At 38.6% G+C, this 144,179-nt stretch overlaps 3 protein-coding genes and 1 pseudogene across 3 annotated transcripts; all 4 read right to left on the reverse strand.

Moving 5' to 3' along the window:
• Positions 1-5,554: 5,554 nt before the first annotated feature.
• LOC133062603 (hepatitis A virus cellular receptor 1-like) lies at positions 5,555-44,226 on the reverse strand. The gene is made up of 14 exons (XM_061151823.1): positions 41,483-44,226; positions 39,873-40,101; positions 36,199-36,262; positions 26,408-26,525; positions 25,680-25,814; positions 24,596-24,736; positions 23,620-23,674; positions 21,198-21,530; positions 18,277-18,723; positions 17,136-17,231; positions 13,978-14,033; positions 9,413-9,527; positions 8,492-8,528; positions 5,555-5,908 (listed from the first exon to the last, which is right to left on the reverse strand). The coding sequence occupies exons 7-14, from the start codon at positions 23,660-23,662 to the stop codon at positions 5,806-5,808; spliced, it is 1,230 nt and encodes a 409-aa protein (XP_061007806.1). The 5' UTR covers positions 23,663-23,674; positions 24,596-24,736; positions 25,680-25,814; positions 26,408-26,525; positions 36,199-36,262; positions 39,873-40,101; positions 41,483-44,226; the 3' UTR covers positions 5,555-5,805.
• A 6,842-nt stretch (positions 44,227-51,068) lies between these two features.
• On the reverse strand, positions 51,069-84,825 carry LOC133061463 (hepatitis A virus cellular receptor 1-like). Its single transcript, XM_061149472.1, has 12 exons — positions 84,654-84,825; positions 71,921-72,038; positions 71,193-71,327; positions 70,109-70,249; positions 69,133-69,187; positions 66,712-67,044; positions 63,792-64,238; positions 62,649-62,744; positions 59,492-59,547; positions 54,927-55,041; positions 54,006-54,042; positions 51,069-51,422 (listed from the first exon to the last, which is right to left on the reverse strand). The coding sequence occupies exons 5-12, from the start codon at positions 69,173-69,175 to the stop codon at positions 51,320-51,322; spliced, it is 1,230 nt and encodes a 409-aa protein (XP_061005455.1). The 5' UTR covers positions 69,176-69,187; positions 70,109-70,249; positions 71,193-71,327; positions 71,921-72,038; positions 84,654-84,825; the 3' UTR covers positions 51,069-51,319.
• Positions 84,826-103,488: 18,663 nt separating this feature from the next.
• LOC133062605 (hepatitis A virus cellular receptor 1-like) lies at positions 103,489-121,280 on the reverse strand. The gene is made up of 9 exons (XM_061151826.1): positions 121,179-121,280; positions 120,884-120,938; positions 118,488-118,820; positions 115,464-115,988; positions 114,330-114,425; positions 111,156-111,211; positions 108,026-108,140; positions 107,113-107,149; positions 103,489-104,536 (listed from the first exon to the last, which is right to left on the reverse strand). Exons 2-9 carry the CDS (start codon positions 120,924-120,926, stop codon positions 104,434-104,436), a joined length of 1,308 nt encoding a protein of 435 aa, XP_061007809.1. The 5' UTR covers positions 120,927-120,938; positions 121,179-121,280; the 3' UTR covers positions 103,489-104,433.
• Positions 121,281-131,536: 10,256 nt separating this feature from the next.
• Positions 131,537-132,271, reverse strand: LOC133061464 (plexin-A1-like; annotated as a pseudogene).
• Positions 132,272-144,179: the final 11,908 nt, after the last annotated feature.

The raw sequence follows: 144,179 nt of genomic DNA on the forward strand, positions 1-144,179 counted from the left end.
CACACCTATGGATAGATCAACTAAACAGAAAATTAACAAGGAAACACAAACTTTAAATGATACAATAGACCAGTTAGACCTAACTGATATCTATAGAACATTTCACCCCAAAATAGTGAATTTCACCTTTTTCTCAAGTGCACATGGAACCTTCTCCAGGATAGATCAAATCCTGGGCCATAAATATAGCCTTGGTAAATTTAAAAAAACTGAAATCATTCCAAGCATCTTTTCTGACCACAATGCAGTAAGATTAGATACCAGTTAAAGAGAAAACCTATTAAAAATTCCAACACATGGAGGCTGAACAACATGCTGCTGAATAACCAACAAATCACAGAAGAAGTAAAAAAATAAATGCACAGAAATGAATGAAAATGAAAACACAGCAACCCAAAACCTATGGGACACTGTGAAAGCAGGGCTAAGGGGAAGGTTCATACAATACAGGCTTACTTCAAGAAACAAGAGAAAAGTCAAATAAATAATCTAACTCTACACCTAACGCAACTAGAAAAGGAAGAAATGAAGAACCCCAGGTTTAGTAGAAGGAAAGAAATCTTAAAAATTAGGGCAGAAATAAATGCAAAAGAAACAGAAGAGACCATAGCAAAAATCAACAAAGCTAAAAGTTGGTTCTTTGAGAAGATAAATAAAATTGACAAACCATTAGCCAGACTCATCAAGAAACAAAGGGAAAAGAATCAAATCAACAAAATTAGAAATGAAAATGGAGAGATCCCAACAGACAACACAGAAATACAAAGGATCATAAAAGACTACTATTAGCAACTATATGCCAATAAAATGGACAACTTGGAAGAAATGGACAAATTCCTAGAAAAGTACAACCTTCCAAAACTGAACCAGAAAGAAATAGAAAATCTTAAAGACCCATAATAAGCCCAGAAATTGAAACTATAATCAGAAATCTTCCAGCAAACAAAAGCCCAGGACCAGATGGCTTCACAGCTGAATTCTACCAAAAATCTTGAGAAGAGCTAACACCCATCCTGCTCAAATTCTTCCAGAAAATTGCAGAGGAAGGTAAACTTCCAAACTCATTCTATGAGGCCACCATCACTCTAATACCAAAACCAAAGATGCCACAAAAAAAAAGAAAATGAAAAGAGAACCCTTTTACACTGTTGGTGGGAATGCAAACTAGTACAGCCACTATGGGCAACAGTGTGGAGATTCCTTAAAAAACTGGGAAAAAAAAAAAAAAAACTGGAAATAGAACTGCCACACGACCCAGAAATCCCATTGCTGCATATACACACCAAGGAAACCAGAACTGAAAGAGACACGTGTACCCCAATGTTCATCACAACACTGTTTATAATAGCTAGGACATGGAAGCAACCTAGATGTCCATCGGCAGACGAATGGCAAGAAAGCTGTGGTACATATACACAATGGGATATTACTCAGCCATTAAAAAGAATGTATTTGAATCAGTTCTAATGAGGTGGATGAAACTGGAGCCTGCTATACAGAGTGAAGTCAGTCAGAAAGAAAAACACCAATACAGTATATTAACACATATATATGGAATTTAGAAAGATGGTAATGATGACCCTATACATGAGACAGCAAAAGAGACACAGATGTAAAGAATAGACTTTTGGACTCTGTGGGAGAAGGCGAGGGTGGGATGATTTGAGAGAATAGCATCGAAACATGTATATTACCATATGTGAAACAGATCGCCAGTCCAAGCTCGATGCATGAGACAGGGTACTCAGGGATGGAGCACTGGGATGACCCTGAGGGATAGGATGGGGAGGGAGGTGGGAGGGGGGTTCAGGATGGGGGACACATGTACACCCATGGCTGATTCATGTGAATGTATGGCAAAAACCACTACAATATTGTAAAGTAATTAGCCTCCAATTAAACTTAATTAATTTAAAGAAAATAAATAAATAGACACAAATATTAATGATTAAAAAAAAAAAGAAAATGACAGACAAATATAACTGATGAACATAGATGCAAAAATCCTTAACAAAATTCTAGCAAACAGAACCCAACAACATATTAAAAAGATCATACATTGTGACCAAGTGGGCTTTATCCCAAGGATGCAAGGATTCTTCAATATCTACAAATCAATCAATGTAATACACAACATTAACAAATTGAAAGATAAAAACCATATTATTATCTCAATAGATAAAGAGAAACCATTTGACAAAATTCAACATCCATTTATGATAAAAACCCCTCCAGAAAGCAGGAATAGAAGGAACATACCTCAACATAATAAAAGCTATATATGACAAACCCACAGCAAACAGTATCCTCAATGGTGAAAAATTGAAAGCATTTCCCCTTAAGTCAGGAACAAGACAAGGGTGCCTACTCTCACCACTACTATTCAACATAGTTTTTGAAGTTTTGGCCAAAGCAATCAGAGCAGAATCAGAAATAAAAGGAATCCAGGCTGGAAAAGAAGAAGTAAAACTCTCACTGTTTGCAGATGACATGATCCTCTACATAGAAAACCCTAAAGATTCCACCAAAAATTACTAGGCCTAATTAATGAATATAGTAAAGTTGCAGGATATAAAATCAATACACAGAAATCCCTTGCATTCCTATACACTAACAATGAGAAAACAGAAAGAGAAATTAAGGAAACAATTCCATTTACCATTGCAACGAAAAGAATAAAATACTTAGGACTATATCTACCTAAAGAAACAAAAGACCTATATATAGAAAACTATAAATGCTGGTTAAATAAATCAAAGAGGACACAAATAGATGGAGAAATATACCGTGTTCATGGATCAGAAGAATCAATATGGTGAAAATAAGTATAGTACCCAAAGCAATCTATAGATTCAAGGCAATCCCTAACAAGCTACCAGTGGTACTTTTCATTGAACTAGAACAAATAATTTCACAGTTTGTATGGAAATACAAAAAAACCTCGAATAGCCAATGCAATCTTGAGAAAGAAGAATGGAACTGGACGAATCAGTCTGCCTGACTTCAGGCTCTACTACAAAGCTACAGTCATCAAGACAGTATTGTACTGGCACAAAGACAGAAATATGGATCAATGGAACAAAATAGAAAGCCCAGAGATAAACCCATGCACGAATGGACACCTTATATTCGACAAAGGGGGCAAGAATACAATGGAGAAAAGACAATCTCTTTAACGAGTGGTGCTGGGGAAACTGGTGAACCACTTGTAAGAGAATGAAATTAGAACACTTTCTAACATCATACACAAAAATAAACTCAAAATGGATTAAAGATCTAAATGTAAGACCAGAAACTATAAAACTCTTAGAGGAGAACATAGGAAAAACACTCTCCAACATAAATCACAGCAGGATCCTCTATGACTCACCTCCCAGAGTACTAGAATAAAGACAAAAATAAACAAATGGGACCTAATTAAACTTAAAAGCTTTTGCACAACAAAGGAAACTATAAGCAAGGTAAAAAGACAGTCTTCAGAATGGGAGAAATAATAGCAAATTAAGCAACTGACAAAGAATTAATTTCAAATATACACAAGCAACTCCTGCAGCTCAATTCCAAAAAAATAAATGACCCAATCAAAAAATGGGCCAAAGACCTAAACAGATATTTCTCTAAAAAAGACATACAGATAGCTAACAAACACATGAAAAGATGCTCAACATCACTAATTATCAGAGAGATGCAAATCAAAACCACACTGAGGTACCATCTCAAGCCAATCAGAATGGCTGCTATCCAAAAGTCTACAAGCAATAAATGCTGGAGAGGGTGTGCAGAAAAGGGAACCCTCTTACGCTGTTGGTGGGAATGCAAACTAGTACAGTCACTATGGAGAACAGTGTGGAAATTCCTTTAAAAATTGGAACTAGAATTACCATATGACCAGCAATCCCACTGCTGGGCATACACACCGAAGAAACCAGAATGAAAGAGACACGTGTACCACAATGTTCATTGCAGCACTGTTTATAATAGCCAGGACATGGAAGCAACCTAGATATCCTAAATCAGCAGACAAATGGATAAGAAAGCTGTGGTACATATACACAATGGAATATTTCTTAGCCACTAAAAAGAATACATTTGAATAAGTTCTAATGAGGTGGCTGAAACTGGAGCCCATTATACAGAGTGAAGTAAGCCAGAAAGAAAAACACCAGTACAGTATACTAACGCATATATATGGAATTTAGAAAGATGGTAACAAAAACCCTATATGCGAGACAGCAAAAGAGACACAGATGTATAGAACAGTCTTTTGGACTCTGTGGGAGAGGGCGAGGGTGGGATGATTTGGGAGAATGGCATTGAAACATGTATATTATCATATGTGAAACGAATTGCCAGTCCAGGTTTGATGCATGAGACAGGGTGCTTGGGGCTGGTGCACTGGGATGACCCAGAGGGATGGGATGGGGAGGAAGGTGGGAGGGGGGTTCAGGATGGGGAACACATGTACACCCATGGCAGATTCATGTCAATATATGGCAAAACTACTAAATTATTGTAAAGTAATTAGCCTCCAATTAAAATAAATAAATTTATATTAAAAAAAAAAAACAAAAAAAACAAGCATCCAGCCCTCATGGACTACTTTGGTGTGAGTAGCTCTGAATGTCCCCCAAACTACTCAAGCATGAGTTATTTCAGGGTTTACTAAAAGTGAAATTAATCTCCAGTCTTTTAACTGCTCATGTAGAAATGCTTCTAAATGATTAAAATTATCTTTACATTTAGCCTTTGTCTAATACTTCTGGGAAAACCAAAATTTAATTGAGTTGTGAGAAAGAAATATAACACAGGTATTGATTCAATATGAAAAAGACCTTTTATCATTCCAAAACAATTTTAAAAATCAAAGTGGTTTGAGGACAGTTTAGCATTTTGTAGAAACTGGTAACACTCTCAAACAATACTATTATATTTGCAAACTCTATTTTCTAAAACAGAAAGCTTGTTTTGCTACTGCTTCCCTCTCTTTTTTCCTTGCATTTATTTCTGCCCTGCCTCATTCTAAAAACCAGAGCCTGCCAGTTGTCAACATAAGCACCTAGAAATGTGGCACTGATTTAGCAAAATATCATAAATTATATGGTTATTGATTTTTTTCTCCTGGTGTATTCATGGTCTACTCAATACCATTGCTTCTTCAAACTGCTCAAATACCATCCTCCTCCCAAAGAAAGCAAAATGCCTTGTATTTCAGAACCCTGAGAAACCAAATTTGTCTATAATGGCAAAATCACACTCACCTCCATTTTCTATTGGGGAAATAAAAATCTGTACACAATATGAATTGAAACCTTTGGGACCCTGAGCACTATCACATTTGGATTTTAAAGAAAGAAAAATGGACAATCATGAAATGCTTGCACGTTACATTCTATAAGTCCCAGACTACATGTCCTGATTCTAAGTTGAATTCAGATATTCTTGACAGCCTTGGTAACTGAGGTAGAAGTTTTTTTGTTTTTCTATCTTCCCAATCAGAATTCATGATGGAAAGATTCATGAGATCTAAACAGAACGTAGAATTCTAAGAAGCATGTTTAATCTTTTGAAGGCCTCTGCAATGATCAGAAAGTTGGAGCCAATTTAGTATAAAAAATTAGAACTCTGTGACAGAGGTTGACTTTACACAGTTGAGCTAGCAACACTCTACCCAGTGTCCCTGACTCATAGCAATGCCATGGGAAACTGACTGGAAAATTGTGCAGCTGATTGAACGGACTCTGACACGGTATCTGGTCACTGTCTTCTACAGTCAAGGGATAACACCTTAGAATCTGGATCCAGGACTTAGTGATAGTCATCAATAATGTAGACATTGTCTTCTGCTTGGATAGGCTTCAGAGCTGCATTTTTCAAAGCTCCAATGTGAGAATCTTTCAATGGAATCACGCTGTAAAAGAATAACATGAGTAAGAGAAAAGAAGATCACTTCTTAAGTATGAGCAGCATATTTGTTTATGTTCATTCAAGCCTGGGTATGTGCATTTCTCAGAGCCCCATTCAAACATCCTATGAAATGAATAGAAGTTCCAGAATTGTGAATATGAAGTTACAGGAAATTATTTTTTCTAAGGAGATAGAAAGTCACACCTTTTGGTTTCAAAAAACTCACACTGGTCTCTTCCAAGACACTCGTGCAAAAGAACAGAAAAATTTATAATCCAAGAAGACAAATACCACACATCAAATTGAAGTACTAAACCAGGATGCACAGTCTCAAAGATAGGCAGGAAATGGTTTGGCTGATGTTTTTCTAGCTGAGGACTGTGACCCTGTAGCAAATATTATTTAGTACTATGTATCCTGTATTTAAGATAAATACATATAAGTATACAAAATATCAGAGCATATCAGATGTAGTAAAATAGTATTGCTTCACCTAAGTGTGTTCTAGATCAGAATCAAAACTCACAGCCTGCCTTAACAGTCAAAATTAGAAAGCCCTGGGTTAGGTGAGTTTTATAACATGAAGACTCACACATCAAGTGTACACAAAGGTCATTTGTGGAGTTTTGATATCAATGCTTTTATAGAAGTTGTCTGTAGTCACTATTTTTTTACCTAAGCCTGTCCAGAAATGATATGAAATGCACTGAATCTTCACTCAGCTCTGATCTTTAAACAGATGAGTCATACATGTGTGGAAACAGCTTAGGTATCAGCAGCTCAAAATGAGTCAACCTGATATAGCTGCCCGAAAAATAACATCATGAAGAAATATATCTTTTTGCTTCAGTTTTGTTTGCTTTTCTATATTATACAGCATCTTCTACAATAAATATTTTCTTTTCTGATTAGATGATTAAAAACTGAAACTTTAAAGAAGTAAACATTGAAAGAACAAAAATCAACTAAAAGTATGTTATCATTCATGCTTTTCTGTTTGTAGGGTGTACTTATGTTTTTTCCATTCTTGGAAGCTGACAGTCAAAAACTCCTAAAAGTCTGGTTTTGGACTCTAAGAGACCTGCTGTGTGATGTGACCTTGGATGCCACTAAACATCTGTAAAACTGTTTTTTAATTTGTAAACTGAGAATAATACTACTGCCTGTGCCACAGGTTTATTACTGTGAAGGGCATGTCTGCAGTAATAAAATCCAGCGTCTATGGAACACTTGCTATTGCTGGAGATTATTCAGGGCGTATTTTGTATACTGCCTAATGTGATTAGGGCCTCCCTGATGGCTCAGACGGTAAAGCGTCTGTCTGCAATGCTGGAGACCTGGGTTCGATCCGTGGGTCAGGAAGATCCCCTGAAGAAGGAAATGGCAACCCACTCCAGTACTCTTGCCTGGAAAATTCCATGAACAGAGGAGCCTGGTAGGATACAATTCATGGGGTCGCAAAGAGTTGGACACGACTGAGCGATTTTACTTACTTACTTGCTTCATGTGATTAACTCAGATGTAGGAAAGATTGGGTACAAACATTCAATGAAAGAGAACTAAGAATAATGGATGGCAGTTAAAGAGGGACGAATTCAGAATCAAAGAAAGACTTAGTTTAAGGCCCAAGATGGACCAGATGAAGCAGTTTATATGGTTGGAAGTAGGTAGTGGTTTCCTATCTTTACAGATGTTTGGGAAAATGACTCCAGGGATGGTTACAAAGAAGATTTAATTTTTTATTGGGTGAAGCGGTAAATTTGCAAAAACTGTAAATTGAAATGCCTGTGAGGCCAGACAGCTAACGTAAATGAACAGAGCAGGCTGGTTACGGAACAATAGGGGAGGTGGGAACCGTGGGGAGCTGGAGGGATGTCCCTACCTCCTGCCTTCGCAGGTCTTCAGCCTGGAGGTGTCTTCCTCCAGATTTTTGCAGAGCTGCCTTCTGCTTCTTTGGAGCTCACTCACATAGCCTACTGCCCTGCTCCAGTATTCCCCATGGTATTTCTCTGGAAGTTCTATAAGGCCCTGCTTATTCATTTATATGTTTCCTGTCTGTTCTGCTCATCTTTTCTGAATATAATAGATTCAATAGACATGCAATAAACGAAGCACTGAACTAAACAACCCATTCAAATGATCCCTGAAACAATACCTGCAATTTAGTTCACGTGCTCTAAGAGATAAGGTTTGAGGTGTTATTTCTGTAGTAGTTATGACACAATTCCAGGGAAATATAGAGATGCTTGGAGAAGGAAATGGCAACCCTGGAACCCTGTCTCCTTGCCTGGAGGATCCCAGGGACAGAGGAGCCTGGTGGGCTGCCATCTATGGGGTCGCACAGAGTCAGACACAACTGAAGCGACTTAGCAGCAGCAGCAGCAGCAGCAGCACCATAGAGATGCTAAAATCATCACTGGAAGGTTGAACAGCAATGGAGGTGTTCTATATACTAGATTTTTCAGGATCCAGAGTATAAAATGGAGAACTCGGAAGGAAAAGAGGAGAGGGACAGAGAAATTTTCCATATGTTTACTAGAGTAAGAACATCAAAAGGCATTACTAACACAAACCATTTCAAACTTACCGTAGTAGCTCCACTTTGCTACCCAGGCAAAAATATCCTAAATTGAAGGGGAAATGAAGAGAAAATTAAACATGCAAGCCAAAGAGTTCATGAATTTTTTTTCAAACCAATATATTATTACGATTATTACTTTAATATGAGCAAGATCAGTGCGGCTCTCAGAGTCTAAAAAAAAATGGCATTTACAAGAAAGAAAATTTTTAAAAAGAAAGAGAAAAAAATCAATCTGGACCCTAACCTGATAATTCCAGGTAACTTCTCTTGAATCTCCAGGAGCCAAGTAAGTCCCTTGGTATAAAGTATCTTGTGACTCGTAGGTTTAGTGTATTGACCTACATGCCCTAGCTTACATTAATGCCATTATATTTCACTGAAAAAAACCCTGAATATTGCACTTCTCTCATAGATGGCAGGTTTTACACACACATACACACACAACTAGTGAAAGGAGACCAGGAGGTGTTGGATGACTGTCATCTGAAACCCTTTGTTCTTCTCCTAGCACTGAAATCATGTACCCTCCTAAATGTCTCTTGTGCTTCTTCTATTAAATGGGTGTTATAAAACCATCAACAGTTTTAACCCATAGGGTTAAAAATTTGTTATTGATGGAATTGGAAAAGAACAAAACGGGACGGAACAAATTTTGTATTATTACAGTGGTTTTTGACTTCCAAAATCAGCTTTACACAACCAGTGCTTATTTCTCCATATTTAATTTCTCCTATGAATAATTTAAATATCATGTTTATGGAACAGTAAATTTCAGATAAATGAAAAATAAGGAAAGAACAAGGTAAGAACCAAGCAAGTTACATGAAACTGATATCACATGGAATGTACAGCTACATGCATTTGGCTCAAGAATACTCCTGTGGGCTCAAGAATATTCCTCAATATTTCAGTCCTGAGGTGACTTACTTCTCCTAATCCAGAAAACCACAAACATGAGCAACAATGCCAAAACAGTAACAGAGATTCCAATGTAGACTCCCTTGTTGGTGCTCATCCATGTTTCTTGTGCCAGCGCCGCAGGCTACAGAAACATCAGCAGATCAAACACAAAACAGAAAAATTAAACAATCTTGTTAGAGTTATAGGCAGAAAACATTTCAGAAAATAATATACCAAACACATTATTGTTTATTGGCCCCTGGCTAGTTCTGGATCATGAGGGGTAAAGGTATAAATGATGTGAAGTTGTAGCCTTAGGATGAAATTCTAAGACAACACAAAATTCAAACTGTATTTGGGGGTGGTGGAAATGTTTACATCTTACTTGCGGTGGTATTTAGAGAAGGGTACAGATTTGTTAAACTCAAACTGTATTCTTCAAATGAGTATGCTTTATTATTATAATTTATATATATTGTAAAAATAATAAGCTCCTTTCATAAATAATCCTCTTATGATGCTAATAAAAAACAATTTTGGTCCCTATATAAGTTGCCATGGTGGTGCTATTTGTTCAGTTCCTGAAACTGGCCATTAATTAAAACACTTCTTTGAACTAGAATTCAAGATTCTATGTCTTTGTAAATGGGCATGAAAGGCTGCTCAGATTCATGGCTCTGCTTAACAATTAAAATGCTGTGCAACTGGGAAAAAAATTCCTAGTGTGAGGGATCATCACGTCCTAGAGTAAACACAAAACTTACCAGGCCATCATGCTTGCCTCCTTTACATAGCTTAATTCTAATTCTAAAGATGTCCCACCAGGTAGGTATTTTAACAGAAAGGAAGTGGAAAATCAGAGAAAAAGATTAAGTCTCAAGTCTCCTCCTGCATAAGAGTTTAATCTCTGGAGTCAGAATCCCAGATTAACTTTTATTTAGTTGCTCTGTGACCCTAGCAAGTTATTTAGCCTCTCCAAACCTCTTTTTCTGTCAAATGCAGATTAAATAGGGTTTTGGGAAACGTACTTCAGGTACCTCCTGATAAACACTATGAGGAATACAGAGGAGGGTGACCTAGCCTCTGAGCTGTCCTTGCCTAAACAGAAAACAGTCAGTGCCTTGGGAGGGAAAAGCTGTGTTATCACCTTACTTGTGGCAGGTAAAGCAGTTAGAAAGAACACAGGGTTACAGGAAGCAGTCTTTGCTTGCTTTCTAAAAAATATTATGTTGCATAAAAACTGGAAATTATTTTAGAGTATGTAGCTCAGGATAAAGAAAGAAAAACAAAAATCAACCATAATTTCAACATCCAGAAATAGTTACTATTACCATTTTTCATTACATACACTTCTAGAATTTTATCTTTCTAGTACTTTTCTTAACAGACACAGTTACCGTATTCAATGTATACTACAGTGTATACATCATTTATTTTGTATCTGTAACCTATATATACTAAATATATATATATATATTTTTTTCACTTTTGGCAATGCTACATAGCTTGTGGGAATCTTAGTTCCCTGATCAGCTATCGAACCTGTACTTACTTCATTGGAGGCATGGACTCTTAATCACTGGACTGTCAGGGAAGTCCCAATCCTATTTGAAAACTTAGTTTTTTCATTTAACAATTGACACTGTCTTCTCATGGCAGTAAGTACACTGCAGTGACAACATTGTTAATGGCAATAAATGGGCATGCTTAATTGATAAGTAATTAATCTCCTATTATGGAATGTTTAGGTTGTTTGTCACATTTTCATGATAATAAACAGCAGCAATGTATATCTTATTTTATACATCTTTATGTATATGTTCATTCTCTCCTTACGATGCAGCTCAAGAAGTTGACCTACTGGGTGGAAATATATGCTGCTTGGTTTCAAGATACCTGGGAGACACCTTGATATCTTCACGGTCAAGACACAAAACGCCCCGATTGGGCTACCACCTATTGTGAACTTGCTTCTATACTGCTTATATTATATAGAAGAGATTAATTGCTACTAAATATACCTGTCCTGCAGATAACTGAGGTCAAAAACAATCTTATCATTCAGAGTGTTTGTTTCTTTTTTTTAAACTAGCATAAGTCTGACTGACAGGACATTTACATGGTGGCAGTTCTGCTATTTAACAAGCACAAACAAATTCAGCCCATATCCATCAGATTCATCAGTACGCATCTCATCAGAGTGATTAATCTTTCATATCATTCTTATGTGGTAGTGTTCTCTTTGTCACTAAGTTATGCAATATAAGGCCATTTGATGTCACATTAACCCCACTTTGCTTGACCTTGAATTTCTCTTATTTCTCACCACTTGCAATCAAGATTACTCTCATACCTGAATCTGTTCAAGTTTTTTGCTTCTAAGAGTTATTTGCACATAGTGAAAGGAAAGTTGTTTCACCCAAGGGAGCCAAAAGTAAAACTCTCATTAATAAATTCTTCTAACTTACACACAAAGATGAGGCTTTGATGAACATCATGAGACTATAGTCCCTTGGATTTTTCCCAAGCTAATTGCGGGAAAAGTGTGAGAACAAATTATAGAATCACAAAGTTGTTGAAGACCTGAGGACCTTAATATGTCATCATATGGGTAGGATTATATATAGAAAGACTCAGCAGTGGCCTCAAAATTTCTCTATAGGAGGAAAAATGGGTTGGAAAAAGATATTAGGAGGCCTATATTTAAGGAATCACACTTTCATTGACATATTTTTGGTGGGGATGGCCCCAATGCCACTACATCAATTCAAGGCATATTATTTCTCTAACAATGATCTAAGTCTTTCCTGGTGTGTAATGTTAATTCAGTCTTGTGGACACTCCTGAGTTTTCCAAATATTCTGTCATATTGAGTGTGGCACTTTCACAGCATCTTCTTTCAGGATTTGAAATAGCTGACTGGAAAAGGTCAGTTTTCATTCCAATCCCTAATAAAGGCAATGCCAAAAAATGTTCAAACTACCGTATATTGCACTCATCTCACACACTAGTAAAGTAATACTCAAAATTCTCCAAGCCAGGCTTCAGCAAATACGTAAACCATGAATTTCCAGATGTTCAAGCTGGTTTTAGAAAAGGCAGAGGAACCAGAGATCAAATTGCCAACATCCGCTGGATCATCAAAAAAGCAAGAGAGTTCCAGAAAAACATCTATTTCTGCTTTATTGACTATGCGAAAGCCTTTGAATGTGTAGATCACAATAAACTGTGGAAAATTCTTTAAGAGATGGGAATACCAGACCACCTGACCTGCCTCTTGAGAAACCTATATGCAGGTCAGGAAGCAACAGTTAGAGCTGGACACGGAACAACAGACTGGTTCCAAATAGGAAAAGGAGTATGTCAAGGCTGTTTATTGTCACCCTGCTATTTAACTTATATGCAGAGTACATCATGAGAAACACTGGGCTGGAATAAGCACAAGCTGGAATCAAGATTGCTGGGAGAGATATCAATAACCTCAGATATGCACATGACACCACCCTTATGGCAGGAAGTGAGGAGGAACTAAAAAGCGTCTTAATGAAAGTGAAAGAGGAGAGTGAAAAAGTTGGTTTAAAGCTCAACATTCAGAAAACTAAGATCATGGCATCTGGCCCCATCACTTCATGGGAAATAGATGGGGAAACAGTGGGAACAGTATCAGACTTTATTTGGGGGGGGCTCCAAAATCACTGTAGATGGTGATTGCAGCCATGAAATTAAAAGACGCTTACTCCTTGGAAGGAAAGTTATGACCAAGCTAGATAGCATATTAAAAAGCAGAGACATTACATTTCCAACAAAGGTCCATCTAGTCAAGGCTATGGTTTTTCCAGTGGTCAGGTATGGATGTGAGAGTTGGACTGTGAAGAAAGCTGAGCGCCAAAAAATTGATGATTTTGAACTGTGGTGTTGGAGAAGACTCTTGAGAGTCCCTTGGACTGCAAGGAGATCCAACCAGTCCATCCTAAAGAGATCAGTCTTGGGTTTTCATTGGAAGGATGATGTTGAAGCTGAAACTCCAGTACTTTGGCCACCTCATGTGAAGAGTTGACTCATTCAAAAAGACCCTGATGCTGAGAGGAATTGGGGGCAGGAGGAGAAGGGGCCGACAGAAGATGAGATGGCTGGATGGCATCACCGACTCGATGGACATGAGTTTGAGTAAACTCTGGGAGTTGGTGATGGACAGGGAAGCCTGGCGTGCTGCGATTCATGGGGTCGAAAAGAGTCGGACAACTGAGTGACTGAACTGAACTGAACTGAATGTTGATACACTATGCCTGAAATAATTCACTCCTTTTTTCTTATTTTCTTGTCAGGAGAAACTCTGTCATGGGTGTATATGTGTGTGTAGAGTAAAATATCACTTTTCAGGTATTTCTAACAAACTAGTGCATCTATATAGAGTTTTAAAATTAATTAAAGTATCCCTATTGAAGAGTCAAATTATTTTCTTCCTTTATTTTTTAAATTAGAAAAAATCAATCTGTGGACTAATCTGACAATAATAATCTCTAAATGTAACTTTATTCCAGAAGAGACATATAAGTGAATCAGGCTAATAAAATAGGAAGGAATATACTTACAGGTTGATTGTTATGCCAATGGGGATCTGGAGACTGTGTTACAGTGCCATTTCCATCTGCTCAACATGAAAGAAAATTAAAAGGAATTACAAAAAGATATTGAACTTCCCTGCAAGTACCAAATATTTTCACACTGCCTTCTGGTAATGAAGGGGAAGTTGAATAATCATATGGCCTAATGCTGTAGGCATCCCAAGACTAAAACCAAGTTAGTAACATCTATTAATTTAAGTAGTAAGGATGTGCTTCTTAACCATTTTGTCATGGACACTTTGAAAATGAACCCTTTTTTTTCTCCCTATGGGAAAAAAAATGCATGCTCACAGAAAGTTTACTGAAATTTTAGACAAGTCAGAGTAACCCATTCTCAGAACTAGGTTAAAAATTACCAATTACAGATAAATAATCAAAATATTCATGGCAGCTCAGAAACTTCCAGTGAGTGCTCAGAAGTCATTACACATCCAAAGAGCAGAACCACTCTGTTCAGAATGAACATTACATTGGTTTTACACTCAAAATGTGAGTGAAATGCACTAAGATACCTCAAACAGGTGGCATCCAACTCCTACATTATATGCCTGTGTGCCCAGACACTGATCCAAATCTGCTTTAGAAAATATGTTACATCACTCCCAACACCAGTATACCTAAAATCCCAATATAAAAGGATATTATTTCTTCAAGTTTTGAATGTCCAAATTTTAATAGTGTTTTGAAATATCTCTTTTGTCACACAGAACATATACTGTTGGCCCTTCTAAGCAACTATAGGTCTAATACAGAATTCTCTCTTTACTGAGTATCTATTATATACAAGCACTTTACATCCCTATACCAATTTTCTTAATCCAAAATTTTAGATGAGGTGCTGAAATGGTTGAAGTTTCCAACTCGACTAAAAGACAAGAGCCTCAGCTCATAACCACCGCACTCATTATATTCCCATTCAATGAAAATACTGCAGGTCTCAGAGATTCCCATACTACTGACAGAGTTATAATACCATCATTTTCTAATGGTAGTGAAAATGAACTAACTACATCCCCCTAAGTTCTCAAACTTTACATTACTGTATCTACAATTGAAACATTCCAACACTACTTCTTCAAGAGATAAAGACAGTACCTACAGTCTAGTCTGTGGGTATGATTTATGTTATAACCTTAAATCCTTAAGCTATAGAATGAGTGATGTTGTAAAAAAAAAAATAGCAAGGACTTGAGTCAGATAAAACTTGACTTCAGTACTGACATGTCGCTTACCAATGTGACCTTGATCAATATCCTTTACATACACATTATATACATATGCATGTAAATGTATGTATTTATATTTTGAGCTGGGGTAACCTTGAACTACAAGCTGTTGATAGCACCTGTCTCATAAAGTTGTCATATTAGATGATGCATGTAAGGTGCTTAACACATGTTAAACAAATATCAGGTATCACAATTACGTTGCTATATAACAATAGGAGCAATGGGGAAGGGACACCATGCAATGGATTTTCCAAATATCATGTCCTTCATTCCTTACAAACATGTAGTGAGGAATGAAACAACTTGTCCATGGGCATGCAGCTTGAAACTGCCCATGGGCGGATAGTTGAATTGGAAGCTGTTTGTCTCCAAAGTAGAACTAAATGTCCTCGTCAGTCTAACAATAGCAAGAAATAAACCTGCCTGAGATAATTAAATAAGATACTATACAACAGTTTGCTGGCACATGCATCTGAAAAGGTAGCTGCAGGCCATATGAAACCAAAACTCCTTCTGGACTAACATTCTTTGCTTTGTGAGGCTTTAACCCACTGAACTACCACTTGGACACTGTGAGGATTTGGCTGAAGGGCCTCAGTGATGCTTCCAGGACAGCAGCAGTCACAGAAGTTGTGGGGACACAGCTGCTCCAATGCCTGTTTCATGCTGGCAAGTCTACCTTGACCAGATTTTAGTGACATATTTTAGAGAACAATTTCCCATTTCCTACTTTGTTCTTCCTCTTAGCATAAAAGAGTGGGGTACGGTTGCTCCACCTGCTCTAACATGTATTTTTATCTGCTTTCTCTTTGTTTTTGTGCCCAGAAACAGTTCACACCAAGGATTCCACTTTCAAAATCAAATGTCACTATTAGCTAATCCCAATTAAATCGGTCCCTCTCTGAGTCCTGCTGCATGTCCATTTTCAATTAAGAGCTTCCTTGACTGATTTGCAAAGATGGCCACCCTGGGTGTTTGCTACAGATTAGCAACTCCTGAGCATAATGAGTCATACCCACAGGTCTCACAAAGTCTGACTTTGTTTGGATGTTTCACAGGCACATGGACAAATAAGCCACTTCTGCATTACAAAGGGGTCACATGTGGCACTCTCTAAATATGCCACCATGGGTAACAGAGTTAGCTGGAAAAGATGACAATTCAATATCATCTTTCTCCATTATAGGAAAAACAGACTAATCTTACATTTCAAAAGAATATGGACTTTCCAAAACAAGGGAGAACTGGGAGACTTTTGGAGTGGAATAGCACAATCCTAGTGGGACCTGCCTCTTTGGTTCTGGTGTCCATGTCTTCAACCCAACGCAAAGTGTCCATGTGAAATGAAAGCTCAACAAGGCAGCGGGGGAGACTCCTGGCTCTGTGTAGTTTCTGGGGCTTAGAGGAAACATAAACACATGACCAGTTTGGTCTGGACTAGTTAGGATTTAATTGTTTTAAGGCTCTGTCCAGGGAAGTATGCCTAGAAATAAGTTTAAAGGCAAGGCTGATTCATTTTAATTAGAAAAATGTGGATATGTATGTAGATGGTCCCAAATCATACAAGCTGCCTATGTCACTCAAATGTACATATTTCCAGACATTCTAAGTAACAGTCATAATGGCCACTCTATCACTTACCCTGTAACTGTGTCCCAAGATCTTTATCTCAAATAATGCTTGTAAGAATAAGTGATATTCCATCCATTTTCCAAAGGATAAAACCAGATTCAAAGAGGGTAATAAGATATTTGTTTAAGTTGCATAGCTGAGTGGAATAGTCATATGGCATTGACGTCACGCTTCTCTTATTTCAGAATATGTGCTCTTAACAATGTGCTAATACTTATCAAAATTTGAAAGCTCCCAGGTGTTCAGGAAAGAAACTGAAGTTACCTGTTGAACAAGAGTGCCATGGTGAGCTGGTTATGTTTGTTTCATACACGGTAGTAGGCTGGGTTTCTGCTGTCTGAGTTGGAGAAGATAAAGAAGCTATAGGAATGACAAGAACGGAAAAATAGTGTTCAACTGGTGGAGGAAAATTTACACCCCCAGCAGAAATAACAAACAGAACTAAATCAGAAATTACCCTTTGACTCTTTCTTAGAAATATATTAATAGATGCCCTTGACGTATGACCCTGCTATGTAGGCATTTCATTATCGTGAATAAATCTGATCTAGATAATGATCTGAGAGCTTAACAACAGAATTAATTATTTCACTTTTTACACATCTTTTGTTGTTCAGTTGTTAAGTCATGTCCGACTCTTTGCAACCACATGACTGTAGCATGCCATGCTTCCCTGTCCTTCTCTGTCTCCTGGAGTTTGCTCAAACTCATGTCCATTGAGCAGCAATACTGTCTAACCATCTCATTCTCTGCCACCCTCTTCTCCTTTTGCCTTCAAACTTTCCCAGCATCGGGGTCTTTTCCAATGAGTCAGCTGTTCGCATAAGGTGGCCAAATTATTGGAGCTTCAGCTTTAGCATCAGTCCTGGGGTTGTCATAAGAATTAAGGAGCTTAATACTTATAAAGCAGTTAGCATGTTTCCTGACACAGGAAACAGAGTAAGCATTAACTTCACTGAAATCTTATCCTCAAGTGTTGGGTTAGGCTTCAAAATGGATTAACTGTTTTCTATTCAGAGCTCCTTGTAAGACAGAATCTGATTCACTTGGCCCTGCTCTGGCACCCTTATTTTTTCCTCATAATTCTATGTTAAACTGGGCTGGATGCACCATCCTTTGTAGATGTCCATGACCAGTGGTCTGGCTTTTTTTTTTTTTTTTTTTGCTATTAATGATTCCTTTGAGAATCTAATAAAACCCACAGATCCCTCTCACTCTGAAGATGCTTAAAGATACAAAAGATGAATATAAGAGGGTACAAGTGGTTCACAGATTCTGTGAAGCCAGGTTTGGAAACCTGTTAAGAATCCTTACCCTAGATTGTACATCTGCCTTAACATAGTGCCCTGGATGTAGTATATCCTCTCCTTTAAAAACTCTTGCACTTAGAAGTACTTTTGCTTACCTGGCTGGAGGTCCCTTGTGGGTGCTGGCACTGGAAGAGAAGTAGAGGACCTCGCTGTCACTGGAGCAGTGGTGACCGTCAGGTTTGGAGTGGTGGTGTTGATTGTTGACGGCATAGCAATGGTGGTGGTTGTTGGAGCAGTGGTGACCACTGTGGTTGGAGTAGTGGTGGTGCTGGTTGTTGAAGTTGTGGTGGTTGTTGTTTGGGGGGTAGTAGTGGTGGTTGTTGGAATAGTGGTAGTCGTTCTTGGAGTAGTAGTGATGGTTGTCTTTCTTGTAGTGGTGGTTGTTCTTGGAGTAGTGGTGGTGGTTGTGGTGGTTCTTGGAGTAGTGGTGGTGGTTGTGGTTGTTCTTGGAGTAGTGGTGGTGGTTGTGGTGGTTCTTGGAGTCGTAGTGGTGGTGGTTGTTGTAGTAGTAGTAGTGGTGGTGGTGGTTGTTGTAGGTGGAGCTAGAAATCAACATGAAAGCATGGATTCATCAAGCAGCATGAAACAAGAGACTCGTGCTGGGCCTGTGCACCAACACAACCAAGGAGACTGTCCCCAGGTAGAACTCAGCACTTATCTCCCATGAACTCCAAGTTCTAGTCATTGGTCAACTAGAACCTGTGACTGAGGAGGGGGTGAAGATGTAGTCACAGCAAGGCAACAGCTGCATTTAAAGGATGATATTGTGGGAGGTGTTGATATTAAAAAATGACACATGGGATTTGTGTTGAAGCACTTTGTAAAGACTAGTCATACATATCAGATTTACATATCTTCATAAACATCTGTAAGGGAGAGAAAAAGTGTCTAGAGCATGAAGCTATCTTTGTCCACTCAGCAGTACATGACTAGAACCCAATAGTAGTTCTCAAGGACCAGAATATTGACCAAGTAAATAGTATTTGCTTCTGTCAGTTCTAAGGGTACCCTCCCAAAATATCTGCATCCTAAATGTGGATTAATCCACATCATTAACATATGCTGGATAACACAGATGCCATTTGCCACCTGGGAAGCCCTGAAAACAGTCATAGATCGTATATACATGAATGGATGGGGCTGTGTTCTCATAAAACTTTATTTATTTAAAAAAAAATGTTGGTGAGCTTATTTTATAATCTGATCTGGTCCTATGACTACTGTTTGCTGACCTGGGTCTAATAGTGTAGTTAAAGATTTTGAAGAACAGTGCAGTCTCCATCCTCTCCCTTCAGTTTGAAATGAAAGCAAAAAAAAAAAAAAAAAAAAAGAAGCAAGAAAAAAACCTGATCAAAGGAGTATAACAAGGAGGAAATTTAATCAGTTTGTTTCACTAACGTGTCTTGCTCAGGAGTAAATATTTCCTAAGCAAGAAGGTAGGAAACTAAGGCTAGGAAAAGCTGCTGAGGAAGAGGCCTAGGAGAGGTTGAAAGTAAGCGCACTCTGTGAAAAGTGCAAGAAAACTTAAGTAAAGTATTGGATTGGAGGCAGAGAGTCATTTTGGCTCAGTTATGAAATCGTTTCGACTGGACACAGCAGTAAATTTGCAAATATTCATCTATTAAAGAATTTATAAGCACTATAAATGTCCCCTATTAATTTCTTTCTTCCGCCAGACCATTCATATAATTTCACAACTCCAAAAATAATCTCTTCTCCATACACAGCTTTCTGCCACATGTGTATAGCCCCAGATTCTTTTGGCTGTCTGAAATTGACTCCAAGATGTTTCCCCAGAGTCAGCTATTTTCTGCATCAGAATTGACCTTCTTTTACTTGCCTTCATCAAATAACCTAAGTGTCCTTGATGAAGTTAGGAAAAATTATGAAGTTGAAATATCAATTTCATTTAAATTAAAAAAGAGAACTAGCTTATAAAGGCTCTGAGTATTGAGTTCTATTTTCATTAGAAACTTTAGTGGGAGAATGCTTACTATAAAAGAGCACCAGAAACCAGGAAATCCTTTGAACCTGCTCTATTCACCAAGTGGTAAAAAATTAAAATGTCTACATCAACATAGAAAAACATAAATTTCCCAGATTTTGCATTTCACAAAATTCTTAAAAGCCAAAAGTGAACAGCTCGTGAGATGAAAATATTCTCATATGGCAATAGGGCGATTTTAATTTTTAAACAAGCCATTTAGTGATATGATGTGAGTGAAAGTGAGTCACACAGTTGGGTGCAACTCTTTGTGACTCCATGGACTATACAGTTCATGGGATTCTCCAGGCCATAATGCTGCAGTGGGTAGCCACTCCCTTCTCTAGGAGATCTCTCCAACTCAGGGATCGAACCCAGGTCTCCCGCTTTGCAGGCTGATTCTTACCAGCTTAGTCATGATATGGTGTGATTTCTGCTTCAGAAAATCCAAGGGCAGAGGAAGGGGATGAAACTATACAGGCTCTTTCAATGTATATGCCACAAAATCACATTGACAATTGTCAAAACCAAATGATACATCTATTTGACAGGACCTTATATTACCTGTTTTGTATGTGTGAAACTCTCTCTGAGTCTTAAACTCTTAACAAAGAACATTTGAAAATTCTCTGAAGAAATGACCTCAGAGAAAAGGTCAGATTTTCAAGAAGAAGAAATTCAGCTCCATAAAAATACTCACTATATCTCAGTGCGGAACAGTGAATGCTTTTTCATGAACCAACTACTATTCCTGAAGCACTGCTTCAAGAACAGTTAGCTGACTGGGAAGATCCTCTAGCCATTGGTCTTGAATCAAGGTTACTCAACACTTCACTCTATACAAATACAAGATAGTCTTAACACTTCACTCTACACAAATACAGGATATTCAGTTGAAGAGTTATTAGAAAACAACATCATAGGCAACTTTTCTTTCCCTACTAAAGGGAAAGAAAGTTAATATCAGACAGAAAAGCTCTTATCTCTGGAAACCCACAGGAAGTGATCAAAGAAGTAGGAAGATAAGCTCACCTGGATTTACCCTCAACTCCAGGGTGGTTTTTATGTCATTGAACCACCCTCTCACCTCAATTCGGCAACAATACAAGCCACTGTCAGACAGGGCAGCATTGTTTATGGTCAAAGACACATCTCTTCCACCAATATGTCCATTTAGCTGGTAACGTCCATCCCTCCGATAGGTGACTCTGTAGCCATCAGTCCAGATGATGTTAGTTCCGCAATTAAGCCAAGGACATGCCCCTCGGCCCCAGCACATGCTTGTGACTTCACCATTATAGTAGCAGGGTAGAGTGACAGACTGACCCGCCACTCCAGTCACTCGGTGGTAAGAGGTTACACCATCTGTAAATAAAGAGACACCAGAGCATGCGGTCTTAAAATTTTAACTTTAATTTTACTTTCATTTTGTTCTTTATATAGCTTATGTGGTTTGAAATTATCTAACCATATTTTGAGTTTTTGAATTTAATATATGCATTTTTCTTGTAAACATATTCTTTAGCAGTATTATTATTAACCAGATATATTTGAGGATGAAATGTCATGTAAATATTTTTCTGTACTCAGGATTACTTCCTAATAGGACAGATTTATGAGAGAAAGTATCAGGATAAAGGGCAGAAATATGTTCAGTCTTTTGGTGAATATGATTGCAATTCCTCTCCAAAAGGTGTGAAACAAACAACACTCCGGTAATGCATCGGTGTGTATGCATTTCATCCTGTGTTTGATAGGTATCTGCTTAGTAAATGTTAATACATACAAGTGGCTTTTCCTCTCCCCTAGATTCAATCACAGTCTCAGTTGAAATCTGATTTAAAAACTGTGTAGCTTTTAAAATTTTGATTTTCAATTTCATTGCAATTTTTTAAATGGCTATGCAAAAAACTTCACCTCACAAATCTTCTCTAAGTTAAAGAAAAAACAGCGAATATTCTACTTACAGCATCATTGGCTAGAAGGCAGAAGCCGAGTAAATTCTTTAGAAATCAGTTTTTAGAGAAAAAGGGTTTATAATACTCTCAGAAGGAATGGAGGCTTATAATGGGCTTTTTTTTTTGGCTTTGTTTAGCTGCTAATTTGTATTGGACTCTTTGCAACCCCATGGGCTGTAGCCCGCCAGCCTGCTCTGTTCATGGAATTTCCCAGGCAAGAATACTGGAGTGGGTTGCCATTTCCTTCTCCAGGGGATCTTCCTGACTCTGGGATCAAGCCCATGTCTCCTGCATTGGTAGGTGGATTCTTTACCACTGAGCCACCTGGGAAGCCCAGCATGGGATTTAGGATGATTAAAAAACATTCAGGCTGGGATCCCTTCTTGTGAGTTGATGACTGTCCTGCAATGGAGCACTGTCCAGTTAGCCAGGGGAAATCAAACAATTGGACAATATTCATTCAAACAGTAAACTTTACCTCTTAAACACAAACAGGCAGGAAAACTCTCTCCTGCAGTAGAGGTTTAAAAAACCGTATTGCCAAATGAAGTCTGAGTGGTCCTTAAAAGAAATCTGAGATTCAACAACCAGTCATAGTTAGAACTGGATTGCAAGTCTGGAAAATGTTCTGGGAATAAAACATTCATTGTTATATAAAATAAGTCTAGTTTTCATTACCGTAATTCTGATTATATTTAATTTTGCTTAATATCATTTTTGAATTGTAAAGGTAATTTATGCTGATTATAGAAATTTGTTGCAGAATATAATTTTAAAATGTACTTTTCCTCATATTCCTACCTCTAGAGATTTTTTTTAATGATTATGTTTATTCCTAAAAATTTCCCCTATCTCACAATATGTTAAGATATGAGATAAATAATTGTTTTTATTAAAAATTAAATTTTTTTTTTATTCATTAAAAAAAATTTTTTGGCCACACGGCACTGCATGGGGGATCTTAGTTCCCCCACCAGGGATAGAACTCGTGCTTCCTGCATTGGAAACACAAAGTTTTAACCACTGGAAATCCAGGGAAGTTAAAATATCATTTTTTTTTTAAAAGAAACAGTTACACATGGTTAAAAAAATCAAAAAGTACAAAAGGTACAATAAAGGACTCGTCTTCTTCCCACCCATCCCCATTTCATCTTCCTACCCTCGTCCAGAGTTACACTTTCTTAAATATACTTGAGTAGTTCGTGCATACACAACCATCTACCTACGCTTTTTTTTAATTTAAACACAAATGGCAACATAAGCTGTACTGTACTGCAGCATGCCTTATTCACCTACCCATAGATTTTTAAATTCTTAGCATTAAGCAATTTCTTTGGCTTAAGTTTTCAGCTTGGTTCTTTGCTCACTAGTGGATCCCATTACCTTTGACAAAGCCCTAGGTGTTAACATCTACCTTCCTCCACCACACCCACACACCCCCTACACCACCCCCTACATCCTTGGGGTTCCAGAGCACAATCCACTTACTCACTTACCTGGCAGGAGTAGGAGGCCCAGGATGGCTACCCAAGGATGCATGATGCTATTGGCCTGAAGGAAAGAGAAAGCAGACTGCTTGGTGTGGCCCTCAATCAGATGGGATCAGAACAAGTCTTAATTCTCAGATGGCAGCTTCTCCTTTCACCCTTACAGGGTGAATCCCATAAGCCTGCCTGCTGAAAGCAAGACCACACTTGCAAATGCTTCCGCTCTCTGTCTGCTCCAGGTGACTGAGAGCTCTGCCCCTTCCAACAGACAGGCAAGAGACAAGGGAGAGGAGACAAGGGAGCAAACACAAAGGAAAGGAGAGGAAGGCTCAGCAGGGACACCAGAGCAAAGCCCAGATTTCCCATGGCAAAGCTAAACTTATCCTTAGCCTTGAAGATGAGTCACCTGGCTTTCTGGCGAGAGGAGGATACTTCTTCCCTTGTGGTCACAATGGCTAGTCCCCAGCCTTAGTCAAATGATCAAATGTCCACTGAGCCAAGAACTCAGAGTTGTGAGTTTCACTTATGGCTCAGGAGACTGCCTCTCAGATAGCTCTGAGGAACCACGCCCAAGAGGGGTGGAGAGATAAGCTTATAAGTGATTTTGGAGAACAATCAAACATCTCAGTAGAAGGTTGCCATTAGGTACAAGAAACAAATACCTCAATTAATGCCTTTAGCATTTTTCTAAGTACAGGAAGATGAAACTTGGATTCATAAAAATTTTCTCCTGCAAACATCTAACTATCTGAAGGCTTGTTTTACCAGTTTTCCCAGAGCACAGAGGACTTCTTTTTGGATCACTGCACTGAATTCCTTTCAGGATATATGGAGTATCAGTGACTACAGGGGCTAGTGACTTAATTCTTACAGAACCAGATGGCTAGAGACACTCCTTAGCTGCCAGTGCCCCCTCATGGTCATAAATTCAACCATGATTTAGGAAGCAGTTCATGGCCACTCTATCCCATAGTGCAGAGAATACCTTTTCTCAGTCAGGCCAGTATTCTGATGATCTTCAGTGTGGTATTACTGGACTAGGCACTGCTAAGAGTAGACAAAAGTCTTCGGACCACATGTCTTTCAAATCTGTTTCGGTCCAAGCAGAATCCCGTGTTGCTTCTTCCTGTATGTAGAGCTACACTATAACAATCTTGAGTTCATAAATAAATGTTCACATGTGTAGCTCTTAAATAAATATATATATCCAAGCTGCCTAGTCATCATTTTTATCAGAGACTTAGTCACACATTTAGTAATGCAAGAAATCACAATCTTGTAAAATAGGCCAAATGCAAGTAACATAGCTAGTAGCAGCACTAGGATCATAAGTAAATATTCAGGCCAAGAGTTTCAATTAGGTGTGATCCAGTATATTACCAGCTCATCTGACTCAATCTGTCCTGTACAAATCACTGTCTTAAAGGTAATGAAATACTTGTATTGTTCACAAGGCATCCAGCCTAACCCCCTAGTGTTATTAGGTTGATTATCCTTAGTTTAACTGTTCCCAATGTAAGGGAGCTTTTAAGCTTAAATGATTTAAATAATCTGGTGGGAGTCATATAAATCCACCCTGTAACTGAAGGAGGGTCCCTCCTAATAATAAGGAAGTTATATTTGCTGACTGAAATTTAGTTTGTTATTATTCAGCTTGAGTAACTTTAAAAGAAAATTCTTATTATAGCCATGGTCAGAGAAAGCACCACTGATTGGCCAAGTGAGGGAGTCCTATCTAGTAATATCAATAGTTGCTCAAACAGAACTATAGCTTTCTTCTGGAATCAATTTCCTAAGCGTCATCCAATTAGACCTGTGGAGAGGAGAAATCCACCAAGGTAACCCAGAAGTACTAGATTAGGTAACTGATCATAAGCCTAATAATTGGATTAATTTTTAAACTCTGTATAAGACTTATACCATGATAAAAAAAAAAACATGCATTTATGAAAAGGTACAAGTAATTATCAAAAATAATTATATAATCATATCCATATTTCTATAATTATATAATATGACATTATTATCTAATGTAACTATTATGCTGAAAACACTATAACTAATCATACAGGTCAGATCGGGACTCTAGGGATAGCTGTCCACTTCTGATGTTGCCTTCTCTTTGTCTTGGTGTGAGTGTAGTTTCTCCTCTGTTTGAACTTTGCTTTAAGGTGAGTCTAAGGACTCCAGTGCAAGAAATCATCCTAAGTGGAAAATACAAATCCAAAAGTCAATTTCTTTCATTTGTTCTGTTCATGAGCTAATCAAGAGTATCTAATAAGTGTCCTTTGATCGAGGTTGGAGACAGTCCTTTAAATGATGCCTTTCCAAAATGCATAATTTTCTGGTTATAGCTCAAGCGGCATCTGATATTCATTCATAGACAAATTACAGTGATAAGATTCAAAAACAAACCTAGAGTATCCTTTTAATAATTCAATCAAACTTTACAATAATGTAAACTAACAACAGGGGTCTATCTCCAAAGTGAGTCTTGGGCAGTAAATACAGACCAAAATTAACAATACTAGAATTTAATATCCATATATGTAATTTTTCTGTCTAAAATTATGCTAACATCTATCAAATATAGTGAAATTAAGAGTAATTTTTTTGCAAAAATAAGTCTGCTTTCAGTAAACTTGGCCTGATTACTTATATAAGTGTAATTGATCATACAATCCTTTTAATAATTGGTTTAAGTTGAACATTAATAAAGAATCTCAGACTGAATTTTTAAAAGGCTTCTTTCTTAAGGTGAGAAAAGTCATCCCAAGGGCATGCCATCAGATCCTACCTGTGATACCTATAGATCTGGATTAATTTCTCTCTTCTCAGTGTTCCAGAGTGTCTTCAGATTCCTACAACTGTCAGGAGGTGGACTTTCTTATATACTTGATAAGTCTGCTAGCAACCTAAGGGTTTACAATTTTGGAGGGATCAGGTAGAAATAAAAGATAAATGTTTCAATTTTGCTTACAAAGGTATCATTAACCAAATTGCTGTAAGTCATAATTAGTTTAAGGGGAAAGGTTTCCTTACATCTGGAAAACAAATTAACAAGCAGTAATATCTCAGACCAGAAAAACCATAAAATCTGTAACAAAGTTCATCAGTTAACTCAGTCCTACGTAACTAATTCTTTATCTTTTGTTAGCAGTTTAAAATCTTTTTAAAGCCTGCACTTGTCAAAAATCCTTTCTGTGAATATTCTTGAAAATGAAGCATTTTTGCAAAGGTATCAGGATCAAACAATAACTGTGAACAACAAAGATTTTTAAAGACATTGTTAAGATCCAATTGTAATGCAATTGGCAAATTTTTTACTCCTGTGACAGAACGCTTTAAGATAACAATCAGAATTAAGACTGATAACATTTTACTAAGATACCAGATTCCTAGGAATTCCAATAATTTCTAGAGTATCTAAAACATTTTCCTGTCCAATATAGCCTAAAGATGACGTTTATCACCATCCCTTTGACATGCTTCCCATGCAATCTAACATACTCTATAGGCCTAGTTAGTTTAATATTTTTATCTTTGATAAAGAGAGAAAACAATTCCCTTAGGTGTTTCAGGACCTTCTGGAAAATCTCAAAGTTAGCTAAAGGTCAAATGAACTTCAAGTAGAATTTGATCTCTCACAAGTTTGCCAAAAATATCGAAAGACTTTAAAAAAACACTTGGTCAGGTGGCATCAGAGATCACTGTGAAACAATACTTATTCACTTAACCAAGAAACAATAAAATATTTCAAAGGCAAATACAGAAAGTTATAAAAAATTACTTAAAATACAAAGAAAGTTAACAATCTGTTACAAAAAGCAGATCAATATTCTTAAGAAAACTCTTCCCTCTTAATAGAGAGAAACCAAATTCAGGTTTTGTGCCATTTTACCTTTAATACTGAAATTCATTTGCCCAATTAAATTAATTCTAACCTTAGTTCTGCCCAAACATAAAATCCTTTCTAAAGTTTCTTTTTTCCTGTCAAACCTACACATTTCTATACTTATAATAATCTGTGTCTTCTTTCTTATTTAGAAATAACTAGCATTAGAACCAAATTATTTTCTTTTTCCTTAATAAAATGCATTTTTATTTCATATATCTTCTGCTTATTTGCATACAAAGCTGCTTTCCATATTAACTTTATGGTCTAATACTTAGAATTATCAAAATTTTAAAAATACTTATTTATTTGACTGCATTGGGTTTTCATTGGGGCATGCAGAATCTTTAGTTGCAGCATGCAAACTCTTAGTTGGGGCATATGGGGTCTAGTTCCCCGAGGGATCAAACCCAGGCCCCTGCATTGAAAGCACAGAATCTTAATCACTGAACCACCAGAGAAGTCCTGAATTTATCCACTTTCAAAAACGTTAATTTCCAGTGAAAACTGAGAGGCAAGCAATTACATACTGTCTTTTACTTTAGCATCCCATAGACTGGCAAACTTGAAATACTATTTATAAAAACTCAACATGAAAAGACTAAGATCGTTCAAAATTGGGAAAGGAGTACATCAAGGCTATATATTGTCACCCTGCTTATTTAACTTACATGCAGAGTACATCATGTGAAATGCTGGGCTGGATGAAGCGCAAGCTGGAATCAAGATTGCCAGGAGAAATATCAATAACCTCAGATATGCAGATGACACCACCCTCATGGCAGAAAGCAAAGAGAAACTAAAGAGCCTCTTGATGAAAGTGAAAAAGGAGAGTGAAAAAGCTGGCTTAAAACTAAATGTTCGAACAGTGAAGATCATGGCATCTGGTTGAATCACTTCATGGCAAATAGTTGGGGAAACAGTGGAAATAGTGACAGATTTTATTCTCTTAGGCTCCAAAATCACTGCAGATGGTGACTGCAGCCATGAAATTATAAGACACTTGTTCCTTGGAAGAAAAGCTATAACCAACCTAGACAGCATATTCAAAAACAGAGACATTACTTTGCCAGCAAAGGTATATCTAGTCAAAACTATGGTTTTTCCAGCGGTCATGTATGGATGTGAGAGTTGGACCATTAAGAAAGTTGAGTGCCGAGGAATTGATGCTTTTGAACTGTAGTGTTGGAGAAGTCACTTGAGAGTCCCTTGAACTTCAAGGAGATCCAACCAGTCAATCCTAAAGGAAATCAGTCCTGAATATTCAATCAAAGGACTCATGCTGAAGCTGAAGCTCCAATACTTTGGCCACCTGATGTGAAAAACTGACTCATTAGAAACGGCACTGATGCTGGGCAAGATTGAGGACTGGCGAAGAAGGGGACAACAGAGGATGAGATGGTTGTGTGGCATCACAGATCGACGAACACACGTTGGAGCAAGCTCTGGGAGTTGGCGATGGACAGGGAAGCCTGGTGTGCTGCAGTCCATGGGGTTGCAGAGTCAGACACAACTGAGAGACTGAACTGAATATTGTGGCATCCAGGCCTATCACTTTATGGGAAACAGAAAGGGGCAAAGGTAAGCAGTGATAGATTTTCGTTCTCAAGTACCAAAATCATTGTGCATGGTGACTGCAGCCATGAAATTAAAAGACACTTGTTCTTTGGAAGAAAAGCTATGACCAACTTAGTGTATTAAAAAGCAGAGACATCCCTTTGAAGCCAAAGGTCCATACAGTCAAAGCTGTGGTTTACCCAGCAGTCATGTGAGAATAGGACCATAAAGAAGGCTGAACACTGAAGAACTGATGCTTTCACATGGTGGTGCTGGAAAAGACTGGAGAGTCCCCTGGACTGCAGGAAGATCAAACCAGTCAAACCTAAAGGAAATCAACCCTGAATATTCATTGAAGGACTGATGATGAAGCTGAATCTCCAATACTTTGGCCACCTGATGCGAAGAGCTGACTCATTGGAAAGGTCCTGATGCTGGGAAAGATTGAAGACAAAAGGAGAAGAAGGTAGCAGAGGACGAGATGGTTAGATAGCATCACCAACTCAATGGACATGAATTTTAGCAAACTCCGGGAGATAGTGAAGAACAGGGAAGCATGGTGTCCTGAAGTCATGGGGTCACAAAGAGTTGGACTAGACTTAGTTACTAAAGAACATAATTTCTAAAATACATGTGCTTTCTTAGAGAAATGTCTCAATGTGGCACCAAATGCATTTTTTAATAGTCTTGAATCTTTAGTTTCTCTGCAAAATGATGTCTACATTCAGTAATTAATGTTTCAGCTATCTTGTTTAATTTGGAAGGGGACTTGATATTTAATAAACTTCCTACATTCAATTTAATGTAGGAAAATGCTAAAGTTTCAAGTTGCCAAATTTTAGAGAGACTAGTTATAAGCAGACATTGCTAAAACATGATTATATCTGAAGAATTTACCTAAAACTTCTTATTTCATTTACAGTTAACAGACTTATATTTTATAAAAAAATTTCATCATACCAAGTTATTTTTCTTGCTGACAAGAAGATCTTATTATAGTAAATCTAGGTGTAATAAAAGTATTACATTTAATGTTGATGGCTCTAAAAACATGTCTATATTAATTAAACTGACACATTTTTACTTTTACTTCAAATATTAAATACTGAGTATTTCTTAGTTCACATGAGCCTAAAATTCATTCAGGTTAATTTCTTTTATATTTCTGAGAATCTGTGTAAGTATTTAACTTTCTTTAAGTCAGGTGAATAGAGTTCATTTACAAGTTAAATTTGGTAATGCTCTCCAGAGGTAGACACATCATATCAATAAGGCTCACACAGACATACAGACAGATACAACTGGAGATTTCATAGCTTCATTTTTAAAACTTAGTCATGAGTCAGGTATTACAATAACTAACAGTTGGAATAAGTTGTTTACTTGCCCAGATTTTAAAAAGGTTTCTCCCTTTTTTTCTTAGTCTCAGAAATTAGAGATGGCCTAGATACTAGTTCCTGAGGGCCCTGGTAAAGTCTTTACATCTCAAGGCACCAGGAGAGAAATGCAAACTTCTCCTAGGAGGAACAAGTCCAACTTCCCTCCTAATCAGCCAATCCAGATTTTTCCAGTCTCTTTCAACCAAACTCCCAGTGTCTTCCAACTTTGGGGAGGTGGGGGAGAGGGGAGCAGCTATCAATTATACACTGCCAAATAAAACTCAGGATCATCAGTCAATAAGCAGGAGACATGAGAACCAAGAAAGGTCTACTCAAATTCATCTGGACTCATCGAGGATGAAGACAGACACAAGAGACCCTGCTGGTCTTGGAAGTACCAAGGGCTCTTGATCCTCATAAAGCTGAAGCAAAGGAAAGTCTGGTCTGTGTCTCTTCATGGCCCCCAAAACGGACAACTGAAATAATAATGCACACTGTACCTGTGAGTTTCTGTTTTATTTGGAGACTTACTGAGTACAAGGAGATGGCCTCTCAGAGAGCTCTGAAGAACTGCTCTAAAGAGGTGGGGTGGAGGGAGGGGATGTCGGCAAGTCTGTGATATTGAAGCTGTGCCATCAAGGAATCACAGTAGAAGGTTGCTAGTCACAGGGAACACACATCTCAGTTAACTGGTTTTAGTGCTTTTCTAAGGATGGAAAGATGAAAGAAATTTGGATTCATAAAATTTTCTCTCAAAAATATCATCTGAAGGCCTGTTCTGCCAGTTTTCCCAGAGCACAGAATGCCTCATTCCTGATCTCTGCCCTGAACTCCTTTCAGGGTGTGTTGAAAGTCAGCTATTGTGGTGGCTACAGATTCAATCCTGGTAGAGCCAAGTGGGGAGCAACATTCTTTAGAAGCCACAAGAATTAAGCAAAAATGCAAATAATTATGCCTACCCATTCATTCTACAGGATGTCTCAGGCCACATCTTACTGAGTGGTATCAGGAGAATGTTTCAGGAAGCAGAGTCGGGACTAGACAGGTTCCGATCACAGCCCTGTCACTAGATTTCCTCATTTGGAGAGTAGCACTGAAAATACTTGCTCTACCTCTATTTTAGAAAAGTTCATAAGAGTTTTTATTATGAGAAACAAGGCTGTGGGCGCCCTGGCTGGGGGTGCTTCAGTCTGAAGAAGGCCTTGGTTGGAGGAGGTCCACGTCTTCAAGCTTCCTCGCCCTACTTGAGCACAAGCTCCCTCCTGTTGCTGAGCCTTCACATGCTGTGCCCTGAACTACTTGCTAAAAGCCAACTCTCCCATAAAACCAAGAGGTGTGATTATATGTCTATCATAGTCCTCCGCGGGGTCGCAAAAAGTTGGACACAGCCGAGCAACTAAGCACAGCGCAGCGTTCCGGGCTACGCACGGGAATTCAAGGAGGCGGCGAGCGGCGTTCTGCCAAGGAGTAGCGTATTTCTGGATACACGCTTTCCTCTTTTTCAGTGCCTCTATACTCTTGGAGGGGACACTGTTGACCCCACTTCCATCAGCACCAAAGGCTAGGGGGGAAAATCTGAAAGGCCTCATGCAAAAGTAGGCCATGCCTTATTTATCTGGGAGACATGGCCAAAGCCCAGTATGTCAGTGATAAAAATGTTCTAATTTAATTCAGTTCTAACACTCTTATTAATAATATATTGACAGTAACACGGCATGATTCATTGCCTCAAGGAAGAAAAATATCCAGAATTGTGCAATCAGGCAGAGACAGGGATAAGGAAGCAACTAATAAAATTGGGCAGAATGATAAAAATGATAAACTTATAATTGGACTACATCACTACCTGACTTACAACCCTCCTATGGTTCTTTCAGGGAAAAAAAAAAAAAATCTAACTCCTTACTCAGATTTATAAAGCCCTAGCCCCCGCCAATCTCTCAGATTTCTTTTACCATTCTCTCCTTGCCCACAGGACTCCAACAACTAGAGTTCCTTCAAGTGTTTCCCTACTTTAGGACCTTTTCCCGACTGGTGCTTCTCCCTAGATTCCAATTCTTTCACCCCATCATTTTCAAATTGCTTCTATTCATTAGGATCCCTGCTTAAATCTCACCTTCTCAGACAGTCCCTTGGCCCTTCTATCTAAAGTAGCCAACCAGTCAATGCCTTTTATTCAGTTCTCTGCATTTATTTACCTTGTTTCCTATGATGTATTTGTGTGTGTGAGAGAGAGAGACAGAGAGAAAGAGAGAAATCGATCTCTCCTCCCTCTTCTACAGTAATATCCAATAGAACTTTCTATGATGCTGAAGCTCTATGGGTGTTGTGCAAGCACTTGTACTGTGGCCACTACAATCAAAGAGTTAATTATTTTTTCCATTTAATGTGATTTATATTTAAGTTTAAATAGACAAAAATGGCTGCTATGTTGGATGGCACTCGACATAGACTATAAATAAACCCCTTCAATGTAGGCCTCCCCCTTTCATTCTCTATCCCTGAAAACTTGTTAGGGATTTGACAGGTATTGACTGAATAAAGTATGAAAGTACAATGGCACAGAGAGAGACTGTTCATTGGCAGGGGCTGGGGTTTTGGATGGGGGGAAGTCTCTTCAAAATGTGCCATAAGAGCTTCACAACTGGAGAATGGGAAATAGGCAAAGGGTGTTTTAAGTGGAAGAAATGATGAGTAAGAGCCAAGACAGGGACATAGAACCAAGGCTCTGTGATGTGCAGTAAGTGTACAATTCCATAGGCCAGAGTTTTCTGACAAGCTCTCTCCCCTGGGAGCACCCACTATGTCCTCAAGGCTCCCAAACAGCACAATGGATTTTTTTCAATTTGAACTATTCAACAGTTGCTACTCTAGAATCAACTTTGTGACCCCTTGAAGATACATCCCAGTTGAGGGATAAGGCTCAGGCAGCAAACATGAATTTCTAGCTGCTTACTCCATAGGCAATGAAGCCCCAGTGCAGGCACAGAGAATGAGAGGATCAGATTCACCTTTGAGAAGGAATGCAGGGGCCACTATGGTGAGAAGCATGAGGACCTGTCTGGAAGCTACTGCAATATTTCTGTCTGGGGGTGCTTCAGTCAGAAGGAAGCCTTGGTTGGAGGAGGCCCATGTCTTATAGCTTCCTCGACCTACTTGAACACAAGCTCCCTCCTGTTGATGAGCCTTCACACATGCTGTGCCCTGAACTACTTGCTAAAAATCAACCCTTCCATAAAACCAAGAGGTATGATTATATGTTTTAAATATTTATTTATTGTATTTATTCATTTGGCTGTTCCCGGCCTTAGCTGCAGCATGTGGGATCAAGTTCCCTGACCAGCGATTGAACCCTGGCCCCCTGCATTGGGAGCACAGAGTCTCAGCCACTAGACCACCAGGGAAGTCCCTGATTATATGTTTTTAACAGAAGAGAGGAGGGAGAGCAGCTCAAGCCCTGGTTGTTTCAACACAGGACCAGCAGGACTTCCTGTAGAGTGTGGAGTAACAGCTGAAAGATTACTTCAAGCGATGTGGTCTGAAAGTGAAGTCGCTTAGTCACTTCCAATTCTTTGTGACCCTATGGACTGCAGCCTCCCAGGCACCTCTGTCCATGAGATTTTTCCAGGCAAGAATACTGAGTGGGTTGCCATTTCCTTCACCAGGAGATCTTCCCAACTCAGGGATTGAACCTGGGTTTCCCACATTGCAAGCGGACGCTTCACCCTCTAAGCCACTAGGGAAGCCCTGGAAAGACTGGAGGTACCACCAAATGAGATCGGGGTAGCTGTGTGTAACAGTTTGGGAGGAAATAATGTGGACTTCAGACACGCTGAGTTTGAGATTTCTCAGACACCCAAGTGAAAACTGTTCAGGAGAGACTATCTGGGCTGAAAATATTTATTTGAGAGGCATCAGCTTAGATATGGGATTTTAAAGCCATGAACCAGAGTTGATGCTCAGGGAATGTCCTTGGGTTAGGGACAAGGGCCTGGGGCCTTGTGCAAAAGGTGGAGTTGGAAGAGGCACCACCACACACATAGAAACAAGCCAATGAAGCAGGAGGAAATGTAAAAAGTAAATGGGATCCTACTGCAGCCAAGTGAAACAAATGCATTAAGAAAAAGGCAATGATCATGAATCAAATGCCGCAAAGATAAGGAATGAGATTTGTGTATAGGACAGAGCAAGCTGGAGATCATTAATGACCTTCATAAAAGCAGTTTCAGTAAAGAATAGTTGCATGACTGTTCACTTTCACAATCTATGGTACATCTCAGAAAAAGCACTTACAAGGAAAGGGAAAATCAAAAGAGAACTAAAAATTGAAGCCAGGGAACTCTTTCAAGGAAATTTGTGACAAAAAATAAAAGGAAGGGGAAGTTTGGAGTAGGGTTAAGAGAAAGATGATAAAAATAACAGCATGTTTGTATGATCTGGAGATGACTGTGTGGAAGAATTGATTTGGGCAAGGAAAAAATGCATGGAGCAATAGAGGGACAGAATTCACTGTCCAATTAGGGGATTCTACTTAGAGATGACTGGGGATAGCGCATCTTCAAGAGCAAATGGACGAGGGACTCAAACATGACCATTTGGAAGTGCTGAGGTGCATCTGGAAAGCAAGGGATCATGAAAGCAAGACCAGCCCAGGAGGCCAATGCTCTCCAGCTATCTGCAATTGCCCACCATGAGGAAGAACCCACATCAGGGGATAGCTATTTTTTAAATCTTCTCCAGTATTTAAATAATCCCATCATTTATCTTCCCCATCTTAAAGCATTCAGGCGTTTCCTAAGACCAAAGCTGAAACTGTAAAAGCTGCCTAAAAAAGACTTCCCTAGCTAGCCACACCCTTCCTTCTATCCCAAGCCTAACAAAACTCCAAGGCAAACTTGTACTTGCTAATCTTTGCAAGATCAAGTTCCTAACACATACAAGAATACTATCAAACCTGCAAAAGTCAGAAGCAAATATCAGTCTTCTCCTTTACATTTTAGAAATATTTTAACTTTACAAACCACAGATTGATGAACAAAATTGTTCACAGAGATACACATACTCCTTCTCATTTCCTTTATACTATATAACACCCACCTAACAGATAAGGAGAGACTCAGCAATGGGATGTATTGACTCTAACTCACACAGCTTTTGTTTATTTGTTTGTTCCCCTTGCCTGCCTCCTGGGATTTAAGTTTCCCAATCACAGAGCCAATCCACACCCCCTGCAGTGGAAGCTCTGAGTCCTACCACTAAACCCTCATGGAATTTCCCACACAGCTTTCAAGTGAGCCTCAATGAGTATTCCTTCCTCCAAAGGTACCACACATTTCTGCTCAGGTTTCTTTTCCTCTCTCTTTCCCTCACTGATGTTGCCCAGGAAAAGCTTGAAAAATTCCAATGTGTAAGTCCATGATTCTATTTAAATGAGGATTCCTCTCTCAAGAGATACAAATCCATTTTATATGAACTACCCAATTTCTATTGGTTCATTCATCATTGTATTAAGATTCCATATTTTACTGAGAAAGTTCAAGCTCAAAGTTCCAGTTTTCTCTTCAGCGTAAGACAGGATTGTACTTACAGGTGGATGTAAGTACATCCATCGATGAACTTGGATTCGATCTGTGATTGGGAAATCCCACAAGCCATGCAGAGGGACCAAAAAAACAAACAAAAGCTGTGTGACTCAGTCAATACACCCCTTTGCTGAGCTGAAGAGAAGTACAGTACTTTCCAGAGGATTGTACTTACAGGTGAGTTAGGAGGTAGCTTTCCAGCTTCTCTGGTGGTCTGTCATGGATTCTGTCTCTTTTCTCTTTATGGATAAAGATGAAATTCTAGTTAGCCCTTATCTCTTTACCACACGTTTCCAGAGAATGTTGGGAAGTATCTTTAGAAGTTAAACTTCTCTACTCTGCCAGTCTTTTTGCTAGATTTGATCCAGGCACTAAGTAGATTACTGGGAGATTTTAGTGAACTGGTATAGAATTTACTCTCTGCTAGGCTGCTTTTATTTTTTAATTGAAGTAGAGTGGATGTACAATATTGTATAAGTTAGAGGTGTATAACGTAGTGGTTCACAATTTTTAAAGGTTATGCTCCATTTACAGCTATTACAAAGTATTGGCTGTTGTACAATATGTGTTGTACAATATATCCTTGTAGCTTATTTTATACCTAGTGGTTAATACCTTTTAACCCTCTACTGTGGTTTCCTCTCCCCCATTCCCTCTCCCACTGGTAATCACTAGTTTGTTCTCTATACTTGTGAGTCTGTTTCCTCTTCAATTATATTGACTAGTCTGTTTTGTCTTTTAGATTTCACATATAAGTGATTTCAGTAATAGAGTATTTGTCTTTCTCTGACTTATTTTGCTAAGCATAATACCCTCCAAATGCACCCAAGCTGTTGTTTCAAATGGGTAGTATGTTGTTGCAAATGTTGTTGCCTTGGGTAGTATGAACATTTTAATGATATTAATTCATCCAATCCAAGAACATGATATAACTTTCCATCTGTATTATCTTCAGTTGTTTTCCAAGTACAGGTTCTTCACCTCCTTAGGCAGTTTTATTCTAGGATTTTATTCTTTTTTAGGTAGGTTGTTTTAAAAAGATTCAGTCCAGGTCTTGATTTAGGGTCAGAATTTAGGCCTGAAAAGTCATATGAATTTTGTGACTGTTTAAACAAGAAGGGACTTTAACTACGTGGGGCCAAACCTCTTGATTTGTATGTGAATAAACTGAGGACCAGAGAGAAATAGAGGAGAGGAACCACAGAAGTCACTCGGGACCAATGCAGAAGTGAAAGCCAGGTTCACCTACCCCTACTCTACTGTTCCTCTTCCTCAACAAACATTATTTCACCAGTGTTTTTTGTTGTTGTTGTTTGCACCACTCAGCTTGTGGGATCTTAATTCCCCAATCAGGGATATAAAGCCACAGCCTCTGCAATCAAAGTTAAGAGTCTTAACCAGTGAACTGCCAGGGAATTTCCATTTATTTCACCAAATATTCATCAAGCATCCCATACTAACCAATGGAACATTTTAAGTAGACAAAGCAAACCCACACCCACAGTCTCCACCCTTGAGAGTTTAGGAAAACAAACCCCTACTTTCAGTATGAATGAGGTCATCATAGGAAACAAGTTTATGGTTACCAAAGGGCAAGGTGGAGTTACAGTAGGAATATACAGTTAACAGATACACACTACTATACATGAAATAAACAAACAACAAAGTTTTACTGTATAGCATAGGACACTGGTGAGTCAGATGGTAAAGAATTGCTTGCCTGCAAGCAAGAGAGCCAGGTTAGATCCCTGGGTTGGGAAGATTCCCTGGAGAAGGGAATGGCTACCCACTCCCAGTATTCTTCCCATGGACAGAAGAGCCTGGCAAGCCACAGTCCATGGAGCTGCAAAGAGTCAGACACGACTGAGTGACTTACATTTCACACTATAGGGAAATATATTCATTGTCTTGCAATAAACTATAATGGAAAAGAATCTGAAATACATCCACACAGACACATGTGAATCACTTTGCTATAAACCTGATACTAACATAATACTGTAAATCAACTGTACTTCAATTTAAAATAAAGGAATTGAGTTACACTGTGCCCCAATACAATTTATATACCTCTCTCACATATTAATACCATGTCCATTGACGTTCCAGGTTTTGAAGTTGTGAGTGAGAGGATGTCAGAAAATGGAATGTGAGCTAAGTGAGCTCCTGCTCACACAGCTAGAGGGCACTGCCTAGTGTAAAACAGAACATCTCCCCAAATTATGAGATGATGGGTCCTTTTTCTTCCTCCCCAAAACCCAAGCAATCTTTTCTACTTAAAAACACTGACATCAGAGATTTGTTTGGGGATGAAAACTTTCACTTTTAGCTATGTGCCTTGCAGCATTATCACATGATTGTAAGTCATTTCTTCTGCATCCATTGTAGGGAAGATGGGTGGGTCAAAAAAAAAAAAAAAAAAAAAAAAAACATGATAGCACTGGGCTTTCATCAGATAAGGTTAAGGGAATTTTCTGCAGGACTCAGTACTCTTCCAAACCAAGCCCACTGCAAGACTTGCACACCAGTTGAACTCCTGTGCTAGTAGAAGTTATTCAAAATGTATGCTGAGCTTTGTCAAAAGTTTTGTCAAGGCACTGCATTTGTAGTGAACATTGGGACTTACCACACTGACAACAGAACCCTCTGTTTGTTAACTAGCTATGTTGCTAAAGAATGTCACCATTTTAAAATTTCAAAACCTCAAATGTCAAAAATAGGCAATGAATTATTTCAAGTGAAAGGAACACTATTGAAATAAATTGCTTTCAAAAATGACTGCCCTCAGAAAAAACATACATTTAGTCATATACTGAATGGTATATTTCTTTAAAAATATACTATTGTTCTATTGTCATGATACTTCAAATACAATCACATCCTTCGACACAACAATTCCATGTCCAGAATCATAAATATTGGAAGTATACAAATGCACATAGGTTTTTGTATATTTGAAATGGGGGGGTGGGGGGGAACTAAACATCTATGTGTGGGGAAGTGATTTAATAGATTCAGCACCTTTGTCCTACTTAATACCACATAGCTGTCTAAGTAAAGGCTGTTGTCCCATTCTCACAGGGAATGATGAGCTTCTGTAAGTAGTGGGGAAAATTAGGTTACCGTGTGTGTGTATGAATGAAAGAGAGAGAGAGAAAATAAGAGAATAGCCCAGAACTTTCCAAAATCTAGTGCCACTAGCCACATGTACCTATTGAGCACTTAAAAAGTGACTAGTCAGAATGGAGATGTCCTCTAAGTGGAAAATACTCACTGAACTGTGAAGACTTAAAATGAAGAAAAAAAACAAAAATAAGAAAGAAAACAAAAACACTGCATTTCTACTGGACAGTGCTGACCTAGGACTGTTCCTGGGGAGTGGGACTGGAGAAATACTTTGATGGCGAGGACAGGAAATAGGGATTTCCACCTTTAATTATTTTTCAGAAAGCACTTAATTTAAAATTTTAAAAATCAGAGTAGGAATCCAAGCAAAATTTATTCTTTAGTTAATATTATGTGTCAGTCTTAATTTCTTAGTTTTGACAAATGGTACCATGGTGATTTAAGCTATTAACAACAACCTAAAAAAATCTGCTGAATACAGGAACTCTGTACTATCATTGCAATTTTTTTCCAAATCACGATTTATTTCAAAATAAAATCTAAAAAAAACAATAATGAGGGAAACAAGCACTCTGACAAGATGTATCTTCTGCTTAGAGATTCTTACTTGGAGTCTCAAAGTACTTACTATAAAGTAACTTGCCTACCCACATTTCCTTGTAAACACATTTGCTTCAAACAAGGCAGCTAGGATTACAAGATATCATATTACTCAGCTCCCACCTGAAATTCCATCAATTCAGAAAACTCCTTTCTTCCTTGGTGATTAGAAGCTGTCTGGCTGCTGCTTAGGTACCAGGAATTGTTGCTGGAGTAGGAGGCTTGCTCAGGAACGGTGCCCGCTCTCCAAGGACTTCACTGAGGCCTGGGCAGCTAGAAGTTTGCATAGCTCCTTCACTTTCTCCTTGCTGCTTCATTGGCTCCTTGCTTCAGCCCTCGGACTAGAGCTACACTAAGGTCAAGACATTTTTGCTAAGATGTCATCATGAACTTTGAGATTAAAAAAATGAATCAAAAATCCATATTAATAGTATAATAACCTTCACTTATATTTATACAGGTGCTACTTTTTACTTAAAGGTTTCCAGAACAAGAACTAAACTCACCATGCAAATGAGTAGGAATGGCAGGTAAAACTGGATAACAAAATTTAAAACAGATTTGATATAGATATATAGATATATGGTTATTTCAGAACTAGCCAAATGAACATAAATTTAAACACTGCATTGGAGTGTAAAATATTTTTATTTTACATGAAGTAGGTTTAAAAGGCATGAAATGTAGAAATTACAAAGATCAACATGTCAGATTGTCATGAGGCATGTGGTTAAGTATAGACTATAAAGCTCTAACAAAATATTTTCCAAAGGTGACCCACCCAAAAAACAATTATATTAAAAATAATGTGGGTACTTAAACAGACATTCTACCACCACAACCACACCAGCATGGCTTAAATAATTTTTTTAAACATCACTACTTTCTCTGGAAAAAGATTCACACCATAAGCAGAAGGAGCTTGACTAAGAATTTACAAAAGAAAACTGCTACTAGGTATAAGGTCTTGGCCTCTGCCCCAAAGAGAAGAGAATATATCACAATTATTAAACTACATGAGTCTTTCGAAGTGATGGAAGTGTTTGGTCACTGATTGTGGTGATGGTTTCCTGAGTGAAATCATCTACAAAAATTCATTAAGTTGGACACATTTTAAATATACAGTTTAATGCATATAAATTATACTTATTTTTTAAAAATAAACATAAGTAACTTAGAAGTAAAACGTTTGCTGAGTGCCACAATGGAGGAAAATAACAAATGCTGCAAACTTGACCATGACCCAGTGTTAAAGGAACCTGCTACCCCTCTTTAAAGAACCACACTTAAGAAATAAATAAGATAGAAAATGCATAGAAGGAAGTGATTGTTGATTCATGAATTTAAAAGATTTATGTTCTTTACAAAATAAGAAAACAGGTACTAGAATCAACCTGCCTGAATCTGAATTTCAGCTTTGCCACTTACTGATTCTGAAACCTTGAGAAAACCTTGAAAGTTTACCGTCTCTAAGTGTTACTCTCCTCTGCTGTAAAAAATGGGGATAACAGTACTACCTACCTTATAAGATGGTGAGGATGATAAATAAAAACATGCTTGTGACATGGTAAGCACTGATTAAAAACGGGCTATTATTAATCCTGTGGTTTGAAAGGACTAAAGAGTATTCATTCTAATCGATACAATCTAATAATTATAGATCTAGTTTTGGGTTGGTTCCTATATTAAGAGTTCCTTATCACAGGGAGAGAGACGCACCATCAAATACTTACATTTGAGAATGAAGCCACCAGAGATAAGAATCAGAGCCAGGAAAAAACATTTTGGGGACGGTCCTAAGATGGCAGAGGAATAGGACGGGAGACCACTTTCTCCCCCATAAATTCATCAAAAGAACATCTGAAGACTGAGCAAATTCCACAGAACTTCTGAATGCTGGCAGAGGACATCAGGCACCCAGAAAGGCAGCCCATTTTCTTCTAAAGGAGATTACATGCCTAACGGCAACTCCCAGAAGAGAAGCAGCCCAGATGCTCGCATAGGCCACTAGCAAGCAGGGGCTGGAGAAAGAGGCCCAGGCTGCATTGCTTAGGGTAAGGACCAGGCCTACACGCCCCGAGGGCAATCTGACTGAACTAACTTGAGATAGCTTCCCAGACTGTGGGATAGCTATCCCGAGAAAAGCCCTAACCAAAGACATTGCCAGGCCCACTCACAGAACAAAGGACTGAGCAGTTAGCCAGCTGTGGACCAGCCCGCCCCCCGCCAGAAACAGGCAGGTGAGGGCAGCCAGAGCCAGAAGGGGGCAATCGCGACCCCAGAGAGGCATCCTCTACTAAACTGCAATCAGCCTTCCTTGCTAACCAAGACTTCTTGGGATTCTGGATGGTCGACATCCACTGGGAGGGTCACAACCAGAGATCAGCTCCCCAGAAGAGACACACAGCACACCTGAGAAGGTGCGCCCGTTGTACACCCAGAAAACAGAGGGTCTGGGACGGGGGAGGTGTTAAAACGCAGCCTCAAACAGGGGGGGCAACTGTGCTCGCCAAACACCTGGTCACCTGAGCTGCTCCAAGCTGGGAAGGACAGAAAACGCAGGCCCAACCAAGTCTGCACCATTGTGGAGTATCCAAGAACCTGAACCTGAGCGGCTTAGACCTGGGAAGTGCATGCAACCCAGGGCCCACCACAGACAGTTCCCGGCAGAGCAACCTAGAGCCTGAGCAGTGTAGACTGGGAAAGCACACACACCATGAGCAGGGGCAAACTCAGTGTGGCGGGACACTGAGAGCACTCCCCACACAGGCCAGCGATACTTGTTTGCAGTTTTCCTCCCTCGCCATAGCACGAATGAACAAGTGAGCCTAAAAATGTGACCACCACCACCGCCTTGTGTCAGGGCAGAAATTAGACATTGAAGAGACCAGCAAACAGAAGAAGCTAAAATAAACAGAGGGAACCGCTTTGGAAGTGACAGGTGCAATAGATGAAAACCCTGTAGTTAGCATCGACTGCATAGGAAGGGGCCTACAGATCTTCAGAAGTATAAGCCAGATCAAGGAACCATGTGAAAATGAACTGACCCCACACTGTCCACAACAGCTCCAGAGAAAGTCCTAGATACATTTTTTTACTATTATCATTTTTTAAATTTTCCTAAATTTTTTTAATTTTTAAGTCCTCTATTACTCCTATAATTTTCATTTTTATAACCTACTATTACCTATTAAAAAAAGACCCTATTTTTAAATCAAGCATATATATATATATTTTATAATTTGTGTGACTTTTTTTTGTTTTCCTAATATTGTATTTTTGAGAATCTAACCTTTAGATTTTTCATCTTTGCTTTTAGGTATTTGTTATCAATTTTGTACCTTTAAGAACCCAATCTTCAGTACCCATATTTACTTGGGAGCAAGATTACTGGCCTGATTGCTGTCTCCCCTTTTTGACTCTCCTTTTTCTCCACTAGATTGCCTCTATCTCCTCCCTCCCCCTTCTCTTCTCTACCCAGCTGTGTGTTCTCAGCTGTGGAGAACACTTAGGGAACAGATTACTGGCTGGATCTGTCTCTTTCCTTTTGATTCCCCATTTTATCTTCCTGGCCACCTCTGTCTCCTTCCTCTCTTTTCTCTTCTCTGTGTGACTCCATGAACATCTCTGAGGGATCCAGACTGCGGAGATCACATAGGGAGGTGATTACAGGCTAGATTGCGCTCTCCCTTATGATTCCCCCTCTTCTCCTCCTGGTCACCTCTATCTCCCTCCTCCCTCTTCTCTTCTCCATGTAACTCTGTGTACCTCTCCGGGTGTCGCGCACTGTGGAGAAACTATTCATCATTAACCTAGATGTTTTATCATTGGTGCTGTATAGATGGAGAAGTCTGGAGGCTACTGTAAGAATAAGACTGAAAACCAGAGGCAATAGACTTAAGTCTAAATCCTGAGAACACCAGAGAACTCCTGACTCCAGGGAATATTAATCAATAAGAGCTCATCAAAAACCTCCATACCTACATTGAAACCAAGCACCACCCAAGGGCCAACAAGTTCCAGAACAAGACATACCACACAAATCCTCAAGCAATACAGGAACATAGCCCTGAGCTTCAATACACAGGCTGCCCAAAGTCACACCAAACCAACTGACATCTCAAAACTCACTCCTGGCACTTCATTGCACTCCAGAGAGAAGAAATACAGCTCCACCCACCAGAACACTGACAAAAGCTTCCGTAACCAAGAAACCTTGACAAGCAACCCATCCAACCCCACCCACAGAGAGGAACTTCTAAATAAAGAGGAACCACAAACTGCCAGAATACAGAAAGGCCACTCCAAACACAGCAATATAAACAAGATGGAAAGGCAGAGAAATATCCAGCAGGTAAAGGAACAGGATAAATGCCCACCAAACCAAACTAGAGAGGAAAAGATAGGGAATCTACCTGATAAAGAATTCAGAATAATGATAGTGAAAATGATCCAAAATATTGAAAACAAAATGGAGTTTCAGATAAATAGCCTGGAGACAAGGATTGAGAAGATGCAAGAAATGTTTAACAAGGACCTGGAAGAAATAAAAAAAAAAAAAAGAGTCAATATATAATGAATAATGCAATAAATGAGACCAGAAAAGCTTTGGAGGGAACCAACAGTAGAATAAGGGAGGCAGAAGGTAGGATTAGTGAGGTAGAAAATAGAATGTTAGAAATAAATGAAACAGAGAGGAAAAAAGAAAAAAGAATTAAAAGACATGAGGACAACCTCAGAGACCTCTGGGACAATGATAAATGCTCCAACATATGAATCATAGAAGTCCCAGAAAAAGAAGAAAAACAGAAAGACCATGAGAAAATACTTGAGGAGAGAATAGTTGAACATTTCCCTAAAATGGGGAAGGAAATAGTCACCCAAGTCCAAGAAACCCAGAGAGTCCCAAACAGGATAAACCCAAGGCAAAACACCCCAAGACACATATTAATCAAATTAACAAGGATCAAACACAAAGAACAAATATTAAAAGCAGGAAGGGAAAAACAACAAATAACACACAAGGCGATTCCCATAAGGATAACAGCTGATCTTTCAATAGAAATTCTCCAGACCAGGAGGGAATGGCAGGACATACTTAAAGTGAGGGAAGAAAATAACCTACAGCCCAGATTACTGCACCCAGCAAGGATCTCATTCAGATATGAAGGAGAATTCAAAAGCTTTACAGACAAGCAAAAACTGAGAGAATTCAGCACCACCAAACCAGCTCTTCAACAAATGCTAAAGGATTTTCTCTAGACACGAAACACAGAAAGGGTCTATAAACTCAAACCCAAAACAACAAATTAAACGGCAATGGGATCATACTTATGAATAATTGCCTTAAATGGAAATGGGTTGAAAGCCCCAACAACAACAACAACAAAAAAGACTGGCTGAATGGATACAAAAACAAGACCCTATATATGTTGTCTACAAAGAGACCCACCTCGAACCAAGGGAAACATACAGACTGAAAGTGAAGGGCTGGAAAAAGATACTCCATGCAAATAGAGACCAAAAGAAAGCAGGAGTAGCAATACTCATATCAGATAAAATAGACTTTAAACAAAGGCTGTGAAAAGAGACAAAGAAGGACACTACATAATGATCAGAGGATCAATCCAAGAAGAAGATGTAACAATTATAAATGCATATGCACCCAACATAGGAGCACCACAATATGTAAGACAAATGCTAACAAGTATGAAAGGGGAAATTAACAGTAACACAATAATAGTGGGAGACTTTAATACCCCACTCACACCTATGGATAGATCAACTAAACAGAAAATTAACAAGGAAACACAAACTTTAAATGATACAATAGACCAGTTAGACCTAACTGATATCTATAGAACATTTCACCCCAAAATAGTGAATTTCACCTTTTTCTCAAGTGCACATGGAACCTTCTCCAGGATAGATCAAATCCTGGGCCATAAATATAGCCTTGGTAAATTTAAAAAAACTGAAATCATTCCAAGCATCTTTTCTGACCACAATGCAGTAAGATTAGATACCAGTTAAAGAGAAAACCTATTAAAAATTCCAACACATGGAGGCTGAACAACATGCTGCTGAATAACCAACAAATCACAGAAGAAATAAAAAAATAAATGCACAGAAATGAATGAAAATGAAAACACAGCAACCCAAAACCTATGGGACACTGTGAAAGCAGGGCTAAGGGGAAGGTTCATACAATACAGGCTTACTTCAAGAAACAAGAGAAAAGTCAAATAAATAATCTAACTCTACACCTAACGCAACTAGAAAAGGAAGAAATGAAGAACCCCAGGTTTAGTAGAAGGAAAGAAATCTTAAAAATTAGGGCAGAAATAAATGCAAAAGAAACAGAAGAGACCATAGCAAAAATCAACAAAGCTAAAAGTTGGTTCTTTGAGAAGATAAATAAAATTGACAAACCATTAGCCAGACTCATCAAGAAACAAAGGGAAAAGAATCAAATCAACAAAATTAGAAATGAAAATGGAGAGATCCCAACAGACAACACAGAAATACAAAGGATCATAAAAGACTACTATTAGCAACTATATGCCAATAAAATGGACAACTTGGAAGAAATGGACAAATTCCTAGAAAAGTACAACCTTCCAAAACTGAACCAGAAAGAAATAGAAAATCTTAAAGACCCATAATAAGCCCAGAAATTGAAACTATAATCAGAAATCTTCCAGCAAACAAAAGCCCAGGACCAGATGGCTTCACAGCTGAATTCTACCAAAAATCTTGAGAAGAGCTAACACCCATCCTGCTCAAATTCTTCCAGAAAATTGCAGAGGAAGGTAAACTTCCAAACTCATTCTATGAGGCCACCATCACTCTAATACCAAAACCAAAGATGCCACAAAAAAAAAGAAAATGAAAAGAGAACCCTTTTACACTGTTGGTGGGAATGCAAACTAGTACAGCCACTATGGGCAACAGTGTGGAGATTCCTTAAAAAACTGGGAAAAAAAAAAAAAAAACTGGAAATAGAACTGCCACACGATCCAGAAATCCCATTGCTGCATATACACACCAAGGAAACCAGAACTGAAAGAGACACGTGTACCCCAATGTTCATCACAACACTGTTTATAATAGCTAGGACATGGAAGCAACCTAGATGTCCATCGGCAGACGAATGGCAAGAAAGCTGTGGTACATATACACAATGGGATATTACTCAGCCATTAAAAAGAATGTATTTGAATCAGTTCTAATGAGGTGGATGAAACTGGAGCCTGCTATACAGAGTGAAGTCAGTCAGAAAGAAAAACACCAATACAGTATATTAACACATATATATGGAATTTAGAAAGATGGTAATGATGACCCTATACATGAGACAGCAAAAGAGACACAGATGTAAAGAATAGACTTTTGGACTCTGTGGGAGAAGGCGAGGGTGGGATGATTTGAGAGAATAGCATCGAAACATGTATATTACCATATGTGAAACAGATCGCCAGTCCAAGCTCGATGCATGAGACAGGGTACTCAGGGATGGAGCACTGGGATGACCCTGAGGGATAGGATGGGGAGGGAGGTGGGAGGGGGGTTCAGGATGGGGGACACATGTACACCCATGGCTGATTCATGTGAATGTATGGCAAAAACCACTACAATATTGTAAAGTAATTAGCCTCCAATTAAACTTAATTAATTTAAAGAAAATAAATAAATAGACACAAATATTAATGATTAAAAAAAAAAAGAAAATGACAGACAAATATAACTGATGAACATAGATGCAAAAATCCTTAACAAAATTCTAGCAAACAGAACCCAACAACATATTAAAAAGATCATACATTGTGACCAAGTGGGCTTTATCCCAAGGATGCAAGGATTCTTCAATATCTACAAATCAATCAATGTAATACACAACATTAACAAATTGAAAGATAAAAACCATATTATTATCTCAATAGATAAAGAGAAACCATTTGACAAAATTCAACATCCATTTATGATAAAAACCCCTCCAGAAAGCAGGAATAGAAGGAACATACCTCAACATAATAAAAGCTATATATGACAAACCCACAGCAAACAGTATCCTCAATGGTGAAAAATTGAAAGCATTTCCCCTTAAGTCAGGAACAAGACAAGGGTGCCTACTCTCACCACTACTATTCAACATAGTTTTTGAAGTTTTGGCCAAAGCAATCAGAGCAGAATCAGAAATAAAAGGAATCCAGGCTGGAAAAGAAGAAGTAAAACTCTCACTGTTTGCAGATGACATGATCCTCTACATAGAAAACCCTAAAGATTCCACCAAAAATTACTAGGCCTAATTAATGAATATAGTAAAGTTGCAGGATATAAAATCAATACACAGAAATCCCTTGCATTCCTATACACTAACAATGAGAAAACAGAAAGAGAAATTAAGGAAACAATTCCATTTACCATTGCAACGAAAAGAATAAAATACTTAGGACTATATCTACCTAAAGAAACAAAAGACCTATATATAGAAAACTATAAATGCTGGTTAAATAAATCAAAGAGGACACAAATAGATGGAGAAATATACCGTGTTCATGGATCAGAAGAATCAATATGGTGAAAATAAGTATAGTACCCAAAGCAATCTATAGATTCAAGGCAATCCCTAACAAGCTACCAGTGGTACTTTTCATTGAACTAGAACAAATAATTTCACAGTTTGTATGGAAATACAAAAAAACCTCGAATAGCCAATGCAATCTTGAGAAAGAAGAATGGAACTGGACGAATCAGTCTGCCTGACTTCAGGCTCTACTACAAAGCTACAGTCATCAAGACAGTATTGTACTGGCACAAAGACAGAAATATGGATCAATGGAACAAAATAGAAAGCCCAGAGATAAACCCATGCACGAATGGACACCTTATATTCGACAAAGGGGGCAAGAATACAATGGAGAAAAGACAATCTCTTTAACGAGTGGTGCTGGGGAAACTGGTGAACCACTTGTAAGAGAATGAAATTAGAACACTTTCTAACATCATACACAAAAATAAACTCAAAATGGATTAAAGATCTAAATGTAAGACCAGAAACTATAAAACTCTTAGAGGAGAACATAGGAAAAACACTCTCCAACATAAATCACAGCAGGATCCTCTATGACTCACCTCCCAGAGTACTAGAATAAAGACAAAAATAAACAAATGGGACCTAATTAAACTTAAAAGCTTTTGCACAACAAAGGAAACTATAAGCAAGGTAAAAAGACAGTCTTCAGAATGGGAGAAATAATAGCAAATTAAGCAACTGACAAAGAATTAATTTCAAATATACACAAGCAACTCCTGCAGCTCAATTCCAAAAAAATAAATGACCCAATCAAAAAATGGGCCAAAGACCTAAACAGATATTTCTCTAAAAAAGACATACAGATAGCTAACAAACACATGAAAAGATGCTCAACATCACTAATTATCAGAGAGATGCAAATCAAAACCACACTGAGGTACCATCTCAAGCCAATCAGAATGGCTGCTATCCAAAAGTCTACAAGCAATAAATGCTGGAGAGGGTGTGCAGAAAAGGGAACCCTCTTACGCTGTTGGTGGGAATGCAAACTAGTACAGTCACTATGGAGAACAGTGTGGAAATTCCTTTAAAAATTGGAACTAGAATTACCATATGACCAGCAATCCCACTGCTGGGCATACACACCGAAGAAACCAGAATGAAAGAGACACGTGTACCACAATGTTCATTGCAGCACTGTTTATAATAGCCAGGACATGGAAGCAACCTAGATATCCTAAATCAGCAGACAAATGGATAAGAAAGCTGTGGTACATATACACAATGGAATATTTCTTAGCCACTAAAAAGAATACATTTGAATAAGTTCTAATGAGGTGGCTGAAACTGGAGCCCATTATACAGAGTGAAGTAAGCCAGAAAGAAAAACACCAGTACAGTATACTAACGCATATATATGGAATTTAGAAAGATGGTAACAAAAACCCTATATGCGAGACAGCAAAAGAGACACAGATGTATAGAACAGTCTTTTGGACTCTGTGGGAGAGGGCGAGGGTGGGATGATTTGGGAGAATGGCATTGAAACATGTATATTATCATATGTGAAACGAATTGCCAGTCCAGGTTTGATGCATGAGACAGGGTGCTTGGGGCTGGTGCACTGGGATGACCCAGAGGGATGGGATGGGGAGGAAGGTGGGAGGGGGGTTCAGGATGGGGAACACATGTACACCCATGGCAGATTCATGTCAATATATGGCAAAACTACTAAAATATTGTAAAGTAATTAGCCTCCAATTAAAATAAATAAATTTATATTAAAAAAAAAAAACAAAAAAAACAAGCATCCAGCCCTCATGGACTACTTTGGTGTGAGTAGCTCTGAATGTCCCCCAAACTACTCAAGCATGAGTTATTTCAGGGTTTACTAAAAGTGAAATTAATCTCCAGTCTTTTAACTGCTCATGTAGAAATGCTTCTAAATGATTAAAATTATCTTTACATTTAGCCTTTGTCTAATACTTCTGGGAAAACCAAAATTTAATTGAGTTGTGAGAAAGAAATATAACACAGGTATTGATTCAATATGAAAAAGACCTTTTATCATTCCAAAACAATTTTAAAAATCAAAGTGGTTTGAGGACAGTTTAGCATTTTGTAGAAACTGGTAACACTCTCAAACAATACTATTATATTTGCAAACTCTATTTTCTAAAACAGAAAGCTTGTTTTGCTACTGCTTCCCTCTCTTTTTTCCTTGCATTTATTTCTGCCCTGCCTCATTCTAAAAACCAGAGCCTGCCAGTTGTCAACATAAGCACCTAGAAATGTGGCACTGATATAGCAAAATATCATAAATTATATGGTTATTGATTTTTTTCTCCTGGTGTATTCATGGTCTACTCAATACCATTGCTTCTTCAAACTGCTCAAATACCATCCTCCTCCCAAAGAAAGCAAAATGCCTTGTATTTCAGAACCCTGAGAAACCAAATTTGTCTATAATGGCAAAATCACACTCACCTCCATTTTCTATTGGGGAAATAAAAATCTGTACACAATATGAATTGAAACCTTTGGGACCCTGAGCACTATCACATTTGGATTTTAAAGAAAGAAAAATGGACAATCATGAAATGCTTGCACGTTACATTCTATAAGTCCCAGACTACATGTCCTGATTCTAAGTTGAATTCAGATATTCTTGACAGCCTTGGTAACTGAGGTAGAAGTTTTTTTGTTTTTCTATCTTCCCAATCAGAATTCATGATGGAAAGATTCATGAGATCTAAACAGAACGTACAATTCTAAGAAGCATGTTTAATCTTTTGAAGGCCTCTGCAATGATCAGAAAGTTGGAGCCAATTTAGTATAAAAAATTAGAACTCTGTGACAGAGGTTGACTTTACACAGTTGAGCTAGCAACACTCTACCCAGTGTCCCTGACTCATAGCAATGCCATGGGAAACTGACTGGAAAATTGTGCAGCTGATTGAACGGACTCTGACACGGTATCTGGTCACTGTCTTCTACAGTCAAGGGATAACACCTTAGAATCTGGATCCAGGACTTAGTGATAGTCATCAATAATGTAGACATTGTCTTCTGCTTGGATAGGCTTCAGAGCTGCATTTTTCAAAGCTCCAATGTGAGAATCTTTCAATGGAATCACGCTGTAAAAGAATAACATGAGTAAGAGAAAAGAAGATCACTTCTTAAGTATGAGCAGCATATTTGTTTATGTTCATTCAAGCCTGGGTATGTGCATTTCTCAGAGCCCCATTCAAACATCCTATGAAATGAATAGAAGTTCCAGAATTGTGAATATGAAGTTACAGGAAATTATTTTTTCTAAGGAGATAGAAAGTCACACCTTTCAGTTTCAAAAAACTCACACTGGTCTCTTCCAAGACACTCGTGCAAAAGAACAGAAAAATTTATAATCCAAGAAGACAAATACCACACATCAAATTGAAGTACTAAACCAGGATGCACAGTCTCAAAGATAGGCAGGAAATGGTTTGGCTGATGTTTTTCTAGCTGAGGACTGTGACCCTGTAGCAAATATTATTTAGTACTATGTATCCTGTATTTAAGATAAATACATATAAGTATACAAAATATCAGAGCATATCAGATGTAGTAAAATAGTATTGCTTCACCTAAGTGTGTTCTAGATCAGAATCAAAACTCACAGCCTGCCTTAACAGTCAAAATTAGAAAGCCCTGGGTTAGGTGAGTTTTATAACATGAAGACTCACACATCAAGTGTACACAAAGGTCATTTGTGGAGTTTTGATATCAATGCTTTTATAGAAGTTGTCTGTAGTCACTATTTTTTTACCTAAGCCTGTCCAGAAATGATATGAAATGCACTGAATCTTCACTCAGCTCTGATCTTTAAACAGATGAGTCATACATGTGTGGAAACAGCTTAGGTATCAGCAGCTCAAAATGAGTCAACCTGATATAGCTGCCCGAAAAATAACATCATGAAGAAATATATCTTTTTGCTTCAGTTTTGTTTGCTTTTCTATATTATACAGCATCTTCTACAATAAATATTTTCTTTTCTGATTAGATGATTAAAAACTGAAACTTTAAAGAAGTAAACATTGAAAGAACAAAAATCAACTAAAAGTATGTTATCATTCATGCTTTTCTGTTTGTAGGGTGTACTTATGTTTTTTCCATTCTTGGAAGCTGACAGTCAAAAACTCCTAAAAGTCTGGTTTTGGACTCTAAGAGACCTGCTGTGTGATGTGACCTTGGATGCCACTAAACATCTGTAAAACTGTTTTTTAATTTGTAAACTGAGAATAATACTACTGCCTGTGCCACAGGTTTATTACTGTGAAGGGCATGTCTGCAGTAATAAAATCCAGCGTCTATGGAACACTTGCTATTGCTGGAGATTATTCAGGGCGTATTTTGTATACTGCCTAATGTGATTAGGGCCTCCCTGATGGCTCAGACGGTAAAGCGTCTGTCTGCAATGCTGGAGACCTGGGTTCGATCCGTGGGTCAGGAAGATCCCCTGAAGAAGGAAATGGCAACCCACTCCAGTACTCTTGCCTGGAAAATTCCATGAACAGAGGAGCCTGGTAGGATACAATTCATGGGGTCGCAAAGAGTTGGACACGACTGAGCGATTTTACTTACTTACTTGCTTCATGTGATTAACTCAGATGTAGGAAAGATTGGGTACAAACATTCAATGAAAGAGAACTAAGAATAATGGATGGCAGTTAAAGAGGGACGAATTCAGAATCAAAGAAAGACTTAGTTTAAGGCCCAAGATGGACCAGATGAAGCAGTTTATATGGTTGGAAGTAGGTAGTGGTTTCCTATCTTTACAGATGTTTGGGAAAATGACTCCAGGGATGGTTACAAAGAAGATTTAATTTTTTATTGGGTGAAGCGGTAAATTTGCAAAAACTGTAAATTGAAATGCCTGTGAGGCCAGACAGCTAACGTAAATGAACAGAGCAGGCTGGTTACGGAACAATAGGGGAGGTGGGAACCGTGGGGAGCTGGAGGGATGTCCCTACCTCCTGCCTTCGCAGGTCTTCAGCCTGGAGGTGTCTTCCTCCAGATTTTTGCAGAGCTGCCTTCTGCTTCTTTGGAGCTCACTCACATAGCCTACTGCCCTGCTCCAGTATTCCCCATGGTATTTCTCTGGAAGTTCTATAAGGCCCTGCTTATTCATTTATATGTTTCCTGTCTGTTCTGCTCATCTTTTCTGAATATAATAGATTCAATAGACATGCAATAAACGAAGCACTGAACTAAACAACCCATTCAAATGATCCCTGAAACAATACCTGCAATTTAGTTCACGTGCTCTAAGAGATAAGGTTTGAGGTGTTATTTCTGTAGTAGTTATGACACAATTCCAGGGAAATATAGAGATGCTTGGAGAAGGAAATGGCAACCCTGGAACCCTGTCTCCTTGCCTGGAGGATCCCAGGGACAGAGGAGCCTGGTGGGCTGCCATCTATGGGGTCGCACAGAGTCAGACACAACTGAAGCGACTTAGCAGCAGCAGCAGCAGCAGCAGCACCATAGAGATGCTAAAATCATCACTGGAAGGTTGAACAGCAATGGAGGTGTTCTATATACTAGATTTTTCAGGATCCAGAGTATAAAATGGAGAACTCGGAAGGAAAAGAGGAGAGGGACAGAGAAATTTTCCATATGTTTACTAGAGTAAGAACATCAAAAGGCATTACTAACACAAACCATTTCAAACTTACCGTAGTAGCTCCACTTTGCTACCCAGGCAAAAATATCCTAAATTGAAGGGGAAATGAAGAGAAAATTAAACATGCAAGCCAAAGAGTTCATGAATTTTTTTTCAAACCAATATATTATTACGATTATTACTTTAATATGAGCAAGATCAGTGCGGCTCTCAGAGTCTAAAAAAAAATGGCATTTACAAGAAAGAAAATTTTTAAAAAGAAAGAGAAAAAAATCAATCTGGACCCTAACCTGATAATTCCAGGTAACTTCTCTTGAATCTCCAGGAGCCAAGTAAGTCCCTTGGTATAAAGTATCTTGTGACTCGTAGGTTTAGTGTATTGACCTACATGCCCTAGCTTACATTAATGCCATTATATTTCACTGAAAAAAACCCTGAATATTGCACTTCTCTCATAGATGGCAGGTTTTACACACACATACACACACAACTAGTGAAAGGAGACCAGGAGGTGTTGGATGACTGTCATCTGAAACCCTTTGTTCTTCTCCTAGCACTGAAATCATGTACCCTCCTAAATGTCTCTTGTGCTTCTTCTATTAAATGGGTGTTATAAAACCATCAACAGTTTTAACCCATAGGGTTAAAAATTTGTTATTGATGGAATTGGAAAAGAACAAAACGGGACGGAACAAATTTTGTATTATTACAGTGGTTTTTGACTTCCAAAATCAGCTTTACACAACCAGTGCTTATTTCTCCATATTTAATTTCTCCTATGAATAATTTAAATATCATGTTTATGGAACAGTAAATTTCAGATAAATGAAAAATAAGGAAAGAACAAGGTAAGAACCAAGCAAGTTACATGAAACTGATATCACATGGAATGTACAGCTACATGCATTTGGCTCAAGAATACTCCTGTGGGCTCAAGAATATTCCTCAATATTTCAGTCCTGAGGTGACTTACTTCTCCTAATCCAGAAAACCACAAACATGAGCAACAATGCCAAAACAGTAACAGAGATTCCAATGTAGACTCCCTTGTTGGTGCTCATCCATGTTTCTTGTGCCAGCGCCGCAGGCTACAGAAACATCAGCAGATCAAACACAAAACAGAAAAATTAAACAATCTTGTTAGAGTTATAGGCAGAAAACATTTCAGAAAATAATATACCAAACACATTATTGTTTATTGGCCCCTGGCTAGTTCTGGATCATGAGGGGTAAAGGTATAAATGATGTGAAGTTGTAGCCTTAGGATGAAATTCTAAGACAACACAAAATTCAAACTGTATTTGGGGGTGGTGGAAATGTTTACATCTTACTTGCGGTGGTATTTAGAGAAGGGTACAGATTTGTTAAACTCAAACTGTATTCTTCAAATGAGTATGCTTTATTATTATAATTTATATATATTGTAAAAATAATAAGCTCCTTTCATAAATAATCCTCTTATGATGCTAATAAAAAACAATTTTGGTCCCTATATAAGTTGCCATGGTGGTGCTATTTGTTCAGTTCCTGAAACTGGCCATTAATTAAAACACTTCTTTGAACTAGAATTCAAGATTCTATGTCTTTGTAAATGGGCATGAAAGGCTGCTCAGATTCATGGCTCTGCTTAACAATTAAAATGCTGTGCAACTGGGAAAAAAATTCCTAGTGTGAGGGATCATCACGTCCTAGAGTAAACACAAAACTTACCAGGCCATCATGCCTACCTCCTTTACATAGCTTAATTCTAATTCTAAAGATGTCCCACCAGGTAGGTATTTTAACAGAAAGGAAGTGGAAAATCAGAGAAAAAGATTAAGTCTCAAGTCTCCTCCTGCATAAGAGTTTAATCTCTGGAGTCAGAATCCCAGATTAACTTTTATTTAGTTGCTCTGTGACCCTAGCAAGTTATTTAGCCTCTCCAAACCTCTTTTTCTGTCAAATGCAGATTAAATAGGGTTTTGGGAAACGTACTTCAGGTACCTCCTGATAAACACTATGAGGAATACAGAGGAGGGTGACCTAGCCTCTGAGCTGTCCTTGCCTAAACAGAAAACAGTCAGTGCCTTGGGAGGGAAAAGCTGTGTTATCACCTTACTTGTGGCAGGTAAAGCAGTTAGAAAGAACACAGGGTTACAGGAAGCAGTCTTTGCTTGCTTTCTAAAAAATATTATGTTGCATAAAAACTGGAAATTATTTTAGAGTATGTAGCTCAGGATAAAGAAAGAAAAACAAAAATCAACCATAATTTCAACATCCAGAAATAGTTACTATTACCATTTTTCATTACATACACTTCTAGAATTTTATCTTTCTAGTACTTTTCTTAACAGACACAGTTACCGTATTCAATGTATACTACAGTGTATACATCATTTATTTTGTATCTGTAACCTATATATACTAAATATATATATATATATTTTTTTCACTTTTGGCAATGCTACATAGCTTGTGGGAATCTTAGTTCCCTGATCAGCTATCGAACCTGTACTTACTTCATTGGCGGCATGGACTCTTAATCACTGGACTGTCAGGGAAGTCCCAATCCTATTTGAAAACTTAGTTTTTTCATTTAACAATTGACACTGTCTTCTCATGGCAGTAAGTACACTGCAGTGACAACATTGTTAATGGCAATAAATGGGCATGCTTAATTGATAAGTAATTAATCTCCTATTATGGAATGTTTAGGTTGTTTGTCACATTTTCATGATAATAAACAGCAGCAATGTATATCTTATTTTATACATCTTTATGTATATGTTCATTCTCTCCTTACGATGCAGCTCAAGAAGTTGACCTACTGGGTGGAAATATATGCTGCTTGGTTTCAAGATACCTGGGAGACACCTTGATATCTTCACGGTCAAGACACAAAACGCCCCGATTGGGCTACCACCTATTGTGAACTTGCTTCTATACTGCTTATATTATATAGAAGAGATTAATTGCTACTAAATATACCTGTCCTGCAGATAACTGAGGTCAAAAACAATCTTATCATTCAGAGTGTTTGTTTCTTTTTTTTAAACTAGCATAAGTCTGACTGACAGGACATTTACATGGTGGCAGTTCTGCTATTTAACAAGCACAAACAAATTCAGCCCATATCCATCAGATTCATCAGTACGCATCTCATCAGAGTGATTAATCTTTCATATCATTCTTATGTGGTAGTGTTCTCTTTGTCACTAAGTTATGCAATATAAGGCCATTTGATGTCACATTAACCCCACTTTGCTTGACCTTGAATTTCTCTTATTTCTCACCACTTGCAATCAAGATTACTCTCATACCTGAATCTGTTCAAGTTTTTTGCTTCTAAGAGTTATTTGCACATAGTGAAAGGAAAGTTGTTTCACCCAAGGGAGCCAAAAGTAAAACTCTCATTAATAAATTCTTCTAACTTACACACAAAGATGAGGCTTTGATGAACATCATGAGACTATAGTCCCTTGGATTTTTCCCAAGCTAATTGCGGGAAAAGTGTGAGAACAAATTATAGAATCACAAAGTTGTTGAAGACCTGAGGACCTTAATATGTCATCATATGGGTAGGATTATATATAGAAAGACTCAGCAGTGGCCTCAAAATTTCTCTATAGGAGGAAAAATGGGTTGGAAAAAGATATTAGGAGGCCTATATTTAAGGAATCACACTTTCATTGACATATTTTTGGTGGGGATGGCCCCAATGCCACTACATCAATTCAAGGCATATTATTTCTCTAACAATGATCTAAGTCTTTCCTGGTGTGTAATGTTAATTCAGTCTTGTGGACACTCCTGAGTTTTCCAAATATTCTGTCATATTGAGTGTGGCACTTTCACAGCATCTTCTTTCAGGATTTGAAATAGCTGACTGGAAAAGGTCAGTTTTCATTCCAATCCCTAATAAAGGCAATGCCAAAAAATGTTCAAACTACCGTATATTGCACTCATCTCACACACTAGTAAAGTAATACTCAAAATTCTCCAAGCCAGGCTTCAGCAAATACGTAAACCATGAATTTCCAGATGTTCAAGCTGGTTTTAGAAAAGGCAGAGGAACCAGAGATCAAATTGCCAACATCCGCTGGATCATCAAAAAAGCAAGAGAGTTCCAGAAAAACATCTATTTCTGCTTTATTGACTATGCGAAAGCCTTTGAATGTGTAGATCACAATAAACTGTGGAAAATTCTTTAAGAGATGGGAATACCAGACCACCTGACCTGCCTCTTGAGAAACCTATATGCAGGTCAGGAAGCAACAGTTAGAGCTGGACACGGAACAACAGACTGGTTCCAAATAGGAAAAGGAGTATGTCAAGGCTGTTTATTGTCACCCTGCTATTTAACTTATATGCAGAGTACATCATGAGAAACACTGGGCTGGAATAAGCACAAGCTGGAATCAAGATTGCTGGGAGAGATATCAATAACCTCAGATATGCACATGACACCACCCTTATGGCAGGAAGTGAGGAGGAACTAAAAAGCGTCTTAATGAAAGTGAAAGAGGAGAGTGAAAAAGTTGGTTTAAAGCTCAACATTCAGAAAACTAAGATCATGGCATCTGGCCCCATCACTTCATGGGAAATAGATGGGGAAACAGTGGGAACAGTATCAGACTTTATTTGGGGGGGGCTCCAAAATCACTGTAGATGGTGATTGCAGCCATGAAATTAAAAGACGCTTACTCCTTGGAAGGAAAGTTATGACCAAGCTAGATAGCATATTAAAAAGCAGAGACATTACATTTCCAACAAAGGTCCATCTAGTCAAGGCTATGGTTTTTCCAGTGGTCAGGTATGGATGTGAGAGTTGGACTGTGAAGAAAGCTGAGCGCCAAAAAATTGATGATTTTGAACTGTGGTGTTGGAGAAGACTCTTGAGAGTCCCTTGGACTGCAAGGAGATCCAACCAGTCCATCCTAAAGAGATCAGTCTTGGGTTTTCATTGGAAGGATGATGTTGAAGCTGAAACTCCAGTACTTTGGCCACCTCATGTGAAGAGTTGACTCATTCAAAAAGACCCTGATGCTGAGAGGAATTGGGGGCAGGAGGAGAAGGGGCCGACAGAAGATGAGATGGCTGGATGGCATCACCGACTCGATGGACATGAGTTTGAGTAAACTCTGGGAGTTGGTGATGGACAGGGAAGCCTGGCGTGCTGCGATTCATGGGGTCGAAAAGAGTCGGACAACTGAGTGACTGAACTGAACTGAACTGAATGTTGATACACTATGCCTGAAATAATTCACTCCTTTTTTCTTATTTTCTTGTCAGGAGAAACTCTGTCATGGGTGTATATGTGTGTGTAGAGTAAAATATCACTTTTCAGGTATTTCTAACAAACTAGTGCATCTATATAGAGTTTTAAAATTAATTAAAGTATCCCTATTGAAGAGTCAAATTATTTTCTTCCTTTATTTTTTAAATTAGAAAAAATCAATCTGTGGACTAATCTGACAATAATAATCTCTAAATGTAACTTTATTCCAGAAGAGACATATAAGTGAATCAGGCTAATAAAATAGGAAGGAATATACTTACAGGTTGATTGTTATGCCAATGGGGATCTGGAGACTGTGTTACAGTGCCATTTCCATCTGCTCAACATGAAAGAAAATTAAAAGGAATTACAAAAAGATATTGAACTTCCCTGCAAGTACCAAATATTTTCACACTGCCTTCTGGTAATGAAGGGGAAGTTGAATAATCATATGGCCTAATGCTGTAGGCATCCCAAGACTAAAACCAAGTTAGTAACATCTATTAATTTAAGTAGTAAGGATGTGCTTCTTAACCATTTTGTCATGGACACTTTGAAAATGAACCCTTTTTTTTCTCCCTATGGGAAAAAAAATGCATGCTCACAGAAAGTTTACTGAAATTTTAGACAAGTCAGAGTAACCCATTCTCAGAACTAGGTTAAAAATTACCAATTACAGATAAATAATCAAAATATTCATGGCAGCTCAGAAACTTCCAGTGAGTGCTCAGAAGTCATTACACATCCAAAGAGCAGAACCACTCTGTTCAGAATGAACATTACATTGGTTTTACACTCAAAATGTGAGTGAAATGCACTAAGATACCTCAAACAGGTGGCATCCAACTCCTACATTATATGCCTGTGTGCCCAGACACTGATCCAAATCTGCTTTAGAAAATATGTTACATCACTCCCAACACCAGTATACCTAAAATCCCAATATAAAAGGATATTATTTCTTCAAGTTTTGAATGTCCAAATTTTAATAGTGTTTTGAAATATCTCTTTTGTCACACAGAACATATACTGTTGGCCCTTCTAAGCAACTATAGGTCTAATACAGAATTCTCTCTTTACTGAGTATCTATTATATACAAGCACTTTACATCCCTATACCAATTTTCTTAATCCAAAATTTTAGATGAGGTGCTGAAATGGTTGAAGTTTCCAACTCGACTAAAAGACAAGAGCCTCAGCTCATAACCACCGCACTCATTATATTCCCATTCAATGAAAATACTGCAGGTCTCAGAGATTCCCATACTACTGACAGAGTTATAATACCATCATTTTCTAATGGTAGTGAAAATGAACTAACTACATCCCCCTAAGTTCTCAAACTTTACATTACTGTATCTACAATTGAAACATTCCAACACTACTTCTTCAAGAGATAAAGACAGTACCTACAGTCTAGTCTGTGGGTATGATTTATGTTATAACCTTAAATCCTTAAGCTATAGAATGAGTGATGTTGTAAAAAAAAAATAGCAAGGACTTGAGTCAGATAAAACTTGACTTCAGTACTGACATGTCGCTTACCAATGTGACCTTGATCAATATCCTTTACATACACATTATATACATATGCATGTAAATGTATGTATTTATATTTTGAGCTGGGGTAACCTTGAACTACAAGCTGTTGATAGCACCTGTCTCATAAAGTTGTCATATTAGATGATGCATGTAAGGTGCTTAACACATGTTAAACAAATATCAGGTATCACAATTACGTTGCTATATAACAATAGGAGCAATGGGGAAGGGACACCATGCAATGGATTTTCCAAATATCATGTCCTTCATTCCTTACAAACATGTAGTGAGGAATGAAACAACTTGTCCATGGGCATGCAGCTTGAAACTGCCCATGGGCGGATAGTTGAATTGGAAGCTGTTTGTCTCCAAAGTAGAACTAAATGTCCTCGTCAGTCTAACAATAGCAAGAAATAAACCTGCCTGAGATAATTAAATAAGATACTATACAACAGTTTGCTGGCACATGCATCTGAAAAGGTAGCTGCAGGCCATATGAAACCAAAACTCCTTCTGGACTAACATTCTTTGCTTTGTGAGGCTTTAACCCACTGAACTACCACTTGGACACTGTGAGGATTTGGCTGAAGGGCCTCAGTGATGCTTCCAGGACAGCAGCAGTCACAGAAGTTGTGGGGACACAGCTGCTCCAATGCCTGTTTCATGCTGGCAAGTCTACCTTGACCAGATTTTAGTGACATATTTTAGAGAACAATTTCCCATTTCCTACTTTGTTCTTCCTCTTAGCATAAAAGAGTGGGGTACGGTTGCTCCACCTGCTCTAACATGTATTTTTATCTGCTTTCTCTTTGTTTTTGTGCCCAGAAACAGTTCACACCAAGGATTCCACTTTCAAAATCAAATGTCACTATTAGCTAATCCCAATTAAATCGGTCCCTCTCTGAGTCCTGCTGCATGTCCATTTTCAATTAAGAGCTTCCTTGACTGATTTGCAAAGATGGCCACCCTGGGTGTTTGCTACAGATTAGCAACTCCTGAGCATAATGAGTCATACCCACAGGTCTCACAAAGTCTGACTTTGTTTGGATGTTTCACAGGCACATGGACAAATAAGCCACTTCTGCATTACAAAGGGGTCACATGTGGCACTCTCTAAATATGCCACCATGGGTAACAGAGTTAGCTGGAAAAGATGACAATTCAATATCATCTTTCTCCATTATAGGAAAAACAGACTAATCTTACATTTCAAAAGAATATGGACTTTCCAAAACAAGGGAGAACTGGGAGACTTTTGGAGTGGAATAGCACAATCCTAGTGGGACCTGCCTCTTTGGTTCTGGTGTCCATGTCTTCAACCCAACGCAAAGTGTCCATGTGAAATGAAAGCTCAACAAGGCAGCGGGGGAGACTCCTGGCTCTGTGTAGTTTCTGGGGCTTAGAGGAAACATAAACACATGACCAGTTTGGTCTGGACTAGTTAGGATTTAATTGTTTTAAGGCTCTGTCCAGGGAAGTATGCCTAGAAATAAGTTTAAAGGCAAGGCTGATTCATTTTAATTAGAAAAATGTGGATATGTATGTAGATGGTCCCAAATCATACAAGCTGCCTATGTCACTCAAATGTACATATTTCCAGACATTCTAAGTAACAGTCATAATGGCCACTCTATCACTTACCCTGTAACTGTGTCCCAAGATCTTTATCTCAAATAATGCTTGTAAGAATAAGTGATATTCCATCCATTTTCCAAAGGATAAAACCAGATTCAAAGAGGGTAATAAGATATTTGTTTAAGTTGCATAGCTGAGTGGAATAGTCATATGGCATTGACGTCACGCTTCTCTTATTTCAGAATATGTGCTCTTAACAATGTGCTAATACTTATCAAAATTTGAAAGCTCCCAGGTGTTCAGGAAAGAAACTGAAGTTACCTGTTGAACAAGAGTGCCATGGTGAGCTGGTTATGTTTGTTTCATACACGGTAGTAGGCTGGGTTTCTGCTGTCTGAGTTGGAGAAGATAAAGAAGCTATAGGAATGACAAGAACGGAAAAATAGTGTTCAACTGGTGGAGGAAAATTTACACCCCCAGCAGAAATAACAAACAGAACTAAATCAGAAATTACCCTTTGACTCTTTCTTAGAAATATATTAATAGATGCCCTTGACGTATGACCCTGCTATGTAGGCATTTCATTATCGTGAATAAATCTGATCTAGATAATGATCTGAGAGCTTAACAACAGAATTAATTATTTCACTTTTTACACATCTTTTGTTGTTCAGTTGTTAAGTCATGTCCGACTCTTTGCAACCACATGACTGTAGCATGCCATGCTTCCCTGTCCTTCTCTGTCTCCTGGAGTTTGCTCAAACTCATGTCCATTGAGCAGCAATACTGTCTAACCATCTCATTCTCTGCCACCCTCTTCTCCTTTTGCCTTCAAACTTTCCCAGCATCGGGGTCTTTTCCAATGAGTCAGCTGTTCGCATAAGGTGGCCAAATTATTGGAGCTTCAGCTTTAGCATCAGTCCTGGGGTTGTCATAAGAATTAAGGAGCTTAATACTTATAAAGCAGTTAGCATGTTTCCTGACACAGGAAACAGAGTAAGCATTAACTTCACTGAAATCTTATCCTCAAGTGTTGGGTTAGGCTTCAAAATGGATTAACTGTTTTCTATTCAGAGCTCCTTGTAAGACAGAATCTGATTCACTTGGCCCTGCTCTGGCACCCTTATTTTTTCCTCATAATTCTATGTTAAACTGGGCTGGATGCACCATCCTTTGTAGATGTCCATGACCAGTGGTCTGGCTTTTTTTTTTTTTTTTTTTTTGCTATTAATGATTCCTTTGAGAATCTAATAAAACCCACAGATCCCTCTCACTCTGAAGATGCTTAAAGATACAAAAGATGAATATAAGAGGGTACAAGTGGTTCACAGATTCTGTGAAGCCAGGTTTGGAAACCTGTTAAGAATCCTTACCCTAGATTGTACATCTGCCTTAACATAGTGCCCTGGATGTAGTATATCCTCTCCTTTAAAAACTCTTGCACTTAGAAGTACTTTTGCTTACCTGGCTGGAGGTCCCTTGTGGGTGCTGGCACTGGAAGAGAAGTAGAGGACCTCGCTGTCACTGGAGCAGTGGTGACCGTCAGGTTTGGAGTGGTGGTGTTGATTGTTGACGGCATAGCAATGGTGGTGGTTGTTGGAGCAGTGGTGACCACTGTGGTTGGAGTAGTGGTGGTGCTGGTTGTTGAAGTTGTGGTGGTTGTTGTTTGGGGGGTAGTAGTGGTGGTTGTTGGAATAGTGGTAGTCGTTCTTGGAGTAGTAGTGATGGTTGTCTTTCTTGTAGTGGTGGTTGTTCTTGGAGTAGTGGTGGTGGTTGTGGTGGTTCTTGGAGTAGTGGTGGTGGTTGTGGTTGTTCTTGGAGTAGTGGTGGTGGTTGTGGTGGTTCTTGGAGTCGTAGTGGTGGTGGTTGTTGTAGTAGTAGTAGTGGTGGTGGTGGTTGTTGTAGGTGGAGCTAGAAATCAACATGAAAGCATGGATTCATCAAGCAGCATGAAACAAGAGACTCGTGCTGGGCCTGTGCACCAACACAACCAAGGAGACTGTCCCCAGGTAGAACTCAGCACTTATCTCCCATGAACTCCAAGTTCTAGTCATTGGTCAACTAGAACCTGTGACTGAGGAGGGGGTGAAGATGTAGTCACAGCAAGGCAACAGCTGCATTTAAAGGATGATATTGTGGGAGGTGTTGATATTAAAAAATGACACATGGGATTTGTGTTGAAGCACTTTGTAAAGACTAGTCATACATATCAGATTTACATATCTTCATAAACATCTGTAAGGGAGAGAAAAAGTGTCTAGAGCATGAAGCTATCTTTGTCCACTCAGCAGTACATGACTAGAACCCAATAGTAGTTCTCAAGGACCAGAATATTGACCAAGTAAATAGTATTTGCTTCTGTCAGTTCTAAGGGTACCCTCCCAAAATATCTGCATCCTAAATGTGGATTAATCCACATCATTAACATATGCTGGATAACACAGATGCCATTTGCCACCTGGGAAGCCCTGAAAACAGTCATAGATCGTATATACATGAATGGATGGGGCTGTGTTCTCATAAAACTTTATTTATTTAAAAAAAAATGTTGGTGAGCTTATTTTATAATCTGATCTGGTCCTATGACTACTGTTTGCTGACCTGGGTCTAATAGTGTAGTTAAAGATTTTGAAGAACAGTGCAGTCTCCATCCTCTCCCTTCAGTTTGAAATGAAAGCAAAAAAAAAAAAAAAAAAAAGAAGCAAGAAAAAAACCTGATCAAAGGAGTATAACAAGGAGGAAATTTAATCAGTTTGTTTCACTAACGTGTCTTGCTCAGGAGTAAATATTTCCTAAGCAAGAAGGTAGGAAACTAAGGCTAGGAAAAGCTGCTGAGGAAGAGGCCTAGGAGAGGTTGAAAGTAAGCGCACTCTGTGAAAAGTGCAAGAAAACTTAAGTAAAGTATTGGATTGGAGGCAGAGAGTCATTTTGGCTCAGTTATGAAATCGTTTCGACTGGACACAGCAGTAAATTTGCAAATATTCATCTATTAAAGAATTTATAAGCACTATAAATGTCCCCTATTAATTTCTTTCTTCCGCCAGACCATTCATATAATTTCACAACTCCAAAAATAATCTCTTCTCCATACACAGCTTTCTGCCACATGTGTATAGCCCCAGATTCTTTTGGCTGTCTGAAATTGACTCCAAGATGTTTCCCCAGAGTCAGCTATTTTCTGCATCAGAATTGACCTTCTTTTACTTGCCTTCATCAAATAACCTAAGTGTCCTTGATGAAGTTAGGAAAAATTATGAAGTTGAAATATCAATTTCATTTAAATTAAAAAAGAGAACTAGCTTATAAAGGCTCTGAGTATTGAGTTCTATTTTCATTAGAAACTTTAGTGGGAGAATGCTTACTATAAAAGAGCACCAGAAACCAGGAAATCCTTTGAACCTGCTCTATTCACCAAGTGGTAAAAAATTAAAATGTCTACATCAACATAGAAAAACATAAATTTCCCAGATTTTGCATTTCACAAAATTCTTAAAAGCCAAAAGTGAACAGCTCGTGAGATGAAAATATTCTCATATGGCAATAGGGCGATTTTAATTTTTAAACAAGCCATTTAGTGATATGATGTGAGTGAAAGTGAGTCACACAGTTGGGTGCAACTCTTTGTGACTCCATGGACTATACAGTTCATGGGATTCTCCAGGCCATAATGCTGCAGTGGGTAGCCACTCCCTTCTCTAGGAGATCTCTCCAACTCAGGGATCGAACCCAGGTCTCCCGCTTTGCAGGCTGATTCTTACCAGCTTAGTCATGATATGGTGTGATTTCTGCTTCAGAAAATCCAAGGGCAGAGGAAGGGGATGAAACTATACAGGCTCTTTCAATGTATATGCCACAAAATCACATTGACAATTGTCAAAACCAAATGATACATCTATTTGACAGGACCTTATATTACCTGTTTGGTATGTGTGAAACTCTCTCTGAGTCTTAAACTCTTAACAAAGAACATTTGAAAATTCTCTGAAGAAATGACCTCAGAGAAAAGGTCAGATTTTCAAGAAGAAGAAATTCAGCTCCATAAAAATACTCACTATATCTCAGTGCGGAACAGTGAATGCTTTTTCATGAACCAACTACTATTCCTGAAGCACTGCTTCAAGAACAGTTAGCTGACTGGGAAGATCCTCTAGCCATTGGTCTTGAATCAAGGTTACTCAACACTTCACTCTATACAAATACAAGATAGTCTTAACACTTCACTCTACACAAATACAGGATATTCAGTTGAAGAGTTATTAGAAAACAACATCATAGGCAACTTTTCTTTCCCTACTAAAGGGAAAGAAAGTTAATATCAGACAGAAAAGCTCTTATCTCTGGAAACCCACAGGAAGTGATCAAAGAAGTAGGAAGATAAGCTCACCTGGATTTACCCTCAACTCCAGGGTGGTTTTTATGTCATTGAACCACCCTCTCACCTCAATTCGGCAACAATACAAGCCACTGTCAGACAGGGCAGCATTGTTTATGGTCAAAGACACATCTCTTCCACCAATATGTCCATTTAGCTGGTAACGTCCATCCCTCCGATAGGTGACTCTGTAGCCATCAGTCCAGATGATGTTAGTTCCGCAATTAAGCCAAGGACATGCCCCTCGGCCCCAGCACATGCTTGTGACTTCACCATTATAGTAGCAGGGTAGAGTGACAGACTGACCCGCCACTCCAGTCACTCGGTGGTAAGAGGTTACACCATCTGTAAATAAAGAGACACCAGAGCATGCGGTCTTAAAATTTTAACTTTAATTTTACTTTCATTTTGTTCTTTATATAGCTTATGTGGTTTGAAATTATCTAACCATATTTTGAGTTTTTGAATTTAATATATGCATTTTTCTTGTAAACATATTCTTTAGCAGTATTATTATTAACCAGATATATTTGAGGATGAAATGTCATGTAAATATTTTTCTGTACTCAGGATTACTTCCTAATAGGACAGATTTATGAGAGAAAGTATCAGGATAAAGGGCAGAAATATGTTCAGTCTTTTGGTGAATATGATTGCAATTCCTCTCCAAAAGGTGTGAAACAAACAACACTCCGGTAATGCATCGGTGTGTATGCATTTCATCCTGTGTTTGATAGGTATCTGCTTAGTAAATGTTAATACATACAAGTGGCTTTTCCTCTCCCCTAGATTCAATCACAGTCTCAGTTGAAATCTGATTTAAAAACTGTGTAGCTTTTAAAATTTTGATTTTCAATTTCATTGCAATTTTTTAAATGGCTATGCAAAAAACTTCACCTCACAAATCTTCTCTAAGTTAAAGAAAAAACAGCGAATATTCTACTTACAGCATCATTGGCTAGAAGGCAGAAGCCGAGTAAATTCTTTAGAAATCAGTTTTTAGAGAAAAAGGGTTTATAATACTCTCAGAAGGAATGGAGGCTTATAATGGGCTTTTTTTTTTGGCTTTGTTTAGCTGCTAATTTGTATTGGACTCTTTGCAACCCCATGGGCTGTAGCCCGCCAGCCTGCTCTGTTCATGGAATTTCCCAGGCAAGAATACTGGAGTGGGTTGCCATTTCCTTCTCCAGGGGATCTTCCTGACTCTGGGATCAAGCCCATGTCTCCTGCATTGGTAGGTGGATTCTTTACCACTGAGCCACCTGGGAAGCCCAGCATGGGATTTAGGATGATTAAAAAACATTCAGGCTGGGATCCCTTCTTGTGAGTTGATGACTGTCCTGCAATGGAGCACTGTCCAGTTAGCCAGGGGAAATCAAACAATTGGACAATATTCATTCAAACAGTAAACTTTACCTCTTAAACACAAACAGGCAGGAAAACTCTCTCCTGCAGTAGAGGTTTAAAAAACCGTATTGCCAAATGAAGTCTGAGTGGTCCTTAAAAGAAATCTGAGATTCAACAACCAGTCATAGTTAGAACTGGATTGCAAGTCTGGAAAATGTTCTGGGAATAAAACATTCATTGTTATATAAAATAAGTCTAGTTTTCATTACCGTAATTCTGATTATATTTAATTTTGCTTAATATCATTTTTGAATTGTAAAGGTAATTTATGCTGATTATAGAAATTTGTTGCAGAATATAATTTTAAAATGTACTTTTCCTCATATTCCTACCTCTAGAGATTTTTTTTAATGATTATGTTTATTCCTAAAAATTTCCCCTATCTCACAATATGTTAAGATATGAGATAAATAATTGTTTTTATTAAAAATTAAATTTTTTTTTATTCATTAAAAAAAATTTTTTGGCCACACGGCACTGCATGGGGGATCTTAGTTCCCCCACCAGGGATAGAACTCGTGCTTCCTGCATTGGAAACACAAAGTTTTAACCACTGGAAATCCAGGGAAGTTAAAATATCATTTTTTTTTTAAAAGAAACAGTTACACATGGTTAAAAAAATCAAAAAGTACAAAAGGTACAATAAAGGACTCGTCTTCTTCCCACCCATCCCCATTTCATCTTCCTACCCTCGTCCAGAGTTACACTTTCTTAAATATACTTGAGTAGTTCGTGCATACACAACCATCTACCTACGCTTTTTTTTAATTTAAACACAAATGGCAACATAAGCTGTACTGTACTGCAGCATGCCTTATTCACCTACCCATAGATTTTTAAATTCTTAGCATTAAGCAATTTCTTTGGCTTAAGTTTTCAGCTTGGTTCTTTGCTCACTAGTGGATCCCATTACCTTTGACAAAGCCCTAGGTGTTAACATCTACCTTCCTCCACCACACCCACACACCCCCTACACCACCCCCTACATCCTTGGGGTTCCAGAGCACAATCCACTTACTCACTTACCTGGCAGGAGTAGGAGGCCCAGGATGGCTACCCAAGGATGCATGATGCTATTGGCCTGAAGGAAAGAGAAAGCAGACTGCTTGGTGTGGCCCTCAATCAGATGGGATCAGAACAAGTCTTAATTCTCAGATGGCAGCTTCTCCTTTCACCCTTACAGGGTGAATCCCATAAGCCTGCCTGCTGAAAGCAAGACCACACTTGCAAATGCTTCCGCTCTCTGTCTGCTCCAGGTGACTGAGAGCTCTGCCCCTTCCAACAGACAGGCAAGAGACAAGGGAGAGGAGACAAGGGAGCAAACACAAAGGAAAGGAGAGGAAGGCTCAGCAGGGACACCAGAGCAAAGCCCAGATTTCCCATGGCAAAGCTAAACTTATCCTTAGCCTTGAAGATGAGTCACCTGGCTTTCTGGCGAGAGGAGGATACTTCTTCCCTTGTGGTCACAATGGCTAGTCCCCAGCCTTAGTCAAATGATCAAATGTCCACTGAGCCAAGAACTCAGAGTTGTGAGTTTCACTTATGGCTCAGGAGACTGCCTCTCAGATAGCTCTGAGGAACCACGCCCAAGAGGGGTGGAGAGATAAGCTTATAAGTGATTTTGGAGAACAATCAAACATCTCAGTAGAAGGTTGCCATTAGGTACAAGAAACAAATACCTCAATTAATGCCTTTAGCATTTTTCTAAGTACAGGAAGATGAAACTTGGATTCATAAAAATTTTCTCCTGCAAACATCTAACTATCTGAAGGCTTGTTTTACCAGTTTTCCCAGAGCACAGAGGACTTCTTTTTGGATCACTGCACTGAATTCCTTTCAGGATATATGGAGTATCAGTGACTACAGGGGCTAGTGACTTAATTCTTACAGAACCAGATGGCTAGAGACACTCCTTAGCTGCCAGTGCCCCCTCATGGTCATAAATTCAACCATGATTTAGGAAGCAGTTCATGGCCACTCTATCCCATAGTGCAGAGAATACCTTTTCTCAGTCAGGCCAGTATTCTGATGATCTTCAGTGTGGTATTACTGGACTAGGCACTGCTAAGAGTAGACAAAAGTCTTCGGACCACATGTCTTTCAAATCTGTTTCGGTCCAAGCAGAATCCCGTGTTGCTTCTTCCTGTATGTAGAGCTACACTATAACAATCTTGAGTTCATAAATAAATGTTCACATGTGTAGCTCTTAAATAAATATATATATCCAAGCTGCCTAGTCATCATTTTTATCAGAGACTTAGTCACACATTTAGTAATGCAAGAAATCACAATCTTGTAAAATAGGCCAAATGCAAGTAACATAGCTAGTAGCAGCACTAGGATCATAAGTAAATATTCAGGCCAAGAGTTTCAATTAGGTGTGATCCAGTATATTACCAGCTCATCTGACTCAATCTGTCCTGTACAAATCACTGTCTTAAAGGTAATGAAATACTTGTATTGTTCACAAGGCATCCAGCCTAACCCCCTAGTGTTATTAGGTTGATTATCCTTAGTTTAACTGTTCCCAATGTAAGGGAGCTTTTAAGCTTAAATGATTTAAATAATCTGGTGGGAGTCATATAAATCCACCCTGTAACTGAAGGAGGGTCCCTCCTAATAATAAGGAAGTTATATTTGCTGACTGAAATTTAGTTTGTTATTATTCAGCTTGAGTAACTTTAAAAGAAAATTCTTATTATAGCCATGGTCAGAGAAAGCACCACTGATTGGCCAAGTGAGGGAGTCCTATCTAGTAATATCAATAGTTGCTCAAACAGAACTATAGCTTTCTTCTGGAATCAATTTCCTAAGCGTCATCCAATTAGACCTGTGGAGAGGAGAAATCCACCAAGGTAACCCAGAAGTACTAGATTAGGTAACTGATCATAAGCCTAATAATTGGATTAATTTTTAAACTCTGTATAAGACTTATACCATGATAAAAAAAAAAACATGCATTTATGAAAAGGTACAAGTAATTATCAAAAATAATTATATAATCATATCCATATTTCTATAATTATATAATATGACATTATTATCTAATGTAACTATTATGCTGAAAACACTATAACTAATCATACAGGTCAGATCGGGACTCTAGGGATAGCTGTCCACTTCTGATGTTGCCTTCTCTTTGTCTTGGTGTGAGTGTAGTTTCTCCTCTGTTTGAACTTTGCTTTAAGGTGAGTCTAAGGACTCCAGTGCAAGAAATCATCCTAAGTGGAAAATACAAATCCAAAAGTCAATTTCTTTCATTTGTTCTGTTCATGAGCTAATCAAGAGTATCTAATAAGTGTCCTTTGATCGAGGTTGGAGACAGTCCTTTAAATGATGCCTTTCCAAAATGCATAATTTTCTGGTTATAGCTCAAGCGGCATCTGATATTCATTCATAGACAAATTACAGTGATAAGATTCAAAAACAAACCTAGAGTATCCTTTTAATAATTCAATCAAACTTTACAATAATGTAAACTAACAACAGGGGTCTATCTCCAAAGTGAGTCTTGGGCAGTAAATACAGACCAAAATTAACAATACTAGAATTTAATATCCATATATGTAATTTTTCTGTCTAAAATTATGCTAACATCTATCAAATATAGTGAAATTAAGAGTAATTTTTTTGCAAAAATAAGTCTGCTTTCAGTAAACTTGGCCTGATTACTTATATAAGTGTAATTGATCATACAATCCTTTTAATAATTGGTTTAAGTTGAACATTAATAAAGAATCTCAGACTGAATTTTTAAAAGGCTTCTTTCTTAAGGTGAGAAAAGTCATCCCAAGGGCATGCCATCAGATCCTACCTGTGATACCTATAGATCTGGATTAATTTCTCTCTTCTCAGTGTTCCAGAGTGTCTTCAGATTCCTACAACTGTCAGGAGGTGGACTTTCTTATATACTTGATAAGTCTGCTAGCAACCTAAGGGTTTACAATTTTGGAGGGATCAGGTAGAAATAAAAGATAAATGTTTCAATTTTGCTTACAAAGGTATCATTAACCAAATTGCTGTAAGTCATAATTAGTTTAAGGGGAAAGGTTTCCTTACATCTGGAAAACAAATTAACAAGCAGTAATATCTCAGACCAGAAAAACCATAAAATCTGTAACAAAGTTCATCAGTTAACTCAGTCCTACGTAACTAATTCTTTATCTTTTGTTAGCAGTTTAAAATCTTTTTAAAGCCTGCACTTGTCAAAAATCCTTTCTGTGAATATTCTTGAAAATGAAGCATTTTTGCAAAGGTATCAGGATCAAACAATAACTGTGAACAACAAAGATTTTTAAAGACATTGTTAAGATCCAATTGTAATGCAATTGGCAAATTTTTTACTCCTGTGACAGAACGCTTTAAGATAACAATCAGAATTAAGACTGATAACATTTTACTAAGATACCAGATTCCTAGGAATTCCAATAATTTCTAGAGTATCTAAAACATTTTCCTGTCCAATATAGCCTAAAGATGACGTTTATCACCATCCCTTTGACATGCTTCCCATGCAATCTAACATACTCTATAGGCCTAGTTAGTTTAATATTTTTATCTTTGATAAAGAGAGAAAACAATTCCCTTAGGTGTTTCAGGACCTTCTGGAAAATCTCAAAGTTAGCTAAAGGTCAAATGAACTTCAAGTAGAATTTGATCTCTCACAAGTTTGCCAAAAATATCGAAAGACTTTAAAAAAACACTTGGTCAGGTGGCATCAGAGATCACTGTGAAACAATACTTATTCACTTAACCAAGAAACAATAAAATATTTCAAAGGCAAATACAGAAAGTTATAAAAAATTACTTAAAATACAAAGAAAGTTAACAATCTGTTACAAAAAGCAGATCAATATTCTTAAGAAAACTCTTCCCTCTTAATAGAGAGAAACCAAATTCAGGTTTTGTGCCATTTTACCTTTAATACTGAAATTCATTTGCCCAATTAAATTAATTCTAACCTTAGTTCTGCCCAAACATAAAATCCTTTCTAAAGTTTCTTTTTTCCTGTCAAACCTACACATTTCTATACTTATAATAATCTGTGTCTTCTTTCTTATTTAGAAATAACTAGCATTAGAACCAAATTATTTTCTTTTTCCTTAATAAAATGCATTTTTATTTCATATATCTTCTGCTTATTTGCATACAAAGCTGCTTTCCATATTAACTTTATGGTCTAATACTTAGAATTATCAAAATTTTAAAAATACTTATTTATTTGACTGCATTGGGTTTTCATTGGGGCATGCAGAATCTTTAGTTGCAGCATGCAAACTCTTAGTTGGGGCATATGGGGTCTAGTTCCCCGAGGGATCAAACCCAGGCCCCTGCATTGAAAGCACAGAATCTTAATCACTGAACCACCAGAGAAGTCCTGAATTTATCCACTTTCAAAAACGTTAATTTCCAGTGAAAACTGAGAGGCAAGCAATTACATACTGTCTTTTACTTTAGCATCCCATAGACTGGCAAACTTGAAATACTATTTATAAAAACTCAACATGAAAAGACTAAGATCGTTCAAAATTGGGAAAGGAGTACATCAAGGCTATATATTGTCACCCTGCTTATTTAACTTACATGCAGAGTACATCATGTGAAATGCTGGGCTGGATGAAGCGCAAGCTGGAATCAAGATTGCCAGGAGAAATATCAATAACCTCAGATATGCAGATGACACCACCCTCATGGCAGAAAGCAAAGAGAAACTAAAGAGCCTCTTGATGAAAGTGAAAAAGGAGAGTGAAAAAGCTGGCTTAAAACTAAATGTTCGAACAGTGAAGATCATGGCATCTGGTTGAATCACTTCATGGCAAATAGTTGGGGAAACAGTGGAAATAGTGACAGATTTTATTCTCTTAGGCTCCAAAATCACTGCAGATGGTGACTGCAGCCATGAAATTATAAGACACTTGTTCCTTGGAAGAAAAGCTATAACCAACCTAGACAGCATATTCAAAAACAGAGACATTACTTTGCCAGCAAAGGTATATCTAGTCAAAACTATGGTTTTTCCAGCGGTCATGTATGGATGTGAGAGTTGGACCATTAAGAAAGTTGAGTGCCGAGGAATTGATGCTTTTGAACTGTAGTGTTGGAGAAGTCACTTGAGAGTCCCTTGAACTTCAAGGAGATCCAACCAGTCAATCCTAAAGGAAATCAGTCCTGAATATTCAATCAAAGGACTCATGCTGAAGCTGAAGCTCCAATACTTTGGCCACCTGATGTGAAAAACTGACTCATTAGAAACGGCACTGATGCTGGGCAAGATTGAGGACTGGCGAAGAAGGGGACAACAGAGGATGAGATGGTTGTGTGGCATCACAGATCGACGAACACACGTTGGAGCAAGCTCTGGGAGTTGGCGATGGACAGGGAAGCCTGGTGTGCTGCAGTCCATGGGGTTGCAGAGTCAGACACAACTGAGAGACTGAACTGAATATTGTGGCATCCAGGCCTATCACTTTATGGGAAACAGAAAGGGGCAAAGGTAAGCAGTGATAGATTTTCGTTCTCAAGTACCAAAATCATTGTGCATGGTGACTGCAGCCATGAAATTAAAAGACACTTGTTCTTTGGAAGAAAAGCTATGACCAACTTAGTGTATTAAAAAGCAGAGACATCCCTTTGAAGCCAAAGGTCCATACAGTCAAAGCTGTGGTTTACCCAGCAGTCATGTGAGAATAGGACCATAAAGAAGGCTGAACACTGAAGAACTGATGCTTTCACATGGTGGTGCTGGAAAAGACTGGAGAGTCCCCTGGACTGCAGGAAGATCAAACCAGTCAAACCTAAAGGAAATCAACCCTGAATATTCATTGAAGGACTGATGATGAAGCTGAATCTCCAATACTTTGGCCACCTGATGCGAAGAGCTGACTCATTGGAAAGGTCCTGATGCTGGGAAAGATTGAAGACAAAAGGAGAAGAAGGTAGCAGAGGACGAGATGGTTAGATAGCATCACCAACTCAATGGACATGAATTTTAGCAAACTCCGGGAGATAGTGAAGAACAGGGAAGCATGGTGTCCTGAAGTCATGGGGTCACAAAGAGTTGGACTAGACTTAGTTACTAAAGAACATAATTTCTAAAATACATGTGCTTTCTTAGAGAAATGTCTCAATGTGGCACCAAATGCATTTTTTAATAGTCTTGAATCTTTAGTTTCTCTGCAAAATGATGTCTACATTCAGTAATTAATGTTTCAGCTATCTTGTTTAATTTGGAAGGGGACTTGATATTTAATAAACTTCCTACATTCAATTTAATGTAGGAAAATGCTAAAGTTTCAAGTTGCCAAATTTTAGAGAGACTAGTTATAAGCAGACATTGCTAAAACATGATTATATCTGAAGAATTTACCTAAAACTTCTTATTTCATTTACAGTTAACAGACTTATATTTTATAAAAAAATTTCATCATACCAAGTTATTTTTCTTGCTGACAAGAAGATCTTATTATAGTAAATCTAGGTGTAATAAAAGTATTACATTTAATGTTGATGGCTCTAAAAACATGTCTATATTAATTAAACTGACACATTTTTACTTTTACTTCAAATATTAAATACTGAGTATTTCTTAGTTCACATGAGCCTAAAATTCATTCAGGTTAATTTCTTTTATATTTCTGAGAATCTGTGTAAGTATTTAACTTTCTTTAAGTCAGGTGAATAGAGTTCATTTACAAGTTAAATTTGGTAATGCTCTCCAGAGGTAGACACATCATATCAATAAGGCTCACACAGACATACAGACAGATACAACTGGAGATTTCATAGCTTCATTTTTAAAACTTAGTCATGAGTCAGGTATTACAATAACTAACAGTTGGAATAAGTTGTTTACTTGCCCAGATTTTAAAAAGGTTTCTCCCTTTTTTTCTTAGTCTCAGAAATTAGAGATGGCCTAGATACTAGTTCCTGAGGGCCCTGGTAAAGTCTTTACATCTCAAGGCACCAGGAGAGAAATGCAAACTTCTCCTAGGAGGAACAAGTCCAACTTCCCTCCTAATCAGCCAATCCAGATTTTTCCAGTCTCTTTCAACCAAACTCCCAGTGTCTTCCAACTTTGGGGAGGTGGGGGAGAGGGGAGCAGCTATCAATTATACACTGCCAAATAAAACTCAGGATCATCAGTCAATAAGCAGGAGACATGAGAACCAAGAAAGGTCTACTCAAATTCATCTGGACTCATCGAGGATGAAGACAGACACAAGAGACCCTGCTGGTCTTGGAAGTACCAAGGGCTCTTGATCCTCATAAAGCTGAAGCAAAGGAAAGTCTGGTCTGTGTCTCTTCATGGCCCCCAAAACGGACAACTGAAATAATAATGCACACTGTACCTGTGAGTTTCTGTTTTATTTGGAGACTTACTGAGTACAAGGAGATGGCCTCTCAGAGAGCTCTGAAGAACTGCTCTAAAGAGGTGGGGTGGAGGGAGGGGATGTCGGCAAGTCTGTGATATTGAAGCTGTGCCATCAAGGAATCACAGTAGAAGGTTGCTAGTCACAGGGAACACACATCTCAGTTAACTGGTTTTAGTGCTTTTCTAAGGATGGAAAGATGAAAGAAATTTGGATTCATAAAATTTTCTCTCAAAAATATCATCTGAAGGCCTGTTCTGCCAGTTTTCCCAGAGCACAGAATGCCTCATTCCTGATCTCTGCCCTGAACTCCTTTCAGGGTGTGTTGAAAGTCAGCTATTGTGGTGGCTACAGATTCAATCCTGGTAGAGCCAAGTGGGGAGCAACATTCTTTAGAAGCCACAAGAATTAAGCAAAAATGCAAATAATTATGCCTACCCATTCATTCTACAGGATGTCTCAGGCCACATCTTACTGAGTGGTATCAGGAGAATGTTTCAGGAAGCAGAGTCGGGACTAGACAGGTTCCGATCACAGCCCTGTCACTAGATTTCCTCATTTGGAGAATAGCACTGAAAATACTTGCTCTACCTCTATTTTAGAAAAGTTCATAAGAGTTTTTATTATGAGAAACAAGGCTGTGGGCGCCCTGGCTGGGGGTGCTTCAGTCTGAAGAAGGCCTTGGTTGGAGGAGGTCCACGTCTTCAAGCTTCCTCGCCCTACTTGAGCACAAGCTCCCTCCTGTTGCTGAGCCTTCACATGCTGTGCCCTGAACTACTTGCTAAAAGCCAACTCTCCCATAAAACCAAGAGGTGTGATTATATGTCTATCATAGTCCTCCGCGGGGTCGCAAAAAGTTGGACACAGCCGAGCAACTAAGCACAGCGCAGCGTTCCGGGCTACGCACGGGAATTCAAGGAGGCGGCGAGCGGCGTTCTGCCAAGGAGTAGCGTATTTCTGGATACACGCTTTCCTCTTTTTCAGTGCCTCTATACTCTTGGAGGGGACACTGTTGACCCCACTTCCATCAGCACCAAAGGCTAGGGGGGAAAATCTGAAAGGCCTCATACAAAAGTAGGCCATGCCTTATTTATCTGGGAGACATGGCCAAAGCCCAGTATGTCAGTGATAAAAATGTTCTAATTTAATTCAGTTCTAACACTCTTATTAATAATATATTGACAGTAACACGGCATGATTCATTGCCTCAAGGAAGAAAAATATCCAGAATTGTGCAATCAGGCAGAGACAGGGATAAGGAAGCAACTAATAAAATTGTGCAGAATGTAAAAATGATAAACTTATAATTGGACTACATCACTACCTGACTTACAACCCTCCTCTGGTTCTTTCAGGGGAAAAAAAAAATCTAACTCCTTACTCAGATTTACAAAGCCCTAGCCCCCGCCAATCTCTCAGATTTCCTTTACCATTCTCTCCTTGCCCACAGGACTCCAACAACTGGAGTTCCTTCAAGTGTATCCCTACTTTAGGACCTTTTCCCGACTGGTGCTTCTCCCTAGATCCCAATTCTTTCACCCCATCATTTTCAAATTGCTTCTATTCATTAGGATCCCTGCTTAAATCTCACCTTCTCAGACAGTCCCTTGGCCCTTCTATCTAAAGTAGCCAACCAGTCAATGCCTTTTATTCAGTTCTCTGCATTTATTTACCTTGTTTCCTATGATGTATTTGTGTGTGAGAGAGAGACAGAGAGAAAGAGAGAAATCGATCTCTCCTCCCTCTTCTACAGTAATATCCAGTAGAACTTTCTATGATGCTGAAGCTCTATGGGTGTTGTGCAAGCACTTGTACTGTGGCCACTACAATCAAAGAATTAATTATTTTTTCCATTTCATGTGATTTGTATTTAAGTTTAAATAGACAAACATGGCTGCTATGTTGGATGGCACCCGACATAGACTATAAATAAACCCCTTCAATGTAGGCCTCCCCCTTTCATTCTCTATCCCTGAAAACTTGTTAGGGATTTGACAGGTATTGACTGAATAAAGTATGAAAGTACAATGGCACAGAGAGAGACTGTTCATTGGCAGGGGCTGGGGTTTTGGATGGGGGGGAAGTCTCTTCAAAATGTGCCATAAGAGCTTCACATCTGGAGAATGGGAAATAGGCAAAGGGTGTTTTAAGTGGAAGAAATGATGAGTAAGAGCCAAGACAGGGACATAGAACCAAGGCTCTGTGATGTGCAGTAAGTGTACAATGCCATAGGCCAGAGTTTTCTGACAAGCTCTCTCCCCTGGGAGCACCCACTATGTCCTCAAGGCTCCCAAACAGCACAATGGATTTTTTTCAATTTGAGCTATTCAACAGTTGCTACTCTAGAATCAACTTTGTGACCCCTTGAAGATACATCCCAGTTGAGGGTTAAGGCTCAGTCAGCAGACATGAATTTCTAGCTGCTTACTCCATAGGCAATGAAGCCCCAGTGCAGGCACAGAGAATGAAAGGATCAGTTCACCTTTGAGAAGGAATGCAGCGGCCACTATGGTGAGAAGCATGAGGACCTGTCTGGAACCTACTGCAATATTTCTGTCTGGGGGTGCTTCAGTCTGAAGAAGGCCTTGCTTGGAGGAGGCCCAAGTCTTAGAGCTTCCTCGACCTACTTGAACACAAGCTCCCTCCTGTTGCTGGGCCCTCACACATGCTGTGCCCTGAACTACTTGCTAAAAATCAACCCTTCCATAAAACCAAGATATATGATTATATGTTTTTAACAGAAGAGAGGAGGGAGAGCAGATCAGGCCCTGGTTGTTTCAACACAGGACCAGCAGGGCTTCCTGCAGAGTGTGGAGTAACAGCCTAAAGATGACTCCAAGTGATGTGTCCTGAGTAACTGGAAAGACTGGAGGTACCACCAAATGAGATCGGGGTAGTTGTGTGTAACAGTTTGGGAGGAAATATTGTGGACTTCAGACATGTTGTGTTTGAGATTTCTCAGACACCCAAGTGAAAACTGTTCAGGAGAGACGATCTGGGCTGAAAATACTTATTTGAGAGACATCAGCATAGATATGGGATTTTAAAGCCATGAACCAGAGTTGATGCTCAGGGAATGTCCTTGGCTTAGGGACTAGGGCCTGGGGCCTTGTGCAAAAGGTGGAGGTGGAAGAGGCACCACCACACACATAGAAACAAGCCCATGAAGCAGGAGGAAAAGTAAAAAGTAAAGGGGATCCTAGTGCAGCCAAGTGAAACAAATGCATTAACAAAAAGGCAATGATCATGAATCAAATGCCGCAAAGAGAAGGAATGAGATTTGCCTATAGGACAGAGCAAGCTGGAGATCATTAATGACCTTCATAAAAGCAGTTTCAGTAAAGAATAACTAAATGACTGTCCACTTTTGCAATCTATGTCACATCTCAAGAAAAGCGTTTACAAGGAAATGGAAAATCAAAAGAGAACTAAAAATTGAAGCCAGGGAACTCTTTCAAGGAATTTTGTGACAAAAAATAAAAGGAAGGGGGAGTTTGGAGTAGGGTTAAGAGAAAGATGATAAAAATAACAGCATGTTTGTATGATCTGGAGATGACTGAGTGGAAGAATTGACATGGGCAAGGAAAAAAATGCATGGAGCAACAGAGGGACAGAATTCACTGTCCAGCTAGGGGATTCTACTTAGACATGACTGGAGATAGCACATCTTCAAGAGCAAATGGACGAGGGACTCAAACATGACCATTTGGAAGTGCTGAGGTGCCACTAGAAACCAAGGGGTCATGAAAGCAAGACCAGCCCAGGAGGCCAATGCTCTCCAGCTATCTGCAATTGCCAACTATGAGAAAGAACTCACATCAGAGGATAGCTGTTTTTTAAATCTTCTCCAGTATTTAAATAATCCCATCAATGGGACCTGCAAAAAGCCAGAAGAAAATATCAGGCTCCCCCTTTACATTTTTGAAATATTTGACTTTACAAACCACAGATTGATGAACAAAATTGTTCACAGAGATACACATACTCCTTCTCATTTCCTTTATACTATATAACAGCCACCTAACAGATAAGGAGAGACTCAGCAAAGGGATGTATTGACTCTAACTCACACTGCTTCTGTTTGTTTGTTCCCCTTGGCTGCCTCCTGGGATTTTAGTTTCCCAATCACAGAGCCAATCCACACCCCCTGCAGTGGAAGCTCTGAGTCCTGCCACTAAACCCTCATGGAATTTCCCACACAGCTTTCAAGTGAGCCTCAATGAGTATTCCTTCCTCCAAAGGTACCACACATTTCTGCTCAGGTTTCTTTTCCTCTCTCTTTCCCTCACTGATGTTGCCCAGGAAAAGCTTGAAAAATTCCAATGTGTAAGTCCATGATTCTATTTAAATGAGGATTCCTCTCTCAAGAGATACAAATCCATTTTATATGAACTACCCAATTTCTATTGGTTCATTCATCATTGTATTAAGATTCCATATTTTACTGAGAAAGTTCAAGCAGCAAAGTTCCAGTTTTCTCCTCAGCGTAAGACAGGATTGTACTTATAGGTGGATGTAAGTACATCCATCGATGAACTTGGATTTGATCTGTGATTGGGAAATCCCACAAGCCATGCAGGGGGACCAAAAAAACAAACAAAAGCTGTGTGACTCAGTCAATACACCCCTTTGCTGAGCTGAAGAGAAGTACAGTACTTTCCAGAGGGTTGTACTTACAGGTGAGTTAGGAGGTAGCTTTCCAGCTTCTCTGGTGGTCTGTCACTGATTCTGTCTCTTTTCTCTTTATGGATAAGGATGAAATTCTAGTTAGTCCTTATCTCCTTGCCACATCTTTCCAGAGAATGTTGGGAAGTATCTTTAGAAGTTGAACTTCTCTAGTCTGCCAGTCTTTTGGCTGGATTTGATCCAGTCACTAAATAGATTAACGGGAGATTTTAGTGATCTGGAATAAAATTTACTCTCTGTAGGCTGCTTTTATTTTTTAATTGAGGTAGAGTGGATGTACAATATTATATAAGTTAGAGGTGTATAACATAGTGATTCACAATTTTTAAAGGTTATGCTCCATTTACAGCTATTACAAAGTATTGGCTGTTGTACAATATGTGTTGTACAATATATCCTTGTAGCTTATTTCATATCTAGTGGTTAATACCTTTTAACCCCCTACCATTGTTTCCTCTCCCCCATTCCCTCTCCCACTGGTAATCACTAGTTTGTTCTCTATATTTGTGAGTCTTTTTCCTCTTCAGTTATATTGACTAGTCTGTTTATCTTTTAGATTCCACATGTAAGTTATTTCACTAATACAGTATTTGTCTTTCTCTGACTTGTTTCATTTGCTTCCTTAGGCAGTTTTATTCTAGGAATTTTATTCTTTTTGAGGTAGGCTGTTTTTAAAAGATTCAGTCCAGGTCTTGATTTAGGGTCAGACTTTAGGCCTGAGAGGTCATATGAACTTTGAGACTGTTTATACAAGAAAGGACTTTAACTACGTGGGGCCAAACCTCTTGATTTGTATGTGAATAAACAGAGGACCAGAGAGAAATAGAGGAGAGGAACCACAGAAGTCACTCGGGACCAATGCAGAAGTGAAAGCCAGGTTCACCTACCCCTACTCCACTGTTACTCTTCCTCAACAAACATTATTTCACCAATGTTTTTGGTTGCTGTTGTTTGCACCACTCAGCTTGTGGAATCTTAATTCTCCAACCAGGGCTATAAAGCCACAGCCTCTGCAAGCAAAGTGCAGAGTCCTAACCAATGAACTGCCAGGGAATTCCCATTTATTTCACCAAATATTCATCAAGCATCCCATACTAACCAATGGAACATTTTAAGTAGACAAAGCAAACCCACAATCTCCACCCTTCAAAGTTTAGGAAAACAAGCCACCACTTTCAGTATGAATGAAGTCATCATAGGAAACAAGTTTATGGTCACCAAAGGGCAAGGTGGAGTTACAGTAGGAATATACAGTTAACAGATACACACTACTGTACATAAAATAGACAAGCAACAAAGTTTTACTGTATAGCATAGGAAACTGGTGACTCAGATGGTAAAGAATTCGCCTGCAAGCAAGAGAGCCAGGTTAGATCCCTGGGTTGGGAAGATTCCCTGGAGAAGGGAATGGCTACCCACTCCCAGTGTTCTTCCCATGGACAGAAGAGCCTGGCAAGCCACAGTCCATGGAGCTGCAAAGAGTCAGACACGACTGAGTGACTTACATTTCACACTATAGGGAAATATATTCATTGTCTTGCAATAAACTATAATGGAAAAGAATCTGAAATACATCCACACAGACACATATGTGAATCACTTTGCTATAAACCTGAAACTAACATAATACTGTAAATCAACTGTACTTCAATTTAAAATAAAGGAATCGAGTTACACTGTGCCCCAATACAATATATATACCTCTTTCACATATTAATACCATGTCCATTGATGTTCCAGGTTTTGAAGTTGTGAGTGAGAGGATGTCAGAAAATGGAATGTGAGCTAAGTGAGCTCCTGCTCACACAGCTAGAGGGCACTGCCTAGTGTAAAACAGAACATCTCCCCAAATTATGAGATGATGGGTCCTTTTTCTTCCTCCCCAAAACCGAAGCAATCTTTTCTACTTAAAAACACTGACATCAGTGATTTGTTTCGGGATGAAAACTTTCACTTTTAGCTATGTTCCTTCCTGCATTATCACATGATTGCAAGTCATTTCCTCTGCATCCATTAGGGAAGATGGGTGGATCAAAAAACAAAAAAAAAATGATAGCACTGGGCTTTCATCAGATAAGGTTAAGGGAATTTTCTGAAAGACTCAGTACTCTTCCAAACCAAGCCCACTGCAAGACTTGCACACCTGTTGAACTCCTGTGCTAGTAGAAGTTATTCAAAATGTATGCTGAGCTTTGTCAAAAGTTTTGTCAAGGCACTACATTTGTAGTGAACATTGGGAGTTACCACACTGACAACAGAACCCTCTGTTTGTTAACTAGCTATGTTGCTAAACAATGTTGACATTTTAAAATTTCAAAACTTCAAACGTCAAAAATCAAAAATGAATTATTTCGAGTGAAAGGAATACTATTGAAATAAATTGCTTTCAAAAATGACTGCCTTCAGAAAAAACATACATTTAGTCATATACTGAATGGTATATTTCTTTAAAAATATACTATTGTTCTATTGTCATGATTCTTCAAATACAATCATATCCTTTGACACAACAATTCCATGTCCAGAATCATAAATATTGGAAGTATACAAATGCACATAGGTTTTTGTATATTTGAACTGGGGGAAAAAAAAAAACTAAACATCTATGTGTGGGGAAGTGATTTAATAGATTAAGCACCTTTGTCCTACTTAATACCATATAGCTGTCTAAGTAAAGGCTGTTGTCCCATTGTCACAGGGAATGATGAGCTTCTGTAAGTAGTGGAAAAAATTAGGTTACCGTGTGTGTGTATGAATGAAAGAGAGAGAGAGAAAATAAGAGAATAGCCCAGAACTTTCCAAAATCTAGCGCCACTAGCCACATGTGCCTATTGAGCACTTAAAAAGTGACTAGTCAGAATGGAGATGTCCTCTAAGTGGAAAATACTCACTGAACTGTAAAGACTTAAAATGAAGGGAAAAAAAAAAAACCAGAACAACAACAAGAAAGAAAACAAAAACACTGCATTTCTACTGGACAGTGCTGACCTAGGTCTGTTCCTGGGGAGTGGTACTGGGGAAAAATTTTGATGGAGAGGACAGGAAATAGGGATTTGCACCTTTAATTATTTTTCAGAAAGCACTTAATTTAAAATTTTAAAAATCAGAGAAGGAATCCAAACAAAATATATAGTTTAGTTAATATTACGTGTCAGTCTTAATTTCTTAGTTTTGATAAATGGTACCACAGTTGTAGCTGTTAACAACAGCAAAAAAAAAAAAAAAAGAAAAAAAAAATGCTGAATATAGGAACTCTGTACTATCAATGTAATTTTTCTGCAAATCTCAAATTAGTTCAAAATAAAATCTTAAAAAAAACAACAGTGAGGAAAACAAGCACTCTAACAAGATGTATCTTCTGCTTAGAGATTCTTACCTGGAGTCTCAAAGCACTTGCTGTAAAGTAATTCACCTACCCACAGTTCCTTGTAAACACATTTGCTTCAAACAAGGCAGCTAGGATTAAAAAATATCATGTTCCTTAGCTCCCACCTGAAATTCCGACAATTCTGAAAACTCGATTCTCCCTTGGTGATTAGAAGCTGTCTGGCTGCTGCTTAGGTACCAGGAATTGTTGCTGCAGTAGGAGGCTTGCTCAGAGAACAGGAATGGTGCCACATCTCCAAGGACTCCACCGAGGCCTGGGCAGCTAGAAGTTTTCAAAGCCCCTTCACATGCTCCTTGCTGCCTCATCGGCTCCTTGCTTCAGCCCTCGGACTAAAGCAACACCAAGGTCAGGAGATTTTTGCTAAGATGTCATCGTGAACTTCGAGATTTAAAAAATGAATCAAAAATCAATATTATTAGTATAACAACCTTCATCTATATTTATACAGGTGTTACTTTTTGCTTAAAGGTTTCCAGAACAAGAACTAAACTCAGCATCCAAATGAGTAGGAATGGCAGGTAAAACTGGGTAAAAAATTAAAAACAGATTTGATATAGATATATAGATATATGGTTATTTCAGAACTGGTCAAATGAAGATAAATTTAAACACAAAATTGCAGTGTAAAAATACTTTTATTTTACATGTAGTTTAAAAGTCATGAAATGTAGAAATTACAAAGGACAACATGTCAGATTATCATGAAACATGTTGTTAAGTATAGACTATAAAGCTCTAACAAAATATTTTCCAAAGGTGACCCACTGACAAACCAATTATATTAAAAATAATGTGGGTGTTTAAATAGACATTCTACCACCACAACCACACCTGCATAGCTTAAATAATTTTTTTAAACATCACTACTTTCTCTGGAAAAAGAGTCACACCATAAGCAGAAGGAGCTTGACTAAGAATTTACGAAAGAAAACTGCTACTATGTAAATGAGTGACCTTTATAATTATAGGCAATACAACTGAAAAAAAGATGTAGAGGATCTAGAATCTTGAAAGTCACATTTCTGACTCATTCTCCACTGCACAGCTTTGCTACTGAAAACTGGTTAAAATCTGAGCTCTCCTTAAACTTGAGAATTCTCTGACCAAGTGTTCCAGCTGCCTCTCTCATTTTCCCCTCTTTCTAGCTGAGTTCCAGAAAAGAATGATGAAAATATTTAAAATTACAGATCTAGGGCATCTCTACTTACCTCTGGAAAGACTTTCTCAGTAGAAATCTAGAGACAAAATTAATTTGTATGCAGTTAAAAAAAATTCAAACTTAATTGAAAATTAAATTTAAATGGAAATAAGCATCAGGGGATGTTCCCAAATAAATGAATGACAAGTCAAACCACTTGGAATTTCTGCCTTGGGAATTCTAACACTAAAAGTGATAGGCAGATAAAATACGGCAAGATCTTACATTTTCAGTCTGAAAAGATCAGGGACCTCTTCAGGCCCTGTGGGTGTCTATGGCAGAGATCTGGGAGAAAATTTTCTAAGTCACTTCTAAGAAGTGTTTTTAATTAAGTTACCACTTGTCATCACCCAGACCCTTTGGGGGTTCCATGATAACTTGTTATCTTTCTGCCATCTTCCTCATTACAAATGACTGATACAGAGTTAATCCTACCCTGAAAACCAGGGTCCCAATCCCTGCAGGAACCACTCTTGACACATCTAGAGTGATGCTACACACTACTGCTGACTGTGACCCTGAACTTATCCAAAGTCTTCATTTCTTTCTATGAGGAGGAGGTGGACAGGAAAACACTGCGATCATACTTAATCAATGTTTTTTTTACAAAAAAATGGAGAAAATGATTCAATCAGTTACAGAAGCACATAAAAGGAAAAAGTGAAACTCTTGACTATTTGCCCCTGTGGAATAACCATATTAACTTTGGAATTACTTCTGGAATATTTTACAGTAAAAGAAAAAAATAGAACTAACTATACTATTCTAGAACCTTTTTCTTTTTATTAGCAATATAGATTTCTCCTTTAACAAGTAACATAAGCTCTGTGAAACTAGGGATTTTGTCTGTTTCCTTCACTGCTATATTTCTAGGAACAAAAACACTGTCTGGCACAAAGTAGGTGCCAAAACATGTTCACTGAATGAATGAATGAAACCCTCCTTTCTATCAGATCAGTCACAAATTTCATGGGGTCAGGGATGTGTCTATTTGGTCTCTGTGATCCCAGCACCAGAGAACTTGGCACAAGGTAAGCACTTAGTATCTGTTGAACTAGCAAAACAACTCAATGATGAAACCACCTAATTTTTTTTTTTTAACAGTTCCAGTGTGTTAACAATACCACAATAACCAGCTATCCCCCAAATCATGGAAAAAGTCTCTCACAAATACTGTTGCAATAGTTGTTCTTATATATATATCCTTGTTTAAAGATTTTCTTAGGATAAGAATCCCTTTTGGAAAGAAAAAAGCAAAAAAGAAAGAATCCCTTTTGTGGGGCAATCATTGACGTGGTTTAAATGTGTTCTGAAACCTCTTCCATCTAGAATTTCGTAAATTAAAAACACTTAAGATTAATTTTTCAGCTTGTTTAAAAGCCACTGACTGAAACTCTGCAAAATGATCTCCCTTGCAAATCTCCAGTAAAAAACCAATGCTTCCCAATCCTGTCTAGATGCAGCCTGGACACTGTAACAACAGGCTGCCTGCATCCTTGGTGACCAACATCTCTTGCATGCAACACAGTAGCAGTTTAATCATCACCCGGAGACGGCCATTTTCAGGCAGGTCTCTACTGTTGATTCATCCAGCAGAAAGGAGAAAGACAGGAGAGTAACAGACTTCCAGGGCCTGAGCTGAAAGAAGATGCTGAGAAACTAAGAGCTGGACAAGACCAGAAACAGGGGCTTAAGAGTATTTTTGAGTTCCCCAACAAGTGAACAAGAGCTCTATCTGAACTCTCCAATGGAAAATTTTTTCCAGAAAATTACCTTTCTGCTTATTTAATTTTCTCACTCCAAAGATATTAAGTAAATCTCTATTATGTTGTGCCATATGGCACAACAAAGAGTTGTGCCATAACTGGGGAGGAAAAAAACAGGCAAGATGGACCTACTCTCTACCATCTTGGCACTGAAGCTTAAGGACCATTGTCGAAGCACAAAGGGATCTGACTCTGACAAATAAAGATGGCTAGAGACCTTTACCTACTTTCCACCAGGGAACAGAATTTCTGTCCCAGTCATTGCTTCTTCTTTTACGAAAAACACTGCTCCATGTTTCTCCATGAATGGAGAAGTCAGTCAGAGATCTTTCCCTTTGAGGAAATATCCCTTTCCCTTTCCCCAGGCAAAACTGGTCAACACACACTGATCGTACTTCCCTTTTCTCCAGGAGCATCTGCCACACCACAGGCCTTGCTGGGCCATCTTCTTAACTGAAACCAAGGAGAACTGTGCATTGGCACTTACTGTTGCAGAGTCAACATTAAAGAAGTATAAAACGTGAAGCTTTTAGGTAATCAAGACGATCTAGTCCTACTCCAGTAGTTTCCTAACCTGTTCTGTGGATCACAGAGCTCTTTGAGAATCAGTGACCCCTTTAGACTTCCTGTATGGAAAAAGACACACATATTTCTCAGCACGTAATTACCCCTGTATTTTCAGGAGTTTCATGGACAAAAATGTAATTGAATATCTAGAATTCCAGAATTCCCATATTAAGAATTCTTACTCTCTGTAAAAGCCCACTTGAGCGTTAATGTCCCAGTTAGCAGTCTCTGAGTTGGGGGGATGGAACACAGAGGCAATGTAGTGCCTGTGTATTACCACACAGGTCCCAGCTCAATCCTCTAGTGAGCTAGTTATCTGTAAAATGTGGAAAAACTCTGCTTGGTGGCCAAGGACAGAATTTCTAAAATCAGTCAGCTGAACCATCTCATGTTTTCAAAGAAGACAACACCAAGCCCCAAAATGAAGTGGCTGAGTCTGGTGGCGTTGAAAGGTGCAGCGGCCCAGAGGCTGTTAGGATTGCTGCCCACTCTTGACGGAGCAGCAATACTCGTATGGATCCTCCACTTCATATACGTTTTCCTCAATGATATAGATGTTTTCCTCTGGGTGCATCCCCTCTGCTGCTGTATTTGCCAACCCTGAAGGAGAAAGGTTGGCCAAAGTGATGAAGCTGTGGAAATAAAGTATTGTAGTTGAGTTAAGTGTTTTCTGGACAACATGTAATAGAATGAGAGAACGGGCTTTGCTGAAGAGTTAGCAACTAAGGCAGTATACTATCCTTGATCAGGTCCTGACTAGGAAGGGAAAACATAAAATAGCAGTGAAATAGTCTGGGGAATATTCTGTACAAATTCAAATTAATCTGAAATTTCTTAAGTATAAAAGTGGAATTGTGTTATCTAAGAGAATATACTTATTCTGAGGAAGTACAGACTAAAGTGTTTATGTGAAGTGTCAAGAAGTCTGAAACACCTGTACAAATGGTTCAGAAAAATAACAAAATTGTATATGTAAAGTGAGAAACAAAGTAAATGTAACAAAATATCAAAGAACATGCTCAAATTGCTCTGTTATTTTAATTATTATGTGGGTTTAAACAATTCCAAAAAGTGAAAGGAATGTGTATGGATCCAGTGAGACTTGGATCTATAGCCCACCAGGCTCCTCTGTCCATGGGATTTCCCAGGCAAGAGTACTGGAGTGGGTTGCCATTACCTTTGCCTTGCCATCCATATGATCTAGGCTGTCAGATTTACCTTTTCCATCTATTCATTCAAGAACTATTTAGTGTGCTACACACTGAGCCCATGCATCAAGAGATACAACAGTGAACAAAACATAGAAAGCTCCTGGAGGCTGTATATCAGTAAACTTATGTGTTAGGGTCCTCATCTATGCAATGGGAAGAAGTAATTTTCTCTCACAGGGCTGCTGTAAGGAACATTTATCCATTCAATCCTCAAATATTTATGAAGTGTGTTAAGAACCAGGTATGCACTAGGAAACACAGTTGTTAATGTGGCGGATAAGTTCCTAATTTTCTATGGAGTTTACATTTATAGGTAGAAATACAACACTAACCCAATAATTTCATAAAGAATGAACTGGTAGTACATGTAAATGTAAATATTACCAATTGATATTACAACATTTCAGGTTTCAACTCTAATAAATACTGGTTAGAGATCATCTAAAGACATGATGATTAAATGTTCTCTTTAGTCTTATTTGACGTTTTTACTGCAGGCTATTTTGTCCTCCTAACTATACCATCTAGTGTGTGTGAATGCTAAGTCACTTCAGCCATGTCCAACTGTTTATGATCCTAGTGACTGTAGCCTTCCAGGCTCCTCTGTCCATGGGATTCTCCAGGCAAGAGTGGGTTGCCATGCCCTCTTCCAGGGGATCTTCCCGACCCATGGAGTGAACCTGCATCTCTTATGTCTCCTGCACTGACAGGCAGGTTCTTCACCGCTAGCACCACCTGGACTTAGTCTAAAATTACTAGTGGTTCAGATAGTATTCAGTGGACAGAATCATTTTTTTCTTAAAATATATTTCATTCTGCCCATGTACCAAATGTCACAGAAACCCAGTAAAAGTTATATAAGCTTTGTGTGTGTGTAGTATACTGTAATTAGGAATGGAGACTAATTATGCAACATTATAGACAAGCAGTTTCCAACTCTGTTTGTACATTACAATTACCTAGAAAGTCTTTAGAACAATAAGAGTTCCCTTGTGGCTCAGATAGTAAAGAATCTGCCTGCAATGCAAGAGACCCGAGTTTGATCCCTGAGTGGGGAAGATCCCCTGGAGAAGGGAATGGCCACCCACTCCAGTATTCATTCCCAGAGAATTCCAAGGACAGAGGAACCTGGTGGGCTACAGTTCATGGGGCCACATAGAGTCGGATACAACGGAGCAACTAACTCTTTCACTTTTTCACTATGATCAGACCTTATTCCCCAAAGATTCTGATTCATTTGCTCTGGGGTAGACAAATATGTTTAAGTGCCCTAGGTGATTCTAATAGGCAATCAGAGTTAAGAAGAACCAGGCTGGGTTATAAAAAGTTCTGAGAGTAGATTCTGAGCTTCTTGTTCACTTCTGGAAACAATGGCCACCTAGAACCTGGGTGTTGTAGGTGCTCAATCAGCTGAAGGGTCATCCAAGATTCCCACCTTCTCCTCCCCTACACATTATTCTTACCTGGAATTTTGTATCTTCTCTTTTCTATCAGAATACCCTAAGCAGAAAGGCAAAGAAAAGTCAATTTAAAATGCTCTAATAAAATAAATGAGATAAAAAACAAAACAGGCTAACTGGAGGCAGATTGTTTAGGGAAATCTGGTCTACCAATTAAGATTGACTTACATGAAACAACTGATATGTGTCTTGGTTTATTACATAAACTGTGGTAGAAAGTAATAAAGATGTGTTTTCATTTTTAACAAATGTAGGGAGTGCCTCCTACATACCTGGTAGTATGCTAAGCACGAGGGACACAAAAAATGAATTATGAGCCCTGACATCATTAAGCTTGTCTTCCAGTGGGGAGGCATTTAAGAAAAAAAAGTAAATAGAAAACATAATTTCAAACTGTGATGTGACAGAAAGAAAAGTGCTGCAGCAAAATGGATTAACCTAGAGATTATCATACTGAGTGAAATAAGACAGACAAAGACAGATATTGTATCATTTATATGTGAAAACTAAAAACATTGCAAATAGTTTTATTTACAAAACAGAAACAGGCTCATAGACACAGAAGACAAACATGGTTGCCAAAGGGAAAAGGGGAGGAGAGATAAATTAGGAGTATGGAATGAACAGATACATACCACTAAGATGACCTTTAAGCTCAGTTCTGAAAGAAGAGAATGAGTCAGCCAAATGAAGAACCAGGGTGAGCATTCTGGATTGAGTAAAGCCCTGGTAAAGATGGTGATAAGTGGCTGAAACTGAAAGCATGACTGGAATAAAAGAGTGGCACAAGATGAGGTCTGAAATGGAGGCTGGGCTAGATACTACAGGACCCTAGAAGTCATAATCAGGAGCTTGGGTTTTATCCTAAGACATAAGAAATAACTGAAGGCCAGAAATGTGATATAACTGGGTTTCAAGAAAATCACTTTGGTTGCTATGTGGAGAATGAACTAAAAGGACGTATGAAAAAAAGAGCAGGTAAGTCATGAACTGCCTCAGAGTAAGGCAGTGACAGAGAGGCACAGAATCATGAATGAATTTTAGATATGTTTTGGGAAAAGTGCAAGAATTGAAGTTGGATTGTATGTAGTTGGGATTGTGTGTTAGGAGTGAAGAAGGAGAGAATTCAAGGATGGCTTCTAGCTCAGGCAACCAGTTGGATGCTAGTGAAACACTATGATGAAGACCCAGCAAGGAGGGGTAGGGTTTTAAAAAGGTAGAATATAGACTCTAGAGCTCCTTTTTGGACACATTAAGGTGGGAGACAAATAAGTGGAGATGACACCTGAACAGCTGGACAATCAGTAACAATACCCTTGAGTGCTGAAGACAGAAACTAAGGATGACATTTAAGTCTATGGAAATATAGGATATCATCAACCAGAGGGTATGGAGAGAGGAAAAACACCAGCTCTGGGGAACTTCAACACCTAAAGATCATGCTGAATAAGAGAAAATAATAAAAATGACTGAAAAGGAGTGGCCAAAGTAAGAGTGGTGCTTCAGAAGTCAAGAGAAGGAAGACTTCTTTGGAATGAGTAGGGGTCAAGTGAGTTGAATATTACTGAAAGCTGGATGTACTGCATTGAAGACAGTGGTGTCTACTGGGTTTTCAAAATGGAGATCACTGAGCTTGAACTAAAACTATTTCCATGGCAATTCAGTGTAGAAGCTAAATGGGGGGTCAGGGTGTTTGAAGAGTACAGAGGAATGAAATGTAGGAATAACTCATCTGAGAAATATGCCTGTGAAGGAAGGGAGAGAAACGGGAGTAGCTGGAGAGAAATGTGTGAACTAGATCTTGTGATCTTATTTTTATGCTAATAAAAAAAAGCATAAAGAGGAATGGAGAGAGAGATGATTCTGGAGAAAGTGATCAAAGGGAGAAGGAAGTGATGGCTATGGCAAAGTAGTTGAAACAGGCTTTTAACACTTCATCAGTGCAGTGAGAAGGCAGGGAGGTTTGAGCAGCAGTGAAATATGTGATGCTCATCTCAGACACTGCACTAAGAAGATACAAGATTGCTGCACATTTCTTAGTGCCAATTTATGGCTTTGATGTCATGATTAAAAATATGTCACCCCGGTTGTGTGATTTTCTCTAGCAGCTTCTAGGGAAAAGACTGCAAATTGTACACAACTTTCCCATCTATTCTACTAAGTAGTCATGTTTTGAGTTTTGGCAGTAATCACATGTGTGTACAAAACATGACTTCTCCTACTCCTCATCAACCTCTTTCCAAACCCTTTTACACAAACCATAACGGTTCCCAATAAACAGCCCTTGGCAGAACTGAAAAAAGTGGGTGTTATCAATGCTCCTTATCAACCTGTAGACTCCATATTCATGTGGTCAATTCCCAAACTCCACTGCTACCTCTCTATAAACTCAGGTAAGTGGGATTGAGTAGCTTATTCTTCTGAACAATTCATTTACCATTAACAGCAGAATAACAAAAAAGGTAAGCAGGATAGCCTTGGTTTCAAATCCTTAATCAATTAACTGTCACCTTGCACTAAAAGTTACTTAACCTTTCAACACAATGGCTCTCCAACTGGTAAATGAGAATAATATTAGTACCTTTTTCAACATGGTAATTATGAGGATTTAATGCACATAAAGCATCTGGAAGCTTTAAGCCACACAGGATGAACAGCTCATCCCTGTTTTCCCTGGACTGTCCCAGTTTTAGCACTGAAAGCCCAGGTATTCGGACCCCCTCTTCAGTCCTGGGAAGTTTTGGAATCATTTGTAATCCTACACACAGTTGATGTTTACAGATGAGTAAGAAAGGCTACTAAAATAATAGAGGTATAATTCCTTGGCCTCTGCCCCAAAGAGAAGAGAATATATCACAATTATTAAAGTACGTGAGGCTTTCGGAGTGATGGAAGTGTTTGGTCATTGATTGTGGTGATGGTTTCCTGAGTGAAATCATCTACAAAAGTTCATTAAGTGACACATTTTAAATATACAGTTTATCTCATACAAATTGTAATTATTTTTTAAAAATAAACATAAGTAACTGAGAAGTAAAACGTTTGCTGAGTGCCACAATGGAGGAAAATAACAAATGCTGCAAACTTGACCATGACCCAGTGTTAAAGGAACCTGCTACCCCTCTTTAAAGAACCACACATAAGAAATAAATAAGATAGAAAATGCATAGAAGGAAGTGATTATTGATTCATGAATTTAAAAGATTTATGTTCTTTACAAAATAAGAAAACAGGTACTAGAATCAATCTGCCTGAATCTGAATTACAGCTTTGCCACTTACTGATTCTGAAACCTTGAGAAAACCTTGAAAGTTTACCATCTCTAAGTGTTACTCTCCTCTGCTGTAAAAAATGGGGATAACAGTACTACCTACCTTATAAGAGGGTGATGATGATAAATATAAAAACATGCTTGTTACATGGTAAGCACTGATTTTTAATCAGTGAGCTATTACTAATAATGAGCTATTATTAATCCTGTGGTTTGAAAGGACTAAAGAGTGTTCATTCTAATTGATATAAGCTAATAATTATGATATCTAGTTTTGGGTTGGTTCCTATATTAACAGTTCCTTATCATAGGGAAAGAGAAGTACCATCAAATAACTTACATTTGAGAATTAAACCATTAGAGATAAGAATCAGAGCCAGTAAAAAAAACATTTTGGGGGCAGTTGTAAGATGGCAGAGGAATAGGATGGGGAGACCACTTTCTCTCCCAAAAATTCATCAGAAGAACATCTGAAGGCTGAGCAAATTTCACAAAACTTCTGAATGCTGGCAGAGGACATCAGGCACCCAGAAAGGCAGCCCATTTTCTTCAAAAGGAGATTACATGCCTAACGGCAACTCCCAGCAGAGAAGCACCCCTGATGCTCGCATTGGCCACTGGCAAGCAGGGGCTGGACAAGGAGGCACAGGCTGCATTGCTTAGGATAAAGACCAGGCCTACATGCCCCAGTGGCAATCTGAGGGAACTAATTTGGAAGGAAAGTTATGACCAACCTAGATAGCATATTAAAAAGCAGAAACATTACTTTGCCAAAAAAAATCCATCTAGTCAAGGCTATGGTTTTTCCAGCAGTCATGTATGGATGTGAGAGTTGGACTGTGAAGAAATCTGAGCACCGAAAAATTGATGCTTTTGAACTGTGGTGTTGGAGAAGACTCTTGAGAGTCCCTTGGACTGCAAGGAGATCCAGCCAGTCCATCCTAAAGCTGATCAGTCCTGGGTGCTCATTGAAAGGACTGATGCTGAAGCTGAAACTCCAGTACTTTGGCCACCTCATGTGAAGAGATGACTCATTGAAAAGACCCTGATGCTGGGAGGGATTGGGGGCAGGAGGAGAAGGGGACGACAGAGGATGAGATGGCTGGATGGCATCACCGACTCGATCGACATGTGTTTGAGTAAACTCCAGGAGTTTGTGATGGGCAGGGAGGCCTGGCATGCTGCGATTCATGAGGTCGCAAAGAGTCGGACAGGACTGAGCGACTGAACTGAACTGAACTGAACTTGAGATAGCTTCCCAGACTGTGGGATAGCTATCCTGCGAAAAGCCCTAACCTGAGACATCACCAGGCCCCCTCACAGAACAAAGGACTGAGCAGAAATAGCCAACTATGGACTGGCCCATCCCCACCGAAGACAGGCAGGCGAGGGCAGCCAGAGCCGGAAGGGGGCAATCGCGACCCCAGAAAGGCATCCTCTACCAAACTGCAAGCAGGCTTCGTTGCTAACCAAGACTTCTTGGGATTCTGGATGGTTGACATCCACTGGAAGGGTCACAACCAGAGATCAGCTCCCCAGAAGAGACACACAGCACACCTGAGAAGGCGTGCCCCTTGTACACCCAGAAAACCGAGGGGTTGGGACAGGGGAGGCGTTAAGACAAAGCCTCCAATGGGGGGCGGGCAACTGTGCTCTCCAAATACCTGGCCACCTGGGCTGCTCGGACCTGGGAAGGGCAGAAAACGCAGGCCCAACCAAGTCTGTGCCTTTGTGGAGTACCCCAGAACCTGAACCTGAGCGGCTTAGACCTGGGAAGTGCATGCAACCCAGGGCCCACCACAGACAGTTCCCGGCAGAGCAACCTAGAGCCTGAGCAGTGTAGACTGGGAAAGCACACACACCATGAGCAGGGGCAAACTCAGTGTGGCAGGACACTGAGAGCACTCCCCACACAGGCCAGCGATACTTGTTTGCAGTTTTCCTCCCTCGCCATAGCACGAATGAACAAGTGAGCCTAAAAATGTGACCACCACCACCGCCTTGTGTCAGGGCAGAAATTAGACAAGGAAGAGACCAGCAAACAGAAGAAGCTAAAATAAACAGAGGGAACCACCTTGGAAGTGACGGTGCAATAGATGAAAACCCTGTAGTTACCACCGACTACATAGGAAGGGGCCTATAGATCTTGAGGAGTATTAGCTGGATCAAGGAACTATCTGAAAATGAACTGACCCCACACTGTCTGCAACAGCTCCAGAGAAAGTCCTAGATATATGCTTTACTATTATCATTTTTTAAATTTTCTTAAATTTTTTTCTAATTTTCAAGTCCTCCTTTACCCCTTTAATTTTCATTTTATAACCTATTATTACCTTGCAAAAAAAAAAAAAAAAGATTCAATTTTTAAAGCAAAGTTCATATATATATATATATATATATATATATATATATTATAATTTTTGTGACTGTTTTGTTTTTTTAATATTGTATTTTTGAGACTGTAACCTCTAGATTTTTAATCTTTGCAATTTGGTATTTGTTATCAATTTTGTACCTTTAAGAACCCAATCTTCAGTACCCATATTTACTTGGGAGCGAGATTACTGGCCTGATTGCTCTCTCCCCCTTTTGACTCTCCTTTTTCTCCACTAGATCGCCTCTATCTCCTCCCTCCCCCTTCTCTTCTCTACCCAACTATGTGAATCTCTTTGTGTCTTCTGGGCTGTGGAGAACACTTAGGGAACTGATTACTGGCTGGATCTGTCTCTCTCCTTTTGATTCCCCCTTTTACCCTCCTGGCCACCTGTCTCCTTCCTCCCTCTTCTCTTCTCTGTGTAACTCCATGAACATCTCTGAGGATCCAGACTGGCTAGCTTGTGCTCTCCCCTTGTGATAACCCCTCTTCTCCTCCTGGTCACCTCTATCTCCCTCCTCCCTCTTCTCTTCTTCATGTAACTCTGTGTACTTCTCCGGGTGTCCCATACTGGGGGAAACTTTTCATCATTAACCTGGATGTTTTATCATTGGTGCTGTATAGATGGAGAAGTCTGGATGCTACTGTAAAATAAGACTGAAAACCAGAGGCAGGAGGCTTAAGTCCAAATCCTGAGAACAACAGAGAACTCCTGACTCTAGGGAACATTAATCAATGAGCTCATCAAAAGCCTCCATACCTACACTGAAACCAAGCACCACCCAAGGGCCAACAAGTTCCAAAGCAAGACATACCACACAAATTCTCCAGCAACACAGGAACATAGCCCTGAGCTTCAATATACAGGCTGCCCAAAGTCACACCAAACCCACTGACATCTCAAAACTCACTTCTGGACACTTCATTGCATTCAAAAGAGAAGAAATCCAGCTCCACCAACCAGAACACTGACACAAGCTTCCCTAACCAGGAAACCTTACAGGCCACCCATCCAACCCCACCCACAGAAAGGAACTTCTAAATAAAGAGGAACCACAAACTGCCAGAATACAGAAAGGCCACCCCAAACACAGCAATATAAACAAGACAGAAAGGCAGAGACATACCCAGCAGGTAAAGGAACAGGATAAATGCCCACAAAACCAAACAAAAGAGGAAGAGATAGGGAATCTACCTGATAAAGAATTCAAAATAATGACAGTGAAAATGATCCAAAATATTGAAAGCAAAATGGAGTTACAGATAAACAGCCTGGAGACAAGGATCAGAAGATGCAAGAAATGTTTAACAAGGACCTGGAAGAAATAAAAAAGAGTCAATATATAATGAATAATGCAATAAATGAGATCAAAAACCCTCTGGAGGGAGCCAACAGTAGAATAACGGAGGCAGAAGATAGAATAAGTGAGGTAGAAGATAGAATGTTAGAAATAAGTGAAACAGAGAGGAAAAAAGAAAAAAGAATTAAAAGACATGAGGACAACCTCAGAGACTTCTGGGACAATGTTAAACGCCCCAATATTTGAATCATAGGAGTCCCAGACAAAGAAGACAAACAGAAAGACCATGAGAAAATACTTGAGGAGAGAATAGTTGAACACTTCCCTAAAATGGGGAAGGAAATAGACACCCAAGTCCAAGAAACCAAGAGAGTCCCAAACAGGATAAACCCAGGGCGAAACACACCAAGACACATATTAATCAAATTAACAAAGATCAAACACAAAGAACAGATATTAAAAGCAGCAAGGGAAAAACAACAATTAACACACAGGGGGATTCCCATAAGGATAACAGCTGATCTTTCAATAGAAACTCCTCAGGCCAGAAGGGAATGGCAAGACATACTTAAAGTGATGAGAAAAAAAATACAGCCCAGATTACTGTACCCAGCAAGGATCTCACTGAAATATGAAGGAAAAAACAAAAGCTTTAGAGACAAGCAGAGGCTGAGAGAATTCAGCACCACCAAACCAGCTCTCCAACAAATGCTAAAGGATCTTCTCTAGATAGGAAACACAGAAAGGTTCTATAAACTTGAACCCAAAACAACAAAGTAAATGGCAATGGGATCATACTTATCAATAATTACCTTAAATGTAAGTGGGTTGAATGCCCCAAACAAAATCAAAGACTACTGAATAGATACAAAAACAAGACCCCTATATATGTTGTCTATAAGAGACCCACCTTGAAACAAGTGACACTTACAGACTGAAAGTGAAGGGCTGGAAAAAGATATTCCATGCAAACAGAGACCAAAAGAAAGCAGGAGTAGCAATACTCATATCAGATAAAATAGACTTTAAAACAAAGGCTATGAGAAGAGACAAAGAAGTACACTACGTTGATCAAAGGATCATTCCAAGAAGAATATATAACAATCATAAATATATATGCACCCAACATAAGAACACCACAATATGTAAGACAAATGCTAACAAGTATGAAAGGGAAAAGTAACAGTAACACAATAATAGTGGGAGACTTTAATATCCCCACTCACACGTATGGATAGATCACTAGACAGAAAATTAACAAGGAGGCACAAACTTTAAATGATACAATAAACCAGTTAGACTTAACTGATATCTATAGAACATTTCACCCCCAAACAATGAATTTCACCTTTTTCTCAAGTGCACATGGAACCTTCTCCAGGATAGATTACGTCCTGGGCCATAAATATAGCCTTAGTAAATTAAAAAAAAAAAAAAAAAAAAACTGAAATCATTCCAAGCATCTTTTCTGATCACAATGCAGCAAGATTAGATATCAATAAGAGGAGAAAAACTATTAAAAGTTCCAATACATGTAGGCTGAACAACATGCTGTTGAATAACGAACAAATCACAGAAAAAATCAAAAAAGAAATCAAAATATGCATAGAAATGAATGAAAATGAAAACACAGCAACCCAAAACCTATGGGACACTGTGAAAGCAGGGCTAAGGGGAAGGTTCATACAATACAGGCTTACCTCAAGAAACAAGAAAAAAGTCAAATAAATAATCTAACTCTACACCTAAAACAACTAGAAAAGGAATAATGAAGAACCACAGGGTTAGTAGAAGGAAAGAAATCTTAAAAATTAGGGCAGAAATAAACGCAAAGGAAAGAAAAGAGACCATAGCAAAAATCAACAAAGCCAAAAGCTCGTTCTTTGAGAAGATAAATAAAATTGACAAACGGTTAGCCAGACTCATCAAGAAACAAAGGGAGAAGAATCAAATCAACAAAAGTAGAAATGAAAATGGAGAGATCCCAACAGACAACACAGAAATACAAAGGATCATAAGAGACTACTATCAGCAACTATATGCCAATAAAATGGACAACTTGGATGAAATGGACAAATTCTTAGAAAAGTACAACTTTCCAAAGCTGAACCAGGAAGAAATAGAAAATCTCAACAGATATATGACAAGCATGGAAATTGACACTGTAATCAGAAATCTTCCAGCAAACAAAAGCCCAGAACCAGATGGCTTCACAGCTGAATTCTACCAAAAATTTAGAGAAGAGCTAACACCTATCCTGCTCAAACTCTTCCAAAAAGTTGCAGAGGAAGGTAAACTTCCAAACTCATTCTATGAGGCCACCATCACCCTAACACCAAAACCAGACAAAGATGCCACAAAAAAAGAAAACGACAGGCTAATATCACTGATGAACATAGATGCAAAAATCCTTAACAAAATTCTAGCAAACAGAATACAACAACATATTAAAAAGATCATATATCTTGACCAAGTGGGCTTTATCCCAAGGATGCAAGCATTCTTCAATATCCACAAATCAATCAATGTAATACACACACATTAACAAATTGAAAGATAAAAACCATACGATTATCTCAATAGATGCAGAGAAAGCATTTGACAAAATTCAACATCCATTTATGATAAAAAAAAAAAAAAAAACCTTCCAAAAAGCAGGAATGGAAAGAACATACCTCAACATAATAAAAGCTATATATGACAGAGCCACAGCAAACAGTATCCTCAATGGTGAAAAATTGAAAGTATTTCCCCTAAGGTCAGGAAAAAGACAAGGGTGCCCACTTTCACCACTACTATTCAACATAGCTTTGGAAGTTTTGGCCACAGCAATCAGAGCAGAAAAAGAAATAAAAGAAATCCAGGTTGGAAAAGAAGAAGTAAAACTCTCACTGTTTGCAGATGACATGATCCTCTACATAGAAAACCCTAAAAACACCACCAGAAAATTACTAGACCTAATTAATGAATATAGTAAAGTTGCAGGATGTAAAATCAACACACAGAAATCCCTTGCATTCCTATACACTAACAATGAGAAAACAGAGAAATTAAGGAAACAATTCCATTCATCATTGCAACGAAAAGAATAAAATACTTAGGAATATATCTACCTAAAGAAACAGAAGACCTATATATAAAAAACTATAAATGCTGCTGAAAGAATCAAATAGATGGAGAAATACACAGTGTTCATTGATCAGAAGAATCAATATGGTGAAAATGAGTATAGTACCCAAGGCAATCTATAGATTCAAGGCAATCCCTATCAAGCTACCAACGGTACTTGTCATAGAACTAGAACAAATAATTTCACAATTTGTATGGAAATACGAAAAATCTCAAATAGCCAAAGCAATTTTGAGAAAGAAGAATGGAACTGGATGAATCAATCTGCCTGACTTCAGGCTCTACTACAAAGCTACAGTCATCAAGACAGTATGGTTCTGGCACCAAGACAGAAATATAGATCAATGGAACAAAATAGAAAGCCCAGAGATAAATCCACGCACCTATGGAGACCTTATCTTCGACAAAGGAGGGAAGAATACAATGGAGAAAAGACAATCTCTTTAACGAGTGGTGCTGGGGAAACTGGTCAACCACTTGTAAGAGAATGAAATTAGAACACTTTCTAACTCCATACACAAAAATAAACTCAAAATGGATTAAAGATCTAAATGTAAGACCAGAAACTATAAAAGTCCTAGAGGAGAACATAGGCAAAACACTCTCCGACATAAATCACAGCAGGATCCTCTATGACTCACCTCCAAGAGTACTGGAAATAAAGGCAAAAATAAACAAATGGGACATAATTAAACTTAAAAGCTTCTGCACAACAAAGGAAACTATAAGCAAGGTGAAAAAACAGCCTTTAGATTGGGAGAAAATAATAGCAAATGAAGCAACTGACAAAGAATTAATCTCAACTATATACAAGCAACTCCTGCAGCTCAATTCTAGAAAAATAAACGACCAAATCAAAAACATGGACCAAAGAACTAAACAGACATTTCTCCAAAGAAGACATACAGATGGCTAACAAACACATGAAAAGATGCTCAACATCACTCATTATCAGAGAAATGCAAATCAAAACCTCTATGAGGCACTATCTCTCGCCAGTTAGCATGGCTGCTATCCAAAAGTCTACAAGCAATAAATGCTGGAGAGGGTGTGCAGAAAAGGGAACCCTCTTACGCTGTTGGTGGGAAGGCAAACTAGTACAGCCACTATGGAGAACAGTGTGGAGATTCCTTAAAAAACTGGAAATAGAACTGCCATATGACCCAGCAATCCCACTCCTGGGCATACACACCAAGGAAACCAGAATTGAGAAAGACACATGCACCCCAATGTTCATTGCAGCACTGTTTATAATAGCCAGGACATGGAAGCAACCTAGATGTCCATCAGTAGATGAATTAAGAAAGCTGTGGTACATATACACAATGGAATATTTCTCAGCCATTAAAAAGAATAATTTTGAATCAGTTCTAATCAGGTGGATGAAACTGAAGCCTATTATACAGAGTGAAGTAAGCCAGGAAGAACAGCACCAGTAAGTATACTAATGCATATATATGGAATTTAGAAAGATGGTAACAATAACCCTATATGTGAGACAGCAAAAGAGACACAGATATATACAACAGTCTTTTGGACTCTGTGGGAGAGGGCGAGGGTGGGATGATTTGGGAGAATGGCATTGAAACATGTATATTATCACATGTGAAACGAATTGCCAGTCCAGGTTTGATGCATGAGACAGGGTGCTAGGGGCTGGTGCACTGGGATGACCCAGAGGGATGGGATGGGGAGGAAGGTGAGAGGGGGGGTTCAGGATGGGTAACACATGTACACCCGTGGTGGATTCACATCAATGTATGGCAAAACCACTACAATATTATAAGTAATTAGTCTCCAATTATTTTCTTTTATTGTTTATAAAGAAATACTTTTTTTTCATTTATTTTTATTAGTTGCAGGCTAATTACTTTACAATATTTTAGTGGGTTTTGCCATACATTGACATGAATCAGCCATGGATTTACGTGTGTTCCCCATCCTGATTCCCTCCTCCCACCTCCCTCCCCATCCCATCCCTCTGGGTCTTCCCAGTGCACCAGCCCTGAGCACTTGTCTTATGCATCCAACCTGGGCTGGCGATCTGTTTCACACTTGATAGTATATTTGTTTCAATGCTATTCTTTCAGAACATCCTACCCTTGCCTTCTTCCAGAGTCTCAAAGTCTGTTCTGTACATCTGTGTCTCTTTTTCTGTTTTGCATACAGATTTATTGTTACCATCTTTTTAAATTTCATATATATGCATTAGTATACTGTATTGGTCTTTATCTTTCTGGCTTATTTCACTCTGTATAATGGGCTCCAGTTTCATACATCTCATTAGAACTGATTCAAATGCATACTTTTTAATGTTAGCCTCCAATTAAAATAAGTAAATTTATATTTAGGAAAAAAAAACAAGCATCCAGCCCTCACGGACCACTTTGGTGTGAGTAGCTCTGAATGTCCCCCAAATTACTCAAGCATGAATTATTTCAGGGTTTATTCAAAGTGAAATTAACCTCCAGTCTTTTAACCTCTCATGTAGAAATGCTTCTACATGATTAAAACTATCCTTACATTTAGCCTTTGTCTAATACTTCTGGGAGAATCAAAATTTAATTGAGTTGTAAAAAAGAAATATAACACAGGTATTGATTCAATATGAAAAAGACCTTTTATCCTTCCAAAACAATTTCAAAAATCAAAGTGGCTTGAGGACAGTTTAGCATTTTGTAGAAACTGGTAACACTCTCAAACAATACTATTATATTTGCAAACTCCATTTTCTAAAACAGAAAGCCTCTTTTGCTACTCCCTCCCTCTCTTTTTTCCTTGTATTTATTTCTGCCCTGCCTCATCCTAAAAATCAGAGAATGCCAGTTGTCAACATAAGCACCTAGAACTGTAGCACTGATGTAGCAAAAATATCATAAATTATATGGCTATTGATTTTCTTCTCCTGGTGTCTTCATGGTCTACTCAATACCATTGCTTCTTCAAACTGCTAAAATACCATTCTCCTCCCAAAGAAAGCATTTAATGCCTTGTATTTCAGAACCCTGAGAAACCAAATTTGTCTATAATGGCAAAATCACACTCATCTCCATTTTTCTATTGTGTAAATAAAAATCTGTACACACCCTGATTTGAAACCTTGGGGACCCTAAGAAATATCACATTCGAAGTCAGTTGATTTAAAAAAAAAAAAAAAAGGACAATCATGAAATGCTTGCATGTTAAGTCCTTTAAGTCGCAGACTAGATGTCCCGATTCTAAGTTGAATTCAGGTATTCTTGACAACCTTGGTAACTGAGGTAGAAGTGTATTTTTCTATCTTCCCAATGAGAATTCATGATGGAAAACAGGATTCATGAGATCTAAAGAGAATGTACAATTCTAAGAAGTATGTTTCATGCTTTGAAGGGACCTCTGCAATGATCAGAAAGTTGGAGCCAATTTAGTATAAAAAATTAGAACTCTGTGACAGAGGTTGACTTTACACAGTTGAGCTAGCATCACTCTACCCAGTGTCCCTGACTCATAGCAATGCCATGGGAAACTGACTGGAAAATTGTGCAGCTGATTGAACGGACTCTGACACGGTATCTGGTCACTGTCTTCTACAGTCAAGGGATAACACTTTAGAATCTGGATCCAGGACTTAGTGATAGTCATCAATAATGTAGACATTGTCTTCTGCTTGGATAGGCTTCAGAGCTGCATTTTTCAAAGCTCCAATGTGAGAATCTTTCAATGGAATCACGCTGTAAAAGAATAACATGAGTAAGAGAAAAGAAGATCACTTCTTAAGTATGAGCAGCATATTTGTTTATGTTCATTCAAGCCTGGGTATGTGCATTTCTCAGAGCCCCATTCAAACATCCTATGAAATGAATAGAAGTTCCAAAATTGTGAATATGAAGTTGCAGGAAATTATTTTTTATAAGGAGGTAGAAAGTCACACCTTTTGGTTTCAAAAAACTCACACTGGTCTCTTTCAAGACACTCGTGCAATAGAACACAAAAATTTACAATCCAAGAAGACAAATATCACACATCAAATTGAAGTACTAAAACAGGATGCACAGTCTCAAAGATGGGCAGGAAATGGTTTGGCTGGTGTTTTTCTAGCTGAGGACTGTGACCCTTTAGCGAATGTTATTTAGTGGTATGTATCCTGTATTTAAGATAAATGTATATAAGTATACAAAATATCAGAGCATATCAGATGTAGTAAAATAGTATTGCTTCACCTAAGTGTGTTCTAGGTCAGAGTCAAAACTCACAGCCTGCCCTAACAGTCAAAATTAGAAAGCCATGGGTTAGGTGAGTTTTATAACATGAATGCTCACACATCAAGTGTACACAAAGGTCATTTGTGGAGTTTTGATATCAATGCTTTTATAGAAGTTGTCTGTAGTCACTATTTTTATTACTTAAGCTCTCCAGAAATGATACGAAATGCACTGAATCTTCACTCAGCTCTGATCTTTAAACAGATGAGTCATACATGTACGGAGAAAGGTTAGGTGTCAGCAGCTCAAAATGAGTCAAAATATATGAGCCCAAAAATAACATCATGAGGAAATACACCTTTTCGTTTTGGTTTTGTTTGCTTTCCTATATTATACAGCATCTTCTACAATAAATATTTTCTTTTCTGATTAGATGATTAAAAACTGAAACTTTAAAGAAGTAAACATTGAAAGAACAAAAATCAACTAAAAGTATGTTATCATTCATGCTTTTCTGTCTGTAGGGAGTACTTATTTTTTTTCCACTCTTGGAAGCTGACAGTCAAAAACTCCTAAAAGTCCGGTTTTGGACTCTAAGAGACCTGCTGTGTGATGTGACCTTGGATGTCACTTAACATCTCTAAAACTGTTTTTTAATTTGTAAACTGAGAGTAATACTACTGCCTGTGTCACAGGTTTATTACTGTGAAGGGCACGTCTGCAGTAATAAAATCCAGCGTTTATGGAACACTTGCAAAGCTGGAGTATATTCAAGGCATATTTTGTGTACTGCCTCATGTGATTAGGGCTTCCCTGGTGGCTCAGACAGTAAAGCGTTTGACTGCAATGCTGGAGACCTGGGTCCGATCCGTGGGTCAGGAAGATCCCCTAGAGAAGGAAATGGCAACCCACTCCAGTACTCTTGCCTGGAAAATCCCATGAACAGAGTAGCCTGGTAGGCTACAGTCCATGGGGTCGCAAAGTGTTGGACACGACTGAGCGACTGTACTTACTTACTTACTTACTTCATGTGATTAACTCAGATGTAGGAAAGATTGGGTACAAACATCCAAAAAAAGAGAATTAAGAATAATGGATGGCAGTTAAAGAGGGACAAATTTGAAATCAAAAAAGACTGCTTAAATCCCAAGCTGGACCAGATGAAGCAGTTTATTTTGTTGGAAGTAGGGAGTGGTTACCTACCTTTACAGATGTTTGGGAAAATGACTGCAGGGATGCTTACAAAGAAGATTTAATTTTTTATTGGTTGAAGCGGTAAATTTGCAAAAACTGTAAATTGAAATGCCTGTGAGGCCAGACAGGTAACGTAAATGAACAGAGCAGGCTGGGTATGGAATAATAGAGGATGGTGGGAACCGTGGGGAGCTGGAAGCATGTCCCTACCCCCTGCCTTTGCAGGTCTTCAGGCTGGAGGTGTCTTCCTCCAGATTTTTGCAGAGCTGCCTTTTGAAGCTCACTCACATAGCCTACTGCCCTGCTCCAGTATTCCCCATGGTATTTCTCTGGAAGTTCTATAAGGCCCTGCTTGTTCATTTATATGTTTTCTGTCTGTTCTGCTCATCTTTTTGGAATATACTAGAGATTCAATAGACATGCAATAAACAAAGCACTGAATGAAATCGAAAAACAATCTAAACAACCCATTCGAATGATTCCTGAAACAATATCTGCAATTTAGTTCTCATGCTCTAAGAGATAACATTTGAGGTGTTGTTTCTGTAGCAGTTATGACATAATTCCAGGGAAATATAGAGATGCTTGGAGAAGGAAATGGCAAACCACTCTAGTATTCTTGCATGGAGAATCCCAGGGAGGGAGGAGCCTGGTGGGCTGCCTTCTATGGGTTCCCACAGAATCAGACACAACTGAAGCGACTTAGCAGCAGCAGCAGCATAGAGATGCTAAAATCATCTCTGGAAGGTTGAACAGCAATGGAGGTGCTCTATATACTAGATTTTTCAGGATCCAGAGTATAAAATGGAGAACTCGGAAGGAAAAGAGGAGAGGGACAGAGAAGTTTCCCTTATGTTTACTAGAGTAAGAACATCAAAAGGCATTACTAACACAAACCATTTCAAACTTACCGTAGTAGCTCCACCTTGCTACCCAGGCAAAAATATCCTAAATTGAAGGGAAAATGAAGAGAAAAATTAAACATGCAAGCCAAAGAGGTCATGAGATTTTTCTTCCAAACCAGTATATTATTGTGGTTTTTACTTTAATATAAGCAAAACCAGTACAGCTCTTAGAGTCTAAAAAAAATTAATGTAGAAGAAAGAATATTTTTAAAAAGGAGAAAAAAATCAATCTGGACCCTAACCTAATCCAGCTAATTTGTCTTGAATCTCCAGAAGCCAAGTAAGCCCCTTGGTATAAAGTATCTTGTGATTCGTAGGTTTAGTGTATTGACCTACATGCCCTAGCTTACATTATGCCATTATATTTCACTGAAAAAAACCCTGAATATTGCACTTTTCCCATAGAAGATGGGTTTACACACTCATACACACACAAATGTTGGAAGGAAACCAGGAGGTGTTGGATGACTGTCATCTGAAACCCTTTGTACTTCTTCTAGCTCCAAAATCATATACCTTCCTAATGTCTTTTGTGCTTCTTCTATTAAGTGGATGTTATAAAACCATCAACAGCTTTACCTCCAATAGGGATAAAAATTTGTTATTGAGGGAATGGGAAAAGAACAAAATGGGAGGGAACAAATCTTGTATATTACACTGGCTTTTGACTTCCAAAATCAGCTTTACACAACCAGTGCTTATTTCTCCATATTTAATTTCTCCTATGAATAATTTAAATATCATGTTTATGGAACAATCAATTTAAGATAAATAAAAAATAAGGAAAGAACAAGGTAAGAACCAAGGAAGTTACATGACACTGATATCACATGGAATGTACAGCTACATGCATTTGGCTCAAGAATACTCCTGTGGGCTCAAGAATATTCCTGAATATTTCAGTCCTGAGGTGACTTACTTCTCCTAATCCAGAAAACCACAAACATGAGCAACAATGCCAAAACAGTAACAGAGATTCCAATGTAGACTCCCTTGTTGGTGCTCATCCATGTTCCTTGTGCCAGCGCCGCAGGCTACAGAAACATCAACAGATCAAACACAAAACAGAAAAATAAAACCATCTTGTTAGAGTTATAGACAGACAACATCTCAGAAAATAATATACCCAGACACATTATTGTTTATTGGCCCCTGGCTAGTTCTGCATCATGAGGGATGAGACCAAATGATGTAAAGTTATAGCCTTATGATGAAATTCTAAGACAACGCAAAATTCAAACTGTATTTGGGGGTGGTGGAAATGTTTACATCTTATTAGCGGTGGTATTTAGAGAAGGGTACAGATTTGTTAAACTCAAACTGTATTCTTCAAATGAGTATGCTTTATTATTATAATTTATATATATTGTAAAAATAATAAGCTCCTTTCATAAATAATCCTCTTATGATGCTAATAAAAAACAATTTTGGTCCCTATATAAGTTGCCATGGTGGTGTTATTTGTATGTGTTCAGTTCCTAAAACTGGCCATTAATTAAAACACTTTTTTGAACTAGAATTCAAGATTCTATGCCTTTGTAAATGGGCATGAAAGGCTGCTCAGATTCATGGCTCTGCTTAACAATTAAAATGCTGTGCAACTGGGAAAAAAATTCCTAGTGTGAGGGATCATCACGTCCTAGAGTAAACACAAAACTTACCAGGCCATCATGCTTGCCTCCTTTACATAGCTTAATTCTAATTCTAAAGATGTCCCACCAGGTAGGTATTTTAACAGAAAGGAAGTGGAAAATCAGAGAAAAAGATTAAGTCTCAAGTCTCCTCCTGCATAAGAGTTTAATCTCTGGAGTCAGAATCCCAGATTAACTTTTATTTAGTTGCTCTGTGACCCTAGCAAGTTATTTAGCCTCTCCAAACCTCTTTTTCTGTCAAATGCAGATTAAATAGGATTCTTGGGAAACGTACTTCAGGTACGTCCTGATAAACACTATGAGGAATACAGAGGAGGGTGGGCTAGCCTCTGAGCTGTCCTTGCCTAAACAGAAAACAGTCAGTGCCTTGGGAGGGAAAAGCTGTGTTACCACCTTACTTGTGGCAGGTAAAGCAGTTAGAAAGAACACAGGGTTACAGGAAGCAGTCTTTGCTTGCTTTTTAAAAAATATTATGTTACTTAAAAACTGGAAGTTCATTTCAGAGTGTGTACCTCAGGATAAAGAAAGGAAAACAAAAATCAACCATAATTTCAACATCCAGAAATAGTTACTATTACCATTTTTCATTACATACACTTCTAGAATATTATCTTTCTAGTACTTTCCCTAACAGACACAGTTACCCTATCCAATGTATACTACACTATATACATCATTTTATTTTGTGTCTATAAACTATATAATACATTGATATAATTTTTTTTTTCAGTTTTGTCAATGCTACATGGCATATGGGATCTTAGTTCCCTGATCAACCATTAAACCTGAACTTACTTCATTGGAGGCATGGAGTCTTAATCATTGGACTGTCAGGGAAGTTCCAATGCTATTTGAAAACTTAGTTTTTTCATTTAACAATTGACACTGTCTTCTCATGGCAGTAAGTACACTGCAGTGACAACATTGCTAATGGCAATAAATGGGCATGCTTAATTGATAAGTAATTATTCTCCTATTATGGAATATTTAGGTTGTTTATCATACTTTCATGATTATAAACAGCAGCAATATATATCTTGTTTATACATCTTTATGTATATGTTCATTCTCTCCTTAAGATGCAGCTCAAGAAGTTGACCTACTGGATGGAAATATATGCTGCTTGGTTTCAAGAAACCTGGGAGACACCTTGATATCTTCACAGTCAAGACAGAAAGACCATGATTGGGCTACCACCTATTGTGAACTTGCTTCTATATTGCTTATATTATATAGAAGAGATTAACTGCTACTAAATATACCTGTCCTGCAGATAACTGAGGTCAAAAACAATCTTATCATTCAGAGTGTTTGTTTCTTTTTTTTAAACTAGGATAAGTCTGACTGACATGACATTTACATGGTGGCAGTTTGCTATTTAACAAGCACAAACAAATTCAGCCCATATCCATCAGATCAATCAGTACCCATATCATCAGAGTGATTAATCTTTCATATCATTCTTATGTTGTAGTGTTCTCTTTGTCACTAAGTTATGCAATATAAGGCCATTTGATGTCACATTAACCCCACTTTGCTTGAACTTGAATTTCTCTTACAATGTCCACGCTGCAACTTCTCACCACTTGCAATCAAGATTACTCTCATACCTGAATCTATTCATGTTTTTTGCTTCTAAGAGTTATTTGCACAAAGTGAAAGGAAAGTTGTTTCACCCAAGGGACCCAAAAGTAAAAATCTCACTGATAAATTCCTCTAACTTACACACAAAGATGAGGCTTTGATGAACATCATGAGACTGTAGTCCCTTGGATTTTTCCCAAGCTAACTGTGGGAAAAGTGTAAGAACAAATTACAGAATTACAAAGTTGCTGAAGACCTTAGGACCTTAATATGTCATTATATGGGGAGGATATATATAGAAAGACCGAAGAGTGGCCTCAAATTTTCTCTATAGGAGGAAAATTGGATTGGAAAAGGATATTAGGGGGCCTATGATTAAGGAATCGCACTTTCATTGACATAATATTTTTGGTGGGGATGGCCCCAATTCCACTACATCAATTCAAAGCATGTTATTTCTCTAACAATGATCTAAGTCTTTTTTGGTATGTAATGTTAATTCACTATGCCTGAAATAATTCACACTTTTTTTCTTATTTTCTGGTCAGCAGAAATTCTGTACTGGGTGTATATGTGTGCCTAGAGTAAAATATCACTTTTCAGGTATTTCTAACAAAGTAGTGCATCTATATAAACTTTATAATTAATTAAAGTATCCCTATTTAAGAGTCAGATTCTTTTCTTCCTTTATTTTCTAAATTAGAAAGAATCATCTGTGGACTAGTCTGACACTAGAAATCTCTAAATGTAACTTGATTCCAGAAGAGACATATAAGTGAATCAGGCTAATAAAATAGGAAGGAATATACTTACAGGTTGATTGTTATGCCAGTGGGGATCTGGAGACTGTGTCACAGTGCCATTTCCATCTGTTCAACAAGAAAGAAAATTAATAAGAATTACAAAAAGATATTGAACTTTCCTGCAAACACCAATTCACACTGCCTTCTGGTAATGAAGGGAAAGTTGAATAATCATATGGCGTAATGCTGTAGACATCCCAAGAGTAATACCAAGTTACTAACATTTATTAATTTAAGTAGTAAGGTTTCGCTTCTTAACCATTTTGTCATGGACCCTTTGAAAATGAACCTTTTTTGTTTCTCCCTATGGAAAAAAAAAAATGCATGCTCACTACTGACAATTTTAGACAAGTCAGAGTGACCCATTCTCAGAACTAGGTTAAAAATTACCAATTACAGATAAATAATCAATACTTTCATGGCAGCTCAGAAACTTCCAATGAGTGCTCAGAGGTCATTACACATCCAAAGAGCAGAACCACTCTGTTCAAAATGAATATTACATTGGTTTTACATTCAAAATGTGAGTGAAATGCACTAAGATACCTCAAATAGGTGGCATCCAACTCCTACATTATATGCCTGTGTGCCCAGACACTGATCCAAATCTGCTTTAGAAAATATGTTACATCACTCTCAAGGCCACGATACTTTATACTACCTAAAATCCCAATATAAAAGGATATTATGCCTTAAAGTTTTGAATGTCCAAATTTTAATAGTGTTTTGAAATATCTCTTTTGTCACACAGAACATATACTGTTGGCCCTTCTAAGCAACTATAGGTCTAATACAGAATTCTCTCTTTACTGAGTATCGATTATATACAAGCACTTTACATCCTTATACCAATTTTCTTAATCTGAAATTTTAGATGAGATGCTTAAATGGTTGAAGTATCCAATTCTACTAAAGGACAAGAGCCTCAGATCATAACCACTGCACACACTATGTTCCTATTCAATAAAAATACTGCAGGTTTCAGAGATTCCCATACTACTGACAGACCTATAAAATCATCATTTTCTAATGGTAGTGAAAATGAACTAACCATATCCCCCTAAATTTTCACACTTTACATTACTGTATCTACAGTTTAAACATTCTGACATTACTTCTTCAAGAGACAAAGACAGTACCTAGTCTAGTCTGTGGGTATGATTTATGTTATAACCTTAAATCCTTAAGCTATAGAATGAATGATGTTGTAAAAAAAAATAGCAAGGACTTGAGTCAGATGAAACTTGACTTCAGTGTTGACATGTCACTTACCAATGTGACCTTGATCAATGTCCTTTACATACACATTATATAAATATGCATGTAAATGTATGTATTTATATTTCGAGCTGGGGTAACCTTGAACTACAAGCTGTTGATAGCACCCATCTCATAACGTTGTCACAGTAGATGATGTATGTAGGGTTCTTAACATCATATTACACAAATATCAGGTATCACAATTATGTTGCTATATAACATTAGGAGCAATGGGGAGGCACCCCCATTGCATGGAGCACCATGCAATGGATTTTCCAAATATCATGTCCTTCATTCCTTATAAACATGGAGTGAGGAATGAAACCACTTGCCCATGGGCGAACAGCTAGAAACTGCCATGGGCGGGCAGTTGAATTGGAAGCTGTTTGTCTCCAAAGTAGAGCTAAATGTCCTCCTCAGTCTGGCAATGGCAAGAAATAAACCTTCCCTGAAAGAATTAAAAGAGATAATAGATAAAAATTTGCTGGCACATGCATCTGAAAAGGTAGGTGCAGGCCTTATGAAACCAAAATTTCTTCTAGACTAACATTCTTTGTTTTGTGAGCCTTTAACACACTGAAGTGTGACTCGGGCACTGTGAGGACTTGGCTGAAGGGCCTCAAAGATGCTGCCAAGACAGTAGCAGTCACAGAAGTCATGGGGACACAGCTGCTCCAATGTCTGTTCCATGCTGGCAAGTCTACCTTGACCAGGTTTTAGTGACATATTTTAGAGAACAATTTCCCATTTCCTACTTTGTTCTTCCTCTTAGCCTAAAAGTGTGGGGTACAGTTGCTCCAACTGCTCTTACATGTATTTTTATCTGCTTTCTCTTTGTTTTTGTGCCCAGAAACAGTTCACATCAAGGATTCCACTTTCAAAACCAAATGGCACTATTAGCTAATTCCAATTAAACTGGTCCTTCTCTGAGTCCCGCTGCATGTCCATTTTCAGTTAAGAGCTTCCTTGACTGATTGGCAAAGTAGGCCACCCTGAGTGTCTGCTACAGATTAGCAACTCCTGAGCATGATGAATCATATGCACAAGTCTTACAAAGCCTGACCTTGTTTGGATGCTTTACAGGCACATGGACAAACAAGCCAGTTCTGCATTACAAAGGGGTTCACATGTGGTGCTCTCCAAATTTACCACCATGGGTAACAGAGTTAGCTGGGAAAGATGACAATTCAATATCATCTTTCTCCATTATAGGAAAAACAGACTAATCTTACATCTCAAAAGAATATGGACTTTCCAAAACAAGGGAGAACTGGGAGACTTTTGGAGTAGAATAGCACAATCCTAATGGGACATGCCTCTTTGGTTCTGGTGTCCATGTCCTCAACCCAACTCAAAGTGTCCATGTGAAATGAAAGCTCGACACAGCAGCAGGGGAGCCTCCTGGTTCCATGTAGTTTCTGGGGCTTAGAGGAAGCATAAACAGGTGACCAGTTTGGTCTGGACCAGTTTGGATTTAATTGTTTTAAGGCTCTGTCCAGGGAAGTACACCTACGAATAAGTTTAAAGACAAGGCTGATTCATTTTATTTAGAAAAATGTGGATATGCATGTGGATGGTCCCAAATCATACAAGCTGCCTATGTCACTCAAATGTACATATTTCCGGACATTCTAAGTAACAGTCATAATGGCCACACTATCACTTACCTTGTAACTGTGTCCCAAGATCTTTATCTCAAATAATGCTTGGAAGAATAAGTAATATTTCACCCATTTTCCAAAGGATAAAAACAGATTCAAAGAGGGTAATAAGACATTTGTTCAAGTTGCATAGCTGAGTGGAATAGCCATTGTTGGCATTCAAGTCACGCTTCTCTTATTTTAGAATATGTGCTCTTAACAATGTGCTAATATTTATCAAAATTTGAAAGCTCCCAGGTGTTCAAGAAAGAAACTGAAGTTACCTGTTGAACAAGAGTGCCATGGTGAGCTGGTTATGTTTGTTTCATACACGGTAGTAGGCTGGGTTTCTGCTGTCTGAGTTGGAGAAGATAAAGAAGCTACAGGAATGACAAGAACAGAAAAATAGTGTTCAATTGGTGGAGGAAAATTTATACCCCCAGCAGAAAAACAAACAAAACTAAATCAGAAATTACCCTTGACTCTTTCTTAGAAATATATTAATAGATGCCCTTGACGTATTATCCTGCTATGTAGGCATTTCATTATCATGAATAAATCTGATCTAGATAATGATCTGAGAGTTTAACAACAGAATTAATTATTTCACTTTTTATATTTCTTTTGTTGTTCAGTTGCTAAGTCGTGTCTGACTCTTTGCAACCCCATGACTGCAGCATGCCATGCTTCCCTGTCCTTCTCTGTCTCCTGGAGTTTGCTCAAACTCATGTCCATTGAGTCAGTGATACTGTCTAACCATTTCATTTTCTGCCACCCTCTTCTCCTTTTGCCTTCAGTCTTTCCTAGCATCAGGGTCTTTTCCAGTGAGTCAGCTGTTCGCATAAGGTGGCCAAAGTATTGGAGCTTCAGCTTTAGCATCAGTCCTGGGGTTATCATAAGAATTAACGAGCCTAATACTCATAAAGCAGTTAGCATGTTTCCTGACATTGGAAACAGAGTAAGCATTAACTTCACTGAAATCTTATCCTCAAGTGTTGGGTTAGGCTTCAAAACGGATTAAATGGTCTCTATTCAGAACTCCTTATAAGACAGAATCTCATTCCCTTGGCCCTGTTCTGGCACCCTTATTTTTTCCTCATAATTCTATGTTAAGCTGGGCTGAATGCACCATCCTTTGTATATGTTCATGACCAGAGGTCTGGCTTTTTTAAATTTTTGCTATTAATGATTCCTTTGAGAATCTAATAAAACCCACAGATCCCTCTCACTCTGAAGATGCTTAAAGATACAAAAGATGAATATAAGAGGGTACAAGTGGTTCACAGATTCTGTGAAGCCAGGTTTGGAAACCTGTTAAGAATTCCTACCCTAGATTGTACATCTCCCTTAACATAGTGCCCTGGATGTAGTATATCCTCTCCTTTAAAAACTCTTGCACTTAGAAGTATTTTGCTTACCTGGCTGGAGGTCCCTTGTGGGTGCTGGCACTGGAGGAGAAGTAGAGGACCTCGCTGTCACTGGAGCAGTGGTGACCGTCAGGTTTGGAGTGGTGGTGCTGATTGTTGATGGCATAGCAATGGTGGTGGTTGTTGGAGCAGTGGTGACCACTGTGGTTGGAGTAGTGGTGGTGCTGGTTGTTGAAGTTGTGGCGGTTGTTGTTTTGGGGGTAGTAGTGGTGGTTGTTGGAATAGTGGTAGTCATTCTTGGAGTAGTAGTAATGGTTGTCTTTCTTGTAGTGGTGGTTGTTCTTGGAGAAGTGGTGGAGGTGGTGGTGGTTGTTGGAGTCCTGGTGGTTGTTTTTGGGGTAGTAGTGGTGGTTTTTTGAATAGTGGTCGTCGTTCTTGGAGAAGTAGTAATGGTTGTCTTTCTTGTAGTGGTGGTTGTTCTTGGAGTAGTGGTGGTAGTGGTAGTGGTTCTTGGAGTAGTGGTGGTGGTGGTAGTGGTTCTTGGAGTAGTGGTGGTGGTCGTTGTTGTAGGTGGAGCTAGAAATCAACATGCATTCAGGGATTCATCAAGCAGCAAGAAACAAGAGACTCGTGCTGGGCCTGTGCACCAACACAACCAAGGAGGCTGTCCCCAGGCAGAACTCTGCACTTATCTCCCATGAACTCCAAGTTCTAGTCATTGGTCAACTAGAACCTGTGACTGAGGAGGGAGTGAAGACATGGTCACAACAAGGCAACAGCTGCATTTAAAGGATGATATTTCGGGAGGTGTTGAAATAAAAAAATGACACATGGGATTTGTGTTGAAGCACTTCGTAAATACTAGTCATACATATCAGATTTACATATCTTCATAAACATCTGTGAGGAAAGGAAAAGTGTCTAGAGCCTGAAGCTGTCTTTGTCCTCTCAGCAGTACATGACTGGAACACAAATAATAGTTCCCAAGAACCAGAATATTGACCAAATAAATAGCATTCACTTCTGTCAGTTCTAAGGGTACCCTCCCAACATATCTGCATCCTAAATGTGGATTAATTCACATCATTAACGTACAATGGATAACACAGATGCCATATGCCACCTGGGAAGCCCTGAAAAGAGTCATAGATAGTATATACATGAATGGTTGGGGCTGTGTTCTAATAAACCTTTATTATTTAAAAAGAAAAAACTGTTGGTGACCTTATTTTATAATCTCATCTGGCCCTAAGGCTAATGTTTGCTGACCTGGGTCTAATAGTGTAGTTAAAGATTTTGAAGAACAGTGCAGTCTCCATCCCCTCCCTTCAGTTTGAAATGAAACCTAAAAAAAAAAAAAAAAAAGAGGAAGCAAGAAAAAAATCTGATCAAAGGAGTATAACAAGGAGGAAATTGAATCAGCTTATTTCACTAATGTTCCTTGCTCAGGAGTAAATATTTCCTAAGGAAGAAGCTAGGAAACTAAGGCTAGGAAAAGCTGCTGTGGAAGAGACCTAGGAGAGGTCTGTGCGCATTCTGTGAAAAGAGCAAGAAAACTTAAGTAAAGTATTGGGTTGGAGGCAGAGAGTCACTTTGGCTCAGTTATGAACCTGTTTCCCACTGGACAGAACAGTGACTTTGCAAATATTCATCTGTTAAAGAATTTATAAGCACTATAAATGTCCCCTATTAATTTCTTTCTCTATCACTTAAAAAAAAAGTATTCCTCCAGACCAATAATATAATTTCACAACTCCAAACATAATCTCTTCTCCACACACAGCCTCCTGCCACATGTGTATAGCACCAGCATCTTTCAGCTTTCTTAAATTGCCTCCAAGGTGTTTCCCCAGAGTCAGCTATTTTCTGCATCAGAATTGACCTTCTTTTACTTGCCTTCATCAAATAACCTAAGTGTCCTTGATGAAGTTAGGAAAAATTATGAAACTGAAATATCAAGTTCATTTAAATTAAAAAAGAGACCTAGCTTATACAGGCTCTGAGTATTGGGTTCCGTTTTCATTAGAAACTTTAGTAGGAGAATACTTACTATGAAAGAGCACCAGAAACCAGGAAATCCTTTAGAACCTGCTCCTTTCACCAAGTGGTAAGAAAAACTAAAAGTCTACATCAACATAGAAAAACATAAATTTCCCAGACTTTTGGATTTCACAAAATTCTTAAAAGTCAAAATTGAACAGTTATTGAGTGAAAGTGTTTTCATATAGCATAGGGCGATTTTAATTTTTATACGAGGAATTTAGTGATATGATGTGAGTGAAAGTGAGTCACACAGTTGGGTGCAACTCTTTGTGACTCCATGGACTATACAGTTCATGGGATTCTCCAGGCCATAATACTGCAGTGGGTAGCCATTCCCTTCTCTAGCAGATCTTCCCAACTCAGGGATCGAAGCCAGGTCTCCCACTTTGCAGGCTGATTCTGAACCAGCTTAGCCATGATATGGTGTGAATTCTGCTTCAAAAAATCCAAGGGCAGAGGAAGGGGATGAAACTATACAGGCTCTTTCAATGTATATGCCACAAAATCGCATTGACAATTGTCAAAACCAAATGATACATCTATTTGACAGGACCTTATATTACCTGTTTTGTATGTGTGAAACTCTCTCTAAGTCTTAAACTCTTAACAAAGAACATTTGAAAATTCTCTGAAGAAATGACCTCAGAGAAAAGGTCAGATTTTCAAGAAGAAGAAATTCAGCTCCATAAAAATACTCACTATATCTCAGTGTGGAACAGTGAATGCTTTGTCATGAACCAACTACTATTCCTGAAGCACTGCTTCAAGAACAGTTTGCTGACTGGGAAGATCCTCTAGCCATTGGTCTTGAATCAAGGTTACTCTTAACACTTCACTCTATACAAATACAAGATAGTCTTAACACTTCACTCTACACAAATACAAGATATTCAGTTGAAGTGTTATTAGAAAACAACATCATAGGGAACTTTTCTTTCCCTACTAAAGGGAAAGAAAGTTAATATCAGACAGAAAACTCTTATCTCTGGGAACCCACAGGAAGTGATCAAAGAAGTAGGAAGATAAGCTCACCTGGATTTACCCTCAACTCTAGGGTGGTTTTTATGTCATTGAACCACCCTCTCACCTCAATTCGGCAACAATACAAGCCACTGTCAGACAGGGCAGCATTGTTTATGGTCAAAGACACATCTCTTCCACCAATATGTCCATTTAGCTGGTAACGTCCATCCCTCCGATAGGTGACTCTGTAGCCATCAGTCCAGATGATGTTAGTTCCGCAATTAAGCCAAGGACATGCCCCTCGGCCCCAGCACATGCTTGTGACTTCACCATTATAGTAGCAGGGTAGAGTGACAGACTGACCCGCCACTCTAGTCACTCGGTGGTAAGAGGTTACACCATCTGTAAATAAAGAGACACCAGAGCATGCATCTCAAAATTTTAACTTTAATTTTATTTTCATTTTGTTCTTCATATAGCTTATGTGGTTTGAAATTATCTAACCATATTTTGAGTTTTTGAATTTAACATATGCATTTTTCTTATAAACATATTCTTTAGCAGTGTTATTATTAACCAAGTATATTTGAGGATGAAACGTCATATAAACATTTTTCTGTACTCAGGATTACTTCCTAATAGGACAGATTTATGAGAGAAAGTATCAGGATTTTAAAGGGCAGAAATATGTTCAGTCTTCTGGTGAATATGATTCCAATTCCTCTCCAAAAGGTGTGAAACAAACAACACTCCAGTAATGCATCAGTGTGTGTGCATTTCATCCTGTGTTTGACAGGTATCTGCTTACTAAATGTTAATACATACAGGTGGCTTTTCCTCTCCCCTAGATTCAATCACAGTCTCAGTTGAAATCTGATTTTAAAAATGTATTGCATCTAAAATTTTGATTTTCAATTTTATTGCGATTTTTTAAATGGATATGTAAAAAATTTCACCTCACAAATCTTTTCTAAGTTAAAGAAAAAACAGCTAATATTCTACTTATAGCATCATTGGCTAGAAGGCAGAAGCCGAGTAAATTCTTTAGAAATCAGTTTTTAGAAAAAACGGTTTATAATACTCTCAGAAGGAACGGAGGCTTATGATGGGCTTTTGTTTTGTTTTGTTTAGCTGCTAATTTGTATTGGACTCTTTGCAACCCCATGGGCTGTAGCCCGCCAGCCTGCTTTGTTCCTGGAATTTCCCAGGCAAGAATATTGGAGTGGGATGCCATTTCCTTCTCCAGGGGATCTTCCCGACTCTGGGATCAAGCCCATGTCTCCTGCATTGGCAGGTGGATTCTTTACCACTGAGCCACCTGGGAAGCCCAGCCTGGGATTTAGGATGATTAAAAAACATTCAGGCAGGGATCCCTTCTTGTGAGTTGATGACTGTCCTGCAATGGAGCACTGTCCAGTTAGCCAGGGGAAATCAAACAATTGGACAATATTCAATCAAACAGTAAACTTTACTTCTTAAACACAAACAGGCAGGAAAACTCTCTCCTGCAGTAGAGGTTTAAAAAACCATATTGCCAAATGAAGTCTGAGTGGTCCTTAAAAGAAATCTGAGATTCAACAACCAGTCATAGTTAGAACTGGGCTGTAAGTCTGGGAAATGCTCTGGGTATAAGTCCACTTTTTATTACCAGAATTCTGATTATGTTTAATTTTGCTTAATACCATTTTTGAATTATAAAGGTAATTTATATGCTGATTATAGAAAGTTGTTACAGAATATAATTTTGAAATGAACTTTTCATCATATTCCTACCTCTAGAGATTTTTTTAATGATTATGTCTATTCCTAAAAATTTCCCCTATCTCCCAGAATGTTAGGATATGAGATAAATAATTGTGTTTATTAAAAATTAATTTTTTTGTTTATTGATTAAAAAACAAAATTTTGGCCACATGGCACTACATGTGGGATCTTTATTCCCCCACCAGGGATAGAACTTGTGCTTCCTGCATTGGAAACACACAGTTTTACCACTGGAAATCCAGGGAAGTTCAAATATTTCTTTTTTTAAAGAAACAGTTACACATGGTTAAAAAAATCAAAAAGTACAAAATGGTGCAATAAAAGACTCATCTCCTTCCCACCCATCCCCATTTCTTCTTCCTACCCTCGTCCAGAGTTACGCTTTCTTAAATATACTTGAGTAGTTCGTGCATACACAACCATCTACCTACTCTTTTTTTTAATTTAAACACAAATGGCAACATAAGCTGTATTGTACTGCAGCATGCCTTATTCACATACTCATAGATTATTAAATTCTTAGTATTTAGCAATTTCTTTGGCTTAAGTTTTCAGCTTGGTTCTTTGCTCACTAGTGGATCCCATTACCTCTGACAAAGCCCTAGGTGTTAACATCTACCTTCCTCCACCACACCCACACACCCCCTACACCACCCCCTACATCCTTCGGGTTTCAGAGCACAATCCACTCATTCACTTACCTGGCAGAAGTAGGAGGCCCAGGATGGCTACCCAAGGATGCATGATGCTATTTACCTGAAGGAAAGAGAAAGCAGACTGCTTGGTGTGGCCCTCAATCAGATGGGATCAGAACAAGTCTTAATTCTCAGATAGCAGCTTCTCCTTTCACCCTTACAGGGTGAATCCCATAAGCCTGCCTGCTGAAAGCAAGACCACACTTGCAAATGCTTCCGCTCTCTGTCTGCTCCAGGTGGCTGAGAGCTCTGCCCCTTCCAACAGACAGGCACAGCTGTCCTCTGGAACATCCCTACTTACACAGCTCCTCTCCTGCACTCAGAGCCCACGCTGACTCTAGGTGCTGACAGAGGAGACAAGGGAGCAAACACAAAGGAAAGGAGAGGAAGGCTCAGCGGGGACACCAGAGCAAAGCCCAGACTTCCCATGGCAAAGCTACACTTATCCTTAGCCTTGAAGATGAGTCACCTGGCTTTCTGGCGAGAGGAGGGTACTTCTTCCTTTGTGGTCACAACGGCTAGTCCCCAGCCTTAGTCAAATGATCAAATGTACATGGAGCTAAGAACTCAAGAGTTGTGAGATTCACTTATGGCTCAGGAGACTGCCTCTCAGATAGCTCTGAGGAGCCACGCCCAAGAGGGTGGAGAGATAAACTTATATGTGATTGTGGAGGAGAACAACCAAACATCTCAGTAGAAGGTTGCCATTAGGTACAAGAAACAAATACCTCAATTAATGCCTTTAGCATTTTTCTAAGTACAGGAAGATGAAACTTGGATTCATAAAAGTTTCTCCTGCAAACATCTAACTATCTGAAGGCTTGTTTTACCAGTTTTCCCAGAGCACAGAGGACTTCTTTTTGGATCACTGCACTGAATTCCTTCTAGGGTATATGGAGTATCAGTGACTACAGGGGCTAGTGACTTAATTCTTACAGAACCAGATGGCTAGGGACACTCCTTAGCTGCCAGTGCCCCCTCATGGTCATAAATTCAACCATGACTTAGGAGGCAGTTCATGGCCACTCTATCCCATAGTGCAGAGAATACCTTTTCCCAGTCAGGCCAGTATTCTGATGATCTTCAGTGTGGTATTACTGGACTAGGCACTGCTAAGAGTAGACAAAAGACTTTGGACCACATGTCTTTCAAATCTGTTTCGGTCCAAGCAGAATCCCCTGTGTTGCTTCTTCTCATATGTAGGGCTACACTATTACAATCTTGAGTTCATAAATAAATATACACATGTATAGCTCTTAAATAAATATATATATGCAAGTTGCCTAGTCATCATTTTTATCAGAGACTTAGTCACACATTTAGTAATGCAAGAAATCACAATCTTGTAAAATAGGCCAAATGCAAGTAACAGAGCTAGTAGCAGCACTAGGATCATAAGTAAATATTCAGGCCAAGAGTTTCAATTAGGTGTGATCCAGTATATTACCAGCTCATCTGACTCAATCTGTCCTGTACAAATCACTGTCTTAAAGGTAATGAAATACTTGTATTGTTCACAAGGCATCCAGCCTAATTCCCTAGTGTTATTAGGCTGATTATCCTTAGTTTAACTATTCCCAATGTAAGGGAGCTTTTAAGCTTAAATAATTTAAATAATCTGGTGGGAGTCATATAAATCCACCCTGTAACTGAAGGAGGGTCCCTCCTAATAATAAGGAAGTTATATTTGCTGACTGAAATTTAGTTTGTTATTATTGAGCTTCAGTAACATTAAAAGAAAATTCATATTATAACCATGGTCAGAGAAAGCACCACTGATTGGCCAAGTGAGGGAGTTCTATCTAGGAATATCAATAGTTGCCCAAACAGAACTATAGCTTTCTTCTGGAATCAATTTCCTAAGGGTCATCCAATTAGACCTGTGGAGAGGAGAAATCCACCAAGGTAACCCAGAAGTACTAGATTAGGTAACTGATCATAAGCCTAACAATTGGATTAATTTTTAAACTCTGTGTAAGACTTATACCATGATAAAAAAAAAAAAAACATGCATTTATGAAAAGGTACAAGAAATTATCAAGAATAATTATAATATATAATTATATCCATATTTCTATAATTATATAACATGACATTATTATCTAATGTAACTATTATGCTGAAAACACTATAACTAATCATACAGGTCAGAGCGGGAATCTAGGGATAGCTGTCCACTTCTGATGTCTTCTCTTTGTCTTGGTGTGAGTGTAGTTTCTCCTCTGTTTGAACTTTTTTTTAAGGTGAGTCTAAGGGCTCCAGTGCAAGAACTCTTTCTAAGTGGAAAATACAAATCCATAAGTCAATTTCTTTCCTTTGTTCTGTGCACCAGTTAATCAAGAATACCTAACAAGTGTCCTTTGATCGAGGTTGGAGACAGTCCTTTAAATTATGCCTTTCCAACATGCATAATCTTCTGGTTATACCTCATGGGGCATCTGATATTCATCCAAAGACAAATTACAGTGATACGCTTCAGAAACAAACGTAGAGTGTCCTTTTAATAATAAATTAAACTTTACAATAATGTAACCTAACAACAGGGGTCTATCTCGGAAGTGAGTCTTGGGCAGTACATACAGACCTAAATTAACAATACTAGAATTTAATATCCATATATGTAATTTTCTCTCTAAAATTATGCTGACATCTATCAAATATAGGCAAATTAAGAGTAATTTTTTTGCAAAAATAAGTCTGCTTTCAGTAAACTTGGCCTGATTACTTATATAAGTGTAATTGATCATACAATCTTTTTAAAAATTGGTTTAGATGGAACTTTTTATTAAGAATCTCAGATTGAATTTTTAAAAGGCTTCTTTCTTTAGGCGAGAAAAGTCATCCCAAGGGCATGCCATCAGATCCTACCTGTGATACCTATAGATCTGGATTAATTTCTCTCTTTTCAGTGTTCCAGAGTGTCTTCAGATTCCTACAACTGTCAGGAGGTGGACTTTTTTTTTTACTTGATAAGTCTGCTAGCAAACTAAGAGTTTACAATTTTGGAGCGATCAGGTAGAAAGAAAAGATAAATGTTTCAATTTTCCTTACAAAGGTATCACTAACCAAATTGCTGTAAGTCATAATTAGTTTAAGGGGAAAGGTTTCCTTATATCTGGAAAACAAATTAACAAGCAGTAATATCTCAGACCAGAAAAACCATAAAATCTGTAACAATGTTCATTAGTTTACTCAGTCCTATGCAACTAATTCTTGATCTTTTGTTAACAGTTTTATAAAGCTTTTAAAAGCCTGCACTTGTCAAAAATCCTTTCTGTGAATTTTCTTGAAAATCAAGCATTTTTTGCAAAGGCATTGGGATCAAACAGCAACTGTCTGTGAACAACAAAGATTTTTAAAGACATGGTTAAAGATCCGATTGTGATGTAATTGACAAACTTTTATACTCCTGTGACATAACATTTTAAGATAATAATCAGAATTAAGACTGATAACATTTTACTATGACATACCAGATTCTTAGGAATTCCAATAATTTCTACAGTATCTAAAACATGTCCCCATACAATATAGCCTAAGGATGTTTATCACCATCCGTTTGAAATGCTTCCCATGCAATTTAACATACTATATAAGCCTAGTTAGTCTAATATTTTAATCTTTGCTAAAGAGAGAAAACAATTCCCTTAGGTGCTTCAGGACCTTCTGGAAAATCTCAAAGTAAGCTAAAGGTCAAATGAACTTCAAGTAGAATTTGATCTCTGGCAAGTTTGCCAAAAATATCAAAAGGCTTTAAAAAAACACTTGGTCAGGTGGCATCAGAGATCACTGTGAAATACTTATTCACTTAGCCAAGAAACAATAAAATATTTCAAAGGCAAATACAGAAAGTTATAAAAAAATTACTTAAAATACAAAGAAAATTAACAATCTGTTACAAAAAGCAGATCAATATTCTTAAGAAAATTCTCCCCTCTTAATAGAGAGAAACCAAATTCAGGTTTTGTACCATTTTGCCTTTAATATTGAAAATCATTTGCCCAAATAATTAATTCTAACCTTAGTTCTGCCCAAACATAAAATCCTTTCTAAATTTTCATTTTTCCTCTCAACCCTACACATTTCTATACTTATAATAATCTGTGTCTTCTTTCCTATTTAGAAATAGCTAGCATTAGATTTCTTTTTCCTTAATAAATGCATTTTTATTTCATATATCTTCTTCTTACTTGCATACAAAGCTGTATTCCATATTACCTTTATAGTCTAATTAATTAGAATTATCAAATTTTTAAAAATATTTATTTATTTAACTGTATTGAGTCTTCATTGGGGCATGCAGGATCTTTAGTTACAGCATGCAAGCTTTTAGTTGGGGCACATGGGGTCTAGTTCCCTGACCAGGGATCAAACCCAGGCCCTTGCATTGAAAGCACAGAGTCTTAATCACTGAACTGCCAGAGAAGTCCTGAATTATCCACTTTCAAAAACCTTAATCTCTAGTGAAAACAGAGAAGCAAGAAACTACATACTGTCTTTTACTTTAGCATCCCATAGATTGGCAAACTTGAAATACTATTTATATAAACTCAACATGAAGAAAATAAGATCATTCAAAATTGGGAAAGGAGTACATCAAGGCTGTATATTGTCACCCTGCTTATTTAACTTACATGCAGAGTACATCATGAGAAATGCTGGACTGGATGAAGCACAAGCTGGAATCAAGATTGCCAAGTGAAATATCAACAACTTCAGATAGGTTAATGATAACATTTTAATGGCAGAAAGCAAAGAGAAACTGAAGAGCCTCTTGATCAAAGTGAAAGAGAGTGAAAAAGCCAGCTTAAAACTCAGTGTTCGAAAAATGAAGATCGTGGCATCTGGTCCAATCACTTGATGGCAAATAGTTGGGGAAACAATGGAAACAGTGACAGACTTTATTTTCTTAGGCTCCAAACTCACTGCAGATGGTGACTACAGCCATGAAATTATAAGACACTTGTTCCTTGGAAGAAAAGCTATAACCAACCTAGACAGCATATTCAAAAACAGAGACATTACTTTGACAAAAAAGGTCCATCTAGTTAAAGCTATGGTTTTTCCAGTGGTCATGTATAGATGTGAGAGTTGGACCATAAAGAAAGTTGACCACCAAAGAATTGATGCTTTTGAACTGCAGTGTTGGAGAAGACTCTTGAGAGTCCTTTGAACATCAAGGAGATCCAACCAGTGAATCCTAAAGGAAATCAGTCCTGAATATTCAATCGAAGGACTCATGCTGAAGCTGAAGCTCCAATACTTTCGCCACCTGATGTGAAGAACTGACTCGTTAGAAATGGCTCTGATGCTGGGAAAGATTGAGGACTGGAGGAGAAGGGGACGACAGAGGATGAGATGGTTAGATAGCATCACCAACTCAATGGACATGAATTTTAGCAAACTCCAGGAGATAGTGAAGGACAGGGAGGCATGGTGTACTGAAGTTATGGGGTCACAAAGAGTTGGCCTAGACTTAGTGACTAAACAACATAATTTCTAAAATACGTGTGCTTTCTTAGAGAAAATGTTGCAATATGGCACCAAATGTATTTATTAATAGTCCTGAATCTTTAGTTTCTCTGCAAAATGATGTCTACATTCACTAATTAATGTGGACAAGGCTCTGTGATGTGCAGTGAGTGTACAATCCCATAAGACTGAATTTTCTGACAAGCTGTCTACCACGGGAGCCCCCACTACGTTCTCAAGGCTCCCAAACAGCACAATGGAGTTTTTCAATTTGAGCTATTCAACAGTTGCTACTCTAGAATCAACTTTGTGACCCCTTGAAGATACATGACCAGTTGAGGGATAAGGCTCAGGCAGCAAACATGAATTTCCAGCTGCTTACTCCACAGGAAATGAAGCCCCAGTGCAGGCACAGAGAATGAGAGGATCAGACTCACCTTTGAGAAGGAATGCAGCGGCCACTATGGTGAGAAGCGTGAGGACCTATCTGGAAGCTACTGCAATATTTCTGTCTGGGGGTGCTTCAGTCTGAAGAAGGCCTTGGTTGGAGGAGGCCCAAGTCTTAGAGCTTCCTTGACCTACTTGAACACAAGCTCCCTCCTGTTGCTGGGCCTTCACACATGCTGTGTCCTGAACTACTTGCTAAAAATCAACCCTTCCATAAAACCAAGACGTATGATTGTATGTCTTTAACAGAGGAGAGGAGGGAGAGCAGCTCAGGCCCTGGTTGTTTCAACACAGGACCAGCAGGGCTTCCTGCAGAGTGTGGAGTAACAGCCTAAAAATGACTCCAAGCGATGTGGCCTGAGCAACTGGAAAGCCTGGAGGTGCCACCAAATGAGATGGGGTAGCTGTGTGTAACAGTTGGGAGGAAATATTGTGGACTTCAGACATGTTGTGTTTGAGATTTCTCAGACACCCAAGTGAAAACTGTTCAGGAGAGACGATCTGGGCTGAAAATACTTATTTGAGAGACATCAGCATAGAAATGGGATTTTAAAGCCATGAACCAGAGTTGATGCTCAGGGAGTGTCCTTGGCTTAGAGACTAGGGCCTGGGGCCTTGTGCAAAAGGTGGAGGTGGAAGAGGCATGACCACACACATAGAAACAAGCCAGTGAAGCAGGAGGAAAAGTAAAAAGTAAAGGGGATCCTAGTGCAGCCAAGTGAAACAAATGCATTAACAAAAAGGCAATGATCATGAATCAAATGCCACAAAGGAAAGAAATGAGATTTGCCTATAGGACAGAGCAAGCTGGAGATCATTAAAGACCTTCATAAAAGCAGTTTCAGTAAAGAATAACTAAATGACTATTCACTTTCACAATCTATGTTACATCTCAAGAAAAGTGTTTACGAAGAAAGGGAAAATCAAAAGAGAACTAAAAATTGAAGCCAGGGAACTCTTTCAAGGAATTTTGTGACAAAAAATAAAAGGAAGGGGGAGTTTGGAGTAGGGTTAAGAGAAAGATGATAAAAATAACAGCATGTTTGTATGATCCGGAGACGAATGAGTGGAAGAATTGATTTGGGCAAGGAAAAAATTCATGGAGTAATAGAGGGACAGAATTCACTGTCCAATTAGGGGATTCTACTTAGACATGACTGGAGATAGCACATCTTCAAGAGCAAATGGATGAGGGACTCAAACATGACCATTTGGAAGTGCTGAGGTGCCACTAGAAACCAAGGGGTCATGAAAGCAAGACCAGCCCAGGAGGCCAATGCTCTCCAGCTATCTGCAATTGCCAACTATGAGGAAGAACTCACATCAGAGGATAGCTATTTTTTAAATCTTCTCCAGTATTTAAATAATCCCAACAAGGGACCTGCAAAAAGCCAGAAGAAAATATCAGGCTTCCCCTTTACATTTTAGAAATATTTGACTTTACAAACCACAGATTGATGAACAAAATTGTTCACAGAGATACACATACTCCTTCTCATTTCCTTTATACTATATAACACCCATCTAACAGATAAGGAGAGACTCAGCAATGGGATGTATTGACTCTAACTCACACAGCTTCTGTTTGTTTGTTTATTTGTTTGTTCCCCTTGCCTGCCTCCTGGGATTTTAGTTTCCCAATCACAGATTGAATCCACGGCCCTGCAGTGGAAGCTCTGAGTCCTACCACTAAACCCTCATGGAATTTCCCACACAGCTTTCAAGTGAGCCTCAATGAGTATTCCTTCCTCCAAAGGTACCACACATTTCTGCTCAGGTTTCTTTTCCTCTCTCTTTCCCTCACTGATGTTGCCCAGGAAAAGCTTGAAAAATTCCAATGTGTAAGTCCATGATTCTATTTAAATGAGGATTCCTCTCTCAAGAGATACAAATCCATTTTATATGAACTACCCAATTTCTATTGGTTCATTCATCATTGTATTAAGAGTCCATATTTTACTGAGAAAGTTCAAGCAGCAAAGTTCCAGTTTTCTCCTCAGCATAAGACAGGATTGTACTTACAGTAAGTACATCCATCGATGAACTTGGATTCGATCTGTGATTGGGAAATCCCACAAGCCATGCAGAGGGACCAAAAAAACAAACAAAAGCTGCGTGACTCAGTCAATACACCCCTTTGCTGAGCTGAAGAGAAGTACAGTACTTTCCAGAGGATTGCACTTACAGATGAGTTAGGAGGTAGCTTTCCAGCTTCTCTGGTGGTCTGTCACTGATTCTGTCTCTTTTTTCTTTATGGATAAAGATGGAATTCTAGTTAGTCCTTATCTCCTTGCCACAACTTTCCAGAGAATGTTGGGAAGTATCTTTAGAAGTTGAACTTCTCTAGTCTGCCAGTCTTTTGGCTGGATTTGATCTAGTCACTAAATAGATTACCAGGAGATTTTAGTGATCTGGAGTAGAATTTACTCTCTGCTAGGCTGCTTTTATTTTTTAATTGAAGTAGAGTGGATGTACAATATTATATAAGTTAGAGGTGTATAATGTAGTGATTCACAATTTTTAAAGTTTATGCTCCATTTACAGCTATTATAAAGCATTGGCTGTTGTACAATATGTCCTTGTAGCTTACTTCATACTTAGTGGTTAATATCTTTTAACCCCCTACCACTGTTTCTTCTCCCCCATTCCCTCTCCCACTGGTAATCACTAGTTTGTTCTCTCTATTTGTGAGTCTGTTTCCTCTTCAATTATATTGACTAGTCTGTTTATCTTTTAGATTCCACATGTAAGTTATTTCAGTAATACAGTATTTGTCTTCCTCTACTTGTTTCACTAAGCATAATACCCTCCAAATACACCCAAGCTGTTGCAAATGGCAACATTGTGTGGGTATATATACACACTGTAACTTCTTTATGCATTCATATTTATGGACAATTAGGTTGCTCCCATATCCTGGCAACTGTAAATAAGGTTTCTATGAATATTGGTGTGCATATATTTTTTGAATTATTGATTTTTTTTTGGTGGGGGAATATATAACCAGGAGTGGGATTGCTGGGTCATACCATAGTCCCATTTTTAGTTTTCTTATAAACCTCCATACTGTTTTCCACTAATGATGTACTAATTTACATTCCCACCAACAGTATACAAGGGTTCTCTTTTCTCCATATTCGCCAACATTTGTATTAGTGATCTTATTTATGAAAGCCATTCTGACAGGTTTGAGGTGATACCTCCATGTGGTTTTGACATTTTGATTTACATTTCCCTGAAGAATAATAATGTCAACCATGTGCCTCTTGGCCATCTGCATGACCCCTTTGGAAAAATGCCTACTCAGGTCTTCTGTCCATCTTTTAACATGGTTGTTTTTTGACGTTGAGTTGTATGAACTGTTTATATATCTTGGATATTAGCCCTTTATTTGTCATATCATTTGCAAATAATTTCTACCTTTCATTATGTAGCCTTTTTGTTTTGTGATGGTTTCCTTTGTTGAGCAAAACCTTTAAGTTTAATTAGTCCCCATTTACTTTTGTTTTTGATTCTCTTGCTTTAAAAGGAGAAGATGAAAGAAAACATAGCTATTTTTTTTTTTTAATGCACAGGTTTTCTAATTCAACATGTATTCTCTTGCATGCTGACTGCAACATGGGAAGACCCAACCTCCAGACATTCTGGTCATGGCATCCTGCTGCCAACCAGACCATTGGGTGTGACCTGAGACCTCAACACTCCCAGCTGCCTGAGCAATGTAAGCAGAAGTCCATTGTTCCCCTAAAACATGAGCAATGGCCCACAGATGACCCCTTGCTCCAAGGGGTCAGCATGCTGTTGGGAGCCAGACTGAAGCCCCTGAAAGGTTGGTGGCGGGTCAGGGAGTGGGGAAGAGGGTGGCCATGACTGCTCCTGGGACCTCTACAGCTGAGAGCTCAGCCTGAAGCAGGGTGTGGGGGATGCAAGGCATGGTGAGGGGGAATAAATGAGAAAAAAATACACTCATGACCAGGAGCGCCAGGCCCCAATAGCTCCCAGAGGCACAGCCCTGAGGACATAACAGGAAGTCATTTGGGCCCTGGGTGGAGCCATCTTGCAACCCCTCCATAGGATGGACCCAGGGCCTCTCTCTGGGTGAGGTCAATGTGTCACTCCAACCTCAGCCACGGACAGCATGTGGCGAATCAAGAATTTGGGGGTTCTGGGTGTGTAGCAGTGAGCATAGGGGTGCTGAAACATAGCAGGTGGGTGGTGATAGCCCAGACAGACTTTAGCTCATCATGACTGAGCCCTGGGCATTCAGTCTCCCCACCTGGGCCACCAGTCAGGCCCCTGACCTTAGACTCTGCCCAGGAAGCCAGGCTCAGCTGAACCCTCCCAGCCCCTGGGCCTAGTCCTGGCCTTGGCAACCTGGTCTCTCCCTCCCAGAGGGTCCAGCCTCACCTCCAGGGCCTTAGCAGTCAGCTTATTGTCCCAAGAAGGCCCCTGGTCACACCTGGGTTCCCCAACCCCATGGCAAGCAATTCTTGGCATAGAGGGTGCTTCAGGCATCGTCTCATCCACACCAATTAGGAACTGGGACCCTGGCCGGCTCCAGGGGGCGCTTAGTGCCAAGGGGACCAGGACTGGACTCGTGACCCCCAGCACAGGGCCCCTGGCACAGTTGGGACCAGGCCTCTTCTACACATCTCCCAGCTCTGGCTGCTTGATAGGGGCCAGCCCCAAATTCACTCAAGGCCCCCTGGTCAGATGGTCATAGGCCCCTGACTCAGCTACTCAGGATACAGTGTCTACTACTTGCTCCAGCTTGCTCCAAAGCAGCTGCCACCAGGTCTGCTTATCTTTCTCCAGGGCTGTGTCGGGGTCTCATCCTCGTACTTGGTGATGTAAGAGTAGATCTCATGAAGGACACTCATGCTATTGAATTGACTCTGGTCCAACGTGAGATAGGCACTCTTATCCAGGTAGCTGATGGCAGGCCATCCTGGTGATGCTGGCATAGTAAATCTCCACCTAGCTCTTGTAGCTAAGGATGTCCTTGGTGTAGAGCAGCTTCTGGGAGGGCAAGTCCTTGCCCAGCTTGTGTTCAGATGTGGAGCAGGAGTCCATGAAGGCCTAGGCCAGCACTGACGGGCAGGCGTCAGTGCTGCTGCTCTTGTAGATGTTGAATAGCACCTGTCGGTTCTTGATCATGTTCAACCAGAAGCACAGGAGCAGGCAGTTTTTCTTCCAGGTGTGATGCATATTTGCATCAGGTATCTCATGCCGAGTGCTCTGCTCGTCCAGGAAATCAAGCATATATTTGATGGCCAGCAGCAGGGCTGAGCCCCAGTGCATGCTGAAGATGGTTGGGAAGAGGGCATCCATGCACTTCTGTAGCATGCCCTTGATGGCCAGAAGCCACATGAGGAAGAACTTGAAGAACGTCTTGCTGCCTCAGTTGCCACTGAGTGGTTCCAGGTGGTCATGGTTCTTGACAAGGAACACTGCTACTTTTTATACCAAAGAGTGCTCTGCCCATGTTTTACTCTGGGAGTTCCATGGTGTCTGGTGTATTTACATCTTTAACCTATTTTATTTTTGTATGTGATATTAAAGATGTTCTAATTTCATTCTTCTACCTGTACCTGTACAGTTTTCCCAGCACCAATTTTTGAAGGCTGTCTTTTCTCCATTGTCTATTCTTGCCTGTTTTGTCATTGATTAATTGACCAAAAGTATATGATTCTGAATTTCCATCCTCTTCCATTGATCTGTGTGTCTATTGAGCCAGTACCATAATGTTTGATTACTGTAGCTTTGTAATATAGTCTGAAGTTGGGGAGTATGATTTCTCCACCTCTGTTCCCTTTCTCAATATTGTTTTGGCCTTTTGGGGTCTTTTGTATTTCCACATAAATTTTAAAATTGTTCCTAGTTCTTTGAAAGATATCATTGGCATTTTGGTAGGGATTGTATTGAATCCATAAATCGCCTTGGGTAGTATGATCATTTTAACAATATTAATTCTTTCAATCCAAGAACATGATATAACTTTCCATCTGTATTATCTTCAGTTGTTTTCCAAGTACAGGTTTTTCACCTCCTTAGGCAGTTTTATTCTAGGAATTTTATTCTTTTTGAGTTAGGCTGTTTTTAAAAGATTCAGTACAGGTCTTGATTTAGGGTCAGACTTTAGGCCTGAGAAGTCATATGAACTTTGAGACTGTTTATACAAGAAAGGACTTTAATTACGTGGGGCCAAACCCCTGATTCGTATATGAATAAACTGAAGACCAGAGAGAAATAGAGGAGAGCACCCACAGAAGTCACTCGGGGCCAATGCAGAAGTGAAAGCCAGGTTCACCTACTCCTACTCCACTGTTCCTCTTCCTCAACAAACATTATTTCACCTGTGTTTTTTGTTGTTGTTTGCACCACTCACCTTGTGGGATCTTAGTTCCCCAACCAGGGATATAAAGCCACAGCCTCTGCAAGCAAAGTTCAGTCCTAACCAGTGAACTGCTAGGGAATTCCCATTTATTTCACCAAATATTCATCAAGCATCCCATACTAACCAGTGGAACATTTTAAGTAGATAAAGCAAACCCACAATCTCCACCCTTCAAAGTTTAGGAAAACAAGCCACCACTTTCAGTATGAATGAAGTCATCATAGGAAACAAGCTTATGATTCAAGGACAAGGTGGAGTTACAGTAGGAGTATACAGTTAACAGATACACACTACTGTACATAAAATAGACAAGCAACAAAGTTTTACTGTATAGCATAGGAAACTGGTGACTCAGATGGTAAAGAATTTGCCTGCAAGCAAGAGAGCCAGGTTAGATCCCTGGGTTGGGAAGATTCCCTGGAGAAGGGAATGGCTACCCACTCCCAGTGTTCTTCCCATGGACAGAAGAGCCTGGCAAGCCACAGTCCATGGAGCTGCAAAGAGTCAGACACAACTGAGTGACTTACATTTCACACTATAGGGAACTATATTCATTGTCTTGCAATAAACTATAATGGAAAAGAATCTGAAATACATCCACACATACACATGTGAATCACTTTGCTATAAAACCTGAAACTAACATAATACTGTAAATCAACTGTACTTCAATTTAAAATACAGGAGTCAAGTTACACTCTGCCCCAATACAATTTATATACCTCTCTCACATATTAATACCACGTCCATTGACGTTCCCGGTGTTGAAGTTGTGAGTGAGAGGATGTCAGAAAATGGAATGTGAGCTAAGTGAGCTCCTACTCACACAGCTAGAGGGCACTGCCTTGTGTCAAATAGAACATCTCCCCAAATTATGACATGATGGGTCCTTTTTCTTCCTCCCCAAAACCCAAACAATCTTTTCTACTTAAAACACTGACATCAGTGATTTGTTTGGGGATGAAAACTTTCACTTTTAGCTATGTGCCTTGCTGCATTATTACTTGATTGCAAGTCATTTCCTCTGCATCCATTAGGGAAGATGGGTGGGTCAAAAAAAAAAAAACATGATAGCACTGGGCTTTCATCAGATGGTTAGCGTAATTTTCTGAAAGACTCAGTACTCTTCCAAACCAAGCCCACTGCAAGACTTGCACACCTGTTGAACTCCTGTGTTAGTAGAAGTTATTCAAAATGTATGCTGAGCTTTGTCAAAAGTTTTTTTTTTTTCCCCCCATTTATTTTTATTAGTTGGAGGCTAATTACTTTACAATATTGTAGTGGTTTTTGCCATATATTGTCAAAAGTTTTGTCAAGGCACTGCATTTGTAGTGAACATTGGGACTTACCACACTGACAACAGAACCCTCCAATTGTTAACTAGCTATGTTGCTAAAGAATGTCAACATTTTTTGGACTCTGTGGGAGAAGGCAAGGGTGGGATGTTTCAAGAGAACAGCATTGAAACATGTATATTATCTACGGTGAAACAGATCACCAGCTCAGGTTGGATGCATGAGACAAGTGCTCGGGCCTGGTGCACTGGGAGATCCAGAGGGATCGGGTAGAGAGGGAGGTGGCAGGGGGGATCGGGATGGGGAATACATGTAAATCCATGGCTGATTCATGTCAATGTATGACAAAAACCACTACAATATTGTAAAGTAATTAGCCTCCAACTAATAAAAATAAACAAACAAAAAAAAGTGTCAACATTTTAAAATTTCAAAACTTCAAACGTCAAAAATCAAAATGAATTATTTCGAGTGAAAGGAACACTATTGAAATAAACTGCTTTCCAAAATGACTGCCTTCAGAAAAAACATACATTAAGTCATATACTGAATCATATATTTCCTTAAAAATATACTATTGTTCTATTGTCATGATACTTCAAATACAATCACATCCTTTGCCACAACAATTCCATGTCCAGAATCATAAATATTGGAAGTATACAAATGCACATAAATTTTTGTATATTTGAAATGGGGGGAAAAAAAACTAAACATCTATGTGTGGGGAAGTGATTTAATAGATTCAGCACCTTTATCCTACTTAATACCACATAACTGTCTAAGTAAAGGCTGTTGTCCCATTCTCACAGGGAATGATGAGCTTCTGTAAGTAGTGGAAAAAATTAGGTTACCGTGTGTGTGTATGAGTGAAAGAGAGAGAGAGAAATTAAGAGAATAGCCTAGAACTTTCCAAAATCTAGAGCCACTAGCCACATGTGGCTATTGAGCACTTATGAAGTGACTAGTCAGAATGAACATGTCCTCTACAAGAAAAATACTCACTAAACTGTGACGACTTAAAATGAAGAAAACAAAACAAAACAAAAACAAAAAGAAAGAAAACAAAAACACTGCATATCTACTGGACAGTGCTGACCTAGGATTGTTCCTGGGGAGTGGTACTGGGGAAAAATTTTGATGAAGAGGCCAGGGAATAGGGATTTCCACCTTTAATTATTTTTCAGAGAACACTTAACTTAAATTTTAAAAATCAGAGTAGGAATCCAAGCAAAATTTATAGTTTAGTTGATATTATGTATTAGTCTTAATTTCTTAGTTTGACAGATGGTACCATGGTTATGTAAGCTGTTAACCAAGAAAAAAAAAAAAACTTCTGAATACAGGAACTCTGTACTATCATTGCAATTTTGCTGCAAATCTCAAATTATTTCAAAATAAAAATCTAAAAAAAAACAATGAGAAAAACAAGCACTCTAACAAGATGCATCTTCTGCTTAGAGATTCTTACTAGGAGTCTCAAAGTACTTACTGTAAAGTAACTCCCCTACCCACAGTTCCTTGTAAACACATTTGCTTCAAACAAGGCAGCTAGGATTACAAAAATATCATGTTGCTTATCTCCCACCTGAAATTCTGAAAACTCGATTCTCCCTTGGTGATTAGAAGCTGTCTGGCTGCTGCTTAGGTACCAGGAATTGTTGCTGCAGTAGGAGGCTTGCTCAGAGAACAGGAATGGTGCCCGCTCTCCAAAGACTTCACCGAGGCCTGGGCAGCTAGAAGTTTTCAAAGCCCCTTCACTTGCTCCTTGCTGCCTCATCGGCTCCTTGCTTCAGCCCTTGGACTAAAGCAACACCAAGGTCAAGAGATTTTTGCTAAGATCTCATCCTGAACTTTGAGATTAAAAAAATGAATACAAAAATGAATATTATTAGTATAACAACCTTCACTTATATTTATACAGGTGTTACTTTTTACTTAAAGGTTTCCAGAACAAGAAACTAAACTCAGCATCCAAATGAGTAGGAATGGCAGGTAAAACTGGATAATAAAATTAAAAACAGATTTGATATAGATATATAGATATATGGTTATTTCAGAAGGGGCCAAATGAAGATAAATTTAAACACTGCATTGCAGTGTAAAATACTTTTATTTTACATGAGGTAGGTTTAAAAGGCATGAAATGTGGAAATTACAAAGGACAACATGTCAGATTGTCATGAGGCATGTTGTTAAGTATAGACTATAAAGCTCTAACAAAATATTTCCCAAAGGTGACCCACCCACAAAACAATTATATTAAAAATAATGTGGGTATCTAAACAGACATTCTACCACCACAACCACACCTGCATAGCTTAAATAATTTTTTTAAACATCACTACTTTCTCTGGAAAAAAAATCACACCATAAGCAGAAGGAGCTTGACTAAGAATTTACGAAAGAAAACTGCTACTATGTAAATGAGTGACCTTTATAATTACAGGCAATACAACTGAAAAAAAGATGTAGAGGATCTAGAATCTTGAAAGTCATATTTCTGAATTCTTCTCTATTGCACAGCTTTTCCAGTGAAAACTTGTTAAAATCTGAGCTCCCCTTAAGCTTAAGAATTCTCTGATCAAGTGTTCCAGCTGCCTTTCTCATTTTTCCCTCTTTCCAGCTGATTTCCAGAAAAGAATGACAAAATTCTTCAAAATTACAGATCTAGGGCGTTTCTACTTACCTCTGGAAAGACTTTCTCAGTAGAAATCTGGAGACAAAATTAATTTGTATTCAGTTTAAAAAAAATTTCAAACTTAAGTGAAAATTAAATTTAAATGGAAATAAGCATAAGCGGATGTTCCCAAATAAATCAATGACAAGTCAAACCACTTGGAATTTCTGCCTTGGGAATTCTAACACTAAAAGTGATAGGCAGATAAAGCATGGCAATATCTTAAATTTTCAGTCTGAAAAGATCAGGGAACCTCTCTATGCCCTGTGGGTCTCTATGGCAGAGATCTAGGAGAAAAATTTTTAAGGCACTTCTAAGAGAAAAACCATACATTCAATCTTTTTATGTTGTTTCTAATTAAGTTACCACTTGTCGTCACCCAGACCCTTTGGGGGTTCCATGATAGTTTGTTATCTTTCTGCCATCTTCCTCATTACAAATGACTGATACAGAGTTAATCCTACCCTGAAAACCGGGGACCCAATCCCTGCTGGAACCACTCTTGACACATCTAGAGTGATGCTACACACTACTGCTGACTGTGACCCTGAACTTATCCAAAGTCTTCATTTCTTTCTATGAGGAGGAGGGTGGACAGGAAAACACTGCTATCATACTTAAATCAAATTTTTTATTACAAAAATTGGGGGAAATTATTCAAACAGTTATAGAAGCACACAAAGGGAAAAAGTGAAACTCTTGACTATTTGCCCCTGTGGAATAACCATATTAACTTTGGAATATGCTTCTGGAATATTTTACAGTAAAAGAAAAAAATAGAACTAACTACACTATTCGAGAACCTTTTTCTTTTTATAAGCAATATAGATTTCTCCTTTGACAAGTAACATAAGCTCTGTGAAACTAGGGATTTTGTCTGTTTCCTTCACTGTTATATTTCTAGGAACAAAAACACTGTCTGGCACAAAGTAGGTGCCAAAACATGTTCACTAAATGAATGAATAAGATCCTCCTTCCTGTTAGATCAGTCAGAAGTTCCATGGGGTCAGGGATGTGTCTATTTGGTCTCTGTGATCTCAGCACCAGAGAACCTGGCACAAGGTAAGCACTTAGCTTCTGTTGAACTAGCAAAACAATTCAATGATGAAACTACTTAATTTTTTTTTTACCTGTTCCAGTGTGTTGGCAATACCACAATAATCAGTTATTCCCCAATTCATGGAGAAAGTCTCTAACAAACACTGTTGCAATAGTTGTTCTTTACATTGTTTAAAGTTTTCTTTTTTTAGGATAAGAATCCCTATTGGAAAAAAAAAAAAGAAAGAATCTCTTTTGTGGGGCAATCATTGACCTGGTTTAAATGAGTTTTGAAATCTCTTCCATCAAAAATTTCATAAATTAAAAATACTTAATATTAATTTTTTAGCTTGTTTAAAAGCCACTGCCTGGAACTTTGAAAAATGATCTCCCTTTCAAATCTCCAGTAGAAAACCAATGCTTCCCAATCCTGTATAGATGCAGCCTGGACACTGTAACAAACAGGCTGCCTGCATCCTTGGTGACCAATATCTCCTGCATGCAACACAGTAGCAGTTTAGTCATCACCCAGAGAAGGCCATTTTCAGGCAGGTCTTTATTGTTGATTCATCCAACAGAAAGGAGAAAGACAGGAGAGTAACAGACTTCCAGGGCCTGAGCTGGAAGAAGATGCTGAGAAACTAAGAGCTGGACAAGACCAGAAACAGGAGCTTAAGAGTATTTTTGAACTTAAGAGTATTTCTGAACTCTCCAATGGAAAAGTTTTTCCAGAAATTTACCTTTCTGCTTATTTAATTTTTTCACTCCAAAGATATTAGGTAAATCTCTATTATGTGTCAGAGTTGTGCCATAACTGGGAAGGAAAAAAACAGGCAAGATGGACCTACTATCCAACATCCTGGCACTGAAGCTTAAGGACCATTGTCGAAGCACAAAGGGATCCAACTGACAAATAAAGACGGCTAGAGACCTTTACCTACTTTCCACCAGGAAACAGAATTTCTGTCCCAGTCATTGCTTCTTCTTTTATGAAAAACACTGCTCCATTTCTCTCCATGAATGGAGAAGTCGGTCAGAGATCTTTCCCTTTGAGTACACCCCAAGCAAAACTGGTCAACACACACTGATCGTACTTCCCTTTTCTCCAGGAGCATCTGCCACACCACAGGCCTTGCTGGGCCATCTTCTTAACTGAAACCAAGGAGAACTGTGCTTTGGCACTTACTGTTGCAGAGTCAACATTCAAGAAGTATAAAACATGAGGCTTTTAGGGAATCAAGACGATCTAGTCCTGCTCCAGTAGTTTCCTAACCTGTTCTGTGGATCACAGAGCTCTTTGAGAATCAGTGACCCCTTTAGACTTCCTGTATGGAAAAAGACACACATACATCTCAGCACGTAATTTCCCCTGTATTTTCAGGTGTTTCATGGACACACAATGTAATCGAATATCTAGAATTCCAGAGAGCCCATATTAATAATTCTTACTCTCGGTAAAAGCCCACTTGAGCACTAATGTCCCAGTTAGCAGTCTCTGAGTTGGGGGGATGGAACATAGAGGCAATGTAGTGCCTGTGTATTACCACACAGGTCCCAGCTCAATCCTCGAGTGAGCTAGTTATCTTTAAAATATGGAAAAACACTGCTCGGTGGCCAAGGACAGAATTTCTAAAATCAGTCAGCTGAACCATCTCATGTTTTCAAAGAAGACAACACCAAGCCCCAAAATGAAGTGGCTGAATCTGGTGGTGTTGAAAGGTGACAGCAGCCCAGAGGCTGTTAGGATTGCTGCCCACTCTTGACGGAGCAGCAATACTCGAATGGATCCTCCACTTCATATACATTTTCCTCAATGATATAGATGTTTTCCTCTGGGTGCATCCCCTCTGCTGCTGCATTTGCCAACCCTGAAGGAGAAAGGTTGGCCAAAGTGATGAGGCTGTGGAAATAAGGTATTGTAGTTGAGTTAAGCGTTTCCTGGACAACATGTAATAGAATTGAGAGAATGGGTTTTGCTGAAGAGTTAGCAACCAAGGCAGTATACCATCCTTGATCAGGTCCTGACTAGGAAGGGAAAACATAAAATAGCAGTGAAATAGTCTGGGGAATATTCTGTACAAATTCAAATTAGTCTGAAATTTCTTAGGTATAAAAGTGGAATTGTGTTACCTTAGAGAATATATTTATTCTGAGGAGTGCAGACTAAAGTGTTTATGTGAAGTGTCAAGATGTCTGAAACACCTGTACAAATGGTTCAGAAAAAAACATAATTGTGTACATTAAGAGAGAAACAAAGTGAATGTGACAAAATGTCAAATAACACACTCAAATTGCTTTGTTATTTCAATTATTATGTGGGTTTAAACAATTCCAAAAAGTAAAAGGAAAGTGTTATGGATCCAGTGAGAATTGAGTTTGAATTCTACCTCTGTTGCTTACCATCCATATGATCTAGGCTAAGTTGGATTTGTCTTTGCCATTTATTCATTCAAGAACTATTTAGTCTGTTACACACTGAGCCCATGCATCAAGAGATACAACAGTGAACAAAACACAAAAAGCTCCTGGAGGCTGTATATTAGTAAACTTAGGGCGTTAGGGTCCTCATCTATACAATGGGAAGAAGTGATTTTCTCTCACAGGGCTGCTGTAAGGAACATTTATCCATTCAATCCTCAAATATTTATGAAGTGTGTACTAAGAACCAGGTATTCACTAGGAAACACAGTTGTTAATGTGGCTGATAAGTTCCTAATTTTCTATGGAGTTTACATTTTAGGTAGAAATACAACACTAACCCAATAATTTCATAAAGAATGAACTCGTAGTACATGTAAATGTAAATATTACCAATTGATATTACAACATTTCAGGTTTCAACTCTAATAAATACTGGTTATAGATCATCTATGGAGAAGGAAATGGCAACCCACTCCAGTATTCTCACCTGGGAAATCCCATGGACAGAAGAGCCTGGTAGGCTACATTCGATGGGGTCGCAAAGAGTCGGACACAACTGAGCTATTTCACTTCACTTATAGATCATCTAAAGACATGATGATTAAATGTTCTCTTTGGACTTATTTGACGTTTTTACTGCAGACTATTTTGTCCTCCTAACTATACCATCTAGTGTGTGTGAATACTAAGTCACTTCAGTCGTGTCCAACTGTTTATGATCCTAGGGACTGTAGCCTTATGGCTCCTCTGTCCATGGGATTCTCCAGGCAAGAGTGGGTTGCCATGCCCTCTTCCAGGGGATCTTCCCGACCCATGGAGTGAACCTGCATCTCTTATGTCTCCTGCACTTGCAGGCAGGTTCTTCACCACTAGCACCACCTGGACTTAGTCTAAAATTACTAGTGGTTCAGATAGTATTCAGTGGACAGAATCATTTTTTTTCTTAAAATATATTTCATTCTGCCCATGTACCAAATGTCACAGAAACCCAGTAAAAGTTATATAAGCTTTGTGTGTGTGTAGTATACTGTAATTAGGAATGGAGACTAATTCTGCAATATGATAGACAAGCAGTTTCCAACTCTGTTTGTACATTACAATTACCTAGAAAGTCTTTAGAACAGTAAGTGTCCCCTGGTGGCTCAGATAGTAAAGAATCTGCCTGCAATGCAAGAGACCCAAGTTTGATCCCTGAGTCGGGAAGATCCCTGGAGAATGGAATGGCCACCCACTCCAGTATTCATTCCCAGAGAATTCCAAGGACAGAGGTGCCTGGTGGGCTACAGTTCATGGGGCCACATAGAGTCGGATACAACGGAGCAACTAACTCTTTCACTTTTTCACTATGATCAGACCTTATTCCCCAAAGATTCTGATTCATTTGCTCTGGGGTAGACAAATATGTTTAAGTGCCCTAGGTGATTCTAATAGGCAATCAGAGTTAAGAAGAACCAGGCTGGGTTATAAAAAGTTCTGAGAGTAGATTCTGAGCTTCTTGTTCACTTCTGGAAACAATGGCCACCTAGAACCTGGGTGTAGTAGGTGCAGATTGTTGAGGGAAATCTGGTCTACGGGTTAAGATTCAATTACATCAAACCACTGATATGTCTCCTGGTTTATTACATAAACTGAGGTAGAAAATAATAAAGATGTATTTTCATGTGTAACAAACATAGGGACTGCCTACTACATATCTGGTAGTATGCTAAGCACCAGGGACACAGAAAATGAATTATGAACCCTGATATCATTAAGCTTGTCTTTCAGTGGGGAGGCATTTAAGAAAAAAATGTAAATAGAAAAAATAAAATAATCTCAAACTGTGATATGACAGAAAGAAAAGTACTGCAGCAAAATGGATTAACCTAGAGATTATCATACTGAGTGAAATAAGACAGAGAAAGGCAGATATTGTATCATTTATATGTGAAAACTAAAAACATTGCAAATAGTTTTATTTACAAAACAGAAACAGGCTCACAGACACAGAAGACAAACTTATGGTTGCCAAAGTAAGAGGGGATGAGAGATAAATTAGGAGTATGGAATGAACAGATACATACCACTAAGATGACCTTTAAGCTCAATTCTGAAAGAAGAGAATGAGTCAGCCAAATGAAGAACCAGGGTGAACATCTGGATTGAGTAAAGCCCTGGTAAAGATGGTGATAAGTGGCTGAAACTGAAAGCATGACTGGAATAAAAGAGTGGCACAAGATGAGGTCTGAAATGGAGGCTGGGCTAGATACTACAGGACCCTAGAAGTCATAATCAGGAGCTTGGGTTTTATCCTAAGACATAAGAAATAACTGAAGGCCAGAAATGTGATATAACTGGGTTTCAAGAAAATCACTTTGGTTGCTATGTGGAGAATGAACTAAAAGGACGTATGAAAAAAAGAGCAGGTAAGTCATGAACTGCCTCAGAGTAAGGTAGTGACAGAGAGGCACAGAATCATGAATGAATTTTAGATATGTTTTGGGAAAAGTGCAAGAAGTGAATTTGGATTGCGTGTAGTTGGGACTGTGTGTTAGGAGTGAAGAAGGAGAGAATTCAAGGATGGCTTCTAGCTCAGGCAACCAGTTGGATGGTAGTGAAACACTATGATGAAGACCCAGCGAGGGGGGATGGAGTTTTAAAAAGGTGGAATATAGACTCTAGAGCTCCTTTTTGGACACGTTAAGGTGAGAGACAAATAAGTGGAGATGACACCTGAACAGCTGGACAATCAGTACCAAAAACCTTGAGTGCTGAAGACAGAAACTAAGGATGACATTTAAGTCTAGGAAATATAGGTTATCATCAACCAGAGGGTATAGAGAGAGGAAAAACACCAGCTCTGGGGAATCTCAACACCTAAAGATCATGCTGAATAAGAGAAAATAATAAAAATGACTGAAAAGGAGTGGCCAAAATGAGAGTGGTCTTTCAGAAGTCAAGAGAAGGAAGACTTCTTTGGAATGAGTGAGGGTCAACTGAGTTGAATATTACTGAAAGTTGGATGTACTGCATTGAAGACAGAGGTATTACTGGGTTTATCAAAATGGAGATCACTGAGCTTGAACTAAAACTACTTTCATGGCAATTCAGGTGTAGAAGCTAAATGGGGGGTGGGCATGTTTGAAGAGTACAGAGGAATGAAATGTAGGAATAACTCATCTGAGAAATATGCCTGTAAAGGAGAGAAACGGGAGTAACTGGAGAGAAATGTGTGAACTAGATCTTGTGATCTTATTTTTATGCTAATAAAAAAAAGCATAAAGAGGAATGGAGAGAGAGATGATTCTGGAGAAAGTGATCAAAGGGAGAAGGAAGTGATGGCTATGGCAAAGTAGTTGAAACAGGCTTTTGATTCTTCATCAGTGCAGTGAGAAGGGAGGGAGGTTTGAGCAGCAGTGAAATATGTGATGCTCCTCTCAGACACTGCACTAAGAAGATACAAGATTGCTGCACATTTCTTAGTGCCAATTTATGGCTTTGATGTCATGATTAAAAATATGTCACCCCAGTTGTGTGATTATCTCTAGCAGCTTCTAGGGGAAAGACTGCAAA

The sequence above is a fragment of the Dama dama genome, chromosome 9 (assembly GCF_033118175.1).
Source record: "Dama dama isolate Ldn47 chromosome 9, ASM3311817v1, whole genome shotgun sequence".
Lineage (NCBI taxonomy): Eukaryota > Metazoa > Chordata > Mammalia > Artiodactyla > Cervidae > Dama > Dama dama.

What these genes read in the sequence shown, in the direction of transcription:
- LOC133062603 (XM_061151823.1), bottom strand. Translation starts at nt 23,662, where the DNA reads ATGCATCCTTGGGTAGCCATCCTGGGCCTCCTACTCCTGCCAG. An exon ending in GGGCCTCCTACTCCTGCCAG is followed by an intron (nt 21,531 to 23,619) that starts GTAAGTGAGTAA and finishes CTTTATTTACAG; the next exon opens with ATGGTGTAACCTCTTACCAC. An exon ending in GGTTTTCTGGATTAGGAGAA is followed by an intron (nt 8,529 to 9,412) that starts GTAAGTCACCTC and finishes CCTTCAATTTAG; the next exon opens with GATATTTTTGCCTGGGTAGC.
- LOC133061463 (XM_061149472.1), bottom strand. Translation starts at nt 69,175, where the DNA reads ATGCATCCTTGGGTAGCCATCCTGGGCCTCCTACTCCTGCCAG. An exon ending in GGAGTTGAGGGTAAATCCAG is followed by an intron (nt 64,239 to 66,711) that starts GTGAGCTTATCT and finishes GTTGATTTCTAG; the next exon opens with CTCCACCTACAACAACCACC. An exon ending in AGCAAAGTGGAGCTACTACG is followed by an intron (nt 51,423 to 54,005) that starts GTAAGTTTGAAA and finishes ATTCTTTTACAG; the next exon opens with CGTGATTCCATTGAAAGATT.
- LOC133062605 (XM_061151826.1), bottom strand. Translation starts at nt 120,926, where the DNA reads ATGCATCCTTGGGTAGCCATCCTGGGCCTCCTACTTCTGCCAG. An exon ending in GGGCCTCCTACTTCTGCCAG is followed by an intron (nt 118,821 to 120,883) that starts GTAAGTGAATGA and finishes CTTTATTTACAG; the next exon opens with ATGGTGTAACCTCTTACCAC. An exon ending in AGAGTTGAGGGTAAATCCAG is followed by an intron (nt 115,989 to 118,487) that starts GTGAGCTTATCT and finishes GTTGATTTCTAG; the next exon opens with CTCCACCTACAACAACGACC.